The sequence below is a fragment of the Suncus etruscus genome, chromosome 1 (assembly GCF_024139225.1).
Source record: "Suncus etruscus isolate mSunEtr1 chromosome 1, mSunEtr1.pri.cur, whole genome shotgun sequence".
Lineage (NCBI taxonomy): Eukaryota > Metazoa > Chordata > Mammalia > Eulipotyphla > Soricidae > Suncus > Suncus etruscus.
The window spans coordinates 23,938,634-24,082,812 of NC_064848.1; the positions used below are offsets into that span (position 1 = coordinate 23,938,634).

General features: G+C 43.2%; 2 protein-coding genes across 2 annotated transcripts; both read right to left on the reverse strand.

Annotated features, from left to right (window-relative positions):
- Window positions 1-3,755: 3,755 nt before the first annotated feature.
- CCDC180 (coiled-coil domain containing 180) lies at window positions 3,756-79,830 on the reverse strand. Its single transcript, XM_049767661.1, has 39 exons — window positions 79,791-79,830; window positions 74,244-74,334; window positions 72,331-72,521; window positions 70,515-70,603; window positions 69,194-69,294; window positions 68,375-68,503; window positions 68,168-68,278; window positions 67,946-68,041; window positions 57,952-58,115; window positions 56,764-56,883; window positions 56,133-56,212; window positions 53,769-53,857; window positions 52,242-52,364; window positions 51,191-51,364; window positions 50,312-50,427; window positions 49,171-49,297; window positions 46,597-46,636; window positions 46,221-46,444; window positions 46,041-46,139; window positions 43,982-44,190; window positions 39,662-39,837; window positions 37,572-37,752; window positions 36,649-36,795; window positions 35,529-35,673; window positions 35,214-35,330; window positions 28,672-28,773; window positions 26,894-27,004; window positions 24,731-24,903; window positions 24,404-24,456; window positions 24,216-24,294; window positions 22,476-22,592; window positions 17,624-17,690; window positions 16,841-16,982; window positions 12,137-12,297; window positions 11,386-11,523; window positions 10,520-10,631; window positions 6,367-6,472; window positions 5,138-5,273; window positions 3,756-3,887 (listed from the first exon to the last, which is right to left on the reverse strand). Exons 2-39 carry the CDS (start codon window positions 74,310-74,312, stop codon window positions 3,756-3,758), a joined length of 4,746 nt encoding a protein of 1,581 aa, XP_049623618.1. The 5' UTR covers window positions 74,313-74,334; window positions 79,791-79,830.
- A 5,011-nt stretch (window positions 79,831-84,841) lies between these two features.
- Window positions 84,842-132,445, reverse strand: LOC126023397 (stimulated by retinoic acid gene 6 protein-like). Its single transcript, XM_049784144.1, is given in 19 exon segments — window positions 84,842-85,513; window positions 86,187-86,333; window positions 89,641-89,804; window positions 91,676-91,795; window positions 93,021-93,138; window positions 93,780-93,828; window positions 94,459-94,540; window positions 96,374-96,449; window positions 98,765-98,888; window positions 98,891-98,923; window positions 99,898-100,009; window positions 101,466-101,536; window positions 102,705-102,833; window positions 104,378-104,423; window positions 107,288-107,408; window positions 113,161-113,291; window positions 116,735-116,835; window positions 119,786-119,861; window positions 132,354-132,445. Coding segments are annotated over 19 exon segments (1,869 nt in total). The 5' UTR covers window positions 132,374-132,445; the 3' UTR covers window positions 84,842-85,364.
- Window positions 132,446-144,179: the final 11,734 nt, after the last annotated feature.

The window sequence follows — 144,179 nt, forward strand, 5'->3', positions numbered from 1 at the left end:
GGTGTGGCCCAAAAACCAAAAAAAAAAAAAAAAAAGAAAGCTTCATTTATCAGTCAATAAATCATCAATGTGTGCTAATCCCAAATCTGATATCTCCCTACTTCCATGTTTGAACAGCTCTATATTTATTGATTGATTTTGTTTTGCGGAGCACACCTGTTTTCAGGATTTACTCCTATCTCTGCTCACAGATCACTCCTGACAGAGCTGGGAGGGGGGGCTTTAAGTGGTGCTAGATATAGAACCCAGCCCCCCCCCCCAAATACAAGAAAGAGAAAAAAGAAAAGAAAAAGCTGAGTTTGATAATGACATTCTGCATAGGGAGCCTTCTCCTTCAGCAAAAAAACCTCTTGTCTTTAAGGTGCCAGGAGTGAGGGACCAGGGCATATGGATCTCTATGTAGAATAAGGTGCATTCCTATCCCCCTCAGTGCTCTGCCCAGGCTTTGGGGGAAGAGAAGCAGAAATAATAGGCAGAAACCTGGCAGGTAATGTGTGTCTAGATGTTCAGACACATTCTGGGAGAGAGGTTACAATGGGAAGGGCATACATGTCTAGCCCATATGGGAGGTTTACTGTGAGTTTATGCTGTACTGAGAATGTCAGAAAAAGCCCCTTAGTGCTATTTTGCCCACACCTGGAGATCACTTCCCAATAAAGACCCTGGGTAAAGACCCCAATAAAAAGAGCCTTCCAACTGCCTTCCTAGAGATACTGGTACTTTTAGCTGACACAGGCACCTTACAAAGGTTTTTTGCACCCACTGAAATTTAAAGGGGCAATTTTGGACACTTCCATCTCACTCCCACCTGAACTTGTCTGTTCTAATTACAGTGTTCTCTAAAGAAAACCAAAACCCACGTTCTCATTTGATCTTTTCTTTAATACTCAGATGAGCTTCAGAGCCTTGCTGTGAATGAGAATTCAAAGTTCTGGGCCAGTCCTCTTACAGAAAATTTTCCAGAAATTTCCACCTGAAAGTAGCTCCTCTGGGGCCGGCGAGGTAGCAATAGAGGTAAGGTGTCTGTCTTGCAAGCACTAGCCAAGGAAGGACCGTGGTTCAATCCCCCAGCATCCCATATGGTCCCCCCAAGCCAGGGGCAATTTCTGAGCGCTTAGCCAGGAGTAACCCCTGAGCATCAAATGGGTGTGGCCCGAAAAACCAAAAAAAAAAAAAAAAAAAGAAGAAGAGGAGAGTAGCTCCTCTTAGCCAAATTCTTAGCACATATTATTTGCTTCCAGTGGAAATAAAAGTTTCAGTAGAGCAGGATCTAGGGAGTGATTCCTTGTCTCAATTTGAAAGAACTTTAGATTTTATTAATCCTTTTTCCTCTCAGTTATTTTTTGCAAATATTTTCAGCCATAATAGTATTCACTTCTTTTTGAGACCAAATAACATCTCAAATTTATGTTTGTGTATGAAACCAAACTGCACAGTACTTTGCTTATATAAGGCCAGGAAAAATAGTTCCATGATGTAAGGCATCTTTGAGCAGATCTATTTTGGGCTAAGCATTAGCATCACTATCATTCCCTCCCCCTACCATGTCAGCTATTGTCTCACTAAAAGTGACAGAAATTTCTACACAATTGTATGCATTTTAACTGAATAAGGAGGAAACAAAACAGAACAGAACAAAACAACACAACACAAAAGGGAAAGATTGCTGGAGCCCTGTTAAAATCAGGATCTGGTAAAGCTCAGGATGTGCTGATTTTGCAAAACTCCCTAATCTGCCCACAAAGGCCTCCAAGATGAGTCAGTTAGAAGGAGTTAATTCCCAGAAGAGAGGGATGAAAGCCACAGCATAGTGGACAGAAGCGCCTATGAAGGCTGGAAAGATACGAGATTGAGGCCATAAAACCACTGGGGAGGGAGAATTCTGGTTCTCTAAGAGTCTGGCCTTACTCTTTTTGGTGATGGATCACTCTACAGCTCGACCTTGGATAAGGCCCAGAAAGAAGAGTGGTTCCAAGGATATAGATTAGGACTTGTCAACTGGCTTTAGGGTTCCTATTTTGGGTGAAGGTGGGGGAACACAGAAGTAAGGTAATCATACTTTAAGACAAGAAACCAATTACATTATGACTGATTCTGGAAACGAGCTGATTTATAACAAATAAGCCAGCTGGACAAAAATGTGTTCTTTTTTTTTAAAATAATTTTATTGTGACCAAAGTGCATTACAAATTTTTCACAGTAATATTTAAGTTGCATCGTGACATTGAATCAGGGGCATTCCCACTACCAGGGTTGTCCTCCCTCCACCCCAGTTCCTAGCATGCATTCCATATCCCCCACCTTTGACCCCCAGACTGCTAGTATAACTTGTCCCCTCTGTGTATAGCTTGATGTAGATTGGGTATCAATTCTGTTGTTGTTGACTTTGGATTTGCCTTGTTGGATGTTATTCAAAAAAAGGAAAAGAGAGGCTGAAGTGACAGCACAGTGGAAAGGAAATTTGTCTTACATATGGCTGATCTGGGTGTGATCCCGGCATTCCATAAGATCCTGTAACCCCTAACACCACTAGGTGTGGCCCCAAAAGCAAAAAAAAAAAAAAAAAAAATTCCATGGATATACAACTAAAGCTTGAGAACTGTGAATATTAGTGAAATGGTGGAGGTAATTTCTTTCCTTTTTTTTTTTTTTTTTTTTTTTGTGGTTTTTGGGTCACACCCGGCAGTGCTCAGGGGTTATTCCTGGCTCCAGGCTCAGAAATTGCTCCTGGCAGGCACGGGGGACCATATGGGGCGCCGGGATTCGAACCGATGACCTCCTGCATGAAAGGCAAACGCCTTACCTCCATGCTATCTCTCCGGCCCCCTTTCCTTTTTTTTTAAGAACCAAACTAAACTTCTGGAATCACAAAATTCAGTAACTGGGGCTGGAGAGATAGTTTAGAGTTAGTTTAGTGGGTAAGGCACCACTAAAACCTTGCCTGTAGCTGACTGACTGTGACCCCCAGAAGGCCCCCAAGTATCACCAGAAATGATACCTAAGCACAGAGATAAGAGTAAGCCCTGAATATTCCTACATGCAGCTGAACAACACTCACCCCTACAAACAAAAAAAGTATAATAATTGGGGAAAAAAAAATCTCTTGGGAGAGACTGATACTGGATTTGATGAGACAGAAGAAAAGATCAGCACATTTGGAAAGCAAGCATAATCATTGTTTGAGAGCAGAAAGATAAAAGAAAATGAAACAGTGAAGGATTTTTTTTTTTTTTTTTTTTTGCCTTTTGGGCCACACCTGGCGGCACTCAGGGATTACTCCTAGCTCTGCGCTCAGAAATCGCTCCTAACAGGCTCGGAATACCTTATGGATTGCTGGAAATCAAACCCAGGTCTGTCTTGAGTCGGCTGTGTTCAAGGCAAATGCCCTACTGCTGTGCTATCTCTCTGGCCCTCAAGGATTAGTATTATGGGTATTAATATAGTTATATTACTGGCATCTGAAAGGAAAAGAAGATATAAAGAATATCTGAGGAATGAAATTTGTCAGAAAAGGGATGAATGGTGCATTGCATAGATGGATGAGTAGATAATTTGGTAGCTGTATGGATAGGTGGATGGATAAATATCTAGATGGTGGGTGGATGGTTTGTTAGATCAACCCAGGTGGTTAAATGAATGGGTGGATGTATGGGTAGCTGGATGGATGGGGTAGATAGATAACAAATGGAGGAATAGATGGGTAAATGGAAAGGGAGTCCATACAAAATAAGCCTTTATTTATGCAGGTTGAGGAGTCATAAATACAGGCTCTGGAGACTTTTCACTGAGCGCTGCCAGCTCTCCTTCCAGCACTGAGCTCTCTTTTTCAGTAAAGCATTTTTATCTTGGATCGTCTTTAGTTGCTCCTCAAACAATGTTAGATATTTCTGGGAACAAGGCACAGGGAGAGGTCACATGAGGAGGTTGTCCAAAGGACCAATGAGAAATTCAAAGGACTGGAGCACATGCCTTGCTTGCAGGAGCCTTATGTTCATCCCCCAATTCTGCATTCTCCTCTGAAATGCAGGGAGCACCATGAAGGACTCCTCCTTTCAAAATGGAATACTGTCCCCTGTGGGTACCAGTTCCCTACCTAGCAGTCACTGTGGGAGTGTCACAGCCATTTTTTATGTGTTCTTCCCTACAACTCTTGTGGGTATGCTTCTCTCACTTTGCCTGGCTTAAGGTCACACACCTATAAGACACTGAGCATGGATTAAGGACCTTATTTTTTTGTTGTTGTGCTACACTCAGTGATGCTCATCGGTTACTCCTGGCTATGCGCTCAGAAATCACTTCGTGCTTGGGAAACCATATGGGACACCAGAGGATCGAACCATGGTCCGCCCTAGGTTAGCTGAATGCAAGGCAAACGCCCTACTGCTCTGCTATTGTTCTCGCCCAAAAGGACCCTATCTCTAAGGCCCTCCTGCCTTGGTGCGTCTCTAGAGCTTCCTTAGAAACTGGAGCCTTCAGGTCTTGAGCTGTTGTTGAACACAAAAGGCAAAGACAGTACTTCCATGCCAGATGGTGTGACTAACAAATAACAGCTAGCCTGGGTACTAGGACTCTCCCAAACCATGGTAGACTCTCTGGACACAGGATCAAAAGCCACTTCTGTCTGGAGGCAGGAGGTCCCACAGGTAGCACCTGAGCTTCTCTTCAGTCAGGCTCCAGATAGGGCCCAACAGACACTGGGCTTAAGTCTCAGCCCTGTAGCTCTGCCTTGGCACCAAGGTGGGCACAGTTAAGGCTCAGTTTCTTGTCAGTCATCTGGAATGACTCTCCTGTCCTGCTCACTCCCTGGCCCACTGAGTCTCCTGTTCCGGTGGCCTCCATACATCTGACTTCTGTCTCCTTTTTTGGACTCATCTCTTGCTGAATGGGTCATCCCTTGGCTAGGCCCCACCAGTCCCAATTCTGGGTATGACCAGTAGGTGACCACTCTGGGTCCAGGGCACATTGACCATCATGGGAGGTTTGGGGTTGGAACAGGTTTCAGTGTAACTTGGCAAGTGTCATCTGCATCAGGGGCCAAATGTTGAGTCCCCCCTCCCCCAGAACAGCCAATGCTAGTCCAGCCTGTACTCCCTGGTTGCTGCTGCCCACCTGCCCACCTTCCCATGTCCCCACACACCAGATAGACAGCATCACGGGCCTCTACAGCTGCCAAGTGGCCCAGAGTGGTTTTGATGGTGGTGACAGATGGAGTTTTCAGCAGAAGGATCTTGGTTTGGATGGTGAATGGGGTTGGTTTCAGTCCAGGCCACTTCCTACAAATAAACATACACATCAGCCTTCTCCAGGACTGTGCCTCCAGCTGGGTGAGGGCAGTAACGGGGGTGGGGTGGGGTGGGGGGGTGGGGGGGGACTTGGGCTTTTTTGAATGGTGAAAATTTAAAGGCATGGGCTAGGATCTCAGACATCCATGGTGCCTTATTTACTTTTTTCTTTAGACTCTTACATTTTCTGTCATCTGTGCTTTAGAGAGGAGGTGACCAGGTACATTAGAACAACAAGAGTCCTGGGGTTGGAGAGATAGCACAGCAGCGTTTGCCTTGCAAGCAGTCGACCCAGAACCTAAGGTGGTTGGTTCGAATCCCGGGGTCCCATATGGTCCCCCAAGCCTGCCAGGAGCGATTTCTGAGCAGATAGCCTGGAGTAACCCCTGAGCACCACTGAGTGTGACCCAAAAACCAAACACAAAATAAAAACAAACAAACAAACAAATAAAAAACCAAATTCACACTGGTATTAAGGGTGTGGCTTCCAAACTTTAATTAAAATTTTACCCTTTCCTGAAAAATAAAAAGAATCTTATACTTTAACCATAAAATTCTCAGTGGGAGCCTTTATCACTCCACTTCTCCAAATCTTATTTTCACACACTTTTCTCTGTAGTCCTGGATCCTACCTGAGAAGGGCCAAGCTCATTACGGCATGCAACCTTTCCCAGACTTCGGTTCCCTCCTCAATCAGCCACTGGACACTGTTTCCCAGCCCATTTTATACGCATTTGGAAGCCAACAACTGAGAAGGGCCAGCACACTCATCTGCTCTTTTCCTACCAGGAAAATTGCCTTTAGGGACAGGGCTCCCCTTCTTTGTGGACTTGGGGCCTCTTGTTAACAATTTTTGATTCCTGATAGTGCTTGGGAGTCCTCCATGTCCAGTTACCTTCGTCTTTTTCTTGGCATCTTCTCAAAATGCCCATAAGGAAGGCAGATAGCCCTACCCACAGAAGAGGAAACTGAGGCCCAGATCAGAATGCCTTTCTGGGGATGTCAGGCATGCATTACCTCAGCACCCATACATAGCCCTATGTACACCACTGCAGCCAGGCTCCAGGCTACTTCTGTCTCTTACCCCATGCCCCGCTCAATCATGGGCTTCTCGCTCTCTTCCTCCATGGGGAGCCCCGCAAGCTTTTTCCGGATGAGGAGTGACATCTTCTGTTTGGGAGGAGACATTTCTGGCAGACAAAAGACAAATTACTAGGCATGAGCCTCCCTCATGGCCTACCACCTGGGGAAGCTCCACCTAACAGGGAGTCCTGAAGGCTTGCTGAAAAGGGTAGCCTTGCTGGTGGAGAATAGGAGCATCTTTGGAGGTCATGAGTGGTCTAGGCCATGTCCCCACCACATAACCCCCCAGTCTGACAGCCTTCTCAGATTTTCTAGGATGCCTGGCAGATCCTTTGGCTGAGTCAAGCTCATATGGGCTCTGAAGTAGGCACTGCCAAGGACCAAGAATAATCTGGCTGGATACTGTCAGTTCCTGACCTGCCCTTGTTGGCTTTCCTCACTGGGTTCTATCTGAGGTCAGGGTAGGGAGCAGGTAGCGGGGGTGGGGGGGTGGGGGGTGGGGGGGAGGGAATATGAGTTCCAGTTGCATGCAGAACTACCTGCATCCCTGAGGTCACAGTCATGGGACAGGATAGAACTCCTGGGGCTATGCAAAACAAGGGTCTTCCCAGCTCTGCTCCTTCCCAGCCTGCCTCCCCTTACCCTATTGGTTCTGTCTGGGTTCAGTCCCTGGGGTCGCTGTGGGCTTTCCCTCTATAGAGGAACCTCAATAGAGAGTTCCACAACTGGACAATGACCATAAAAAGCACATGCAGCAGGCTGCAGCAAATCTGCTTCTTGACCCCAAATAGAGATGGAAGGGTACAGGCATTCCATTTAGCGTGATCACAGAAGTGAGACACTGAGTTGAACCATGTCCAACATTCACCAAGATGATGTCCAGCAATAGAAACAAGGGACATGGGGCAGATTGCTTCCACTAAAGGGGAAGTAAATTTGTAAAAAAAAAAAAAAAAAAAAAGTACACCCCTAAACCATCACACAGCCCTACCCCCATCCCCACCAGCTTCAACCTACCTTGCCTCCCTCCCAGGCCTGGTGCTAACAAAGAAGACTGGGCACATGTACAGAGATGGCGAGGTTACTTAATGCTGCTTCTAAAAGGACTGAACTCATCTTTCTTTTTATTTATTTATTTTTTTTACCGAAAAGACTCAAGGATTTTTTTTTTAATTGCAAATTGGGTTTAGTTTTCCATTAGAGTGTGGAGAGAAGGGGTTAACACAGTTTAGAGCAAATCTAGTCCAGGTGATAAGGTTGACAGCAGACAGGGAAAGGTACAAAGCAGTGGTCCTTAGAGAAAGAGGACTCTTATCTTTCTAAATCCTATAAAAGAAGTTATAAGAAACATTTGTTTCTATAGGAAACATTTGTCTCTGTAATTAATACCTTTAAAAGTAGATTTTTATAGATAGTGTAGAATAGTGATCCTGATAACAGTTAAGATGTTAACTTAAGTTCTTGATAACAGTTAAGATGTTACTCTCATCTTTGCATAATTACAGAAACAAAAGACACCTTATCAAAAAGTTTAAATCTCATCAAAAGGCGTGAAGGGGAGAGAAGGTGAAGGAATCTCTGGGAGTTCTGGCAAAATGATAGAGTAAAAGCTCCAGGCCCCTGCCCACCTCCCCAACAGTACTTTCAACTAAATAATAATGGAGTAAAATAGAGGTGCTGAACAAAGGCCGATGGCAGGAGAAACAGGGGTGAATGCTCCAAAGGGGGTGGGGTCATGGAGAGGAACAATTGTAACCAAAGCAGATAACCATTGAGTCACAGAGGGGATTGGTGGTGGGGTGGTGTACAGGCCTGGTGTGCTTATGATTGGTAAAAGGATGAACTGCAGCTTGGCCTCCAATATGCAGGCTGGGGTGGGGGTGGAGGTGTCCCTGTGTAAGTTGGGGATGACCACATCAGTGAGGAAAGTACATTAGCCAGATGTAAGATGTACAAGCTTTCCTCTGGGGATCCCTGAGACACTGGAGAGTAAGCTTTACGGCCAAGGGCTTTGCTGGTGTGGTCACATCAGACAGCAGGAAATGGTCCAAGAGGGAGGGAGCCAGTGTCTATGCTACAAGTGCTCCTGAGTTCACAGGACTGGGATAGGTACTGATAATTTAGCCTATGATCATGTCCTGTAAATCTGTGCAGGTAGATGGAGTCTGGGGGGAGGGGTTGGAATTGGGGTATGGAATTGGGGCATGGATTTGGGGCCTGTTGGGACTTGATGGATCTCTTATGAGCAGGTCCTCTCTGCCTGTGCAGGGTGTTCTCTAAATCATCTGTTCTCTCTTCACCCAACAATGTCACAGGGCCTATCTTCACTAGCCCTTGCCCAGCCTCCTGCCTCTGTCAATATGGAAGGTGATCACCCATCCCTTAGTTTGTTGTCCCACAGCTTATTGTTGTAACGACCAGAAACTGCACACGAGCTTAGTTAACAGGTTGCACACATGATTATGGTGTTTGCACCCTAGTCCCCAATGGTAGTTGTGTGTGTGGGGGGGCATACTTTCCCTTTCTGAGCTTGCACATGGAGTTTCTACTCATTTAGTTCTGGTGCTTGTGCCCATTTGGGGAAATTGAGTCAATAAATGATGGTTCAGTCACACAGCACACCTTGGATAGGATTAGAGTGAGGGGAGATATCCACATGACCCTTGATGTAAAGAATGAGGGGATACTGTCTTGTGAGGAGCAAGATGAAGGCAGTGCCTAAATTGCTTTTAAAAAAAGAAAGTCACACCCAGTACCTGTGCAGTGTGCTCTTGCAGTGCTCGGGCTTGGTATGGTTCCAGCCCCTTTTGTTCAATTTTTGGCTCATCTTTTCCTCTTTGGATATTTTATTTGTTTTGTTTATTCTAGCTATAATAAAGTGCCAGCGATTTTGCTTATGGCTTTGAGGTCTTATCTGCTATTTAAGAAAATTGCCTCTATCCCAACAATATGAAGATGCTGACTATTAAAGTTTTAGTTTTTACATAGACTATTTGACATCTGAGACAGGTGGGTAAGGGGCTCTCCAGACAGGTTTGGGTACTTGGGGGCCACTGCAGGTGATTCTAAGTGGGATAGTAAAGGACTCACACTTCAGTGCTTGAGCCTGATGGGGGCCAGAAGCCACCAGGGTGATACCAGAAATGTTTAAGACAACATTCCAGGGCCAGAGAGATAGCATGGAGGTAGGGCGTTAGCCTTGCATGCAGAAGGATGGTGATTCAAAATTCAGCATCCCATATGGTCCCCTGAGCCTGCCAGGAGCGATTTCTGAGTGTAGAGTCAAGAGTAACCCCTGAGCACTGCCAGGTGTGACCCAAAAACAAACAACAACAACAAAACAAAAAAACAAGACAACATTCCATGTGTTTGATATATTTCAATTTTTAAAGTTACTTTTAGGGGCAGAGGAGACAGCTCAGAAGTCAGGATTGCATGTCTGACAATCCACTGAGCCTGAATCTGAACTTGAACCCCCGCACTTAATGGCCTTTGGAACACCCCCAGAGCAGCCCTATATTGCCAGGCCTAATCACCTCACCAGCCAGCTTGGCTGGTCAAGTATTTCTGGGAAGGGTACCTGCTCCTGAACACTGTTTGGGAGCCCCCCCCCCCCCCGCCCAATAACTTCTGTATGATGGCGATTTAACCAAGGGCCTGAAGATGTGGCACTGCTCAGCCCTGCTAGGCCAGGGATTACCTGGACCACCATAAATAAGGTACTCGGGAAGGCCTTTAGGGCTGTACCTCTTGAGGACCATGTGGTGCCAAGCAAAATATGTGCCTTACCCCTGGGCACTCTCTCGCTCTCTCTTTCTCTCTGTGCCTTACTCCTGGGCTCTCTCTACCCCCACCCTCTCCCTCTCTGTTCTCTCTTTCTCCCTCTCCCTCCTTCCCTCCCTCTCCCTCCCTCCCTCCCTCTCTCTCTCTCTCTCTCTCTCTCTTTCTCTCTCTCTCTCTCTCTCTCTCTCTCTCTCTCTCTCTCTCTCTGACTTCCATACCCCCCAAAGTTACTTTTAATGAAAATGAACACAAATTTCTTAGTCTCCTCCATGGAGGATGTTTTCACTTTGGGAAAGCAGACCCCTTAGCCCTATCACCCTCTATCTTCCCATCACCCAGCCAGCACCAGAACACAGGCTTGGGCCACTTACTTGAAACCTGGATGTCATCAATGGTGACAACTTCATCCAAAAGCATCAGGAATTTCTCTGTGAAGCTGGCCAGGTTGCTTATGAAAAGCTTGCTAGACATCTTGGTGAACTCCTGGAGGAAACATGAAGTGCGCAGGGCTTCAAATAGAGAATCTTCCCTCCAAAAAAGCTGGCAGATTGGGAGACTCAGGGAGAGATTAACCCCTACCCATGCATCCAGTTTCACAGGTATTTGTCCTTGATCAAGAGGCTTTTCCAAAAAGGTGACTGGGCTCGAAGATAAGAAATGACTCAGACATGGCTGAAGGATGCATGCAGGAAATGCATCAAAGAGCAAAATGTACATGGAGACTAGGGGAAGGGAGTCATCATAATTAATTGTGATACATTCATTTAATCAATTAGTTCCAAAATCCAAAAATGTAACAAAAGTCAGTAAGGGAGTGGGGGAAAGAGTATATGGGTTAAGCACTTGTCCTTGCATGTGGCTGACCCTGGTTTGATCTCTAGCACTACATGATTCTCTAATCAATGCCAAGTACTGCCCTGGAGACCAGAGCACTGCTGGTAGTCTAGTGATGTGCAGAGCCGAGATAGCACTGCACCCTTGGACCTTCACATTGTATCACTTTCCTGGAGCCCCTGGAACTCCTGAGTACCACTCAGTAGACCCTTAAGCCCCATCAAAGCCAAACAATATGGACTATTTCCATCTATGAAACCTGCCTACTATCATGGCCTCCTTTGGCCAGATGCCAGCAAGGTTCTGCATTCAGGGTTGCTGCAAAGGTCTAAACTGGGACAATGTCTCTGGAGATGGTGAAATCTCCCAGCACTTGGACTTGAGAAGCCATGGCACCACTGACCTCCAGCTTTTCCATGTTTTCCGCGATCTCCTTTTCCAAATCTTCCTGCCTTTTCTCTTCCATTTGACATAAAGACTCCATTTTTTTATGGTTTGCAGGGTGCCCAAGATTTGGATGGAGCATCTGGGCATTTTTATCCTTGAATCAAATAATTCATACATTGAAGGGGTGTTGCCTAGTATTGAAGTCAGGACCAATAAATCACTTCCCTGTGTATTCTGCCAATGAAATCATGGCAAATGATGGGTCCTCTTCACTGACTGGAGTGTGTGAAAAGGTCATGGGGAGAGGAAAGCAGGGGGCAAAAAGGGGGCAGAGGTGGTGATAAGGGGACACTGCTAAAACCAAACCTCAGAGTTGAGGTAAAGGATAGACTAAGCATCTGTTTCAGTACAATCAGAGTTTAATGCAACAATATCCATAGTATCCGTATCCCAAAGCTCCAAGGAGCAGGTGAATAAATACTGTCCATACCGATGACGTCTAAACAAGAAACTGACTGCAGGCTTCTTATAGAGAAGCTGTTGTTCATCTCAACTTTTCCAAAGCTTTGTGTCCCTCTGCCGCCATTCATCAATCTCATTCTTGGCTCATCTCCTTCCTTATTTCTTTTTTTTCTTTTTTTAAAATTTATTTAAAGAAAAAGCATGACTCCTTCCTTATTTCTTAGATCTGCCTATGCTCTACTTTTACTTCTGAATTAAAGCACTGCCAGAAGATGGAGAGGAAGGAATAGCTCTGGGGCCCTCACCTTCATTTTCTCTAGCTGCTTCTGCTTGTCCATAAACTGGTTCCAGATCTCCTCAGTGCCGGCACAAAACTTCTTCCAGTGATTCTCTTTGAAATTCTCCATCACTAGCCAACAAACTTGAGGTACAAGTTCCTCAAATTTCCTCATCTGGGCTCGTAATTCTGTAGGGATGAGAGGGGATTGAAGGAAGAAGAGAGCAGTGACTAAAACAGTCTTTTCGATCCAGGCCCATGGCCATTGCCCAGGGGAAAAGACCTGGTCTATGATGTGATAATAACTACCTCATGGAAAGAGGTTCTGGGGCCTAACCATATAGAAAATTTTTGTTTGACAAGGTCAAAGGCTTTCTTCACTCTGCAGGATTTTCAGCTTATTACAAATACATTGTCACTTAGCACTTCTAGTTCATCCATTAGCTTCCCAGATATGGTCTTTAATTTCAGTCTCCCAAGATCTCACCACTGGCCCTCAAAATAGTCAGACTGATCTGTCCATATTTTTCTACCTCTTTTCCATATTTTCACCCCTTTGTCTTTCTGGTTTTTGAGTATTTTCTTGGGACTTATCTACCAGCTCACTAATATCACTTCCACATGTGAATAATTTGGTAGCAACACCATTCATCATTTTAAATTTTCAATGAGTTTTAGTGAGTTTTCCCAATATGTACGTTTTATTTAGTTCTCTTGCAATGTTCTTTTATTTAATTTTAACTAAAATGCTGTTTTATGTTGTGTATGATCGGTATCATAAGTATTCTTGTTGTTTGTTTTTGGGTTTCCCCTGACAGTGCCAAGGGGCTGTTTCTGGCTGTGGTCAGAAGCCACGTCTGGTGGTGCTCAGGGGGACCATATGTGGTACTGGTAATTTAAAGTGGAGTTGTTGCTGCTGCAGCTCCATACAGTCAGTACCTTACCTCCTGTACTATTCCTCTGGCTTCTGTATACCTGAAGACTTTTTTAAATTTTATTTTGGGCTACATCCAGAAATGCTCAGGGATTACTCCTGGCATTGTATTCATTCACTCCTGGCAGGCTTAGGTATAATATGGGATGCCAAAGATCAAACATGGGACAGTCATATGCAAGGCAAGCTCTCTAATCACTGTGTTATCATATGTACTTCTCATAACCACTCATTCCTTGATATTTTTCCTGTCTCTCCTGTACTGTGATTTGATGTTATACCAGGTTGTTATGGATGGGGTGGAAGGGAGAAAACTCCACACTCTCTAGAAACATTCTTGTGCAGATGCTGGAGACTAAGTATTGCCTTATGTTATCTCAAAGTTTTACAAGGAATATCCATCACCTCCCTGAGGATTCATTAAGTCACTGATGCTAGCCAAACTGCTTCACACAATCCTCTCTTCTCATTCTGATTTATTACCATAAATTTCTTCTTAACTTACTTACCCTGTCATCCCTATAAAAACCCTGAGCCACAATCTAAGAGTGAGATGGGTTAAAGGAAACCAGAATGTCTGTTTACAAACATCTGAATAAGAATCTTATTTTCACTCCCCATCTCCAGTCTCAGATAATTAACTAGCTTTGAGTAGCAAGTACCTGAATTTGGTTTCAGCAATATACTGTTTCTTTTTTTTTAATATCTTCATTTAAACACCTTGATTACAAATATGATTATGGCTGGGTTTCAGTCATGTAAAGAACATCCCCCTTCACCAGTGCAACATTCCCATCCCCAATGTCCCAAATCTCCCTCCTCCCCACCCCACCCTCGCCTGTACTCTAGACAGGCTTTCTACTTCCCTCATTCATTCTCATTGTTAGGATAGTTTTCAATGTAATTATTTCGCTAACTACACCTATCATTCTTTGTGGTGAGCTTCATGGTGAGCTGGAACTTCCAGTCCTCCTTTCTTTTGTCTCTGAAAATTATTTCAAGAATGTCTTTTACTTTTTTAAAACCTATAGATGAGACTATTCTGTGTCTTTCTCCCTCTGACTTATTTCACTCAGCAAAGTAGATTCCATGTATGTCCATGTATGGGAAAATTTCATGACTTCATCTCTCCTGACAGCTGCATAATATTCCATTGTGTATATGTACCACAGTTTCTTTAGCCATTCATCTGTTGAAGGGCATCTTGGTTGTGTCCAGAGTCTGGCTATGGTAAATAGTGCTGCAATGAATATAGGTGTAAGGAAGGATTTTTGTATTGTATTTTTGTGTCTAGGAGTGATATAGCTGGATCATATGGGAACACAATTTCCAGTTTTTGGAAGAATTTCCATATTGCTTTCCAGAAAGGTTGAACTAGACGGCATTCCCACCAGCAGTGGATAGAGTTCCTTTCTCTCCACATCCCCGCCAACACTGCTTGTTTTCATTCTTTGTGATGTGTGCCAATCTCTGTGGTGTAGGTGGTACCTCATAGTTGTTTTGATTTGCATCTCCTTAATTGGGGGCCTCTTTCACTTAATTTGGGGGTCTTTTGGTTTTTATTTTACAGTTAACTTATCAATAATTTTTAAAGATTTAGTCACAAAATATTCTTATCTAGCATAACAGTAGGAGAGATGAGGCTTCTAGACCTCCAAATTACAAAAAAATTACAAAACAAAATTCCTTATTTTATGGGATTTATGTCTCTACCTAAGAAAAACATAGTCTGTATCATTTATTATTTGTCTCCAACTTATTTGTCCCTGGAACCTTCTTTTGAGACAGATCACCCAGGTTATGATCTCAGAACTCAACTGGAGAAATCCTGAGCTAGAGAAACAAACTGCTGAGTGTGACTCAATTCCAGACATTCAACAGCCAAAGAAATGGGAGTCATGGCTGAGCAATTTCCCTAAATTTGGGGCTTGTTTCTCCAAAAACGTTTTCCAGGTGGGTGTTGTCTTCATCTCTAGATTATAGACAAAACAACAACAAGAACAGAACAACAAACAGTGCCCTTATAGAGTCTGGAAGATATCAAGTTTGGGTCTTGCCCCAAGTCTGGCTGTCTCTAATCCCTCAACCTACACAGTGGCTGTCAGGCCCTCACCATAAGAAGCAGGAATCGTCAAGTCTTATAAAACATTTTTGGTTTCAAATAAAGATGCAGAGGAATGTGGAGAAATGTGTAAGGGGAGTTGAGGTGGCTATTTCACAGTTCTCTTAATGTTCTCGTAGTGAACATACATGGTAAGACAGATTTCAACTGCATGCCTTCTTGAACCTGTTCTTTAGGAAATGCTGTCTAGAAAGTTCATCGAAGCTGAGCCCAGGCCAGATGTGCAATAGACACTTAATATGCATTTTTGGAAGAATTATTTCTTGATCAAACAATGGAGTACTCATATGATCTAGCAATTCTACTCCTAGTTTTATATTCAAGAGAAATAAAAATATACATGCACACAAAGCATGGACATGAGTGCCTACATTGGCTTGATTTATAATAACCCCAAGAAATGAACAAGTCTGGGGCTGAAGAGATAGCACAGCGGTGGGGCATTTGCCTTAAAAGCAGATGATCCAGGACCAAAGGTGGTTCGAATCTCGTAATCCCATGTGGTCCCCCGTGCCTGCCAGGAGCGATTTCTGAGCATATATATTCCCTGAGCACAGCCAGGTGTGGTGCGCCCCCCCCACCAAAAAAAAAAAAAAGAAAAAAAAGAAAAAGAAATGAACAAGCCAGTGTTTGGTCATGAATGGTGAAATGAAATATATTCTGTGTGTCCAGTGGAACCTGGTGTAGTCATCAAAAAAAATTAAACACTAACATATGCTATGAGGGGGGAGGAAGAGAAGAGGAAGAAGAGAGGAGAACGAAGAGTAAGAGGAATTAGGGTTAGAAGTCAGATTGAATGGAGCCAATCCCCAAAGCTCATGTCATGTGACTCCATTCATGAGATAGAACAGAAAACTTATTAGAAACAGAAAGTAAAATGAAGGCTTCCCAAGGCTGGGGAAGTGATGGAAGGGCAGAGGTACATGTGAGATTGACAATGATTAAGCTGGATATGTGGCTTAGTGGAAAAGCATCTGACTTGCCTGCATGAGATCCAGGTTTGGTCATTGGAACTGCAGAAAAAAACTTTTTGAGCACTAAAACTTTCAGTGAGGAGCTAAACAACTTATAAATCAAAAAATCCTTTAAGTGGGAAAATTATACAGTTGTGATTATCTCAACACGCTATACAAAACATCTGTGCAATAAGCAACATGTTTTGTTAGTTATTTGTGTGTGTGTGTATATGTGTGTATGACCACACCTAGCAGTGTTTGGCATCTGTACTGTGGGGACCCTGATTTTGTTCAGGGAACCACATGATGCCAGGGAGAGAACCCAGCTCTCTCACATGCAAAGCATGTTCTCACCCCCCACCCTTGAACTACCTCTCTAATTTCCTTTTTACTTTTTGTTTTTTGGGGTCACACCTAGCAGCACTCAGGGGTTCCTCCTGGCTCTGTGCTCAGAAATTACTCCTGGCAGACTCAGGGGACTATATGGGATGCTGGGATTCGAACCACCCTACTTCTGCATGCAAGGCAAATGCCTTACCTCCATGCTATCTCTCCGGCCCCAACCTACCTCTCTAATTTCTAGCCAGAATGTTTCTAGTGATAAAAATCACAGTATCATCATTAGACACAATACAATCACAATATTGTGAGGTGTGTCACAGAGCTCAGTCTAGCACCAGTGGTGGCCTCATGTTAAGCCACCTGCCCACCCAAACCCACCAATGAGGCAGGAGTTGTGGTAGTCATTCGTGTCGGTATGGTACTCTACGATTTTTCTGATCACATTCTCTGAACACTGCTCGAAGGTTTCCTGCACGCAGTCAGTTCTGGTGACCAAGTGCTTCTCCTTGTGGTAAAAATCCTGTGAGGGAGGAAAAACAGCATGGGGGTAGAGGTCTACTTTATCCCTTACCCCTAAAACCTCCCAATCTCTGGGCCAGTGATACATTTACACCTTCTGTCCTCTCCGCTAGTGTCACTTTCCTATCATTTCCCAGGGCTATGCAGAGCATGGTAGGAAACTACTCTAGACAGCCTTCTAAACCCTGGTAGCATCTCCTGTCTGTGACCATAGTTGGAGGGTTTCTGTGCAGAGCCATGCCGAGCACCTGGCAGGAGCCTACTCTGAAGGAAACAGAACTCAGTGGGAGGAGACTGAGAAATGAAGACCTCCATTGTAGGCTGTGCTGGAATAGGCAGTGGGTAGCTCCTAGGAAAGGTTCCAGGGTGCCTGTTTCCATATGCCCTAATCCCCGACCCCTGACATCCTTAATCTGGGCTAGAGAGGGGGATCTTGTCTTGTTGGCACACTTGCCACCTAACATGGAGAATGAGTCTAAAACACTTTCAGAACTGAATAAATGGGTCACTGAATGCATGATGGCAGTATTAAATGGAAAAGCAGCCCCAGGATGACAGAGCTGGGTGTGTCGGCTATGGCCTGGAGTCTTGTATACCTTTCCTCATGAGGCCATTCTCAGCAGAGGCAGCAGTGGACCTTACCTCCATGACAGCCAACATATGCTTGTGACTCTCCCAGAGGAGGATCAGGATGATCCCTTTAAAATCCCTACAAAACAGGCAAATGCATATGAAACAGTCCCTGAGGGACCTTATCACCTCACCCTAAACCCAATCCACAGCAACTGATGGGTTGCCAACAGGCAATCTGGGAGGAGGCAGAGATGCCGCCCAGTTTTTTTTTTTTTTTTTTTTTTGGTTTTTGGGCCACACCCGGTAACGCTCAGGGGTTACTCCTGGCTATGTGCTCAGAAGTCGCTCCTGGCTTGGGGGACCATATGGGACACCGGGGGATCGAACCGCGGTCCGTCCAAGGCTAGCGCAGGCAAGGCAGGCACCTTACCTCTTGCGCCACCGCCCGGCCCCACAGTTTTGTTTTTTTTTGTTTGTTTGTTTTTTTATAATTTTTATTTTGATCATAGTGGCTTACATATTGTTGACAATAATATTTTAGGTACATATTTACATAAAATCAGGGGGGATTCCCATCACCAAATTGTCCTCCCTACACCTTCGTTTTTGTCCTACCGCCCATATCCTCTTCCCTCACCCCCAGGGTAGCTAGAATATGTGGTCTCCTCTGTATCTAGCCTACTGCTTAGTAGTCTTGCACCTGTTTGGTCCTGGTGCCTCCCTTGTTTCCCCCTCTAATTGGGGGGGGGGGGCCAGGACTAGCTAGTTCAAGTTACGTGGTTTTGTTTGAAGGAGAGAAAAGTAATAAACTGGGGTAAAAGTCTAATACGCCGAAAATAAGCAGAATTCTTCTAGAGGCTCTCATCATCGGTTTGAGAAACGAAGGAGAGAAAAAAGGTGAAACATTCCACCAGTACAAAAAGAAGTGTCAAATATTCAGTGAGGACTCCAACAATAACCACAAGCACCAAAAAAAAACAAAAAAACAAAAAAAAAAAAACAAAAAAAAAACACCCACACAAAAACAGAAACAAAAAAAACACAAAACAAAACAAAACAAGCAAGCAAACAAACAAACAAAAAACGCCGTGGTCTTGATATAAGAAGCATGGCATAGCATATAAAGAAAGAACAGAAAGGAAGAGAAAGAATAAGTATAACTGGGGACAACTTCAATAATCACACCCAACCAGAGAAATTGACCAATAATAGATAGGTAAATAAAAATAATAATAATAAATGAAAATAAAATAATATATAAAAAAATAAACAATGTTTTGTGCTTTTTGGTTTTTTTCCCTCCTGCCCTGGCACAGTAAATATTGGGGTCATTCGAAAAGGAATTCACTTGGCCTAAGATATATGGGGTTTCTCCGCCCTTGGAGTGTATTGTCATGGGATCAACTATAGACTCTGTTCAGGATCATTTACTCTCCCAGTGGTGCTTTTGTGGTGTTTGTAAGACCTCTGCTCTGTCCTGGGTGATACTATCAGGCCTCTGTGTCTAGGGATCTCAGTATCTGCACAGATCCTGCGGTGGGATTTATGATGAAGTCAGTCTTTGTGGTTCTAGAAGTTCTGTTCCATCAGTGTCATTTTAATTCATCTTCTGTGGTTGGTGATCTTGGTCTTTGCACTGAACCTAGGATGGCACCTAGGATAGTGTCCTTCTTTGTGCTTCCAGAAGCCCCATTCCGTTACAATGGTCTCTGCCAGACCTTTGGAACTGGGGATCATGTTTTTTGTGCAGGTTGTAGTTCAAACCCTAGGTTAGGGCTTTTTTATTGGTCTCAGGCTGTATACAGTCTGGTCATGGTTCTAGCAGCAGTCATCTGTAACTCGCAATCTTGGCTTTTGGGCCTACCAAAGGGTGACAAGTCTTCTGATTTTGTCTTGTCGTTAGCTGGAAAGGTAGGATAACCTGCACTTAGGTCAAGTTCCCATTTTCTTCGTTGTCAGGATGTCATATTAGAGCTGGCACTTGTTGGTGACCTCGCAGTATTACGGCTGTCCCGGATGGGATTTGTTTCCTGTAGCAGTTGTGAAGAGCTGTGCCATTCCTATGTCTGGGATCCAGGGTTCAAGGCTGGATGGTATCTAAACACCTGAGGTCTAAGTTGATTCCACACGACATATTTTCAAGGTAGGCGATATCCCTCTATTGTAAACAACTATGAGTTCCTATCAACATACGCAAATCAATCAACATTATACATCACATCAACAACAAGAAAGACAAAAACCACATGATCATATCAATTGATGCAGAGAAGGCATTTGACAAAATCCAACACCCTTTCATGTTAAAGACACTCAGTAAAATAGGCTTAGAAGGAACCTTCCTCAAGATAGTTACAGCTATCTATGAAAAGCCAACAGCCAACATTATACTTAATGGTGAGAAACTAGAAGCATTCCCACTAAGGTCAGGAACTAGGCAAGGCTGTCCACTCTCTCCGCTCTTATTCAATATAACCTTAGAAGTCCTAGCAATAGCAATCTGACAAGAGAAGGGAATCAAAGGAATCCAAATTGGGAAAGAGGAACACAAACTATCTCTATTTGCAGACGATATGATCATTTACATTGAAAACCCTAAACAGTCCACAGTAAAACTCCTAGAAACAATTAACCAATATAGCAAAGTGGCTGGATACAAAGTCAACACACAAAAGACAGTAGCGTTTCTATATACAAACCACAAAGTCGAGGAGAGAGAGATTAAAAATACAATTCCATTTAAAATAGTATCAAAAAATATCAGGTACCTAGGAATCAACCTTACAAGGGAAGTGAAAGACCTATACCAGGGAAACTTCAAAACACTTCAGAAAGAAATTGAAGACGATCTAAAGAAATGAAAGAACATTCCATGCTCATGGATAGGTAGAATTAACATAGTCAAAATGACTATCCTACCCAAACTACTATATAGATTTAATGCAATCCCTATCCAAATCCAGACACCATTCTTTAATGAAATAGAACAATCAATCACAAAATTCATCTGGAACCACAAAAGACCCAGGATAGCGAAACAAATTCTGAAAAACAAGAAGCTGGGTGGCATCTCCTTACCTAACTTAAAACTATACTATAAAGCCATAGTAATCAAAACAGTATGGTACTGGAACAGAGACAGGACCTCAGACCAGTGGGTCAGAACAGAATTCCCAGACATAAACCCCCAGATATACAGCCAACTAATATTTGATAAAAGAGACAAGAACCTGAAATGGAGCAAAGAAAGTCTATTCAACAAATGGTGTTGGTACAACTGGAAAACCACATGTATGAAAGTGAAGATCAACCCATACCTCATCCCTTATACAAAAGTCAACTCAAAATGGATCAAAGACCTTGAAATCAGACCCAAATCTATAAAGTTTATTGAGAATAAAATAGGCAGAACACTGGAAGACCTATATATCAAAAAGGTCTTCGAGAATGGAGCACCATTGGCAAGAACTTTAGCAACAAACATAAACAAATGGGACTACATCAAACTAAAAAGCTTCTGCATGGCGAAAGAAACCCTACTTAACGCAAGAAGACAGTTAACAGAATGGGAAAAAATCTTTTCACTCGACATATCAGATAAAGGGCTGATATCTAGAACATACAAAGCACTCAGAAAGCTGAGCCCCCCAAAACCAAATAAAGCCATAAAAAAATGGGGATATGAAATGAATAGACACTTCTCTGAGGAAGACAAAAGGATGGCCAACAAACACATGAAAACATGCTCACCTTCACTCATCATCAGAGAGATCCAAATCAAGATGCCGCCCAGTTTTAAAGATGTGAGAGGAACTTGATGGAGTCAATGCATACAAAGCCCTCTTGGGAGAACACCATTAGGTTCCATGATTTTATGGAAGAAAGTCTGATCACTTATGGCAGGCCTGAGAGTGGTAGGAGCCTGAGAGTGTGCCTTGAAAAATAGCTACCCTTTGCCCAGACACACAGGTACCGTGGGAGAAATAGGCCTGGATTTACCAGCTTCAAGAGGCCTTTAAAATTCTAATCTGAGTGACCAGGGATGTACTTCAGTAGTGGATCACATGCATTGCTATGTGTGAGGCCGTGGGTTTTGCTTTTTTTTTGGGGGGGGTGACAATAATGCCCAGGGCTTATTTCTGGCTTTGTCCTCCAAGGCAAAGCAAGTGCCCTAAATGCTATAGTATCTCCCTGGCCCAGATTGAAGTTATTTCGGTGTCAAAATTAGGATGATGGACAACACAAAATTAGGGTAATGACCACCTAGGGTTTGGGCTAGGGAGAGAGAATAGAGGAGAGAAAGAGCAACTACTCAGAAGTAGAGGAGAGAGGCACTTGATAGAGATGAGACAGTTCTCTGTTGACTGGGTGATAAGTTGGCAGCACTCAGAGGAAAGTGACAAGTTGTTTGTGATGTGCCATGACACGGGTAGGTGAAATGGGGGCATCAAGCTCTGTTTCTTTTACAAATTTGGGGCCACTTTACTAACAACCACCTTTCTGCATATGGTTTGTAAAAATACTGATGATCTGGAAGTGCTGTGTATGTGTTTGTATGTGTGGCATGGGTTGGGAGCTTGCTCTAATCAAGAGTGGGAGCAACGTCCATCTTGGCTTTCTCTGAGCACTTTTGGCTTTCTGGAGGTGCAATAGTGCTTGCATGCTTCCAAGATAGCCAGATTCAGTGGAACAGATTTTATTTGGAATGTTAAAATGAAAACAAAGGAGAGGAATGGGGAGCAGGGGAGAATACTTGGGACATTGCAAAATAATGTATCCCCAAATCACAGAGGGGTCTGTTGCCCCATTTCCACCAGTGCTGAATTTGGAAAGTGCTGAGTTTTTCACCTTTACCTGATCTATTACACCTTCTCATTACCCCCCTCTTCTGAGTCAGACTGTGTCCTCCGAAGAGACTTACTCAGCAGGGGGAGGTGGCTTGTCACCAATCACCTGGATCTTCTTTTCATATCGGCTGGTCTTGATGTTTGGGATGAAGCTGTGGGATGGAGTGGGGTCTCCCCCCATACTCTGCAGCCTGTGGATAGACCCCAGTGTCTGAGCCCGCCTCTGGGGAGACCTTCAGAGAGACCTGACTACTCAATGCTCTGAGCACCACCTCCTTGGAAGGAAGTCCTGGCAAGGGGTGCAGAGATCAGAACAGTGTAGTGCTACTTCCCAGAGGTAACCCCTGATGACAAAAGGGCTTGCCCACTCTCATATTAAAGTGTACCCATTGGAAGCTTGGCCTCCCATAAACCAAAAGTCACTTTCTGCATTGGAATAAGTGTGTCCCATGCAATGTTTGGGATGTGCTTCCACTAGAAGCATTGTGGATCATTCCTCTGAGGTTTGTATTTAACTGGATATCCTGAATGTTAATATGACAGTCCCAGAAACCTGGATTTCATTGTGTAATTTCTGCAAGGCCAATGGTTGGACCTTTATGAAACACAGAACATAGTCTCCTAAGTGACTGCCTCTTGTCCTAGAAGCCACCCCTTGTCTCCCACCTGTTATACATGCAGACTTGTAGGAAGCTGATTGATAACTCTTCAGATTTGCTGAAAAGCAATTTCCATCACCACTGTCTCCACAGCCCCACTGAAGGCGATCCCACTTCCAATCAGAAACCAGAGGAAACTGAGCATGCTTGCAAAAATAATCAGCAGACGTGTGATTGTGAGGCCCTGACTGGTGCACATCCTGCTTCTGCACTGCAAGCCTTGGTTGGAAACCCACATCAGTCTTTTCCCATCTTTATACAAAGCCTTCACTTCTCTGCCTGTCTCATGGTCTCTGCCACCATGCCATGGGTGAGGGCTGGCTGCTGGAGTGAGTGCAAAATGGGAATAACTAATGGTTGCTTTTCTCCTTTGCTTGACCATTGTTCAAATCCACTTGTCAGAGGGCAGTGTTCAGAAAGGTGTTAACCTCCCCTTTACTTTCTTAAACCAGGAATTCAAAAATAACAGTAATTCAAAACAAAAAACACAGTAGTGGGACCTGAGAGACATACAACAGGTAAGGCACTTGCTTTGTATTTGGCTGACAAAGCATCCTAATGGTCCTCTGAGGGCCATTAGGAGTGACTCCTGAGTAGGAGCCAGGAGTAACCCCCGAGCATCATCAGGTGTGGCCCCCAAAGCCACACACACACACACACACACACACACACACACACACACACACACACACACACACACACACACACACACCCATAGCAAGCGCTTCCAACAGACATGGAAAGTCAGCTCTGCCACATGGGTCACCTTCTGTGAAACCAGTATCAGGGCTCACCTGGCCCTTGTCACAGAGCCATGAGCTTACTAACCCTGATTTGGGTGGGACTCTTTGATACCACCCTTTATGACCAGGAAAACATGAATGTGAGGGAGCAGGACCCTCTCTACCTGCCAAACCTCTCCCATACAGGCTCTTAAACCTGAAGCCTTAGAGAAAGGAGCCCAAGGAAGGGAACCCCAGGAAGAGGCATGGTGTGAGCAGCAAGCAAGGCAGAGTGCAGGTGTGACTGAATCAGCCCCAGGCCAGCCCCTGCTGTGTCCACTGCCAACTCATGCAGTGCCTCTGATACCAGAGTCTGGGAAAGTCTTGGAGTGACTTCTGCTTAAGAGGATCCCAGTGAAACGAACATACCTACCTGCCCACGGAGCTGGCACTGACTGTGGACATGGTCTTTTTCATCAAGTGGTCTGTTCGAGACCGTTGGCACTTCAAGGCTTCAGGTGAAGAGTGCCCAGGAGGAAAAAGCAGAGGGATTCAGGTAAGGAGGGGCTGGTTTCCCCTTTGGCAGCATCCCAAGATCCTTAGTCCTGTAGGTCTCTCTACCTGTCTGGAATCGGTCACTCTCACAGTGATGGGATGAGCCTTTTGACAGCGGTCTGAAATCAAAAGAGAAGGAGTGAGATGTTCCTCAGTGAACACAAGGATTCTTGAGCCTAGGCACTAGGACCATCCCTGAGAGTCTGCAAAGCCACTTGAGGATGTCAGGAATGAAATGGTGGCTCTGAGGACAAACTGGGTTTGAGGGCACAAACCATCAGGTGCAGGTTCACCTGGACATCCAGTGGATGAAAGCCCAAAGTTGGTCTCTGTTGAGATTTAGGCCACAGACTGTGGTGGCATGACCCCACTGTGTATCCCAGGGCCACTTACTGAAGGATCTTCTTGACCAAGTCCAGAGCTGGGTCATCTATCATGGACTTCCCAATGCGACTCGGCTGGATGAAGGACTCAGAGATTAATTGGTCCATGTTGGTCTCATCTTCAGGGATATCAGAGATCACCGGCCCATCACTTTCCACATCAGAGTCCTTTATAGCATGGTTCTGAGGAAGCAGGCCCAGCCAAATTTCAGGAGACTGGGAATAGCTCATCTCTCAGTATCACCTTTGCTTGGTGCAGAGACCACTACTCCTGTAAGGCTATTTCCCCTTCCAGAAAGGAGTTATGTCTGGGGCCAGAGAAACAGTACAGTAGGTAGGGCACTTGCCTTGTACACAGTCTACCCCGATTCAATCCCTGGCATCTCATATAATCTTCCAACTCCACAAGGAGTGATCCGTGAGTCAAGAATAAGTCCTGAGCATTTCTGGGTGTGACATACACCCTATCTCCCAAAAGGAGTCATATCAGAGCTCCCTTGGAGTGAACATACCCACCCAAACAAAATTCTCTGAGTGTCTGCTCTCTGTTAAGCATTATATGGGTCAGGGACACTGTAGGCATAGGCCTAAGGAGTGTCATTTTTTTTTTGCTTTTTGTGCCACACCCTGTGATACTCAGAGGTTACTCCTGGCTATGTGCTCAGAAATTGCTCCTGGCAGGTTCTGGGGACTGTATGGGAAGCCGGGGATTGAACCAAGGTCCTTCCTGAATAGGCCACATGAAAGGCAAACACCCTACCACTGTGCTATCACTCTTGACCTGGAGTACCTTATCTTCATAGTGTTCATTTATGGGCTAACCAGATACCCAGAGACACATAACACGTCCTTCTGCAATGAGATACTTGGCTGGAATTGTGTCTGGAATGACAAAGGAAAAGTTCTAGGGCCTTGGAAGAGCCACAGATGGCTACTGTGAGCCAGTAGGTATGCACAGGCAATGTTTCTGACTAAAATGGTTGAATGAATGTATGAAAGTGCTCATCACTAAGTAGTCTAGCTCTCAACAAACTGGACCTTAGGTAAAAGAGCAAAAGGAACTCAGGTTTAGTTAGGCTCTTCTCAATTTGCTTTGAAAGTGAGTCTGTCCCAAAGGGAGAACAAAGCTGAACTCCTAAATTCCAGAGATGTGACAGGAGGCCACATCTGTGGCAAGAGGGGAGTGATCCCATACCATACAAAAGAAGGCTGCTGGGGGCTGGAGAGATAGCATGGAAGGTCAGTGGTTCGAATCCCGACATCCCATATGGTCCCCTGAGCCTGCCAGGAGCTATTTCTGAGCATAGAGCCAGGAGTAACCCCGGGTGTGACCCAAAAACAAACAAACAACAAACAAAAAAAAGAAGGCTGCTCATTAAAACATGGCTCAGAGGGACAGTACTAAAGGGTGGTCAGAGCAGAACCCAAGGAGGAAAGCATCACTTATGCTACCACTGGCTGCAGATGTAGTCCCTGGCCCCAGAAATGGGCTAAGTGTCCCAATGTTCCAAACCTGGCCAGAGGGGATAATGATGGGTGAGGGCAATAAAGCCTCAGGATATGTACTCTGGGGAGACACCCCTGAAATCAGAGTTTTTACTCACTGTGCGATCATGGGGAAGTGGAAGATACTAAAGGGCTGAGAGGGCCCGCTTGAAACCAGAGCTAAGGAAGGCTTCGGAAGGAATGAAATCTCAAGTGGCTGTGGAATAGACTGATGCTGGAGGTACAGCAGCAGAGACTAGACCTCATCCAGGGCAGGAAAGGGATAAGCTCAGACCAGCTGCAGCTTAGGGGGAGTGAGAAGACAGGAACAGCTAAGTAGGCAGCAGAGGACTAAGATGGTCAGTATAGTTTCAAGTGAATCTCATGGTTTGCTTCTGGCAGAGCAAGAAAGAAAAAAAGAAATTGGGCAGACATACGGTGTGCAACGTGAGGCCAGAGTCCTAATGGTAGGAAGTGGTACAAGGTGGCAATTGGTGAGAGGTCTCCAAGGACACCAATGCAGGGAAGTGGCTATTTGGGACTTGAGCTCACTTATTCCGTGGCCTTTCCAAAGACCTCCCAGAGGACCTGGTTCCCACTCTTCCCAGGACTCTGCTCAGCCCTACAGTCTCCTAATTGTTTATCCCTATCCCCACATTGGTGAGCTGGCTCCCAAGCCATTACCTACATTGAAGACCACTTGTGTGGTGACCAGCAAGCAGTTGAGGTACTTAATCCTCTGGTTCAGTTTTTCTTTCCAGGTTCTAACAAAATCAAGGAGGTCCTCTGTGGTTACTATCTAGTGAGGACAAGGAAGAAAACCACAGGTAGCATGACTGCAGGAGCACACGGAGGTTCCATAGGAAATGCAGGAATGGGGCATTGGTGAGTGAGGATGCCAAAAGTTCTAGGAAGGTGGCTGGCTCACTTTCAGGGAAGGTGGAAACACAGTCCTGTTCTCAGGATCTGTACTGGGACTATGGGTCCTTCATTTAGGGGCATTGGGAGTTCTATTCTTGTGCCTTACCAGGTGATTTGAGCAAATCATTTAAACTCACTCTTCCAATCTCTCCATTCATGTCACAGGAACATGGTTTACTCCCTCAAACCCAGCTGTAGAGGCAAAGGTGATGCTAGAGAGCCTATTCAACATGATCATGGCTAATATCTTCTTTGGTCCCCAAGGAGTTCATCAGCAAGACCAGCAAGCTCATTGTGGGGAGAAGAGGAACCCACTTTCTTGTCCATACACTCACCATAGTACAAGCAATCTCAGGGGATATAACATGTATTCACAAAACATGAAACATGTTGCCAATGCAGAAAATTAGAACAAACAACATGTGCTGCGGATGCATGACGTTTTCCTCAAGAAGCAAATACTACAATGTAAGAATCAGCAATAAGGATAGGGAAAAATGTCAGGGGCAGAGAGATAAGTCCAGTGGGTAGTGTGTTTGCCTAGTACATGGCTGAACTAGGTATGATATTCAGCACCCCTGATGGTTTCCTGAGCAGTGCTAGGAGTGATACCTGAGTGCATGGCCAGAAGTAAGGCCCGAGGCACAGCCTGGTGTAGCTAAAAAACAGAAAAAGAAAAAAAGTTTTTATAGTCCTAAGACAATAAGTTAACTCATTTAAGTTGCAGAAATGGAAAAGAAAAGACAAGAACCTGGTGAGGAATGAGTCTTCCATCCAAGTAAACACAATGAGACACCTATTTCTTGGGGTGCCTGAGTATGCTATTGATAAAATATTGTGGGGTGCATTAGTAGTGAAAAAGAAAGGAAATGGGGCTGGTGTGGTGGTGCAAGTGGTAGGGCGTTTGCCTTGTATGTGCTAACCTTGGACGAACCACAGTTCGATCCTCTGGCGTCCCATATGGTCCCCCAAGCCAGGAGCAATTTCTGAGCACATAGCCAGGAGTAACCCCTGAGCATCATCAAGTGTGGCTCAAACAGAAAAAAAAAAAGGTAAGAAAACAATATAAATATCTAGAGATCTGTTATGTTAACTGGCTGGCAGGAATCCTGGCAGCACTTAGAACCTTGGTTTTCCTGCTCTTTGCTCCCAGACATGGCTTATCCAGAGAGAACAGAAGTCACCAGTTAGTGTGTGGTGCCCAAAACAAACCCAAGAAAAATCAAACAGAAGGTAGTTGTTCAGAGGGCTTTGAGCTGATTTCATTACTTCTCTGGGGAGAGATATGGGGAGTTATCAAATGCAGAGAGGGCCAGCTCAAGTCACCATACCCACAGGATTCCACAGGCCTGGGAGACTCCAGGACTGGAGACAGGGGCTGGTTTCTTTTGCCTAAATTGCACTAAATAAAAAAAAACTGCACTGAGAAGCCTCAGAGGCCAGTTTGGTGCTAGAGAAATCTGATCAGAGATGCAAGTGTTTTTTTTCAGGTTATGATTCCAGCATGACTCGCCTTTCCTATTCCTAACTTAGAATCTACTGAACACTTACTTTATTTGCCAATGAGCTTCGACACATTTCTACCTTTCTCTGAAGCTGTTCCAGGGAAGAATTTAGTCCATCCGTTTGCATATTAGATTTTGCCACCTGGAAGGGGGGGGAATCAGATTTGTTGCTAGAATACTTTAATCAGAAAATTGTTCATCAATTACTACTTGAAAGATCGGTTGATGACTGAAAGAATTAAATGGGGATGGTGCGGAAAATGTACCATCTTATTAGAAAGTAGATCAGGACAAAATAAAAAAAATGGGTGTTGGTTTGGTTTGGTTTTGCCATCAAAAAGATGTTTTAAGACATGTCTCAAACTCAACTATCACCTGTTGTCTTCAAATACCCTTGTTTTCTTTCTTTTTTTTTCTTTTTAAAACATAAAAGGGTCACATGTATCTCTTTTGTATATCTCAGATGTATTCCCTTAACATCTATAACTCTTTTCAAATATCCTCATTTGTGACAATTTTGCCCACTAGATTAGTTATTTGATTGTTTGATTTTCCCCCTGTGAGATCTGTTTTATAAGCAATACTGGTAGAAGAGTAACTCTGTATAGATTTCATGTTTATACCAAGTTACGGGAAATGTTGGACTTTATTCATTGGCCCTCAGTGCACCAACAATATCTTGTGGCATTGCTTCTCTTTTGCATAGGCACATTAAAATGGGAAAATAATACATATGCAAACAAGTTCTTATCTAATATAGATGGAAACACACATTTGGTAATGTAATTAGGCCTTTTACCCTGAACATTGGCATAATGATTTGGCTCAGGCCTCAGAAGAATGGGCATCGCCCACACACACCTGAACTATGGAAACAACCACAATTGTCTTTAACATTCCCAGGATCCAAGCCTCTACCAGAGAAGACCTACCACTGCTTTGGCATTGACTTACTCCAAAGAGTACTCCCAATACCCAGGTGATCCAGCAACAGTCTGCATGCAGGGCAGATCGCTCTGCATTTAATGATATGCTGAAACTAGAGGATGCTCCACATCAGCCTGACATCAACGAAAGAAATGCACAGAAGCCAGAGTCTTTAAATATAAAAGTCTGACACCAACTATAGCTAAAGTGTGAAAAAGTTTCACCGGGACCTTGAGAATGACTGGAGTTGGATAGACTGATATGCCTGGAACCCAGAGTCTGTCTTATGCCAATAAACTTCTGGGGTGAGGCCTTTTTGTAATCAGGTCAAGGATTTTTTTCCATTTTCTCCATTTTTCTGGACCTATGCAAACATTGGCGATTGCCACTATCACACCTTTACTATATTTTTTTTTTACTCTTATCCTTTAAGGAAAAAAATACAACTTACTGAACTTAAAAACAAATTACTGTAGTAGAATGCCTGTCTCGAATACAGGCAGGGGATGGGAAGGGGGGAGGGGGTAATGTTGCACTGGTGAAGGGGGGTGTTCTGGTTATGACTGTAACCCAAATATGATCATGTTACTTAAATAAAAAATATATTTAATAAAAAAAGATGTTTTAAGAATAAAACTAGGAACACGAGTACAGGAGTGGCACAACTAAATAAAAAATATATTTAATAAAAAAAAGATGTTTTAAGAATAAAACTAGGAACACGAGTACAGGAGTGGCACAACGGTGGTGGGATTGGTGTTTGATTAATGCCTGAAATGACTGTATTGTGAACAACTTGCTTAAATTATGTTATAATAAAAGTCAGAAAATAAAATAAAAAAGAGATAAATGAGAAAATTGGTATAGAAATACAAGTGTATTCCATCTACACAAGATTAAGATTTTTCTAAACTCCCCTGCTCTTGAGTAGTAGTAGCAAGCATTTAGTTAACTGAAAATGTGCAAGTAAGTTTCTTAAGGAAAACAAGGTGAATTTCATAAAGCAATGTCATGAAGAATGATTCAATAGGGAAATATTTTGGTAATAGAATTTTATAGTGTATAATTTATACTTTGTGGAACAGACTATGAGACTTTAATAACTGATTTTCAACTCAGCTTCTAATAATATTCTGATGCTCAGTAATCCAGTTACTCCTCCATTGAGACAATATTTTAAAATCTCAAACTTCTTCAAGACACATCCTTTGCCCATTATGTCCTGTAGGTATTTTAAAAATAAATGTATTAAAAGAAAAAATAAAGAAAACAAAATAAAATTAACCTTTCATATTGCTGGTTGAGGGAATTAGGAAACTCCAGAAACTCTTGTAAGGAAGCCCCTACTCTCATCCCCAAAGCATGAAGAGGAACTGGCCCTAGACTTGCTTGTATGTAGTCCTGGGTTCAATGACAGAGAATAAAGATATTCACTCTTGGAGCCATTAGTTTGGTCCAGGAGATGCTCTCCGCCAATCAATTCTTTTGTGCAGGTATTTTTGTCAGGACATTGTATGATAATAGGTGAAATCTGCCTAAAGCTCCTCCTGAAGGAACCATGAAGCAAAAAACAGCATCATATTTAGAAAACGCAACCATCTAATGGTTTTTGAAAATCTTTGTAAACAGTAAAAAAAAACCTGAATAAATAGCAAAAGGCCAACTGCTTTTGGGTGTATATATGTATATATGCACATATAAATATTTAATATATAATACATATATTTGATCCCATTCATTTCATATGTAGAAAAAGCTTAGCAAATCAAATGATATTTCCAGTTTTGCTGAAGTAAAATAACATATAAGATTATGAGTTTATGGGGCTGGAGCAATAGTACAGCAGGGAGGTCATTTGCGTTCCACATAAATGATCCAGGCATCTTGTATGGTTTTCCAAGTGACTTCTGAGCACAAAGACAGGAGTAAGCCCTAAGTTCTACTGAATATGACCAAAAATTATTACTTTAATGTATACAACATATGTACCGTATTTTCCAGCGTATAAGACGACTTTTGAAACAAAAAAAAGAGTCAACTGAAAATCGGGGTCGTCTTATACGCCGAGTATATCCCGAAAATTGTTTCAATATGCCGCTAAACGAGAATTGTCTAAATATTGCCACAAAACGAATTTTCCAACTCGATCCTGCACCAATCACTGCAAGGCTGCTCGGAGGCCTCTCTAACTCAGCCAATCCAAGCAGGCTTTTTATGCATGCAAATTAGACAATGTTCTGGACCCGAATCTACACTGTAAAAGTCTGCTCAGATTGCCAGAGTCAGAGAGGAAGTCTATTACAGTATAACCTTTGAACCTTTGCTTGTTGTGATTGGCTCACTGTGGTACATGAGCACAGGAACACATGCAGCACAGGAACGTTCTGATACAGCAAATATAGGCCTAAACCTATGTTTTAACTGCAAAATTAGGGGTTCGTCTTATACACCCAGTCGTCTTATACGCTGGCAAATACAGTATATATATGTGTATATATATATATGGTATATATATATACAATAATATATATATGACTGCATTGCAAAACAATAATCACCAATTCTTACATACTTCTATGTCCAATAATTGCTATTTCTTCTCTTTGATGAGAATATTGAAGTCTTCTCAACTTTCATGTATATAATATACATGAAAAATTAATGATTACACATTACTACCATATAGTACATTAAAGCCCCAGAACTTATTCAAGTTATAATTAATTTTTTATTCTTTGGCTACCATCTTTCAATTTTCCAGACATTTCTGGCCCTTGTGACCTTCATTCTATTCTGATTTAACGAGTCTGGCCTTTTCACATTCTACATCTTTGGCTTCTTTCAATGAAAGAAAAAAAGTATCAGGGTTGATCTCTGTGGTAAACTTCAAGATCCCCATCTTTCTCGTGGCTTAATAATATTCCACTATGGCTATATACTACCTTTTCTTGACCTTGCCACCTGTTGAAAGGTTCTCAGGTGGTTTTCTATCTTGACTGTTGTGAATAACATAATAATGAAGATGAGAATAAGTCCTCAAGGTGGTGGTTTCATGCTTTTAGATATAAATGCAGAAGTAGAATTTCTTTTTTTTTTCCATTTTGACTAGAGATATTAAGGCTCCTTCTCTTCCACATGTTTGTTGATGCTTTTTACCTCTTATCGAACAAGTGTGAAATTAGATATCTTTAGATTGGATATTTAATTTACATTTAGAATAATTATCAATAGGTAAGGACTCACTTTTACCATCTTATTGCTTACTTTCTGGCTGGTGTGAAGTTCCCTTATTCTTTTCTTCCTCTCCTGCTGCTTTTCTTTGTGAATTGATCATTTTCTGTGCAGTTATTTTTGACTCCTTATCTTTATCTTTTGTGTGTCTACTACACTGATGCTTATGGGAGTTCCCTTATAGGTTACAAACTTTTTTTTTTACTGGTTTCAGGTTGCCTTTGGCTTTTGACAATTTTATGGTATTTTATGTTGGAGATGATCTCTTTATAATAATTTTATTTGATTATCTATAAGTTTCAAGAAGTTTATACTGAAAATTTCCCAGATTGTGTAAATTTATGGTCATTATTTCTTCAAATAATCTTCAATTTCTCAACAGATCTTTTTCTGGAACTCCAGTGATTTGAAAATTGATCCCTTTTATGTTATCCTTTAGCTTATGTAGGCCTTTCTTTATCACTTTTTTTTTTATTGGCGGAGAGGTGGTACACCTGGAAGTACGTGCTCAGGCCTTACTCCTCGCCCTGTGCTCAAGAATCATTCCTGGAATATTTAGAGAACCATATGCAGCATTGGTGATTGAACAGGTGTTGGTCATTTGCAAGGTAAGCATCTTAACCCCTACACTATTCCTCCACCCCAACTTTTTTTCATTCTTTTTCCTTTGTTCTTGTTTTAATCACTTCAAAGTTCCTGTTTTGATTATGGTTGGTACTTTTATCTGCTCAATCAAGTCCACTGTTTATGCTTTCTATTATATTTTTCCCTTCATTATATTACTCAGTTCAAGATTTGTTTGATTCTTTTGAATAGTTTATATATCTTTGTTAAACTTCTTATTTTGTGTGACATTTTCCTGATTTTCAAGACTTTTCTTCCTATGTTTCCTTGAGATTCACTGGATTTCATTAAAACAGTAATTTTAATTCTTTAGTTGGTAATTCAGAGCTCTCCATATCTTTTGGATGTTGGTTATCAAAAAAGAATTGTGGCCCTTTGGTGAGAATATGTTTCCTTGACTTGTCTTATCTTTCATTTAAAAAAAATAGAAATAATTTTTTAAAACTAAGGAAATTACCATGGTTGGTTTGGTTGGTTTTTTGTTTTTGAGCCACACACAGCTATGCTTAGGGGTCACTCCTGGTGGTGCTCAGGACACCATACAGGACACCAGGGATTGGACCCTGCTCGGCCATGTGCATGACAAATGCCCTACCCACTGTGCTATCTCTCCAGCTCACTTTTGATTTTGATCCCCTCAGCTCTGTACTAGCACCAGTGGGTCTTCATACATTATTCCCTAGAGAGTCCTCCTAACCTACCAGATGACCCAGACCAGTAAGTGCCTCTGCCTCTTCTTGTTTACTCCATTTCTGCATGCTTTGCCCCATGGCTACTGTACTGAGGGGTTGGAACATGTGTCTACCAGTCAATTGTCCAGATCCCTATTCTCTCTTCCCCAGTCTCAGTATTCTTCCTGGACATGATACCTTCCTATAGTCCTTCCTCCCACTTTCTAGTACCTGCAGCCAGAAGGGCCTGCTCACACGCCAGGTGTTTACAACCCTCACTGCAGCCTGCATCACCTTGACCATGTCTGCAGCACCAAGAACCCAACTCACATGGCTTAACTGTCTCATCAATCTCTTCCACTACCCTGCCCCCCCAACGCTCTTGACACAGCCTTTTCTCCTTTCCATCCCAATCCCTTATTTTATGACTTGATTTTTATTTGATGTCCCTTCACCCTCTTGTTGAATGGACATAGCTTTTCATCCTCATCTGACTGTTTCCTACTTCTCCCTCAAGACATAGGAAGCACCACATTCCAAGCCCAGGTCACATATTCTCTCTGCTATCACATGTGTCTCTTGGTTTCCTTCTTCTTTATCCAGAAGGGCATCTCAGACCCAGTATCTGGCATCAGATGTGAATAAACATATGTTCCTCTATATAAGAGCACCAGGTCTGTGTCTAAGTCCATTGCTGATGCCAGTTTTTTATTTCAAAAATGAAGATGAAAATAAGACTTTCCAGTTCACCAAGACCATCTGACTCCAAGTAGTGTGGGAAAAGTGGCTGAAGAGAATTAAAAGGCAGAGTCCCTGAGAACCACTGAGCATGGCCTCCAAAACATGAATATACAAAGAGAACAGAACTACTGGAAAACAGAAGTATTTATCCCACACTGTTCTTCTGCAGACTAACATATTAACCAAAACAGGTCAGTTAGTGTGACTCATGGTGTAAGTGGCCTTATGCACAAGAGGGCTTCATCATGATCTCACCTTTGGCTTCCTGATTGGGGTGCAAGGCAAGTACCATAAGGAAAAGCCCACTGGGACCATCCCTCTCTTCCCTACTCCCAAGAACTGATGTGGCTGGCCTGTGTGGTGTGGAGGAATATAGAACTGGGCTCACCTCACACTTAATGTTCACTTGTAGGTTTGTCATCAATCTCTGTATCTTCTCTATGAAGAAAAGGTCAACATATAGGCTCTGGAATTTACTTTCAAACTTGTTGATGATATCATTGACCTAATAATGAAAGAGAAAAGATAAAGGAGAGGAGTTTAAGTGGCAACTTTTGAACTTTTCAAGCAATAAGAATCAGGCTAAATTTATGGTTGGAAAAGGGGCTTAACCAGTCTATTCGGTAAGAAGCAAGGGTAACTGCAAACCACCTTGCAACCAGGTCTCCTGACAGGGGTGGAAGTAGGGGCAGGGCTCACCCACCTGGTCCAAGTAATCATTCTCCATCTTTTCCATATTGACCATGATCATATTTTCAACAGTCTCTATCCGACTAGCTTCCTTCTCTAGCTGGTGACACAGGTTCTCTATTTCTTCAATAGAAAAGTTGCCACCCTCTGAAAACAATCTGAAAATAGTCTGGGTGAAATAAAAGTAATGGATGGGGCTGGAAAACTTTCTACCCACCTCAAAAACTGTGGTTGACAAGACTTTCAATTAAAAGTGCAAAACTGATATAAGTGAATGTGGGTAGTTTGAGAACAGACATTTGGATACAAGTGGGGTGTCCATCAGGGAATGAGCAAGTAAGGAAAATGTTATGTGGAGGTACAAGGTACATAAGTCTTGTCTTGGTCTAAGAGGGAATGCAATGCTGATGTGGGCTTGAATGTGGACAAGTAGTGAAGGCACTATACAAAATTGGAATGAGCCAGGTACACGGAAGGTCAAATGCTGTATGCCTGCACTTACATATGGGACCAGAGCTTTCAGATTATAGAGAAAGAAGGCAGAACAGAAGTTGCCTAGGATTGAGGCAGAAGAAAATGGGGTAATATTCAATGGGTGCAGTTTCCTTTTGCAAAGAAGAAGGGAGCTGGATGGTAATAGCTGGATTCCAAAGTAAATATACTTAACAATACTGAATTGTATCTCTAAAAATGAGTTTTATCCCTGCCACCACAGATGGTCCCTTGAGTAGTACCTAGAGTGATCCCTAAACACAGAGCAAGCTCACAACATAGTTATTGTATGGCTCCAACCTCCCTCACTACCCCCCCCAAAAAAACACAAAAAGAGTTAAGATAGGGTCAAGCTATAGTACATGAGCAGGGTACTTGCCTTTCATGCTGAATACCTGGGCTTCATCCCTAGCAACCATATAGTTCCTTCCCTATGACCTGCTTAGAGAGGTCCCTGAGCATATAGCCAGGAGTAAGACCTGAGCACTGCAAAATGTGCACCAAGAACCTTACCCCCAAAGAGATGAAAAATAGACAGTCTTTTATCATGCATATTCTGTACCAGTAAATGAAAGGGGAAACAAGACCACCTCTTAACAGAGTGAAGCCCATGGTCCAAAGAGCCCTGCCACAATTCTCACCTGCACTGCTTGATGAACTCAATGTTGCTGTATCGAAGCTTGCCCAAGCTCTCTTCTAGGCACTGGCGGAAGCTCTGCAGCGACATCTGAATGACATCAACGTAGCCCAGAAGCTCCTGTTGCAATGTACTGCTGAGTGTGAGCAGCCTAGGGAACAAGGAGGTCACATGGTACAGGGCAGTGAAGGATATCCTCCTGTGAGATTCCCTGTGCCCAGTGTGGGAAGGAAAAGCAATGTTGGCAGGGAGACCTATGGGCTGCTCCATCATGCTCCCTCTGACTCCTGCCATCCCATTGGGCCCTACTGGGTCTTCCATCTGACTCTTTGCTCTCCAACCAGTGCATTTCCTTCTTTAACCCTTGCCAGATGCCCTTGGAGGAGTTGAAAGCTCAGCTCAGGCATAAGCAGGCACTTCACTTGCTTCCTGTCCAAGCTTTGCCCACCCCTAACCCCTGAAATACCCATGCAGGAGCCTCCACCGAAATTCCTGAATTTGAGAGGAGCCCCAGAAGTCTTGGCTCTGCTCTAGTACATCTACCTGATTTTCTCTTGTGAGACCATCTTGCCTGGTCTCCACCTGTCCCTCATCCCCTACCCAGGCCCTCCTGTATTTCCCTTTTCTCCAGGAACAGCAAGGGACCATGTGGACTGCATGCCCACTCTCTTCTTATTTGGGATTTTTCTTTCTCTGGTGGTACATAAATCCTCACTCTGATCCATCAGCGCAAAGTTTCTTGCACTTATTCTCTCACTCTTGTGCAGAAGTGACCTGAAATGTGAAGGTTGCTGCTTCGGGCCCTGGACACCACCACCCCTAGCTCCCAGACTCTTTGGCCCACTGACAGGCCCCTCCTTGCAGAAAAGTTCCATTTTGAGGATCCTGGAGCTGCTAGACTGCTGTGGAGATGCCCGGACTGCTCACCTCTGACTCTTGGTAGCATTCTGAAAGATGAGTTCCATATTGTAAATCCTGCTGTGGAAGTGTTTGCTCTTGATGTTTTGTTCTTCTTGGAACTGATCAAATAAAATCTGCTCCTTCTTCAAGGTCTCCATCACCCCAGCACAGTGTTGGTTCAGCCGCTCTTGATGAAGCAAGAGCTCAGCTGAAAGAGGAAAAATAAGGCTGAGTTCTCTGGGGCCCTGAGTCCTTTCTTTGCATTTTCCTGATTTGGATCATGACAGTAGCTTCTCCCATGAGCCTCTCAGGTCAGGGATCATTCAGGTGAAGGTCTCATTGATCACCTCAAGTGCCCTTGCCAGTGCTAGGTCTGGCATAGCCCAAGAAATATAGGTGCAGAGGAGGTGCTGCTGGGCTGTGAGAAGGAAGCCCCAGCTGTAAGAGATTCTCTGTCTACAAGGGAAGGGAACAAAGCCTGGAAACAAAGTGAAGTGTCTGGGGCAGGGGTAGGAGGATGAGTGGAAAGTGCTCAGGAGGAAGGACTCAGGCAGAGAGTTTGGGAAGAAACAACTGAACAAAGCAGGGCTGCTGGACTTATTATCATCAATACCCATTTCCAAAGAGCCGACTCCAATAAACTCCTTTCTAAAGAATGAAGAGAACAAGGAGTTAGCTTCAAGATCTGTGAGAAGGGCCCGGAGAGATAGCACAGCGGCGTTTGCCTTGCAAGCAGCCGATCCAGGACCAAAGGCAGTTGGTTCGAATCCCGGTGTCCCATATGGCCCCCCGTGCCTGCCAGGAGCTATTTCTGAGCAGATAGCCAGGAGGAACCCCTGAGCACCACCGAGTGTGACCCAAAAAAAAAAAAGATCTGTGAGAAGACACTCTGATCTCCCCAGGCCAGAAGGAGTGAAGTAGGGCTAGCTCAGCCCAAAATGAATGAATGAATTTCTAACCTAAATTCCCTGTATCTTTACATGGGCAACCAGGGGTGAGGGAAGAAAGTCAGTCTTTGGAGAGCATATTTACTTACATAAACATTTCCATTTTTCCAGGGAGCCAACCAGGACCCTAAGACCACAAGAACTGGGGATTCTAGGTTATGGTGGAGTCTGTAACTTTCACTACTGCAGGCCAAGGCAGGAAAATCTCTGTGCCCCATAGACAATGATGGAGCTCCAGGTGAAATTTGAGTGAAAACCTGAATTGGAGCAGCCACCTCAATCTGTGCCCTCAACTGGGACCAGGGCAATAGTACAGTGAATAGGGTGCTTGCCTTGCATGTGACTGACCAGGGTTTGATCCCCACCATCCCATGTGGACCCCCAAGTCCTACTAGGAGTGATCCCTGATCACAGAGCTAGAAGTAAACCCTGAGTATTGCAGGATGTGGCCCCAAAAAAGAGAATAAAGTTTGTTTTCATTAATGGAGCTTTGCCAGTTAAGGCTTTTTTAAGTCTTATAAATGATAAAATGGAGTTATTGGTGCTAGAGCAATAATACAGTGGGTAAGGCACTTGCCTTCCATATGGCCAACCCAGGTTCCCAGATGATCTCCCAAGTATCCCCCAGGAATAATTTGTGAGTACCACTGTGTGGTTAAAAATACAAAAGATCATCCAAATTGAATTAATAGCTAGCATTTTGGGTGGGGGGTGGGGAAGACAGTGGCTTCTACCAGTTACTTGTACTTGTGGTCATGATTCCCAATGTACCATTTCAAGGAGACTTAATTCCCACCACCAACATCCCTTTCAGAGAGGTCAGATAAACTACTCATAATTACAGTTGAAAAGGATTAGTTTGATTGCTTTGATTCCTGAGCTAAGAGCTTGCCTTCACAGCATCTATACAGTATGATAGAATTTTGGTACATACAGCTATAACTAAAATCTTCATTTCAGTACAAACACTTAATAATTAACATTATTGTTAATATAATAATTTCAATTGAAGATTATGAGGCTCTCCTCTCCAGACTGGGAGGTGCATACCCTCACATACCCTTTCTAGATGTGATAGCAACCTACTCTCTGAGGCAGTGCACTGCAGGGCAGCCAAGGTGAATGGACCAGTTATCAGGGGCTGGGATGACCTTCTGTCAGATTCTGTACCTGCCCTGACATTGTAGACATCCTTTTCGATGTACTGTGCTCTTGGTTGGTGCAGGTGCAGATGCAGCTCCAATTCTGAGTCCAGCACATCAGTCTTAGTGGCCACGGTGATCCGGATGTTGAGGGAATGTTGGTCAAACCATTTTTCCAGATGTTCAAAGAAACCAACTCTCAGTCTGGGGGAGAGAGCAGCTGGGTCAGCTCTGCCAGCAATAATGGCCAGGAAAAGACCATTCCATGTGAATACAGAAAGGACTCCCTCAGGGTCCCCCATTCCTTCCACTCCTCTGTCATTCCTTCTACCTCTCAGGGATACTGTGCTTGGGTGTTGCCAACATTCAGCCAGATCCAATGTTAGATGGCCCTGGGAGATTTCCAACTGTGCTCTGAATGTAGATTGTAAAGAATAACCTTCCCCACTATGCCACGGGCAGAAGCATTTTCTATAGAAAAAATCCCCTGAACTAGTGTTAAGTCAAAGCCATATTACATTCTTAGTTCAAGTACAGTGGGAAAAATTTGTTTCCAAAGCAAGGCAACTTGAGCTTGCAACAGAAATGAATAATAGCACCTGTTCTCCATAGCCTCAGTATGTTCTGTCAAAGTTTGGAATTTTGTCATTTTTCTGACTATGATTAAGCATATGTTCATATATTTAAGACTATACTATTCTATTTCTTTTTCTGCATAATGTCCATTAAGACAATTTTAAAAAGGAGTCACTGGAGTGGTGTTGGGAATCATTTATGGTAATCATCTCCAAAGCCTGATGGTTGAAGACATAAATCTAACAGTGCAGTGCTGCTCAGGTCCAGAATTCCTGGGAGCCATCCAGGTCAAACCAGAAACATTAGGGATAAAACCAAGGATCTTACACATGCAAGAAAACACATGCTTCATCCCTTTGAGCAGTCTCCCTGGCCCTCTATCATAATTTTTATTCATTTTTCCATTATATACATTTCTCTCCCTTATCAGTCACTAGAACTCTCTTAAAATACTAAGGACAGGGGCCAGAGAGATAGCATGGAGGTAAGGAGTTTGCCTTCCATGCAGAAGGACAGGTTCAAATCCCGGCATCTCATATGGTCCCCCGAGCCTGCCAGGAGTGATTTCTGAGCATAGAGCCAGGAGTGGCCCCTGAGCGCTACCGAGTGTGACCAAAAAAAAAAAAAAAAAAAAAGAGAGGACCTGAGATATTTTGTCTGTGATGTCTATTTCCCCCAATTTATCATGTCTTCTTTTTAAAGAATTTATGATGATTTTGGGGATGTGTATTTTTAAGATTTTTGGTTCCCTTTCAGTATATCTATAGTCAATCCATATCAGGGTTGTTTTATTTATTTTTTTTTAAAGATAGTGACAGATGGGGCTGGAGAGGTAACACAGTGGTAGGGCATTTGCTTTGCATGCAGCCAATCCAGGACAGACATCGAATCCCAGCATCCCATATGGTCTCCGAGTCTGCCAGGAGCGATTTCTGAGCACAGAGCCAGGATTAACTCCTGAGAGAAGCTGGGTGTGACCCAAAAATTAAAAAACAAAAAAAGAAAGTGACTTAAGTATTCTTATGGAAACTAATAAGCTTGTTTCAAATTTCTTTTAAAATCTGAATGACCAATGACAGTCAAAATAATCTTGGAGAAGTTTAAAGTTGAAGGACTGGGGACAAAGAGATAATACAGTAGTAAGGTGTTTACCTTGCAAGCGGCCAACCCAGGATGGACCTAGGTTCGATTCCCGGCATCCCATATGGTCCCCAAAGCCTGCCAGAAGTGATTTCTGAGTGCAGAGCCAAGAGTAATCCGAGTGCCTCTGGGTGTGACCCAACCCCTCCCCGAAAGTTGGAGGACTTTGATCAATAGATATGAGGATGTAGAATCAATCTCTAGCAACCAAGCAAAATGGTGGATTGTGGCAAGGATGGGCACAGAGTGAAATAGAAGAGAGCCTGGCAGAGCCGTGGGGAGAGGAGATTGTTTTCATGGTATGGTACCCAGGGCACCTGGCTATCTCAAGGGAAAAATAGAAATTACACTCCTACTTCACGACATTAACCAAAACCAAAAACAAGTCAATTTTATACTGTTGTTTTTTTTGGGGGGACCACCCTCAACAATGCTCAGGATATACTCCTGGGTCTACACGCAGGGACCACTCTAGGCAGAGGAACCATATGTGGTGCTAGGGATCAAACCTGGGATGGCTGCATGCCGGGCAAGCACCCAAGTACTGTCTCCAGCTGCACCAAGTCAATTTAAAATGTGGACATTTAAAACAATCACACTTACAGTAAATAATAATAGAATATTTTTGTGATATGGAGATAGGCAACTATTTTTTTGGGGGGGGGGGTCACACCCGGCAGTGCTCAGGGGTTACTCCTGGCTCTGCTCAGAAATTGCTCCTGGCAGGCTCAGGAGACCATATGAGATGCAGGGATTTGAACCACTGTCCTTCTGAATGCAAGGCAAACGCCTTACCTCCATGCTATCTCTTTGGCCCCCTATTTCTTAAATTGGATACAAATGAGCATGATAATGCAAAATAATAAATTTAATAGAACATTTAACAGAATTTCACTTTATTAAAATTAAGAACTTTACTCCATTAAAAGAAAAAGTCAAGAGATTAAGAAGGCAATAGCTTTGGGATAAGTATGTTCTATATATATGTGGACCTGCAGAAAAGGTGCCATTAGGATCTTAATGAACTCTATTAGATTAATAAGAAACCTGATAAAGACATACTAGGGGAAAACTGGGCAGACTTGAATAAGAATTTCACAGAAAGAAGATAACCAAAAGATCAAAAAACTATTTGAAAAATAACACCATGTCATTTCTCATTGGGAAAATGAAAAATTAAAACCATTAGGAAGTGCCATTACACATATACTGAATGGCTGAAATGAAATCGAGAATAATACCAGCTTTGGTAATGCCTTGGAGCAATCAAAATTCTTATATGCAGTTATGTTGTGAGTTGCTGAACTTCGAAACAAATGTTTAAGAACTCTTTGCTAGCATCTGTTGGCCATATTTCCTACAGATGAATATGCTTATAACTTTGTGTTCCAACAATTCCACATAATAATATAGCTAACAGAAATGGAAAACATGCCCCAAAAGGCTTGTACTAAATGGAATTGTTGGGAACAACATTATTGGTATGACTCCAAATGGAAATAAATCCAAATGTAGAATGAATAAGCATAATGAGGTGAATTTTTAGATAAAATAGCACTACTCAAAATAAAAATGACTTTTATGGCTGCATCAAAAAATACATATTTTGTCTTAAGTGATGTTTCAAGTGTCTGGAGCATGCTTTGTATGTGGGAGCCTGGTGTTCAATCCCAGAACTGAATGGTTCCTGACCACTGCCAAGAGTTACCCCTGAAAAACACTGTGCAGGGTTCTTTAAACAACAACCAAACCTTGATGTTATAGATGTTCCATGATTTTTGAGTACAGAAACATTCTGTTTCTTTATATATGTATACTATTATATATGTATACTATTTCTTTATATATGTATATATAATCTTTATTTAAGTACCATGGTTACAAGCATGATTATAGTTGAGTTTCAGTCATAAACAGAACAACCTCCCCCCTTCACCAGTGTAACATTTCCACCACCAATGCCCCCCTCCCTCCTTCCCAACCCTTGCCTGTATTTGAGACAGGCATTCTACTTTCCTCACTCATTGTCATGATAGGGGGCCAAAGAGATAGCATGGAGGAAGGTGTTTGCCTTGCATGCAGAAGGATGGTTTGAATCCCAGCATCCTATATGGTCCCCTGAGCCTTCCAGGAGCGATTTCTGAGCATAGAGCCAGGAGTAACACCCTGAGCACTGCAGGGTGTGACCCAAAAACCAAAAACCAAAACCAAAAAAAAAAAAAAAAAAAGATGGTCATGATAGTTGTTAGTGTAAAATTAAGGACATTATTCTAATAGTCCCTAGAGACAATAGATAAGGGCTGGAAGGACCGGCTCACAATATAAGCTCACAACAAAGAGTAGTGATGCAATTAGGGAAAAAACTAGACTACTATTTCTAATATTCAAAACTCAGGTAAAAAGGATCTTGGAACAGGTGATGGTGTGTGTGTGTTATGGGAAAGCAGGAGGATCACTCATAAAGGAAATATGTGACTGCAAATAATTCCTGAACATGAACTATTTTTATTCTATTTCTCATTTCTATCTTTGGTTATCCCCTGCTGAAAGGGGTCTAGTTTTTTATTTTAATATTTCAACTTATTACTAAAACTCAGATAATAGAACAAGAATAATTGTGCTTTCTACTCACTGTTTCTTAATTTCTGAAATTACTGTGCATGGTATGAACACTTCTTCTAGCAACTTAACATTGGAGGCATTCTTGCTCAATTGAGATAAGCTGGAAGCTTCATCTTGATCCATAAAAAAGAAGACAAAGTAAGTGTTTCCACTTGAGGTTGTGAAGAACTCCATGTCCTCCTGGGAGATTTCCACCTGATTATCTTCTAGGGACTCTGCCTAAAAGAAAATATGATGTTAGAATTGACAACATCAAAAAGATTTCTTGGTGACAGAGATTGTAAACTTGACTATATTCTACCAACGTGGTGCTTTTAAAATTGGAAAAATCCACATAGATATCTGGTTTCTCTCAGATGGAACACAAATTTGGTCATGTAATTAGGCCTTTTACCTTGAACATTGGCATAATGATTTGGCTCAGGCCTCAGAAGAATGGGCATCGCCCACACACACCTGAACTATGGAAACAACCACAACTGTCTTTAACATTCCCAGGATCCAAGCCTCTACCAGAGAAGTCCTACCACTGCTTTGGCATTGACTGACTCCAAAGAGTACTCCCAACACCCAGGTGACCCAGCAACAGTCTGCATGCAGAGCATATCGCTCTGCATTTAATGATATGCTGAAACTAGAGGATGCTCCACATCAGCCTGACATCAACGAAAGAAATGCACAGAAGCCAGAGTCTTTAAATATAAAAGTCTGATACCAACTATAGCTAAAATGTGAAAAAGTTTCACCAGGACCTTGAGAATTACTGGAGTTGGATAGACTGGTATGCCTGGAACCCAGAGTCTGTCTTATGCCAATAAACTTCTGGGGTGAGGCCTTTTTGTAATCAGGTCAAGGATTTTTTCCCCCATTTTCTCCATTTTTCTGGACCTATGCAAACATTGGTGATTGCCACTATCACACCTTTACTATATTTTTTTACTCTTATCCTTTAAGGAAAAAAATACAACTCACTGAACTTAACAAATTACTGTAGTAGAATGCCAGTCTCGAAAGCAGGCAAGGGATGGGAAGGGGGGAGGAGGTAATGTTGCACTGGTGAAGGGGGGTGTTCTGGTTATGACTGTAACCCAAATATGATCATGTTACTTAAATAAAAAATATATTTAATTAAAAAAAAGATATCTGGTTTCTCTCAAAATGTATACAATTTGGAAGCCCTATGCTTATATGCCCACATAGTATTATTAGCTGGAGCTGACTAATGACTGCACAGTTGCATAGGCTGATTGCTGGAGAAAGAGGAATAAAGACATGGTGAGTGGGAGAAGAAAGTAGAGATCGAGAAGAATAAGAAGGTGAAAGAAAAAGAAGAAAAGAAAGGAGATGAATGAAAAAGATGAAAGAAATGAATAAGAATGAATGAGGAAGAGAAAGAAGAAAAATGGTAAAGGAGAGGAAGAAGAGATGGGGAGAACTGTAAAGAGAAAGGAAGAGGAGAGGAGAAAGAATAGAAAGAAGAGGAAGAAGGAGGAAGTAAAGGAGAAGAAAGAAAGTGAAGGGGAAGAGGGATGGGTAGAGAAGGAGAGGAAAGAGAAGAAAGAAGGATGAGAAGGGGAACAAGGAAGAGGAAAGAGGAGGAGGAAAAAGGAAAAGGAACGATTTCTGAGCACAGAGCCAGGAGTAACTCGAGCACCACCGGGTGTGGACCAAAACAAAAACAAAAACAAAAAAAGAAGCACTGATATAGGGGGCTCTTGCCTTGCAGACAGCTGACCTAGGTTTGATCCCTAGCATACCATATGGTCCCCCGAGCACTACCATAAGTAATTCCTGAGTGCAGCACTTAGTAAATCCTGAGTGTAGGATGTTTAATGCCTAAACCTGTTGTGGCCCCAAAACAAAAAACAGACAAACATAAAGAAAGCATTATTGTGAGAGAAGAATTGTATCCCTAGTGACAAAAAATAAAAGGTATCCATCAATTTGTCGTTTGTAAAAATCTATACCTAAATAGATACTGCATCATTGGGAACCCAGCTTGTCTGAAGGGTACCTAAGGAATATAACAAATTTCTCTATAACCAAGAATAAATTTGTTGCCAATTTACCTTATCCATACACTCAGCTTCTTCCTGAACCTCCTCCTCCTCCTCTTCTCCCTTCTCTTCATCTGCCTCTTGTTTCTCTGTTGCCTCCTGTTCCTCTTTCTTCATCACCTCTCCCACTTCATTTTTTCCTGTTTCCACTGCTTCCTTCCCTTCCTCTTCATTCTCTTCTTCCTCTTCCACTTCCTTCTCCTTCTCTTGGCTCTTCTCTTCTTGCAGGCTTGATATCATCTCTTCTGCGGCAGGAGATTCCAATCCTTCACTGTGTTCTCCTCCTATATCTTCTGTAAAAATCAGGTGACTTGTCTCTTCTCTTTCACTTCCCTCTGGTTTGTTCCCTTCTTCTACAGATAATTGTTTTTTCTTCCGTTTTCTCATTTTCTCCAGGAGGTAAATTTCATGTGCTTCTGTTGATGTCCAATTACAAAGTATAAGAAGAATCGGGATACCAGTAGTATCTGCCCTCCCCAGCCCAATTGAAGGTGCCAGAACCACAGGCGACATCAAATAGACAACAGTGAATTTAGGGATAATTGGGGGTGAATCATGAAGGTGTTACCTGGCTCCCTGAACCTCAAATGGACTTCCCCATTCAAGTTCTACAAGGAAAAAAAAATCACAAGATGCAGAGTGAGGAATGGCCTTCCTCCAAAGTCATACATACTTCTAAAAGCATTTTTGCTCTTTGTTGAAAAGTCACCTTCCCCTGATGTTTCTGCTATAAGACACTACTGCAATCAATCAGTTCCCTTAATCCTAGTAGGCTAGCAAGCTCTCTACACAGTGGATGCTCATGGAAAAAAGGTCTCATTTGGAGACAATCTCAGTGTTGATCTAGGGCAAACAGCAAGGAAGTAGTAGTTGAGGGATGCAAGGTAAGTGACAGGGACAGCTACATCTGGTGCTCTATCGAGATTTGCTGTGACAGCTATACCACTCCTAGAGATATACCCTAGGAAAACAAAAATGCCTTCTGCACACCTATATTCATTGCAGCACTATTTACAATAGCCAGAATCTAGAAACAACCCAGAGGCCTACAAGAGATGAGTGGCTAAAGAAACTGTGGTACATATACACAACGGAATACTATGTAACCATCACAAAAATGAAGTCATGAAATTTTCCTATACATGGATGGACATGGAAACTATTATTATGCTGAGTAAAATAAGTCAGAGAGAGATAGACACATAATAGTTTCACTTATCTATGGTTTTTAAGAAAAATAAGACATTATTGTAATAATATAGAGACAATAGATATGAGGGCTGGAAGGACTGGCCCATGATATGAAGATAGTGGTGAATGCAGTTAGAGAAATAACTACACTGACAACTATCATGACAATGGTAGTGAGTAAGAGAAACAGAATGCCTGCCTTGAATACAGACCAGGGGTGGGAGAGGAGAAAGATGGAGGGCACTGATGGTGGGAATGTTGCACTGGTGAAGGGGGGTGGTGTACTTTTTTATAACTAAAACTCAACTACAAACATGTTTGTAATCATGGTGCTTAAATAAAGATATTTTAAAATAAAAAAATCTGCTGTGACATAATAATACTTTCATTTACCCTACAGATTCCCAGCCTCATTGATTCAGAATAAAGTCCTGGGCACATTGAGTGAGCTCCACAGTAAATTTGCAGTGTTGAATTCCAGCCTCTTAAAATGTAGGTATCCCATAAAGAAAAAAAATAGAATAAAAAATAATAGGTATCCTTGGGCCTGGCCTTTAAGTTCTAAGGGATGACGAGGCTGGAGAGATAGTATAGCAGGTAAGGTGCTCACCAATCCAGGTTTGATCCCCAGAGCACCACAATGATTCATGAGCATCACTGGGTGTAGTTCCAAAGTAAACCAAACAAAAATCCTAAGGGGGCAGGATGAGTAGTGACTCTCTCCACTCAAGAGAAGCCCGTATTCTTTCTTGAACACATATCTTACCTTGCCTTCCTAATTACCTCCCTTTATTTTCCAATAAACTTGTTATATTTTAAAAAAATATACTAAGGAGTTTGCTGATAAGAAGAGCACGAAAGGGCCCATACTAGAACCCAGGCAACCAGAAAGATCTGCCATCTACCAATAGGGGCAAATGGAAGGCAATTGTCCTAGACATTGAATCTACTCAGAGGCCACAGGGGGCTGTGTCTAGCAACTGAAATGAGAATTTCTACCAGTGGGGAGAGTCTCTGAGGGGCTCTGCACTCTACCTCTATGGGAAGAACCAATCAGGTTCATTGCCACTTGCAAACATTTCTAGTTCTAGCCATGCAGTACCAGGAAAACCTAGGTCCTCCTGCACTTAGGAAGCCAGCATGTGAATGTGTGTTGAGAAACAAAGATTGCTCAGGCAGATGTGGAAATGCCCTGGATGGAGATAGTCACAGTTTCTAATCTCCTGTATCTGATTGAACCACCAGCACGTCACAGAGAGGAAGTGGAGGTGATGGTGAGAGCAGACGAAAGGGGTGAACTGATGGAAATAGACTGGGAGGGTATGAATTGTGGGGATAGAAGGTTCAAAGAGAGGTGCAGGGCCAGGAAGAAAGGGGATTTGCAGAAGGCGGGGTAGGGGACCCAAGGAGAGGGTCTGTGGTCACAATAGGAGAGTGGGCTTGGCAGGGCCTGCAGTTCGTGTGGGATTCTGAGCAGGGGAGTGAAGTGAGAGGTGTGTGGGATTTTGGGAGGGCACACCTGGACAGCACTCAGGGTTACTCCTGGCTCTGCACTCAGAAATCATTCCTGGCAGGCTCAGGAGACCATATTGAATGCCGGGGATTGAACCTGGGTGGTTGCATCTAAGGCAAATGCCCTACCCGCTGTGGTTCCACTCTGGCATGTAGGTCTGTGTTTTCTGAGGTGTAAGCTGAAGGGTTAGAAGTCCAGTGCTATTTAATTAGGCTTTTGATCATGTGCCATTTCATTAAGGTTTTGTTCACCCCTCCTTCAAAACCCTGAAATCCAAGGGTTGAGTCTTTAACCTCTAAATTGGAGAATGAGAAAACAGAGCATCCCTGAAAGGGATGTTCATTCTCAGGAATTCAGGAAGGGGTTCCCAACTGGTGAACACCCTCCCCATGGCTTTTTCATGCTGCAGGGCTGTGCTTTGGGGGACTTCTGTGGTACCTGCTCAAAGATCTCGCGCACATAGAAGTATTTGCTGAGGGAGCTACTGTAGGTGTTGAGCTCTTTCAGGATGATGCTGGGATACTGGATAACTTCATTTTTCAGGAGCACGTGAAAAGTCTTATACCTAAAAGGGAGAAAGTGGAAGGAGCATAAGGGGAGGAGGAGAGCAAAATGCAGTAGCCTCTGCCAGGACTCAAGATGTGCTTTTTGTGCTAAAGAGAGTCACTATACACTACTAGTCTCCTTACCCTCACAGGTGAATTCTGCTGTTTTTTCTCCACCAACAGGATTCTTTGTAGACAATTGCAAATAGGAGAGTACTCTGCTGATTGTCATGTGGCTTTCCCTTTCCTGTTTGCTTTTCTGATCAAACCTTTTGACCTCACAAGGACCACACTTTTACTTATTCCCCCAATAAAGAGATCCAGGTACCAGGGGTTTTTTTCTTCCAGAGAAATAAAGTGACATCCTAATATTTTGAAAGTACAATTCCGTTTTCTGTTTTGTGAAAGGACCCTTACATAGTCAGCATGTAAGGCACGCAGACAGGAACTTGTTCACAGAAAACTATTTTTAGTATTAAAAAGTGAGAAGGGCCAGAGCGATAGCACAGTGGTATGGCATTTGCCTTGAATGAATGTGGTCGATCCAGAACAGACTTGAGTTCAATCCCCAGCAACCTATATGGTCCCCTGAGCAAAGAACAATTTCTGAGCTCATAGCGAGAAGTAACCCCTGAGCTTCACTGGGTCTAGTCCCCCAAAAATAAATTAAAAAGTGAGAAACAGTTTATCTTTTGGGGGAATGGATAAATCAGTATCCACATTTATGATGCTTACACATTTATGACTCATTGAAAATGGAAGTTATATAATTATCAAACAACTTGTACAATATTATATCACATCTATAAAATAAAGAGTATCAGCAAGTGAATGTCCACATAAATGTCTATGTCCAAAGAAAGGAAGAGCTGGGCAGGAAAGAGGAAACTTTTCTGCATGATTGTATTGGTTGGAACTTTTTCCCTACTAATAAAGAATATGTGAGGTTTTCATTTTTAAAAAATGAGGGCCAGAGAGCGCACTGAAATGCATCCAGGTCCCCCACTCTGTCCTCACAGGCCTGGTCTACATACCGTAGCTTCATGTCCTTCAGGAAATTCTGGGCCTTTTCCAGGTGAAACTTCAACGTTTCCTCATGGTTTTGCTGCCTCAGTTTGTCCAAGATTTTATCCAGGTGGGCCTCTTGGAACTGTCAGTCACCCCAAAACAGTTAGAAGTCAAAAGTAAATAACTGTAACTCACAGTGAGGTGAGACATGCAGTGACCCATTGCAAGACTGGGAATCGAGGCACCAAGGGTAGGCCCAGGATTCTTTTTTTGTTTACAACAGAAGGGAACTCAATATTACTGATACCTTAATTTCCTGGTTTCAGTACTCTGGGATCTTCTCCTTATGTTCTGTTCAAGATATTTTTCCTGGTTCATTCTACTCCCTCCCAATGCCCAGAGATAATATTGTCCCACTCAGAGAGCCAGGACAAACCCTCATAACTTTTTCCAAGAACCTACTCCTCTCCCTTCCCCACAAGACTGTGAAAGCAGATAAGGGGCACTCATGAGTTGAGGAAGCATAGGGTGACTCTCAAGACAGTTGGGTATTATCTCCTCCTCATCCCAAGTATATTACTCATCCTCATAGATTTGGACCAAAGGGCCTACTGCACAATCCAGATCCAACGTGTGCCAATTATTCTTCCTCTTATTTGGTCCTAGGGAACCTTTACTGAACTATCACTTCCAGTTCTCTAGCTTAATATTTGATAGCTTAACCTGGGGTGTACTTGGGGCTCATTTCTGTTTGTGGGATGTGAAATAGGGATCAAAGTGGACTTGTCCAGGATCTTACTGTTTTTTGGACCACTTGTGAATGCTGGCTCCACAGGGTGCCAGGCTTAGAGTCTCTGGGCAACTGGCTGCCTGGAAGGAAGGCATCTGGAGGCCCCGGAACACACCTGATCTTCCAGACTTTGCTTTTGCCGCAGCTGTTCCATCCTCTTCTCAAGCTCCAGCTCCCGCACTGAGAGCACATTCTGATGAGCCTCCCACAGCTGGATGGCCTCTTGGAAGTAACTGAAGAGGCTTATGCTCTGCTTCTCCGTCTGCTTGGCTAGGGCCTCAAAGGATTTCTGCACACACAGAGAAGCCATGAGTGGCCAGATACAGCAGGCGGCCTACCTAGGAGGCTCATGGTGGCCCATGAGTGAAGGATGTTTCTTTGGGTCCCCTTTGGGGCCACCCAATGTCCCTAGGGATTGCATTTATAGACTGTCTGTCACCAGGCCCTTGGTCTGGCTGGTCTTTGATTTCCATCACTACCCTTGTTCATCTCTGCTAAATCTTCTGGCAGGAAGAAGAGAGGGTTGGGGTCTTCAAAGGAAGGAGCCACCTGAAAAGCATCTGTTGTCCCCTGCCTGGCCTGGGACTCTTGACCTCAAAAAAACACTATGCCTTGCAGCAAACTCCTGTCCTCACTTGAGAAACAGAGGCTTCTGTTCTTAATTGGTGGAGAGGGGAGATGAGAACTAGTGGCTCCACGTGGTCCTCTATTTTTATCCGCTTATTTGTTTGGCCCTAGAAGCAATGCAGAGACCTATTTAAAAAACATTTCTTACGTGACTGGAAAATATCAAAAGAATGTATTTAAGGATTAAGTTCAGATATAAGTGTCCACGAGTAAGGCCTGATGGACACCCAACCATTGGGTTTCTGCTTTGCCTTGGGCTGCTTGAGTGGGCAGTAGAGGGAGAATTAGTTCCAGATAGCTGATGGAGTGCCAAAGCTGAGCAGATCACTCTCAGACCCTTTACAGACAGTGCTCTGAGCCCCTTGTCCTGTCAGCTCCTGTCAGGGGGGTTCCAGGGAGCACTTTCTGCCTATAGACTGGCGAGGCCACTCGCCAGGAATAGAACAGTTGGAGAATCTGGGCCACCCGGCGAATCTTCACCACCCAGACCCCTGCCACCTTTCTGCAGATTCCCAGTTCTGGGTGTCCCAATTACGCACGTCTAAGGACTCCAGCTCCTCCTCCACTCTGCTTTGGAGTATACCCACGGACTGATAAAAGCTGGGGTTTACCAGGGCCTCGGCTTCCTCTTCCGTAAAGGAGCTCCACTCCATAAGCTGCTTCTGTAGGCACATAGGGTACATGCCAGGCTGGGCTCAGGGCTGGCAAGGATCTCCCCTCAGGAGTGGGGGCTCTCCTCCTTCCTTCCCATCCTCAAGATACCCAGGGGAGGAGCCTAGCAGCAGCTGCTCTTCTGCTCTTTATTGCATCCAGAGGTATTGCATGAAGGTTATTTCCAGAAGCCCCAAAGTGATATTTTCCATCCCAACAGCTGTGGAGACCAGGGCTCTGAGGTGAAGGAAGGGGCTAGAGGCCCCTCTACTGAAAAAAAAACCTCAGTTCATGCTCAAAATCTAAATCACACAGCCTTCCCCAAACTGCAAATTCATCCACAGTGTTTGATCATTTCTTGTGCTGTGGCACAGGTATGCTAGAGGCCTCTGTTTGAATGTCCCCTCAGCACTCATTTTCTGCAGGTGTCAGCACAGCTCTTGGGTCTGAATGATGGGGAGTTGGGGTGGGTTGGGGGGACTCTGTGAATCAGCAAGGCTAGAGGGAATAAATAAAGGCCACTCTCAGAGTAAACAGGATTCCCTTCTCCTCTCCACTATTAGGCATTCCTTTTGAAGTCTGATACCCCTGAAGAATGGAGAGGTGCCTGACATCATTAAGACAGAGCCAACAGGAATTCCCTTGGCCCTTTGGTAAACTTGGTCTTCTCTGCTTGGTACTGGCAATACCATGTTGCAGGACTTGTGGGCTCCAATGAAATGTGTGCGGACTGTGGCCTTGACACTGTGATCTTAGTTCACTGAGAAAATGCTGTACTTGTATGACAGGGGCAGACTGCAGAGTGGCAGGTCAGGAACTCAAGAGTTGAGAACTCCTACTGCCTTTCTTGGGAGGTCTAACCATCTCCAAACTATGAGGCAATTTTACAGTTGTCTTCTTCAATTTATCATCTAGATGATTTTGTTGAGGAGCAACAAGAGGGGATTTTAACCAACTCTTTCCTTACACACCCAGAAGAGCAGATGTTGTAAATGAAGAGACATGATAGGAAAACTTGGGGGCCTCATGCTCCAACTACAGTAGGTAGAGAGAGAAACCAGGCATGGCATGATGGCAGACTCAGTGCTGATGTGTACAAGATACTTAATTGAAAGAGCTTTCCTGGCAATAGTTCCTATAAAATATGTAGCATGTCTAGGGAACACAGGAGCTTCAGGAGGAAGTGGGGGTGATTTAAGTATGAATAACTCCATCCATGAAATCAAGGATGTTTCCTGGAGGGACTGAATATCAACTATGAAGGGATGGGTGATAAGAGCCGGGTGAAGAGGTCCAGGCAACAGTAATAACCAGAACATAAAGTCACCCAGAGTAGGTCTAAGAAGTTTCTTTAAACTAGAGGAAACCATTGGGGAGATATGGGAGGTGACAGGGTGGAGAATGGTGGTGGGCACCTTGCATTTGGATACGTAGGCTAGGCACTCCTGCCAGGTCTTCTCATACTGGAGGTGGATCTGTGTCATGCACTCCATGTGGTAGGCATCTCCAGGAACAGAAAGTAGACATGTTAGATGTCTCCCAAAAGGAACAGGAAGGATTCAGATGATGGGACTCCCCCTCCTATGGGGAATCAGCTTCTCCCCCAGCTTGAGCTGATTTAGTAGCCTTGACCCCCTCCTGACATAGCTCCCAATACCCCCCAACAGAGTCTCAAATAAGGAGTCTTCTGTATCTGCCCTAATGGTGATTCTAACCCCAGTGTCAAAGCATCAAACTCCATTGGCAGAGTCCACCAAGTCAGAGAAATGGTGACAGAGGTATATGTCTGTGAATCATCCCTTAAGAAGTGAATGGTCTTGCAAGACATTCAGAAACAGACTAATATGTTGACTTTGCCCTTCTTCCTTCTTCCTCAAGTCTTCCAGTTTATGATCTACTCAATGTGACTTCGTGCAAAGAACAAACTACTGGTGTTTCATATCCATGGCATGAAGTTTCAGTTCTAAAAACTGAAAGGTCACATGAGAAATAAAGATTTTTGTGGTACCTCCAGAGGGGGTCACGGTGGGGGCAGTGGAGTACAGACTGATGATACTGTGGACCAGAAAGCTGCAGTGGAACCAGCTACAAGAGATTCTAAGGCTGGTTCCATCTTTCTTCAGAACCACTTTCTGGGCCTGAACAGGCCCACCTTTCCTGTGACATCACTGTGATCTTGTCTCCTCACACCAATAGGGGCCTCTGTACTTCCACTTCTGCATCCTCTGCAGGCCAGCATAGCTTGGACCACAGGCATCTTTTACCAGTTTCTTTACCCCAAACACCTCAACCCTGTCTTATCCCTCAGCCTCCACATGCTATGTGAGTCTCCCTCAGTGAAAAGTCACCTGATCCCAGGGTTTGGATAATCTGAGGGACTTTTCATGTTTCAACTCTAAGCCACTCTCTTGACTAGGCTTTTAAGGAACACTTATTGGGCTGTGGCCCCATATAGATGCTCACAGAACTCACACAGACCAGCATCTTGCTGGGTCTGAATTCTGACTTATATTCTGAGTTGGAAACTCCCCTAAGGAGATTTGAAAACACCTCATTTAACTCCTTTGGTGGTCACCAGGACCCAGCACCATAACTTCCCTAGGTATTAGAATAGAAGATAATCCTATTTTATTAGAGAGAGGAATCATGAGCATACTCCTACCTGCAGGTCTCCAGTCCTATTCTATAACCTTGAGCAGAATGCTTGTCCTCTCTGTGTCTCTGAGTCTTTCCCTATCACAGGGGGACAAAAGCACTGCCAATCTGAGCAAGTAGCTGGGAGTCCCATAGGAGATGAAAATATTCTCTCTCTTCCAGAGCATGGCTTAGCCCAGCTTTCAAGAAAGTCCGAAAGAGAGTAAATGTTGCCAGCTCTGCCTGTCACAAGCTTCTGTGGCCTCTGTTCATTTCTGCTCCTCTAGGTAGAAAGTAGCCACAGTCAAGATACGTACAGAGGAGTGGAGGCTCACACTGTGGCACTTAACTGCTAACAGGCAGTGGCCAAGGGGGCTGTGTTCAGAAAACTGGCTAGAAGGTATGTTAGTTAGCATAATCTTTTATGTCAGTCAGCCCTCTCCATGAAGTCAGGTGCTGCGATACAGCATCCCTGGCCCATCCTCACAACACAGGTTACTTTTCCAGGCCTCCTGATGTCTCTGTTTCTCAGAGGAAGAACCTGAGTCTCAGAGAAGCCATGACAACTTCAGGTTTCAGAACTGCTTCCAGTAGAGAGAACTTGGCATCAAACCTACATACCCACCCATATATTTATTTTGGGTTTTTTGGAGGGAGCCACATACAGCAGTGTTAAAGATTCCTGAGTCTGCACTCAGATTTCACTACTGGTGATACTTGGAGGTACACCAGGGATGGAACCTAGTGTTAGCTGCATGCAAGGTAAGTGCCCTACCCACCATGCTATCACTCTAGCCCCAATCTCATATGCTTTAATGTACTTCGAACGATCACTAGAACTGTTCCTCTGTCTCCATGCTGGAGTCAGGAACCTGGTGGAGGCTGGCATTGCTGCCAATTGGGCAGTGACCTGAGAGATTGCTGGAGGGTAAAGAGGGCTCTTCCAGATGAGGTCTTAGAAGTTTACTACCAGCCCTTGGTCTACTCTCCTCTTCACACCACTGCCCCCTTCCCCTAGGTCCAACTGACAAGCACCTTTAAGACTTTACAGTGAAGTCTCCTATCAACCACTGAACTGCAAGCTGGGAGGGTGCCAGGCCATTGCCCTAACCAAGTAGTGGGGGTAGGGGGCACATCTCACTCACCAAGGTCCTTGTTCAGAGTGCTGAGAGAAGATTGCCATTGGCTTAACTGGACTTGGCTGTAATTAGGGGGCAGGAGGTCACTGGGGAGAGAAGACAAGTCAGCCAGATGAGATCTCCACTCACAGCAGAATGAGATCTGCATAAGCACTGGAAAACAGTGATGCACTGGGATTTTTATACTTTGAGGAGTGAAGATGGGGAGTTGCTAAAAATACACCTCAGGAAAATGCAACACCACAGTTTAAGAGGTGCTCAGGAGTCTCCTGAAACTTTGAATTAATCCTCTGAGACCTTGAGATATTAGCAAGGCTCCTCACCTCCCTGCATTTTCCAGCCAGCCCTCCTTCACCATCTAGCTCTGCTTCACAGACTGAGCCAACCTTCACCGTCTAGACCCGCTTTCACTGTCCAGCCCTCTCTTCACTGTCCATCCATTGTTTCATTGGCCAGCCCATTCTTTACCATCCAGTCCTGCCTTTCCTGTCCAGCCTTGCCTTGCCTGCACAGTCCTGCCTTTTCTACCCAGTCCTGTACTCTTCATCCAGCACTTCCTTTTCCATCTACCCCTACCTTCTCTGTCCAGCCTTTATTCATCGTCCCAGAATTCTGCCCAAGTTCCCTCCTGACCTACCAGATGCTGTAGAGGTGCTTCAGCCGCTTTGTCTGCAGGAGTTTCTGGTTTTTTATCATGGTCTCTATCTCCTTTCTCACGCCTGGAGGGTCCTGAATCTTCTCACTGGCTATGAACTCACTGAGAACAGCACAGGGCACCAGGGTGAAGGAAGTAAGGGCAGGGCCATGGAGAAGAGGTGAGCCATGTCAGATAACTGGACTTCATTCCCTACTTTCCAGACCCATTCTAGCTGGGAGACAAGGAGGAAGGGATGGAAGTGGGAAAAAGAGATTCCTAGGGAGCATATGCTACCCCCACCCACTAGGCTGTTTCCTCTTAAAACAGGGAGGGATTAATTCTACATCTCCCTCTGGCTCTTGAAGACCCAGCAAGAGAGAACAAGGTCTCAGAGGACTGGTGGAAGGAAGTGGTCAGTGCAGGCTTCTGCCACTGCTATTTCATTACTTGTCTTTCATATTAGGCCAGGACCAGAGTTGGTACTTGCCCTAGAGAATATTGTTGAGCATCCCCCAAACCTGACGGATCTGAGGTTTGTGTTTATATGAGAAAATATTGGACAAAGATCCAAAGGACTAAGCCTTGGTGCTCTTTGCCTTCATCCCCAGAGTCACCCCACTGTGCAATGCTCCCTCTGAAGTGCCACTGTAAAGAAGAGCCCCCACCACAAAAGCAGACCATTTTTACCATAGGATTTCTCCATCCAAAGCATTCCTCTCTTTGCAAGAGAAAGTCTGAAAAAAAAACCCACCTGCCAAGATTCCCATGTGGAGGAAGCAGAGGGAGAAATCTACTCCCCTACTTCTCACAGGAGAAACTTGCTGGTAAAAGGGAAAGGGTGAGGGGAGGAGAAGAGAGGCCCAAGATTGAACTTGGACTGTGTGGCAGTGGCAAGGAGCAGGGTAAAAGGTTCCCAGTGCATTCTACTGCACTCAGAAAATGAGAAGCTGCAAACCCACATAGCAGTCACCTGGTCTAAACAGCCAGGGAATAAAGGGGAAATCATCTGCTGTTGTTACACTAAGGTGAGGAGACTAGGATGGGGATGGGAATATATTCAACACTTCTCTTTGTTACTAGATTTCAATCATTTTCAAAGCAGCACGTATTACATTTTACCACCCCAAATAGAAGAATGTTAAGACAGACAGAAGAAACGGAGGGTCAGCCTGCCACCGGCCTGCTCACCCAAAGTCCTGCACCAGTACTTCCTTCTTAAGATTCTTCCAGGTGTCCAGCAGGGCCTGCCAGCGGTAGCGGTTCACCATCTCTTGCTGCAGCGTGGCCTCCATCAGGTTGGCCACCAGCTGCGCAATGGCCCTTCGGTTGCCCAGCAGGGCTTGGTTTATGACCTGGGATCACAAGAGTGGGAGCTCTCAAGAATCTAGACAAGCTTTCATTGGGTGCGGGGGGGGGGGGCAACTTTAGAGGCTAGAGAGGGACAGCAGAGGAGGCAGCTGGGGATGACTCTGCATAGCCAAGTGCGAGAGGCAGTAAGTACTAAGAAGTGCAGAGGGGTCGATGGGGACTCAAGGATGTTCCAGGGGGTCAGCAGTCATGGTCAAAGACAGGAGTGGACAGGAACAGGGACAGGACTGTCTGCTGCAGGCTCCCCTGTTTTCCCTAATCACTCAAACTTCTACCTTGCTCCAAGGCACATTGGCTATTTGTCAGAGATGTCAGTTGACTAGAGCTAAACTCTCCAGCACTGAGGTCCTGCTATTTCTTTAGGTTTTGCTACTGCTGATGTTGCTTATACATTTGTTGTGAAAACATCATACTCATGCTGTCAGAGAAGATTCACAAGTACTGTGATGAGAACTGGGACCTAGTGACCAAATGATGTCAAGTTAGAACACTCTTTTTCTTTTCTTTTTTTTTTCTTTTTGACTTTGATATTTTTTTATTTTTAATAATAATTTTTTAAGCACAGTGGCTACAGAAATGTTCATAGTTGGGTTTCAGTCACAAAACGTACACTGCCCTTCACCAGTGCAACTTTCCTTCCACCATGTCCATTTCCCTCCACCCCCATTTCCTGCTTATCTCTTTTTTTTTTTTTTTTTTTTAATTTTTTTTTTATTTAAACACCTTGATTACATACATGATTGTGTTTGGGTTTCAGTCATAAAAGGAACACCACCCATCACCAGTGCAACATTCCCATCACCCAAGTCCCAAATCTCCCTCCTCCCCACCCAACCCCCGCCTGTACCCTAAACAGGCTCTACATTTCCCTCATACATTCTCAATATTAGGACAGTTCAAACTGTAGTTATTTCTCTAACTAAACTCATCACTCTTTGTGGTGAGCTTCCTGAGGTGAGCTGGAACTTCCAGCTCTTTTCTCTTTTGTGTCTGAAAATTATTATTACAAGGGTGTCTTTCATTTTTCTTAAAACCCATAGATGAGTGAGACCATTCTGCGTTTTTCTCTCTCTCTCTGACTTATTTCACTCAGCATAATAGATTCCATGTACATCCATGTATAGGAAAATTTCATGACTTCATCTCTCCTGACAGCTGCATAATATTCCATTGTGTATATGTACCACAGTTTCTTTAGCCATTCGTCTGTTGAAGGGCATCTTGGTTGTTTCCAGAGTCTTGCTATGGTAAATAGAGCTGCAATGAATATAGGTGTAAGGAAGGGGTTTTTGTATTGTATTTTTGTGTTCCTAGGGTATATTCCTAGGAGTGGTATAGCTGGATCGTATGGGAGCTCGATTTCCAGTTTTTGGAGGAATCTCCATATCGTTTTCCATAAAGGTTGAACTAGACAGCATTCCCACCAGCAGTGGATAAGAGTTCCTTTCTCTCCACATCCCCGCCAACACTGTTTATTCTCATTCTTTGTGATGTGTGCCATTCTCTGGGGTGTGAGGTGGTATCTCATCGTTGTTTTGATTTGCATCTCCCTGATGATTAGTGATGTGGAACATTTTTTCATGTGTCTTTTGGCCATGCGTATTTCTTCTTTGTCAAAGTGTCTGTTCATTTCTTCTCCCCATTTTTTGATGGGGTTAGATGTTTTTTTCTTGTAAAGTTCTGTCAGTGCCTTGTATATTTTGGAGATTAGCCCCTTATCTGATGGGTATTGGGTGAATAGTTTCTCCCACTCAGTGGGTGGCTCTTGTATCCTGGGCACTATTTCCTTTGAGGTGCAGAAGCTTCTCAGCTTAATATATTCCCATCTGTTAATCTCTGCTTTCACTTGCTTGGAGAGTGCAGTTTCCTCCTTGAAGATGCCTGTAATGTCCTGGAGTGTTTTGCCTATGTGCTGTTCTATATATCTTATGGTTTTGGGGCTGATATCGAGGTCTTTAATCCATTTGGATTTTACCTTTGTACATGATGTTAGCTGGGGGTCTAAGTTTAATTTTTTGCAAGTGGCTATCCAATTGTGCCAACACCACTTGTTGAAGAGGCTTTCCCTGCTCCATTTAGGATTTCCTGCTCCTTTATCAAAAATTAGATGGTTGTATCTCTGGGGAACATTTTCTGAGTATTCAAGCCTATTCCACTGATCTGAGGACCTATCCTTATTCCAATACCATGCTGTTTTGATAACTGTTGCTTTGTAGTACAGTTTAAAGTTGGGAAAAGTAATTCCTCCCATATTCTTTTTCCCAATGATTGCTTTAGCTATTCTAGGGTGTTTATTGTTCCAAATGAATTTCAAAAGTGCCTGATCCACTTCTTTGAAGAATGTCATGGGTATCTTTAGAGGGATCGCACTAAATATGTACAATGCTTTGGGGAGTATTGCCATTTTAATGATGTTAATCCTGCCAATCCATGAGTAGGGTATGTGCTTCCATTTCTGTGTGTCCTCTCTTATTTCTTGGAGCAGAGTTTTATAGTTTTCTTTGTATAGGTCCTTCACATTTTTAGTCAAGTTGATTCCAAGATATTTGAGTTTGTGTGGCACTATTGTGAATGGGGTTGTTTTCTTAATGTCCATTTCTTCCTTATTACTATTGGTGTATAGAAAGGCCATTGATTTTTGTGTGTTAATTTTGTAGCCTGCCACCTTGCTATATGAGTCTATTGTTTCTAGAAGCTTTTTCGTAGAGATTTTAGGGTTTTCTAGGTAGAGTATCATGTCATCTGCAAACAGAGAGAGCTTGACTTCTTCCTTTCCTATCTGGATTCCCTTGATATCTTTTTCTTGCCTAATCGCTATAGCAAGTACTTCCAGTGCTATGTTGAATAGGAGTGGTGAGAGAGGACAGCCTTGTCTTGTGCCAGAATTTAGAGGAAAGGCTTTCAGTTTTTCTCCATTGAGGACAATATTTGCCTCTGGCTTGTGGTAGATGGCCTTAACTATATTGAGAAAGGTTCCTTCCATTCCCATCTTGCTGAGAGTTTTGATCAAGAATGGGTGTTGGACCTTTTCAAATGCTTTCTCTGCGTCTATTAATATGATCATGTGATTTCTATTTTTCTTGTTGTTGATGTTGTGTATTATGTATAGATTTACGGATGTTAAACCAGCCTTGCATTCCTGGGATGAAACCTACTTGATCGTAGTGGTTGATCTTCTTAATGAGGCATTGAATCCTATTTGCCAGGATTTTGTTGAGGATCTTTGCATCTGTACTCATCAGCGATATTGGTCTGTAATGTTCTTTTTTGGTAGCATCTCTGTCTGGTTTAGGTATCAAGGAGATATTGGCTTCATAAAAATTATTTGGAAGTTTTCCTGTTTTTTCGATTTCATGGAAGTCTTGCCAGGATTAGCAGTAGTTCCTCTTGAAAGGTTTGAAAGAATTCATTTCTAAATCCATCTGGGCTTGGGCATTTGTTTTTGGGCAGACATTTGATTACTGTCTTAATTTCCTCAATAGTGATGGGTATGTTTAGATATGCTACATCCTCTTTATTCAACCATGGAAGATTATAAGAGTACAAGAATTTATCCATTTCTTCTAGGTTTTCATTTTTAGTGGCATAGAGTTTCTCAAAGTAGTTTCTGATTACCCTTTGAATCTCTACCATATCAGTAGTGATCTCTCCTTTTTCATTCCTAATACGAGTTATCAAGTTTCTCTCTCTTTCTTTCTTTGTTAGTTTTGCCAGTGGTCTATCAATCTTGTTTAGTTTTTCAAAGAACCAACTTCTGCTTTTGTTTATCTTTTGGATTGTTTTTCGGGTTTCCACTTCATTGATTTCTGCTCTTAGCTTTGTTATTTCCTTCTGCCTCCCTATTTTTTTTTACATTTCCATGCACATGCATATTAGTTTAAATGGTTTTTTTAAAGGATTAGACTCAAAGGAGCACAGTAAAAACGGTGTTAGAGTGGCAATTATTGTTTGCATAGGCCCATCAAAATATGAGGGACATGGAAAGTAAAAACCTTGGCCCTACCCCTAAAGTTTCCTGGCATAAGACCAACTCTAGGCTCCAGGCAAGCTAGTTTGTCCAACCCAAGACATTGTCTGTAGTGCCTACACACTTTTATTTTTCACACAGTCTGTTGTTGGTATCATGATTCTGTATTAAAGATCCTGGAATCTGCATATTCTACATTGAAGTCAGGATGTGGAGCTTCCTCTAGTTTCACCTCAAAATTAAAGGGCAATGCAGAGAGCCCTGTTCTGTAAGCAGGTCATTGTTGTTGTCAAGTCTTCTCAGTGTTAAGGGAAGTCTCTTTTGAGCAGGTCAATGTCAGAGCAGCAGTAGGGTCTTCCCTGGTAGAGGATTGCTTCCAGGTGATGTTATAGACAAACTTGGATGTTTCTTGGATGGCTTCCCTGGTTCAGGGGTGAATGGAGAATGCCCATTCTTATGAGGCCTGTGCCAGGTCATTATGTCAATGTTCAGGGTGTAAGGTCCTGTTGCTCTACAAGATTTGTGTGTTCCAATCTCTATTATATAAGATCTTATTTGTATGTATAGTATTTTCCCATTTTAATATGCCTATGCAAACAAGGAACAATGCCACGTAGCATTATCAGCACATATGGGGGACATAAGAACAAGTCCAACAATCCCCATGACATGGTAAATCATAAGCATTAAACTGGGGGACTCTTTCACCAAAATTCCTTACTGAACAGCTCACAAAGAGAAGAAAACATAAAAAGTGGTTAGAATCATCAATGTATGAGAATATTTAGTAAGACATATTAATGTCAGAGAAGAACACATAAAATATTCAAAAGACATACGTGTCCATTTTATGTCTTTTGAAATAGTTGGGGTTAGATCCAATGCTCGGCTCTGGTCTGTGATTGGAATCGTGCAGTACTGAAGTTAAAAAGAGTAATGTGGGTTACTGATGGTTGGGGGGGGGGAAGTTAAGGAGTAAAAATGAGCTTTCTGGGGTGTGCGAAAGGGCAGAAAACAAAATGGACATTCTGGATATGCAAAACATAACTTAAGGATAGGGAATACTCTTAATATATATTGTGTGCATGGGGGCTAGTGCCCCTGTGCGGTTTTGAACATGTAGACTGGTAAGAAATTAAAAATGACAACCTTAGTGCAACCGAGCAAATCTCAGCATACCTCAAGTTAGGACCCACCATTTCGGTAGAGAGCCAGGGACTGCCCGCCCTCCACCCTGTGCCCTTCCCACGCTAGTGCTAAGGGAAGGGCGGGGAAAGCTTGAGACCCCATCCCATTTAAGGAGGGACCACCTGACACCCACCTTGTCTGGCCGCCTGGGCTAGCACCCAGGGAGGGCCTGGAGGCCACACCCCAGCCTTTTTAATGGAATTGTTTGCTTGAATGATTGTTCTCCAACCTTTGACTATGGGGTTATGTTTGCTCTGACTATTCAGATATGTTTCTTGCAGGCAGCAAAATGTTGAATTCAACTTATTTTTTTATCCATTTTGTCACTCTTTCTCTTAACTGGTGCATTTAGTCCATTGGCGTTGAGAGAGATGGGATTTAGTGTTAACTTTTTGTAGGAGTTTGGTGTATTTATTGGTTCTGCCTTGCCTTAAAGTAGACCATGCAGTTCTTTTAAGTCTGTTTTTGAGTCTATAAAGTTTCTGGGCTGTTGTTTATCCAGGAAGTTGTGAATCCTTCTTTTAAACCTAAATGTAAGTCTCACATATATCCCACTACTATATTCCACTACTGCTTTCAGGCCTTGAGGATTTCTATTGTAAATCTTTTTTTTTTTTTTTTTTTTTTTTTTTGTGGTTTTTGGGTCACACCCGGCAGTGCTCAGGGATTATTCCTGGCTCCAGGCTCAGAAATTGTTCCTGGCAGGCACGGGGGACCATATGGGACGCCGGGATTCGAACCGATGACCTCCTGCATGAAAGGCAAACGCCTTACCTCCCATGCTATCTCTCCGGCCCCTTTTTTTTTTTTTTTTTTTTTTGGTTTTTTTGGGCCACACCCGGTGACGCTCAGGGGTTACTCCTGGCTATGCGCTCAGAAGTCGCTCCTGGCTTGGGGGACCATATGGGATGCCGGGGGATCGAACCGCGGTCCGTCCTAGGCCAGCGCAGGCAAGGCAGGCACCTTACCTCCAGTGCCACCGCCCGGCCCCACTATTGTAAATCTTAAGGATGCTACTTTGTATGTAATTTCCCTTTTTGATATTCAGTATTCTATCCCTATCTGAAGCATCTGTCATTGTGACTAGGATGTGTCTTGGGGTGCTTGTCTTTTTTGGGGAGGTTTTGGGGTGGTGATGCTTAGGCAATACTCTTGGCTCTGTGCTCAGAAATCGCTCCTGGCTCGGGGGACCATATGGGACATTGGGGGATCAAACTGTGGTCCATCCTAGGTCGGTTGCATGCAAGGCAAATACCCTACTGCTGTGCAATTGATTTTGCCTGGTGTGCTTGTCTTTGGATCTCTTTTAACTGATGCTCTTTGGGCATGCAGGATGTTGTTGCATGCATTCTTTAGCTCTGGGAACTTCTCTGCAATGATGTTCTTGACTGTTGATTTTTCATGGGAATTTTCTTCTTGGGCCTCTGGGACTCCAATGATTCTTATATTTGAACACTCTTTTCTTCCAGGTCCTCTTGGTGGTCCTCTCATGGGCATCCTGGGGCTAACAGCATGGACAAGCCTTCAACTGTGAGGTTTTGTTCTGTCACTCTGCATCCCTGCTGTTCTAACTAAGGGCATCCTCTCCCTGGTATCCAGGGACTCCAACAGAAAAAAATACCTCTCCCAGCCCACTGGGCCTGCTCTAGGGATGGTGCAATGGGAGATGCCTCCCTAACATTTTTCAGGAAGCCTGAGGTTTGGTGCCAGCTGTTGCTTCCCAGCTGGAGGTATTTCCAGTCAGGTATTTATAATATCAGTCAGATATTTTCTGAACTGCAATAACATAAAGAACTATTAATGATCGTGTCACAACTTTGAGATAGAAAGGAGAGAAGTCCACAGAGAGCAGGCAACAAGTGTCATCTCTCAGTATTGCAGATGTTCCCAGCCTCCATACAATGAGTCTTGGGAGAAGATTCCTGAACCCAAACAGCTGAAGTCATAAAGGGCCTGAGATATATAACCCATCCAAAGAACCAGAAGATGCAGAATTTGAGATGCAGAATTTCAATCCCAGAGAATCCTCTGTTTGGACACCCTGGGAGAATAGGGTCATTCTTTGGGACCAAGTTTATGCTAAGAATATCAAAGAAGACCCTAACAGTTCCAACTTCTACCTCTTAGCAATGCCAAGCAATATACTTTTGGGGCAGTTTGGGTAAATTGTAAAAATGAATTTGGTAGAGAAAAGGCAAACACATTTCTCTATTCTGGGGGTTCCTGTATCTCCCTCCATTTTCTTTTTTCTTTTTTTGGCTTTTGGGTCACACCTGGCAGTGCTCAGGGGTTACTCCAGGCTCTATTCTTAGAAATTGCTCCTGGCAGGCTAAGGGGACCATATGGGATGCAGGGATTCGAACCACCGCCCTTCTGCATGCAAGGCAAATGCCCTACCTCCATGCTATCTCTCCAGCCCCTCCTTCCATTTTCTTTATAGCATGCATTCTCCAGCATGGTGATTCACCCAAATCTCTACTTAGGGATGCATATTTGGCTCTCTGAACTCTGGAGAAGCCCTCTTTTTCTCTTGAGTGTATAACTTTCTCCCCCTCATATTTCCCAGGTAAACTTCTTACTTCACTATTCATTTTCTTCTTAAAATTCTTTTCTGTATGGGTAGTTACCAGGTGAGCAGGGTCTAGAACTCAATTTCCTTTTTATGTAAAAAGCAATTCCTCATTTCAATCTGGGTACATCAACTCCCTGAGAAATGTCTTTGGTATTGGGACTGATTCCTGCAATGCTGTGATCAAATGGAATCTAAGTAAAGTCTATGTTGGACAGGGGTTCACAGCAGATTTTCATCAGACATTCATCAACAATAGGTAAATAGGTAAAAAAAAAAAAAAAACAAGAGGTAAATAGGGAAAACCTACAGAGATCCCCTCTCAAAGCTGCCATGTCTCTTCTCCCTACTAGAATCTCCTGAGACATTAGGATGAGTACAATCTGCAAGGGGATTCCAACAGTGGAATGTCAAGGGGACTCTGCTCACTTTAGCTTTCCCAATGGAACATTTGATTCAATGTGAAGAATTTGTGCTTATCTCAAGATGAGAGCAAGTACACTTAACCCTTCCTTCAACAAGTCCTGGAAGCATCATGACCCCTGGTAAGGTTGAGAAATAGGAACATGCAAGTTTGGGAAGAGAAGAAGGATATATTTGTTGTGTTCAAGTCCCCACAGAGCTGGGCTGGAGCCCATCTGGGGCTACCAACATTTCAGTCCTTTCACCCTCCCTATTGCTACCTGTGGGCCTGTTACCAGTGGACCCAGCTTCCTGCTGAGCCCAACTTCCTAGTGAGTTCAGTTGTCCACATTTGGATACCTCAGGCATACAAGGTGATAGTTCTGAACTACACTTCTGTGTGGGGCAAGTCTTTGTTCTATTGCTATGTGGGGTTAATGAGCTTGATCTGTTTCTACCTCACTCAGTATATGCCTTGTTACTCATTGGTTGGGAGACATCTTGGAATGTAGCACCTTGGATTGGTGGTGCGAACACCTCCAGGTTTGTGTCAGGTGTGATGACAATTTCCCTCAGATTAAATACTCAGATGGAGAGAAAGTCTCCCTCATGTTTCTGGGACTCCTTGGAGCTGGCTGCTTTTTAGAAGCAAGCTAAGAGTAAATGTGGGAGAACTCTTGAAAATCCTTCTCTTCTCTCTCTCTCTCTCTCTCTCTCTCTCTCTCTCTCTCTCTCTCTCTCTCTCTCTCTCTCCTTCCCTTCCTCCCTCCCCCCCCCTCCCTCCTTGGAGCTGGCTGCTTTTTAGAAGCTAAGAGTAAATGTGGGAGAACTCTTGAAAATCCTTCTCTTCTCTTCTCTTTCTCTTTCTCTCTCTCCCCTCTCTCCTCTCTCTCTCTCTCTCTTATTTTCCAGACTGCTATATGATTCCAGACCCATGTTTCTCCAGTGTTATGGTGTTTGAACCTGAGAATTTAATTCAATATTGCTGGACTCATAACAACATGGATTGTCTCTCTATTTTTGTTTGGTTTGGTTTGGGGCAACACTTGATAGTGCTCAGGGATTACTCCTGACTCAGCATTCAGGGATCACTCCTGGTGGATTCAGGGGACCTTATGGATGCTAAGGATCAAATCCAGGTCTGCAGCAGCCAACGCAAAGGCTCCACCCACTGCATTACTGTTCCAGACCACTGAACTGGAATGTCTTGATATTTGCTCCAAAGAAAAATGTAGATGGAGAGGTTGGAAGCATGAAAGTGACAGCAGTAGACCTGGAGTTAAAGAGTAGGTCAGGTTCAGCAAGTGGTACTGTCGACTAGCAGAAGGAGGGGGATAGAAATAGAGAAATGAGCCCAGCAGAAGTCAGTATGGGAAGTCATTCACGAGGGCAAACACTACACTCAGGTACTCACAGTCCCAAGATGATGCTTACTTAAGGGACACTGCATGTGGTCACTGAGACATGGCTTAGCAGATACCCATAAAATAAATCCATGTCAGGTATTCCAAGATTCAGGAGGCAGGGAAGTGGGAAAAGTACTTGAGAAAAAATGCTACTGTGAATCCTTCACTAAATCTAATTTGGGGCTGCAGTGCTCCTTGAATGAAGCCTGAGGGCAGGCCTCTGAGGCCTCTGGGCCTCCTGATCCTTCTACAGGGTGATCCTTGCACAAAAAAACCACTCACCATGGCTTCTTTATTGATAAGACTGTAAACATCTTGCTTCATGAGGTAGGATGTTTTCTCTATGATTCCTAGATACTTTTTCATTATGTCGTTTAGCTGGAAATGACAGATGAACACAATCTTTAGTAATAACAATCTCTAGAAAAATTAAAGGAAGCAGATGAAGCTTCATGTGATCCTGCAAGCATACATCACCAAGTACTCAGCTATAAGACAACTCACTTTATCTGTCCGGGAGAACTCAAGCAAATGCAATGCATCATCCAGATCCTTAATATCCAGCCTCCGGAGTGCAAACTTCTGGGCCACATGATCCCACAGCTCCAACAGGGGCTACACCAAAAGTCAGAAGAATCAACCTGGGAGAAGGGATGGCAGTAGGCAAGGACAGAAGGAGCAAGGTAGGCCAGGCCATGAGGGGACCCCTACTTGGATGGAGTAGTTTCTGAGGTCCTTATCATCTTCAACTTTTTTGAAGAGCTCGTCAATGTCAGCATCACACTTGGTCAATTTTTGTAAAAACTGTGTTCCTTGCTCTAAGATGAGAGGTTCCATTTCCTACAATGATGGTAACCGTATCAGTATCCCCAGGATAGGAGGAAACACCCCAAGGCCACCCTAATTTACACCCCCTCATGGTCTTATCTCAAACACAAGAGTCAATAACCAGATCTGTGGGTTTACTGACTAGCTCCCAATCAGAGCACAAGACAGCTGCTGTGGGAGTATGCATTAGAGATGGGCATACTGCTGTTGGCTAGGGTGAGAGAGAAATGGGATGAGTGTAAAGCAGGGTTTAGAAATTTAATTTAATTTAAATCAGGGTTTAGAGAAAAGAGCAAAGGGACTGTTAAAAGACACTAGTAGCTAGAGATAAGCCCTGCAGCAGGAACCAGGGAGCCAGGTGAGGGAATAAACAAAAAACGGGAAATATCAGACTGGTGGCTTTTGGGGGCAGTGGCAAGTCATCAGACCTCTGGTCCTCATTGAAGAAGGGGGACTTTGTATTAGATCTGGCATCCAGTTCTCATAGGCCCTTCAATGCCAACTCAGGTAAAGCTTTGGGTGTGTTTCATCTGCCAAATGGGGTATGAATAGTATCCAATGTTTACCATCAGTGCATCTGAGGACATCCTTCAACCCAGTGTGATTCTAATTGGGAGCTGCTGACGGTCTCCCAGGGAGGGTAAGAGTTGTTCAGCCCTTTCAGAAAGGTCCAGGAACAGAAGAGAAGGGGATGGTGCTCACCATGCCAATCTGCATGATCTCCTTCTTAAAGTTGCTCAGAGCATTTTCATAGTTCTTCTTCTTGTGGTCTACTTGAAAGACTTTGCCTTCTCTCTCAGGTACTGAGAAAAACAGCAGAGAAAACAAGGTATCTCTCAGCATCCAGGCAGGGATAAACAGCAGTTGGAAAGAGGGGTACTCTGCTCAGGGATGTATCCCACAAAACAGGCCAAGTGTCGAAAGGCTTAAGGAGAAAGAAAGGCAGGCAATCTAAAGAGCCTTGGGGTCTGCTCTATGCATCTAAATTCTAGGTGAAGTTCCCACATGGCATATGTAGAAGGGGCTGTCTTGATTTTACCACCACCAAAGCTTCCTAGAGACCAACACAAGTAAGAATAAGCATGGGGCCAACTCAAAGGACTGAAGTATAGGTTTTACATGCATAAGATCTGGGTTTGATTCCCAGCACAGCACGGTCCCTGAGCATGTCCAGGAGTGGCTCCTGGACACCTGAGCTCCACTGGGAATGGCACACACACACAGACACACAAAGCAATACTCATAACAACAAGAAGGGGTCAGGTCACCTTCAGGATGAGATGGTGTGTGGTGTGAGCTGATGTCACTGAGATGAAAGTGCATAAGATGAAAGAACAAAGTCAAGTACTCACTTGACGAGGGGGGCATCTGTCATCAGATGTGGGACCCCCCACACTCTGTATGCTGCTTTGGCCTGATCTTGTGTGGGAAGATAGATACCATGTAGTTTAGGAGAAGGGCTGTGAGAGGGGGTGGCAATTTCTATTTCCCACGATATGGCTGCTTTTGTTTGACACAAAGAACATCTAATGAATTACTTCCTTAAGGATAAAAGGGGAGCCTCTCCCCATTGGAAAGAAGTAGTGTAGGGTGAAAAGAGAGACTATGTCTGTTGCCTTACACTTGAGTAAGTTGCCTTTCATCAGCCAGTGCTGACTCCCCTCTCGTGAACCCCAAGGAGAAGGCTGGGAAAGTGGCTAATAGTGCAGGGGTCTCAAACTCAATTTACCTGGGGGCCGCAGGAGGCAAAGTCAGGGTGATCCTTGAGTGCAAAGTCAGTAGTAAGCCTTGAACATTGGGGGGTGTGACCCAAACAACTAAAACAAAACAAAACAAAACAAAAAAGATTCCTCTAGGGCAGGGCCACAAAGTGTTGTATGGAGGGCCGCAAATGGCCCTCGGGCCGCGAGTTCAAGACCCCTGGTAAGGAGTAGGCATAGGAACCAAGAGCAGCTTCTGAGGTTCCATGTTAGTGTACTTAGCCTGTAGCTTGCAGGGCACCCCAGAAAGAAGAGGGGCTCACCTACGGTGTCTGGGAGGCCACGCACTTCTCGGGCAGCAATGGTGTTCTCACTTTCTTGAGCTTTTTTCTTCTCTGCTATTTTCTGTTCCCTAAGAGTTAAGCAGAAGAGCACAACACCACCCTCTTACCCCAGAGTAGTTCTTGCCTAGGGAGAAACCTGGCTCACAGTCACTCACTCCAGAGAGACTTAAAGGTGGAGACTACAGATGTTGTGGAGCACTCAGGGTGGTGGTTTCCTCTAGGCCCTTTTCCTGTGAAGAAACTGAGGGTCACCAGAGGCATGGTCAGTTTGGGAAGGCAGGATGGGTCTAAGGACCCAGCATGCTCCCCATTTGCTTCTTTAGATGCCCATTCTTAGAGGACATGAGGGGTGGGGGAGGGACTCAGAGAAGGTACCTATGAGAAGTCAACAGCCTATGAGGGGTGTGACGCCAAGGTCCATGATCCATGGAGACTGGGAGTGGGAAGAGTGGCTAAGGTCTCAGGACCATCTGTCTCACCAAGATATAGGTGTGTAGGCATGACTACCATGGAATAAATTCTTTGAATGCAGATTACCCCGAAAAGGCATAGTTTCTGCAGTGGTAATCATTTGTGGACCATATCTTATAGTGCTAAGGGTTTACTACTGAGGCTCTACAGGAATCCTATTCCTGGTAGGATTTGAGGACTATCATCAGGGTGCTGAGGATCAAACTAGGATTGATTGATCAAACTAGGATTGATTGAATCCAAGGCAAGCCCCCTATCACTGAACTATTGAAACAGACAGATCAAAGTGTGTGGGAGGAGAAGGTCCTTGACAATGAGTATTTGGGACGTAAAATCAAGATAAAACTTAAAGAAGTTAAGTCCACTTTGGGATTACTCCTGGCTTTGTACTCAGGGATCACTCTGATGGTGTTCAAGGAACCATTTAGGGTGCCAGGATGGATCCCAGTTGGCTATATGCAAGTCCAATGTCAAAACCACTGTACTGTCACTTCAGCCATTCACATACACACACCCCACACACAAACTATTATTCTAAGGACCTGGTAGGCCATAACCATATCTCTGTTCCTGCCACAGGCCACAAGCACTTCGGTTTGGTTGTTTTCAGGACAGAACTGGTCTTGTCACTGTCCCTCCCTAAAGTCAGTGGAGCACAATGTTAGTGCTCTCTACAGAGATGTCTGTCTCTATCGCGATCCTGAGGCTACCAAGAGTGCCTGGTACACTTCCTGGGATGATGGTCATGAGATGCCCACCTGGATGATAACAGGTCTACTGAGAGGGGCCTGAGATGCTGGCAGGAACCATACACCTCGCCAGGTTTGCAGGTCAACTCCCTGAGGGATGGCCTGTGGGGCAGCCCAAAATAGGCCCAGGTGCTGCAGACCATGTCCTGAACAATACAGAAAGAGTGTGAAGACCAGAAACCCTGAGGAAAAGATGGGAAAAGATCTCATCTTTTCTGGGAAAAGATGAGGGTCAACTTTGCTCAGAATTGTGTCAATTCATACTCCAGAGGTGAATGGGGACAGACAACAGAGTCATATCAAGGGAAGACAAACTCCAGATCAGTTGCAGGGGTCAAAGGGCTAACAAGAAGCACAGCTTCAGGAGGCAACCCTGACCTTTTAAGTCATCTTCCCCTGAAACCCAGAAGATAAAATGTTCCGTGTGAGATGCTCAAGCTTGATTTAGGTATATGAAAATTCAGAGCAAATGCTGATCTCCTTGCCCCACATCCATCTGTTTTCACCCCAGGAAATAGCACAGACAATGCCCAGCCTGGAAGGGTTGAGGTAGGGGCTTGACCAATGGGACTCACCTGTAGAAAACAGGGTTTTCTGTGATCCCATCATTAGGTAGGCTATGAGTCCACCTCTGCTGTCTAGGAGTCATTATCTTCCCTGGGGGAACATCCATCTTCTCCATCAAAGGTTTCTTGACTCCCTTGCCAGTCAAGGAACGCTCCACAGCCTGCCTCCTGCTGATCGCCAAAGAGTGGACAAGCTGCACCTGAAGCATTATTGGAATGGCCAGAGCTACAGACTCCCCAGAACCTTCAGGATATCTTCCTCATCAGATAATTCAAGTGACATTCTAGCAGGAAGGTGCTTTGGGGGAAGCGTCAGCCAGGTCTAGACCCTGTTCAAGGCTTCCAGCTGTCCACTCAGCCACTTCCAGAAAGGCATTTCAGGAAATGCTACTAGGGATGCTCAAATGTTCTGTAAACATAAGGGATTGGGATAAGAGAACTGTGTACTAATCGAGGATTTGTTGAAGAAATATAATTGTGTCTTTTCCATGGGTTATTGGGCATTTATGAAAAGTGACTTACAAATGTTGGGGCCCTGGTCAAGCATGTTGGAAAATGTGTCTGAAACCTAGACCAGCCTGAAGAATGAAAACCTCTTGTCTCCCCATTCCGATTTCCACTCCCCTCCCCACCATATCCTCTTGGGAGCTGAAAAACTATTGAGATGCAGAATTCCAGGCCAAATACAAAGATGGCTTCCTGAGAGGAGAGGTGTTTGGACCTCTTGGAAGAGGCTCCAGGGCTAGAAAAAAGCCATAGAAAGAATATCAGCAGAAGGCCATCGATGAACTGGTTTGGGCTTTTGCCTTATATAAGGCAGTAGCCAACCTGGGTTCTATCCCTTGAGCCCACCATGTTAATTTATGAGTACAGAGCCAGGAGTAATCCCTGAGCAATGCTGGATGCAGCCCCCAAATAAAAAGAGACAATCAACCGCTCCAAGCTTATCCCCTTGGGAAACACCCTAGCAATGAACTGGGACAGCAGCCTGGGAAAACTGCATATAAATTAACTTGGCAGGGAAGAGGGTCACCTGCATCTCCCCTCTTGAGATGTTCACTTTCATACTTTACAGGACTTTAAAGGAAGAATTTGAGTCTGTGTCTCTCTTAAAACTGCTATTTAGATTGTATTTGTTTGCTTTACCATTTTTCATAGAGGTAAAAGCCAGCAGTACAGGGTCTTAAGGCTACTTCAGGAAGAAATACATTCAGGCTAGTGGTACCTGGTGCTGCTAAGGGGCAGAGAATGCAACGTTAGGGATTGGATTCGGAATCCTAAACATATAGGACATGTGCAATAACAATTTGGGGACTCTCCCAGGACTCTAAATAGTGCCTCTTCTTCGTTTTGTTTTGTTTTGTTTTTTTGTGCCACACCTAGTGATGCTCAGGGGTTACTCCTGGCTATGCACTCAGAAATCGATTCTGTTTGGGGAACCATATGGAACACCAAGGAATTGAACCACAGTCCATCTTAGGTTAGCGCATGCAAGGTAGACACCCTACCACTTGCGCCACCACTCTGGCCCCTGTAAGATATTTTTTAAATAGATGACAAAGCAATTCTAACAACCTTTATTGTTGATCAAGAAGCTGTTGCTTTAATTTCATTTTATGAGCTCATAGCCCAAATAGCATGGGCCTTGCAAATTTGGGAGCTGCTGAAATGTATTGTCATGATAAGTTTGCAATGTATATACCAAGTTGAATCAGGGTGCTGTTTTCCTTAAGCTAAAATTAAGTCAGTCAATTGCATTTCCAGGAGGAAAAAGCCATTCTAAATTTTATTTGCTTCACTTCAGAGCCAGTAAAAACTTCATTCCATTATCAGGTAAGGAAGAAAAATAACTATCCAGGTGAGGGAAGTCCTCAGAGCAAAAGAGATGGAGGGGCATAGGAAAAGCAGAAACGAGGACTTACCTCAGCCTCGAAGATCTGCTGATAGATTTTACCAGTGGGATCCTGGGTGACCTTCCCCACGGTGGGCATTGTGGTGGGTGAGAGATGGCTCCTGAAGAGGAGGGATCAGGAGTTCAGAAATGGAATAGTTTCGTCGCCTCTCTACCCCAAGACACTTATGGGCAGGTATATTCAGACTTCAAAAGAGAATCATTTCAATATCCTCTCCCCCATTTTTAATGTCCCACAATCTTAGAACATGATAAAGAAATGCTCGCACACCCATCTTTGTTAAAAGGTATAAGTGAGGAAGGCTTCAGACTTTCTTAGGAATCCTGCTTTAGGAGTCCCCTGCCATAATCTAGGAGCTTCCTTCCCCCCCCCCTTTTTTTTTGTTTTGTTTTGTTTGGGGGCCACACCCGGCGGTGCTCAGGGGTTACTCCTGGCTGTCTGCTCAGAAATAGCTCCTGGCAGGCACGGGGGACCATATGGGACACCGGGATTCGAACCAACAACCTTTGGTCCTGGATCGGCTGCTAGCAAGGCAAACGCCGCTGGGCTATCTCTCCGGGCCCCCCTATCCCTTTTTTAAATTTTTTGTTAAGCACCATGATTACAAGCATGATTGTAGTTGAGTTTCAGTCATAAAAAGAACACCTCCCGAGCCCGGAGAGATAGCACAGCAGCGTTTGCCTTGCAAGCAGCCGATCCAGGACCAAAGGTGGTTGGTTCAAATCCCGGTGTCCCATATGGTCCACCGTGCCTGCCAGGAGCTATTTCTGAGCAGATAGCCAGGAGTGACCCCTGAGCACCGCCGGGTATGGCCCAAAACACCAACAAAAAAAAAAAAAAAAAAAAAAGAACACCTCCCTTCACCAGTTCAATATTCCCACCACCAATGCCCCCTTCCTCCTTCCCAATCCCTGCCTGTATTCTAGACAAGCATTCTACTTCTCACTCATCTAGATTGTCATGATAGTTGTTAGTTGATAGTTGTTTCCATAACTGCACTCACCATTATTTGTGGTGAGCTTCATATTGTGAGCCAGTCCTTCTGGCCCTCATCTCTATTGTCTCTGGGCATTATTACAATAATGTCCTTAATTTTACTTAAAACTCATAGATGCGTGAGACTATTCTGCAACTATCTCTCTCTTTCTGACTTATTTCACTCGGCATAATAAATTCCATGTACATCCACATACAGGAGAATTTCATGACTTCATCTTTTCTGACAGCTGCATAATATTCCATTGTGTATATGTACCACAGTTTCTTTAGCCATTCATATGTTGAAAGGCATCTTGGTTGTTTCCAGAGTCTGGCTATTGTAAATAGCGCAATGAATATAGGTGTGAGGAAGGGATTTTTGTATTGTATTTTTGTGTTCCTAGTATAAGTTATAACCCTAGGAGTGGTATAGCTGGATCATGTGGGAGAACAATTTCCAGTTTTTTAGGAATCTCCATTTTGTTTTCCAGAAAGGCTGGACTAGACGGGCATTCCCACCAGCAGTGAATAAAAGTTCCTTTCTCTCCACATCCACTCCAGCACTGATTGTTCTTGTTCTTTGTGATGTGTGCCAGTCTCTGTGGTGTAAGATGGTACCTCATAGTTGTTTTGATTTGCATCTCCCTGATGGTTAGTGATGTGGAGCATTTTTCATGTGTCTTTTGGCCATTTGTATTTCTTCTTTGACAAAGTGTCTGTTCATTTCTTCTCCCCATTTTTGATGGGGTTAGATATTTTTCCTTGTTAAGTTTTGTCAGTACCTTGTATATTTTCGATATTAGCCCCTTATGTAATGGGAATTGGGTGAATAGTTTCTCCCATTCTGTGGGTGGCTTTCATATCCTAGGCAATATTTCCTTCAAGATGCAGAAGCTTCACAGCTTAATATAATCCCATCTATTTATCTCTGCTTCCACTTGTTCGGAGAGTGCTGTTTCCTCCTTGAAGATGCCTTTAGTCTCAATGTCATGGAGATTTTTTTTTTTACCTACATGTTGTTCTATATATCTGATGGTTTCAGGCCTTATATCAAGGTTTTTAATCCATTTGGATTTGCCCTTTGTGTATGGTGTTAGATAGGGGTCTGAGTTCACTTTTTTTTGCAAGTGGCTAAACAGTTGTGCCAACACCACTTGTTGAAGAGGCTTTCCTTGCTCCATTTAGGATTTCTTGCTCCATTATCAAAAATTGATTGTAGGCCTGGGGAACATTCTCTGAATACTCAAGTCTATTCCACTGATCTGAGGATCTTTCTTTATGCTAATATCATGCTATTTTAATAACTATTGCTTTGTAATGCCTCCCACATTCCTTTTCCCAAGGATTGCTTTAGCTATTCATGGGTGTTTATTGTACCAAATGAATTTCAGGAGTGTTTGATCCACTTCTTTGAAGAATGTCATGGTTATCTTTTTTTTTTTTTTTTTTTTGGTCATGGGTATCTTTAGAGGGCTTGCTTCCAAATAGTTTTTATGAAGCTAACATCACCTTGATATCAAAACCAGACAGAGATGCTGCCAAAAAAGAAAATTACAAACCAATATCCCTGATGTACACAGATGCAAAGATCCTCAACAAAATTCTGGCAAATAGGATCCAACGCATCATCAAGAAGGTCATTCACCACATGACCAACTAGGTTTCAGCTCAGGAATGCAAGGATGGTTTAACATCAGTAAATAATCAACATTATACACCATATCAACAAAAATAAAAATAAAATGATTATATCAATAGAAGCAGAGAAAGCATTTGATAAGGTCCAACACCCATTCTTTTTTTTTAATCTTTATTTAAACACTGTGATTACAAACATGACTGTAGTTGCATTTTGGTCATAAAAAGAACACCCCCCTTCACCAGTGCAACATTCTCACCACCAATTCACCTGTATCCCTCCACCCACATCTACTGCCTATATTCAACACATGCATTTTACTTCTCTCACTCATTAACATCGTCATGGTAGTTGTTAGTGTTTTAACTGAACTCACTCTTCCTTGAGGTAACTTCATATTGTGAGCCATTCCTTCTGGCCCTCATCCCTGGGCATTATTACAATAATGTCTTTTATTTTTCTTAAACCCACAGATAAGTGAGACTATTCTGTGTCTCACTCTCTCCCTCTGACTTTTTTTTAACTCAGCATAATAGTTTCCATGTCCATCCATGTATAAGAAAATCTCATGACTTCATCTCTCCTGACAGCTATATAATATTCCATTGTGCATATGTACCACAGTTTCTTTAGCCATTCATCTGCTGGAGGGCATCCTGGTTGTTTCCAGAGTCTGACTATTGTAAATAGTGTTGCGATGAATATAGGTATGAGAAAGGGATTTTTGTATTTTGTTTGTTTGTTTTTGCAATACCCATCCTTGATAAAAAACAAACAAACAAAAAAAAAAAAAAAACAAAAAAAAAACCTCTCATCAAGATGGGAATGGAAGGAACTCCTCAATATAGTCAAGGCCATCTACCACAAACCAATGACAAGTATTGTTCTCAATGGAGATAAACTAAAAGCCTTTCCTTTAAAATCTGGTACAAGACAAGGCTACCCTCTCTCACCACTCCTATTGAACATAGTACTGGAAGTACTTGCCATAAATATTAGGCAAAAAAAAAAAAAAGATAACAAGGGCATCCAGACAGGAAAGAAAGAAATCAAGCTCTCACTGTTTGCAGATGATATGATAATATATTTGAAATCCCTAAAGACTCTGCTTCTAGAAAAAAATAGATTCATCTAGCAAAGTGGCAGGCTACAAAACTAATATACAAAAATCAATGGCCTTCTTATACACCAATAAGGATAGGAAAGAAATGGATATTATAAAACAATCCCATTCACATTAGTGCCACACAAACTCAAATATCTTGGAGACAACTTAACTAAAGAGGTGAAGGACCTATACAAAGACAACTACAAAAGCCTATTTCAAGAAATAAGAGAAGGCACAAGGAAATGGAGACACATACCCTGCTCATGAATTGCCAGGATTATTATTATTAAAATGGCAATACTCCCCAAAGCAATGTACAGATTTCTTTCCCTTTTTTAGTTTTCCCCTAAGTAAAGTTTTTTTTACTGAAATCTGGGGCGTTTGCTCTCGGTTCTCACTCTTTAAAAAAATTTTTAGACTGGACTTGGTTTATTTAGTTTTTTACATTTTTTATTTTTTAATTAATATCTTTATTTAAGCACCATGATTACAAACATGTTTGTAGTTGTGTTTTAGTTATTAAAAAGAACACCCTCCTTCAGCAGTGCAACATTCCCAGGCTTTCAATTTTGACTGTTTGAGGACAAGAACATCAGCTACAACAACTGGACACCTCCCCTTGCCCTCGGGTGGCTGGACTAAGGTGAAGTCCATCACATCCATCTCCCTCTAAAGGTTTAATGAAATTTTCCTATACATGGATGGACATGGAAACTATTTTGTTGAGTGAAGTAAAGTCAGAGGGAGAGAGACACACACAAAACAGTCTCACTCATCTATGGCTTTTAAGAACAATAAAATACATTATTGTAATAGTGCCCATAGACAATAGAGATGAGGGCTGGAAGTACTGATATGATATGAAGCTCATCACAGAGCGGTGAGTGCAATTAGAGAAATAACTACACTAACAACTATCATGACCATGTTAATGAGTGAGAGAAGTAGAATGCCTGTCTTGAATACAGGCAGGGGGTGCAGGAGGAGGGAGATGGGGGCATTGATGATGGGAATGTTGCACTGGTGAAGGGGGGGTGTTCTTTTTATGACTGACACCCAACTACAATCAAGCTTGTAATCATGGTGCTTAAATAAAGGTATTTAAAAAAAGATAAAGGTTTTAATTCGAACCCCAGAAGGCAGCTGGGAGTGAAGCAGCAGTGAATAAGGGTAGATATGATGAAGCCTGTTAAGCGTGAGAGACAACACCTCCTGCCCTCTTTTTCTTTGCAGGGTGCAAATAAATAGCTGGGCCAGGGGAGGGGGTGAGGGTAGATTAATCACTGTGGGTTTTTGTTTTTGTCTTTGTGGGTTGTTATTTGTTTTTTGGTTTTGGTTTTGGCCACACTCGGCGATGCTCCGGGGTTCCTCTTGGCTCTGCGTGCAGGTGGGCTTGAGGGACAGGTCAGAACCAGGGTCAGCCAACTGCAGGCAAGCGCCCTACCCACTGTGTACTATTCTTTCCGTCCCCCAAAAGATCAGGTTTTTTGTTGATTGGTTGGTTGGTTTTGGTTTTGGGGTCACAGCCGGCGGCGCTCAGAGGTTACTCCTGGTAGGCTCGGGAGACCATATGGGATGCAGGGATTCGAACCACCGTCCGTCCAGTGTTGGCCACGTGCAAGGCAAACGCCTTACCGCTGTGCTATCGCTCCATTCCCAGCCCAAGAAATAGATCAGTTTGTGTGTCTCGGGAAAGTCAACAGCCCAAAGGAGTCAGTTGAGTTTTGCTTCCGGTCTGCAAGGCCCAAGACCTTTGACCCCGCCTAGAGGACGTGGGGAGGGAGGGAAGATGGCTGCTGCCAGCCTCTGGCCCAGCTGCTTAGGCGCCTACCGTGTGCAGAAAAGACCGTGTCAGCTCCTCTCACGACTCCTCCGCACGTCTCCTCGGTGCTCGGGCAAAAAGGGGGACGCCCCGAGTTCGCACTCCCAAAAGAGGTACCTCAGTTCAATTAAGGTCCAACAGCGGGTGCTAGTACCAACACCGCGTCTCCACGGCAACGCGGAGGGGCGGGACTCATCTAGGCCCCGCCCGCTTCCCCCCGTCAAGGGGCGGGGCGATGCCCTTGGCAACCAGGCACGCCGCGTGGAGGCGGAGTCTAAGTCCCGCCCTTTTTCCAGGCCACTTCCGTTCTGTGCAGAGGTCTACAGCCAGCCTCTCTGGAGCATCCCAACTGCATGCACTTCAGTCTGGAAGGTAGCAGGAGATGAAGGTGTTGCTCTGAGACACTGAGGGTATTGATGTCCCTCAGTGATCTCTCTCAGTGAGTCTGTCATTGCTGCTGTTAAAACCAGCCTCCTGAGGGAGCAATAGAACAGCGGGTAGGGCGCTTGCTTGCCTAGCAGGATGCTGACTAAAATTCTATCTCTGGCATCCCATCCCATTCCTGAGTAGAGCCAGGAGTAAACCCTGAGCATTGCCGGGTGTGGCCCCCAAACAAAACAAGCAGAACCCCACCACCACCACCACCACCACCCAAAAAATCCCTCCACTGGCATTGCTCAGGGACCATTTCTGAAGAAGCTCCGGTGACATGGAGTGTTAGGGACCAAACCTGAGTAAGCTGCTTGCAAGGCAAGTGCCCTACTTCTGTACTGCTTGAATTTCTTTTGTTTTATTTCAAATGAAGGGGAAATATTTGTAATGCAACTTTTAGAGTTACCTGACCCTTATTCCATTAACTTCACTGATACCCATGAGCTAAGATCGCCAGCATCCCTGAGATCTTGTAAGCCTCTAGCCTCAGCACTGATCATATTCTTTCTAGTCTTGCACTTTGCTTACGTTATGGAAGTGTAAATCATTCCTGTTGGAATTTTGAATGCTGAAGCAGAGAGTGATGGGTTTGGGGATTTGAAGGGAGATGTCACTAATCCAAGCACATGAACTATTGATGTTCTCTGTATGCAAATAGAGAAATGATTTTCAAGTCAACTAATTATAGATGTGTTTGGTTAAATAACTGGAAAGTGTGACTTGGTCAGATTGACACACAGACTATCCTTTAAAGACCATAAAGGCACTCAGTGGATTAGTGCTTATGCTTTTTTGAGGTGAGGTGGAGGGAAACCCAGTGGTATTCAGGAGATATTCTTTTTTTTTTTTTTTTTTTTTGGTTTTGGGGCCACACCTGGCGGTGCTCAGGGGTTACTCCTGGCTGTCTTGCCCAAAAATAGCTCCTGGCAGGCACTGTGGACCATATGGGACACCGGGATTCGAACCAACCACCTTTGGTCCTGGATCGGCTGCTTGCAAGGCAAACAGGAGATATTCTTGGCTCTTTGCTCAGGGATAATTCCTGGAAGTACTTGGGAACCATATGTGGTACCGGAGTTGTCTGCACCATGGAAAACATCTCTGCAGCTCCAAACCTTTCATCTTTTTAATTGTATGTACTTACAACTACAAATTTCCTATGAACACTGCTTTTTTTTTGATACCTTAAATTTGATATTTTTAACTTTCATTTGATTCAAGATATTTTAAACACTTATCTATTAGCTCTTTCATGGTCCATTGTTTAATTTTTACATATTTGTAGGTTTTTCCTATTATGAACATCAAACTGCTACATAGCTTCATTCTGTTGTGATCATTAGTAATAATTTCTTTTTTTTGTAATAATTTCTTATTGTAATTAAAACATAAGACTTGTTTTGGTGTCTGAGACATACTTAATTCTGGACAATGTTCCATCTGTTCTGGATAAGAATATGTATTCTGTTGTTTCAGGGTAGATTGTTAGGTCTAATTGACTTTTGATGTAATTTAAGTTCTCTTTTGTTGATTTTGTATTTGGGTATAATAACTATATGGAAAATGGAGTATTGAAATCTCCATATTTGTTATGTCTAATTGACTTTTGATGTAATTTAAGTTCTCTTTTGTTGATTTTGTATTTGGGTATAATAACTATATGGAAAATGGAGTACTGAAATCTCCATATTTGTTTAAAAAAGCCTTTCTACATATCCCTATAATTCTGTCAGATTTTGCTTTATATATTTTGATAGCTTACTTATGTGATGTGTATTATTTATGTTTGTTACATTTTCTTGATGGGTAATTTGTGTTGTTTTTGAAATACACCCACCAGTGCTCAAGGCTTCTAGTTTTGTGATTAGGATCACTCCTGGAAGTGCTCAGAGGACTCTATGTGGTCCTTGGGATTGAATCAGAGTCATCTGCATGCAAAGCAAGTGCCTTAATTCCTGTGCCATCTCTCTGGTCCCTGAAAGGCACCTTTTAATCAATATATCATGTATTCATGGATGAGAAAAACCATTTTCCTCTCCCTTAAAAGCTCACAAGAGAAAGGAAGAGACCAAGTGACAACTGTGTCAGGAGCTGCAAGGGAGATCTGTATCATACTCAATAGAATGGCCTCATCTACTTTGGATCCCCATATCCCTAGTGTGGTGACTGCATGCAGATGGTATTTGATCACTCTGTCTTGGTGCAAGGATAAGTATGAGCTATGATGGCAGCACTCAGCATCCTAGAGAGAAACTGAGATACACCACAGTGGCAGATCCAGGACAATAATCCAATGCTTCTTCCATGGAGTGACTCCCCAACAAGGACTCCAGGATTTGGAGATTAAATTAATGGCTAAAAGAGTAATTCACTGTGGTCTTATCTTTTATTTACTTCAAGATTCTACTTGCAATAGGCATGATTTAGGTGCATAAACACTGATAAAACCCTTTCTTCAAAGGGCTAACTCCTAAGTAGATGGGAACCAGGGAGAGGAGGTAAAATAGCAATAAGATGACCACTCAGTATAGTGGCATCTATCAGGCATGAGTTTAGGATTGCTTCAACATTCAATAAAAATTCTGCATCTGCAACATAAATGGAACTAGAAGATATTATGTTAAATGAAATAAGCCAGAAGAAAAAAGGATAAATGCAGAATATCACTTATATATGATATTTATTTAGAATTTAGAATATATTTAGAATAACTGCACAAAGAAACACAATAGTTTAAATGATAAAATCTTTTTTTTTTTTTTTGGTTTTTGGTTTTTGGGTCACACCCAGCAGCGCTCAGGGGTTACTCTTGGCTCTATGCTCAGAAATCGCTCCTGGCAGGCTCAGGGGACCATATGAGATGCTGGGATTCGAACCACCTAGAAACTGGAAAACTTGTGCTATCTCTCCAGCCCCATAAATGATAAATATCTTAAGCAACGTAGGCACCAGGATATAGCAAGGAGACAAACTGAGTGGAAGAGGAGAAACACAAAAGTCTTTATTCTCTTTTATACTTCAAAGAAACTTGCAGCAATTGATATACCTGTTTAGATTGAGCAAGTGCTTTTATAGAGGTCTATAATAATGCTCTAATGTTTTGATCCACAGAAACAGGTACAGAATGTGTTTGGAAGTCAGGAAGTGTGTGTGTGTGTGTGTGTGTGTGTGTGTGTGAAGCGGAGGAACTGAAAGCTTGGAGCACCCCCCTCAGAGGCCTAAGACTGCAACCTTCATTCTACAAAGAAGTGCCTCTTCCAAGGACCTTGGCCTCCCAATTTGCAGAAACTTATTGGAAAGTGATTGGAAAAAGACCAGGAGAAAAGACTTCATTGATGGGGGACTGACTTCAGGAAAATGAACAGCAGCACCTAACCCAAATTCTGGCCCAATCAACATCAGTGGTGCTAAGCTCCCAGACTGCACCAGTGAGAGGTGACCAACCACTTCCTTAGCGAGATGCAAAGGTAGATGCAAAATAGGTAGAAAGCTACCTCCCTGTGGGCAGGCAAGTGGGATCGATTTGGCCATGCTTGCTCCAAAGGATATGCCTAGTGGTGCCTGCGGCTCCAGCCCAGATCGCCTGAGGAGCCCGGGTTTTTAGGAGACAAAGCCACGTGGCCAGCCCACACATCCCGGGGAGTAACCCACAGTTTACTGGCGACTAGACATCATGAAGATGAAGAAAAAGAAGATTGAAGAAGATGAAGGACACAAGCCTAGCGACACTTAGAGAGAAGCTGATTTTTTAAACCTCCTGTATCTTTTTTTTTCTTTTTTTTCTTTTTTTTTTTTTTGGGGGGAGGGGGCCATACCCGTTAACGCTCAGGGGTTACTCCTGGCTATGCGCTCAGAAATCGCTCCTGGCTTGTGGCGACCATATATATAGGATGCCAGGGGATCGATTGTCCTAGGCTAGTGCTTGCAAGGCAAATGCTTTACCTCTAGTGCCACCGCTCCAGCCCAACTCCTGCATCTTAACTTTGCTTCAGGTGTATCTCTTAACCCTATTTGCATCAACCATTGTGTTGCTGGTTAAAATGTGTTTTATAGTTTTCCAAATTAATATTTCCTAATTGTTATAATGTTTATTGTGTATCTTAACCCTTTTTGCATCGACCATTGTGTTACTGGTTAAAATGTGTTTTATAGTTTTCCTAATTAATATTTTCTAATTGTTATAATGTTTTATTGTGTATCTTAAAGTAGTAGCCTGTTTTCAAACTGTATTTTCTGCATAAATGTTTTTGTAATTTTATTTAGGGAAGTATGGAAAGGAACCAGTATGTTCCAGTATAAATGTGCTTTGTTAAATAGCATTAAGAATTTTAAACTACAGGTGTATTTTGAGGAATTTCTGCTTATGGAAAAGGCTGATATTTTTATTATACACTTTAAACTTTGGTGCTTTGGGAAATATTAGGGTTCCCGGGCTGTTGAGCTTAGAAGCCATGTGAGGTATGCACATGGTGGTTAGGGCCTTGTAATAAAGCTGGATGTCTCCTGAAACTTCATCTGACTGCCTGTGGATCATTTCCTCACCATTATCCAGAACCAACAGACACGTAGGCTAAGGGGCTACAGGTGCTGGGCTGGGCCAAGAAAAGCCTCACCATCCAACCATCTATCCATCTGCAACACTAGGACTCTTATAATTAATAATTTATTCAACACTATTCCTTTGCCCACTTATGGTTGGGATCCTGGGATTTCTTTTCTGCTGCCACTGCCAGACTGAAAAAGCAGAAAGCTATGACTCTGATGGATTAAGATCACACTATTCTTCAGAAAAAAAATTGCCAATAGGTCAGGCTCTGTAGATAGTAAAACTTTACAACCCTCGAGGTGACATCACATTCTGCTCTGTAGTCAAACTAAGCTCTGCTCAAGACTGCCTCCTAACCATAGATGAGGGGGAAAAACATTATTGGGAAAATATATTCAACAGAAATTCTCTTTGTTTCTTGTTCTTTTTGCCAAACCACGAATTAGGCCTGAAAGTTCACAGTACAATACAGGTATCAAACCACGGTAACTCAGGCAGTGAGGATGGTGTCCTACATCTCATCCCATTCCATCATGGGGGACTTCGGCCAGGCCTTTTCTTAGGACAGTCCAGAACTGGTTTTATGACCACATTGAAAGTCAGGGTCAGCCTTCAGAGCACATTAGCAGAATCTGTGTAAAGTCCCGTGGTCCGTTGCCTGGCTTTGATTTTCTGAGCATGACCAGTTTGGGATTGTTAATTAGAGTCTGCAACAGGAACCACCTTGTTTTGCATCTGGCTGAGACGCGGAAACCTAGGACAGAATCAGAGAAGTGAAAGACTCCAATAAATAGTTTCTGGACCCTGTCCTTCCAGAGGCTGGAGGAACAATGGCTTGATAGGTGTGAGGTATAGCAGAAGGAGCCAAACCAAGGATGTTCAGGGACATGGAGGTTGCAAAAGAATATAAGTCAGTCCCACAAAGTTGGGTATCTCAGCATAGGTGAGGCAACTGGTGGGCTGCTCAGCAGAAGACAGAATTGAAGAAAAGTGTGGGGATGGTGGAAGAAGATGGGATAGGACTCAAAGAGGCAGGAATTGGTGGCCCAGAAATCTTGTGTTAAGCAATATGGTAGATGAAGCCAAATTGGGCCCATCTTAGAAAGTTCAGTGGGCCTGCAGCTGGGAATATGGAATGGGTTTGCAAGCAAAGAGGCAATAGTGAATTCAGCTAATGGGATTAGAGTCCATTTCTGGGAAAATGTCCAAACAGCTGGATAAACATCCAGGCCCAGGTTTTTCTAAGATAAGCTGACAACGTGCTAAACCTCTGATTCCTTGGGTAGAAGGTTAGCCAGAGTGAGGAGAAAGTAAGAAAAAAGCAAGGATGAGGAACCTGAGCCATCTCAAGGGTGTGAGGGAAGCTTAATGATTTGTTTTCTAGGGTTCAGCCTTGGTGGTGGTCTAGAAGGAGCCTGACATCTTACCTGCTGACTGATTCAGGTACCAGCATCTGAGGGCCTGCTGCATCTTCCTCTCCCTGTGGCCTATGATCAAGATGTGACAGAAGCTGACAAGCACAGGGTTGGTATGGTAATGGTCCACATAGAGCATGCCAATCCATGCATTGAACCCTGAAACACAGAGGTCAGTTAAGCCAGGAAGTACACCCCAAGCACTAGCAGGACCCAGTGCCGCTTTTCATTACATAATGGCTCTGCCAATTTGTCTTTAAAGGTTTTTTTTGTTTGTTTCTTTTGGGGCCACACCCATGGTTCTCAGGAGCTACTCTTGGGTAGATATGCCATACACTCAGGAATCACTCTTGGCAACACTCGGGGTGCTCAGACCCTATGGGATGCTGGGGATTGAACCCAGGTCAGCTGGGTTCAAGGCAATTATCCTACTCACTGTATTATCTCTCCAGTCCTGGGCAGTTAATAAGAAAAAGGCCTCAGTTCTCCAGTAAACTGGAGGGGAAAAAATCCACCTCCCCCCAAAAAAAACCCCCAAAAATGTATTGTTTTTACAAACATGTTTGTAATCATGATATTTAAATAAAGATATATAGAAAAAAGTAAATTAAAAAAGTAAGTAGGGGCTGGTGAGGTGGCACTAGAGGTAAGGTGTCTGCCTTGCAAGCGCTAACCAAGGAAGGACCACGGTTTGATCCCCCAGCGTCTCATATGGTCCCCACCAAGCCAGGGGCAATTTCTGAGCATCAAATGGGTGTGGTCCGAAAAACCAAAAAAGAAAATTACAGACCAATATCGCTGATGAATACAGATGCAAAGATCCTCAACAAAATCCTGGCAAATAGGATTCAATGCCTCATTAAGAAGATCATCCACTATGATCAAGTAGGTTTCATCCCAGGAATGCAAGGCTGGTTTAACATCCGTAAATCAACATAATACACAACATCAACAACAAGAAAAATAGAAATCACATCATATCATATCATATTATATCATATCAATAGATGCAGAGAAAGCATTTGATAAGGTCCAACACCCATTCTTGATCAAAACTCTCAGCAAGATGGGAATGGAAGGAACCTTTCTCAATATAGTTAAGGCCATCTACCACAAGTCAGAGGCAAATATTGTCCTCAATGGAGAAAAACTGAAAACCTTTCCTCTAAATTCTGGCACAAGACAAGGCTGTCCTCTCTCACCACTCCTATTCTCCTATCACTCCTATTCATAGCACTGGAAGTACTTGCTATAACGATTAGGCAAGAAAAAGATATCAAGAGAATCCAGATAGAAAAGGAAGAAGTCAAGCTCTCTCTGTTTGCAGATGACATGATACTCTACCTAGAAAACCCTAAAGTCTCTACGAAAAGCTTCTAGAAACAATAGACTCATATAGCAAGGTGGCAGGCTACAAAATTAACACACAAAAATCAATGGCCTTTCTATACACCAATAGTAATAAGGAAGAAATGGACATTAAGAAAACAACCCCAGGGGCCGATGAGGTGACGCTAGAGGTAAGGTGTCTGCCTTGCAAGCGCTAGCCAAGGAAGGGCTGAGGTTCGATCCCCCAGCGTCCCATGCCAGGGGCGATTTCTGAGTGCTTAGCCAGGAGTAACACCTGAGCATTAAACGGGTGTGGCCCAATAAACCAAAAAAAGAAAACAACCCCATTCACAATAGTGCCACACAAACTCAAATATCTTGGAATCAACTTGACTAAAAATGTGAAGGACCTATACAAAGAAAACTATAAAACTCTGCTCCAAGAAATAAGAGAGGACACATGAAAATGCAAGCACATACCCTGCTCATGGATTGGCAGGATTAACATCATTAAAATGGCAATAATCCCCAAAGCATTGTACAGATTTAGTGCAATCCCTCTAAAGATACCCATGACATTCTTCAAAGAAGTGGATCAGGCACTTTTGAAATTTATTTGGAACAATAAACACCCTCGAATAGCTAAAGCAATCATTGGGAAAAGGAATATGGGAGGAATTACTTTCCCCAACTTTAAACTGTACTACAAAGCAATAGTTATCAAAACACCATGGTATTGGAATAAAGACAGGCCCTCAGATCAGTGGAATAGGCTGGAATACTCAGAGAATGTTCCCCAGACATACAATCACCTAATTTTTGATAAAGGAGCAAGAAATCCTAAATGGAGCAAAGAAAGCCTCTTCAACAAGTGGTATTGGCACAACTGGCTAGCCACTTGCAAAAAATTGAACTTAGACCCCCAGCTATATTTTGAACTATCCTAATAATGAGAATGTACGAGGGAAATAGAAAGCCTGTCTAGAGTACAGGCAGGGGTTGGGTGGGGAGGAGGGAGATTTGGGACATTGGTGATGGGAATGGTGCACTGGTGATGGGTGGTGTTCTTTACATGACTGAAACCCAAACACAATCATGTATGTAATAAAGTTGTTTAAATAAAAATATTTTAAAAAAAAGTAAGTCAAATAAAGTAATTTTAAATGAAAAAAACTTTTTTTCTTTTTGGTTTTTGGGCCATATCCAGCAATTTCAGGACTACTCCTGGCTCTGCACTCAGAAATTATTTCTAGTGGTACTTCAGTGACCATATGGGATGCTAGGGACTGAATCAGAATCAGCCACATGCAAGGCAAGTGCCTGACTTGCTGTACTTCAGTTTTGATTTTTGAGTAATTCAACTAAACATACCATTTCAAAAACTTTTTTTCTTTTTTCTTTTACATGCTGTAGTGGGCACTTTCTAGTAGTGTTAAGGGGCCTAGAGATAATAGCCTAGTGGTACAGGCCTAATAGTTGAGTATTTGGGCATGATGATGCTTTGGCAATCATTCTCTCAGAATTTTGCCTGCAGAGCTGGGATAGAGACCTTATATTTTCTTTGTGTGTGTGTGTGTGTGTGTGTGTGTGTGTGTGTGTGTGTGTGTGTGTGTGTGTGTGTGTGTGTGTGTGCCATACCTGGCTGTGCTCAGAGCTTCCTCTTACTCTGTACTCAGGATTACTGCTTATGGGGCTTAGGGGACCTTCTGGGGTGCTGGGGATCAAACCTCGGTCAGACAGATGCAAGGCAAATGCCCTACTTACTGTATTATTGCTCCAGTCCCCAAAGAACACTTTTTTAAAAACTAAACTTTTAAAATAAAAACACCCATAATTCTGAGATGTGTTTGAAGAGAATCTTTCATAAATATGCTTTATTAACCAAATTTTGGATTAATTAGAAAGAACTCAAAAGTCTGTCAAACACACAACCATTAAATAACCTTGAATTCCCTTCTGGATGCTGAGATGAATGTTTCTTTCCTAGTTGGCTTTAAGGACTCTTCAGAAAGATAAGTTCTGAGGCCGAGTGAAGGCTGTGAACTCCAAGGGGCCTGAAGCTGGTCTCAAAGCAGTTTTTCTCAGGAGACAAAATTTACCACTCCAAATTCCTGGACATTGGCAGTCAGCTACTTACCCATGTCTACACCCTCATAGCCATTCTGCAGGATTGTTCTGTCAATCCGAGCAACCAGCCATGAGCCCACGATGCAGCTGATGAGCAACCGGGAAAGGCAGGCACCCAGGCCCAGAAGCACATTGTAGAAGAAGAGAAAGTAGTTGAAGTTGTGGAATGCTTTCCTGCATAGGGAAGACGTGAAGATGGCTCTGTAGAAGAACTCAGGCTCTCCCTGATCTGTTGTCTAATTCTACACCATCCACCTCCCAGCCGTGTGACCTCATGCTAGAATGAAAACTGAGTGAGGTCCAGTTTATACAGAGATGAGAAGCACTGGGTTTTCTGTGGCTTCAGCTTATTTTATGAGAATATTAGCGGTGATGGCATCCCTGCTGATCTCCCCCCCATCAGAACTGCCCTAGGCCCTCCAGAGAAAACTATCCCAATGACCACTTAATTATATGACTTTCTATTACCCACTACCGGAGAATCTAGTTTGTCCCCCCATACCCATATCATCTTTCCAGCAGAAAAGCAGCATAGCTCCACTACAAAATGGTGGCTGCTGGCTCTTCCCTGGTAGACTGAACTGGGCTGACAACTCTGGAGCCTTCTAGAATGGGGGTAGGCAGATTCCTCTCTCTGCCTGAAGGCACAGCAACCCACAGCCACACCTGACAACCGTTAATAAAAACATCCATTTCACAACTTAACTTTATCTAACTGTCAAGCCACCAAATTTGTTCCAGATCTATAGATCGCAGACCATGTAGCCACATGTGATTATGTCACACCTCAAACTTCACAGTAGTGTCAGCCCTCTATGGTCATAGCCAATTTGAAAGGAAGATTGCATAGAAGACAACCAAACCCAGTGAACCTAAACAGTAGTATAGAAGGCTCAACTAGCACCAACTTACATCCCAGTAGATTCTTAGGCAATGACTGAAAAAACACCTCTGAAAAATTTAATAACTATTACAAATTTACTCCCGTTGATCCAAGCTTTAATAATTCCTTTGTTCTGTTACAAACAATGTGAAGTAAATTTGTTTGTGCCCACAAGGGGTCAGGCTAGGCTGTTGGGTGGGATACTGGGGGCGTGAGTGGAGGGAAGGTGGTGGAGTTGGTTTGAAATTTTGATGCCTAGAATAACTATATTACAAACATACAAACAACTTATATGTTACTATGTTATAATAAAAACATTTTTAAGAGAGCAAAACCTACAAACCTACTGCCCAGTGCCCCTACAGTGAGGTATTTCTCTTTTTCTATGTGTCCAAGGTATTTACTCCATGACTGAATAACTCTGAAGGAATAACTGAGAAAGGATGACCATGGGCTGGGTATTACTTTCCAAGTTCTTATTTTAATATGTGTTATCCATCCATATGTTATCAAGCATATCTTGGATTGGCCTGAAAGATAGTATAACAGGTATACTACTGTATATATATCTGTCAAGCCACCAAATTTGTTCCAGATCTATAGATCATAGACCATGTAGCCACATGTGATTATGTCACACCTCAAACTTCACAGTAGTGTAAGCTACACTATACACTACACTATACAGTGTTAGACTTTATAGTGTAACAGTTCTACTACCTGTTATATTATAACAGATAGCATAATAGGTAGGATGTTTGTTTAACATGGGCAGACTCCCAGGTTTGGTCCTCCTGCATGATTCCCTGAGACCTTCCAGAAATTATCCCTGAGCACAGGGCTAGGTGAAAGTCCTGAATATAGTCCAGTGTGACTTCAAAAACAAACAAAAAAAAAATCCCTCTCTTGAAAGTCAGCACCACAATTGATAAAAACCATCTATGAGATTCATAGATGTTTATAGAGTTCTCCAATTTCAGAGATGTAGAGCCAGAATTTAGACCCAGGCAAAGTGACTCCAGAGTCCACTCCTGAACCACTAGACCTCATCCTTCCAGAGAACAGACAGTGCCTAATCCAGAATTTATGTATGGCACAGAGGAAGAAATAAGAGGCTACTGGAGTCATAAAACCAACAAGACCCTTTGCCTGCTCAACTAACCTGTTGTTGAGTGCCAATGGCTTCTGCTTGTCCACCATTTCCATCTTTGGTTGCAGGAAGAAGCTGGAGGCAATGCAGACCTGCAGGATCATGAGACCCAGGATGATGGCTATGGTGAGGCTGAAACACAGAGTGAAATCAGCCCAAGGTAGCCTGGTTTACTCTTTTCAGTAAACCAGGTTTTCTCTGAGGCCTCCTGATAAAGCACAGTAAGCTGCAAGCACCCCATTGTCCAGCAAGGCATGGCTCTGTGCTAGTTGACTAGAGGGTACCTTCGTTCGTGCCCATTGAGCAGGGGAAAAAATTGAGGATGACAATTGAGTGATGGCTCTCCCAAAGTCACAGATTCTGGTCTTTGGGTTCTAGAACACAATTTAGGGTGTCCTTAAATTCTTTTGTTCAGTGCTCGCTTCGGCAGCACATATACTAAAATATCCTTTTGTTCAGTGGTGGCAGCTGTCTGGGAAGTAAGAAAAGGCTGGGGTTTCTAGAAGTATTGAGAGAGAGCAGGAGGGCAGGTGCTCCCATAGCACAGGTGGCTAAGGCAAGTTTGTGAACAAGGTCAAATAAGGAAAGAAGTATCTAAATATATCTGCTGCCTGAACCTCCTGAAGAGCATCAGTTAAGTGAGACACTGGTTTTAAACAACCCAAATCTATGTCTAGAGATAGTACAGTGAGAAGTCTTTTGCTTTGCCTAGAGACGCTCCTGGTTTGATTTTCAGCACCCCAATATGGTCCTCTGAGCCCCACTAATAGTGATCTCTGGATGCAGTCGGGAGTAAGCCCTAAACACTGCTGGGTATGGCCTTAAAATTAAAAGATAAAACAAAATAAGAACTTAAACATTAAAAAAATCAAATTACACAGCTCCCAAGTTTGACTCTTTCCCCCTGCTCGGGGAAATGACCAGTTTCTCTCTCTTAATCTAAAAAGAAAAATAAGGGTTAGCAAAAGGGCCAACCTCAGAGTTCTTAGAAAACAGATGAAGAGTAAATTTTCAGTGGTGCAGTGTTCCCTGCTACCTTTCATGTGGTGAAAAGGAAGTCTATTAACTGACTCCAAGTTGTACATCTTGTATATCTTATCTAAAACCCAGATTCAGTTCAGACTACTTCTTTCCTCCTCCTCTTCCATCACACCTTGAACCTCCATTTTTCCTGGTTACACAAGAGCATATTATTATGCATACGCACAATTGTGAACAGTAACCTAAAAACAATGACACTCTCCCTCTCTGGGAAGAGGCCCCCACAGCCCTTGATCAGTGCTGAGAGCAGGGTCCAGGGAACAGAGATCCTGGCAGGAGAAGAGCTGAGAGCAGTTTGTAGCCTTGCAGCACTTACATTCCCAGGCCCAGTCCTCGGAGCATCTCCAGGCCTTGATTGTGGATAATGGGCAACACCAGACTGTAGGCAATCATTACAGTGGCCAGGCTCTGCATCACGTGCAGGATGAGGTAACCTGTGGGTTGGGATACCAGCAGTCACTCTGAGCTGCTCACAATCCATCCCACAAGTTCCTCCCATTTAAACCCCTTCCACAAAGGTCCTGACACTTGGGTTAATGCCCACTTGTGAGATGAGAATAGCTAACAGCCCTAAACAAAGCCCCCAATTTCCTCTTCCTTTGATATGTAAAAGCCCACCTGAGTACTCAACTTTCCCTTTCCCCAATATGGGGTTTTGGTTTGAATAAAGAAAGCGGGAGCAGAGGGAGCACATGGCAGAGAGAGGCCATGAAGTGAAAAGCAGACTGACTCCAGTTGATCTTTTCCCAAGTGCTTGGTATATTATTTCTCTGGCACTACCCTACTTCATCAGATCTATCTGCCTAAGGGGTTAGAAACACAGTGCCAGAAGTAGTCTCAACACTCATGGATTTTTATTTTCAGCCTGGTGTAACCTCCATTCCCTTTTTTTGCTGACCTTGAAGCTCACATGGGTGGCCACAAGCACTTGTGCCCTTCCTGGGCAAGGACCTGCCTTGTATGTGTGGGTGTCCTTTGATGTCGGAGTGACAGCTGCTTCTGTCTCTCCTCCTGCCCTCATTTGGGACCCTCGGCTACCCAAGTTTCCTATGATGGGTCCAATGGTGACACTTACCCCACAGAATATAGGCAATTTGCCAGCCAGAGTACCGTGCAATGGCCACCTGCAATATAAAAAGGAAGTGCTGGGGCCCAACCCAACCCCAATTTTATCCCCAGTACCACAAGGCCCTGGGATAGTGTGGGGTACTGCCCTAAAGGCTGTGTACAGTGCTGCCCTGCTGGCTTCTGGCTGAGGGGCTAAGCAGCAGCACCCCCTCAGGCCTTCACACTGAGCCACTAGCTGGTTTGTCCCCAAGTAACAACTGGAGAAAGACCCCCAAGAAAATAATAGGAAGAAGAGGAGGTCTCTTTTTGTTGTTTTTTGGTTTGGAGACAACCCCTGGAGGTACTCAGGGCTTACTCCTGACTGCACTCAGGGATCACTTCTGGCGGTCCTCAAGGGACTATGCATATAGGGTGCCAAGGATCAAACCCAGATGTGCTATGTACAAGGCAAGAACCCAAGGTACTGTACTATATCTCTGACGCCAGAAAAGAAGGTCTTAAGAGGATACACCTGTGAGTCCAACCCAAGGTTTTGGGGCAGCAACTGTGCTGAATGGCCAAGCCATAGAGCAGGACTAGGACTGAGGCCTCTGGGGTTCTAGTATGCTGCTCACCTACCCCCAATACCTCCCTCCCCGACCCCGTTCGCCACTCTCAGGGAGCAGGAGCACCCTCTGTAGACCTACCACACTCGCAGAGGAGGAAGGATTGTGGAACTTGGCAGGGAGAAAGCGCCGGTCACCTGCCCATAGCCTCTTGATGTGCTTTCTAGAGAAAAGTGGGAAATCAGAACTATTCATTACTAGGCTGCCCTTAGCATATGGCACTTCATCGATGGACACAGAAAGTTCTGTGGAATGTGTGGACCACCTTAACAGCCTTGGTTAATGGCTCATCTGCATGTCTGGCTGGCCTTAAAGTCTGAAATTGAGGGTTGGAATGATAGTACAGCAGGTAGAGTACTTGCTAATGCATGTGGATAACCTGGGTTTGGTCCCTGACATCCCTTCCCCTGAGTACCACCAGGAATAATTCCTAAGTGCAGAACCAAGAGTAACCCTTACTGGGTGTGATCCCTAAACAGAACATAACAAAAAAAAAAAAATCTGAGATTGCAGATGGTTAGGTTTTGCATGCAGTAGGCCTGGATTGACTCCTCACCCCATACGGTTCCCTGAGCACAGAGCTGAGAGTATCCCTCAAGCTCGACTGGAGGTAGCCCTGCCCCCCTCACCCGTGCCAAAGAATAGATAGCTTTCTAGTCTAAACAGTGACTGAATGTAGTGGTTGAAATTTGAGAGATTGGCCTTCATTTTCTTCACTATGCTCTACTTTCTGGGTTTCTTCTTTTCTTTTTCTACAGTGTAAAAGTATTATTCCTGTGATAACTTGAGGGAAGGAGTGGTGCTCAGGGGTTATTCCTGACTTTGTGTTCAGGAGTGAGCAAACCTTGCTGGTGCTGGGGATACCATATGAGATGCCAGAGAGAGAACTGGAGTCAGCAACATTAAAGACAAACACTTTAAAATGAACTCCTATATCATCTCTCTAGCCCAAGCAATAATATTTTAAAATAAATAAAAATGTAAAATTCTCTTTAATGATAGCTGTATGAGGGAATAAAAGGGGTCTAATTCCTCAGAACCCACTACCCAAACAAGCCTGTTTTCTTCCATGTTTTTTTAGTTTCCACCTGACCTTTGGCATGAGGAACAGGGTCAGAGGTATGGTCAAAACAACATTCACACTAGTATACTACTTTTCCCTTAACATTCTATCTCCAGTCTTTTCCAAGTTGTTTTGTAACTTTATGGCAGCTGGATAGAAAAATTTAGCATGAAATAAAGGCAGTAAATATCTCAGTGTATATTTTTAATAGATGATAAAATAATAGCAGTTGTCTTATCTTGGACAAAATATGCTTTTCAATGTTCTTACTTTTCCTTTTGCATTTGCTAGAAAATTCAGCTGTTAATTTGGGGCTCCTGTTGTGTCTCTGTTTGGCAACCCAGAAAGTGGTAGGCTTGTGGGAATACAAATGTAGTGATCTATTTGCATGGTGCAGAGAAAACTTTTGAAAGAATTCAGAAAAACAAATAACCATGCTTCCCTATGGACAGCAAATTACGTTCTAAAAGAGAGGGGAATGTACTGTGCACTCAATCATTTTTGTACCATTAAAATGTCCATGGGTTTAGAATGGTTCAAAGAAAAGTGAAAATGCTGTCATTTTCCTATCACTGTGAAATTTTAGGATTTTTTCCACAGATTAGCTAGCTCCTCTAAGTCATCTTTGCTGAATTATATTTTTGAGTCTCAGCTTCCTTAGATCTAAATAAGGATTTAAGAGAGATCCTCAGGCTTGAAGTAAAATCCAAAGAAAAAGAGCTCAATGTTTAGCATTTAGAAGTTCAAATCAATATGTATGTGTTTGTGTGTGTGTGAGAGTACTTAAATCAACAAAGCAGACTATCCCTGGACTGTGCTATCTACTCCTGAATCCAATGTTGGCCCTGCCAACACTACTCAGGAATTCTTAGAGAAAGTCTAACTAATGCTTTCATGACTGAAGACTCACAAAGACTCCCAGAACCCTCTTACCTGTAACAGACCAAAATGTGAAAGAGGTAACTCACACATGTGAGAGAGGCAGGCAAAATGGTTACCACCCAGGCAACTGAAATAGGAAAGGAAATAGTACAGAACTCAAAAGATAAATCCAAATCAGCAGTCCTAAAATGCAGAAACTCACAAGAAAAGTCTGAGCAGTACCCTACTGTCCTTGAACACATTTCTTATTTCTTAAGGTTGCGCTTACACGACTCTTTCCTACACATTTTTTTTCTTTAAAATTACTATTTCCAATGTAAAGAGTAATGAGAAGAGAAAAATTTGGCATGCACACTCAATTGATAGCTAGTTTACAGCTCTAAATAACAATTAATATTGAACTTTTAGGGGGCAGAGAGATAGTACTGTTTGCCTTGCTCACAGCTAACTTGAGTTTGATCTCCAGCACCCTGTATGGTACCTCTATACTGCTAGGAGTGATCCCTGAGCACAAAACCAGGAGTATGCTATGAGTATCACTGGGTATAAACCAAAACAAACAAAAGAAAAATAGCTAAACTATTGCCATTTTAAAGGGAGTAATGCTAAAAGTCTTTTAAAGGGCAACATAAGCAAAGACAAATTAAATAGACATTAATCTGTATATTTTCAGTAATTATTTTTGGCTTGTTTATTTCTGGTCATACCTGATAGTGCTCAGATCTTATTCCTTCTTACTCTGAGCTCAGGAATCACTTCTGGTGAGCTCAGGGAGCCCTAAGGGATTTGGGGGGACTGATACAGATCAGGTGCACACAAAATAAAAGTCTAATTCACTGTACTATTCACTCCAGACCCTCAGTAATTTGTTGTTTATTTTTTTATTCATTCATTTTTGGTGTTTGGACCTCCTGACTCTGCACTCAAGAATTACTCTTGGGATGCTGGGGATTGAACCAGGTAGCCAAGTACAAGCAGTGCTCCTGTTCCCAGCCCTCAGTGGATTTTAATAATTATTTTTGGATTTGGGGATTGAATCCAAGAGCCTCACACATGTAAGCTAAGAGATCTACCTACCATTTGAGATACATCCAAGCAACTATGGTATTTTGTATATAATTTGGTTTTATTGTTATTATGTTTAGTGGTACAGGGATGAAATAAAGAAAAAATAATTTGTGGACATGAAAAGCAGTGCAGAAAAAGCATTGAAAAAAATTTAGTACCTTTTTTATAATAAAAATTATTTTGGGGGGGTGGGGCTGGAGCAGTGTACAGTGGGTAGGGTGCTCGCTTTATATGAGGCCAACTCAGTTCAATACCTGGCACCACATCACTAGGGGGTGATCCCTGAGTGTAGAGCCAGGAATAAACCAGCTCACTACTGAGTGTAGTCACAAACAAATAAACAAAATCTTCTGGGGTCAGAGAGATAGTGCCTAGCATACAAAGTTAGATCTCTGGTACTAAGGTCTCCTGAGAACTGCCAGGAGTGATCCCTGAGCCTCAGAGTCAGGATTAAGCTCTAAGCACACTGGAGGGCGTGACCCCCAAACAAATAAAAATCTCCTGTGGCCAGAGACAGTACAGGGTATTTGTCTTGCATGCATCCTTTCCAGGTTTGTTCCCTAGCACCCCATATTGGTCCCTGAGCACAGAGTCAGGAGTTGTCCCTGACACTGTTTGGCTATAGGCCTAAAACAAAATTTAAAAACTTTGTACAAGGGGGGCAGGAGAGATAGCCTGGAGGTAGGTGCTTTTGCCTTACATCCAGAAGGATAGTGGTTCGAATCCCGGCATCCCATATGGTCCCCGGTGCCTGCCAGGGGAGAGCCAAGAGTAACCTCTGAGTGCTGCCGGATTGTGACCCAAAAACCAAAAAACAAACAGACAAACAAAAACAACTCTATACAATCATTAAGAAAAGTCAAGACTTGTTTTGTTTTTTGACCCAGAGTAAAAAAAAAAAATCTCTTCTAGTTTTAATTATTCAGTGACTATTTGAGATGAAAAATTTGAGAAGAAAAATTCATTCTGCCCCCAAAGAGTTTTTAGGCAAAATGAATAATTCTCATTCCAGGGGAGGGCATATATCAATAATAACACTGTTTTTCTCCAAGACCAGATGTCACCTGATGTGGATATTAGTAATCATTACTAGAGCCAGAGCTGCGGCACAGCGTAGGGTGTTTGCCTTGAAAAAAGCTGACCCAAGACGGATTGCGTTGATCCCCTAGCGTCCCATAGGGTCCCCCAAGCCAGGAAAGATTTCTGAGGACATAGCCAGAAGTTAACCCCTGAGTGTCTCTGAGTGTGTCCCCTAAACAAAAAACAATAAATAAGTAAAGTAGTAGTCATTACACAGGTGTGCATCTGCCGACCTAGCTACAAGTCCTTCTCTCAGTTTCCCATACAAGTGGAAGGAACAGAGAATGGTTTTACCTTTGGAGACACTTATCAGTTCTTTTACTTGCAGGGATGACTGGAGTTTGGGTTACCTGTCTGGGTTTGTGGCAATGATGTAACGCTCCAACATGTTTTCAAACACATCCAATTCATCTTTCACCCCCGTATGAATATGCAGAACTCAATGACAATGAACTGGAACACAGGGCAAATGTTTGTCTTACCCAAGTCTCACCCAGTATGTGAATAACTTATCATTTCTCTCTTGATTTTAGGTCAAAACTCTTTGAAACTCAAAATCCAAATTAAGACTTCACATACAAGTATAGCAATTCACTGTAAAATTAATAACATGATATAATTAAGTTTATATAATATATGTAATTAATTTGTATAGGTATTATCTTGGTAACAATTAGACTTGAAATCAAGTAGCGTGGAGCTCTCCAACACAATTCTCTAATGAATCATTACTATTCTGTGTCCTTTGCTTTTCTTTGTAAACTTTAGAACTGGTCTCTAGTATACATAAATTCCTAGGATATTGATTGAGGTTTCTCATTTAATCTGTAGATCAATTATCAATTGTGAGCAAATGGTATTTGTCGATATGTCTTTTTAACCATGAATATGAAATTTTGCTCTATTTACTTAGTTGTTTTCTTTCCATAGTTTTGTGGTTTCTTTTTATAGTCTCTTAAGGAGAACTATTTTTTTTTTTAGGAGAACTATTTTTTTTATTTTGTTCAGATTTTTTCTTATTGTTAGGATAGAGTAGCATCTTGAAACACTTTATAACTTTTTTTGTTGTTTATGGGCCACACCCAGCGGTGCTCAGGGGTTCCTCCTGGCTCTATGTTCAGAATTCACTCCTGGCAGGCACGGGGGACCATATGGGACGCCGGGATTTGAACCACCTTCTGCCTGCGAGGCAAATGCCCTTCCTCCCCGGCCCCTTAAAACACTTCAGATAAGGACTTGGCAGTCAAAATTTTTGTAGACAATTCACTTACATATTGACAAAAAGTGTTCTTGGAGTCAAAGTGGTAGATGAAGGAAATGCACATCTTTGATTTACAGAGATTAAACTAACTCATTTTTCAAAGTCCGCTTCTGTTCTATGCCTATACCATATACTAAATAGAAAAGGACTCCTCAGATTTACTTACAAGGTACAGGCAGATGAAGGCCAACACAGTGGTTCCAATCATTCTACTTGGAAACTGAAAGTAAGGGTCCCACTCATAGATCTTGGTTTGGAACCAAGACTTGGTTTCTTCTCTGCAAATAAACAAATACCAGGAAAGAGCAGATTGTGGCTGGCAAACACATGCCTAATTACTCTGAAAATAATATTACTTACTCTTTATCTTAGAGCTTAGCAAAAACAAAACAAAACAAAAACAAAAACAAAAAAACAGGGGAATTCTTAGGGTTGGAGCAATAGTACAGCATGTAATACAGCTGACCTGGTTTTAATCCTCAGTAATCTATATTGTCTCCTGAGCACTACCAGAGATGTAGAGCCAAGAATAACACATGAACATATTTGTATATGGACAGAGTCTCACTTTGAATTGGTGCAGCCTTTCAACAAATAAAAAAGAGATCATGTTGTTCATGATCTCTTTTACAACTAAGACTGGCCAAAACTAAGTACAGGCCACTTAGATGTGACCACAGTGTGGAGGGGGACTTGGGAGGGTTGCTCATAAGATTGTGATGTGGATGGAAGGACTCCACTTTCTTTGTTCTTTCTTCTGCCTATTATCTGAGATCTAGATCTGGTGTTGCCCTTGAATCCCTCTTCTATTTTGGATAAACTCCTTGATGGAAATCAATAAAACCAGAGTCAAGAAGACAGATGATCAGTAAACTACCATGGAGGGTCAACCTGGCCTGCCCACCTCCAGAATTTATTTACATAAGAAAATAACTCTCTTAATTATGCCATTCTTATTTTGCACTTTCTGCACCCATACAGAGTTAACTATAGTTCTAACTATGTTTACTCGGTAGCTTACTAGCTGCATCCTAATGAGACCTTGGAATTGGCATATCCCTTGGTACTTCTCTGGAGCATATCCCCTTATACACAGTCACGGTGGTAGAAATAAGATGACCTATTTCTCTATGCCTAGAGAAAAAACTGTCTTCTTCTATTAGCAATAGTACTATGTTTTCTCTGGGAATTTGTTTTTTCCCATGTCTGACATACCAGACCTAAAGATTAAATGTATTTCAATCATTTCCTGGCCCCGATGGTGAACATGTGATCCCAAATTCACAATCAGTTCTCACTGCAATCACCTGGCTACAGTAACTGATTATGGAGTGCCATGAGGTCCAATCTGATCTGCGAAATAGATTCATGAAGTTTCTGTTTGAATTGTTTAAAAAGTATATCTCTTCCCCATGAGTTTAAGCCAGGAGGGAAAACACTTAAAATTCTGAAGACCACCACCATTCTGAAGCCTTACCAATATTATTCATAAGCCTGGATCCATCTGTCAGAAGTGGATTACTTCTTTATGTAAATTATGTAAGGCCATAAACTTGTCTTTTTAAAAATTTAGATTAAGTTTGCACACAAGATACTTAACAAATCCAATACCCTCTCAGTTTCTCAGTTGTCTCTGAAGCTCCCCTCTGCCACCACTCCCCCCTCCTCCGTGTTATCAGGGCTCATGCATGGATCTAAGAACACTAAGGATGGATAGGTCAAATTATGGCTTACTGCAGAGGGTGTTTCCTCAGGAGTTGTTTGACATGCTCTGCCTGGTGAACTTCCAGGAAAGGCTTTTCTTCCTGTGAGAAAAGAAAAAGGTGAATGCTTTGGGCACAAACTGTTGTTAAAGTCCTCTTTGATGAACTATTTCCACAGAAGACAAGACTATGAGTGGAAGCTATTCTCTTAGACACAACTGTTCTGAAATACCTGTCTCTTATGTAAAAGAGAACCTGGTCCAATTTCTTGCTCACCAAGCACTTGATGTCATGTGATGCCACCTAGTCTTCTTCACTCTTTTCTTTACTGAGTGTATGTATGGTCTTGTCCTCTATACTTTGGGGATTTAGTTATTTCTATAATGGTTGAAAATATTGTTTTGAGAATAAAACATTCCAAATTCCAGTGCTTTTTCTGATTAAGAGTTCCTTTGGTTCGTTCCTTATTTTACAGTATTTAAATGAACTTGAATGGTATGTTTTGAAATATTTTTCTCCAAGTGTAATTGGCTTTCCACAAGAGCCATCACCTTTGCCACACATATTGAACATGTAACTTTTGCATGCTCTGAGACACAATCCTCTATTGGAAGATGTTAGGTAGAGTATATGAGATCTGTGTAGAATGTTGGGTAGAGTATGAGATCTGGTTAGGATCTGACTGGCAATAGTGAAGAAATGGAAATGCAAGAATTCGTGTTCCAAAAATAAAAAAAGAAAAAGAAAATAAAAAAAGAAAAAGAATCCTTGTCCCTAAACTCCTCCACCAATGTTGATAACTAGCTACAGATCACAATAGGACTCTATAGCATCCAATCAAGCAAAAATATCCTTTATCAATATCACCTCCTTCAAGGTGACACTGCCTAGGGCACAGAAAAACACCTTTTGTTTGCAGTTTATCTTACAGGGGGAGATTTTTTAATTATTAATTTAAAACAGAAGCACAATAAAATTTATTGGAAGTACCAAAAGAAGGTTTAGAACAAAATTTTATAGCAGTGGATGTCTATATTAGGGGAAAGTATCTCAACAAACCATCTAACTTTAAATTTCAAGGAATTATCAAATAAACAGTGGTTACAAGAAAACAAAAATCAAATTGTCAAGGTTCGCATTTTGCTTTCCTACAGACTAACTATATAACAGGATGAGACAGTTCTGCTCTCTGAATCCACATTTAAGTAGAATATAAGAACTTCAAAGGGTTGCTGTCAGGACACACCCAGTTCCTATAACTCATACTTACCCCTTGGAGATCCCAGCCCAGTTGCACCCTCAGAGACTTGTTGAACATATGCAGGAAACGGCCCAGCAGGAAAGCCAAGCAGAGCAATGAAGGCCAGTAGAACACGATAGTTTCATACTGCCCCACAAACTGCAACAGAAACAGACCATAGATCATGGACTCTCGGCAGAGGAGGTCAGGCCCCTAGTCAAAAGGCTAATTTGGGGCCGGCGAGGTGGCGCTAGAGGTAAAGTATCTGCCTTGCAAGTGCTAGCCAAGGAAGGACTGCTGTTCGATCCCCCGTCCCATATGGTCCCCCCAAGCCAGGGGCAATTTCTGAGCGCTTAGCCAGGAGTAAGCCCTGAGCATCAAATGGGTGTGGCCCGAAAAACCAAAAAAAAAAAAAAAAAAAAAAAGGCTAATTTGACTCTGAATATCTCAAATTTCAAAACAACTTCACTTCTGGATAATGGATAGTTCTCCAAGAATACAAGGACAAGAATTGGATTATGGAACTTCAGGCACCATGAGTGGGAATGATGGCATTTAGGGCACAATGATTTTGATCCTAGTACAGAGAAATGGAGTAAGGCCCAGCCTCCAAGCCTTATCTTTCACCTGGACTCTTCTCTATTCTCTCTCTTTTTTTTTTTTTTTTTTTGGTTTTTGGGCCACACCCGGTGGTGCTCAGGGGTGACTCCTGGCTGTCTGCTCAGAAATACCTCCTGGCAGGCACAGGGGACCATATGGGACACCAGGATTTTAACCAACCACCTTAGGTCCTGGATCAGCTGCTTGCAAGGCAAACGCCACTGTGCTATCTCTCCGGGCCCCTCTTCTCTATTCTCTTAATCACACCCTTTATTACTTCAGATTTCAAAATGTAGTGAATGGCCTGGCCTGTCTTTATAGATTTCTGGTAACTCCCTTAAGTTTATACCTGGGGCCGGAGAGATAGCATAGCAGTAGGGTGTTTTCCTTGCATGCAGTTGACCAGGGAGGGATCCAGTTCGATTCCCAGCATCCCATATGGTCCTCCAGCCTGCCAGGGTGTGATTTATGAGTGCAGACCCAGAAGTAACCCCTGAGCACTGTTGGGTGTAGCCCCAGAACCAATCAATCAATCAATAAAAATTTTTTTAAATGCTCTATACCTCCTTACTCACATCCTAGCTAGGTGTACTTTCTTCTTGCTCCTTTTTCTGGAGTCCAAGACTAAACAGAAGAAGCACCCCTACCCCCCAATTCTGAGAAGGACAATGATGGCAGAGCTGAAAGGGGTTCATTTCATATGAGCCTCTAGTTTTATTGACAGAGAAACTGAGGCTCCAAGAAGGGGTGGAAGGACATGAATGCTGGAGTGAGCACACTTAGGTCTCAACTCCAAAATCTGCTGCCTCTTAAGGGTGAATCAATACAGGTGAGCCTCAGTCTCTTTATCTGTTAAATTGGTTTGCTGAGAGCTTCCCTACCTTGAGAAGCTCTTGTGAGTATCACATCAGATGATAGGAATTGGTACTGTAATGAGTATGAGGCAAGAAAAATGGAAGCGCCACAATTGGCTCCAACCCATGCCCCTTAATACCTATGAGACAGCTATATTCAGAGAGATACAGATGCTTATTCAAGGCCACACAGCATCACACCATGAGACTAGGGCTGAAACTTGTAAACGCAGCTCAGAGGGGACTTACCTGCCCATGGGGACACTGTATGATATGGAGGATGGTAACAGCAAACCTACAAGAAAGGAACAAGTTTGGGACCGGGAGAGATAGTACAGTGAGTAGAGTGCTTGTCTTGTATGCAGCCAACTCAAGTTTGATCCCCAGCATCTTATATGATCTCTGAGCATCACCAAGAATAATTCCTGGGAGCGGAGCCAGGAGGAAATCCTGAGCATCTCCAAGTTTGACATCCAAAACAAACAAAACAAAATATCAAGATTGGAGCACTGGGTTTTCTTTCAACACAGCCCTTGTGAGCATTGCCTAACCCCCGTCTGTCCAGAGATATGCCTGCATTCACCATCCTCTTTGGAAGGCTGGATCCCATACTTGGGGCAGCCCATCTAGTAAATTCACTCCACATACCCCTGGGGAGCTCATAATCCTAGAATCTACAGTGCAGAGAGACCTGGAGAGCTCATGGTCACTCTGTCATTCATGTGGAACATTGGAACCCAGGAGAATAAATGGATTGTTCCAGAGTCACACCCAGAGCCAGGATCAGACCAGGTCTCCAGATTGCTGTCTGTGCCTTTCTGCTAGATGCAGATTTGTCTATAAACACTGAGCTGTAGGTTAGTACTACTGGATGTATATCACTGACCCAAGTCCTGGGTGCCCAGGCTGCTAAGCCATGCTCTCTCTCCTCTCCATCACACAGTCTGCCAGTGGGGCTGGGGAGATAAGATGGTGAGTAGGGTGCTTACATTGCACATGGCTGACCCAGGTTCTATCCTCAAGATCCCAAATGGTCCCCTAAGCCATGACAGGAGTCAGAAGTGATCCCTGAGTATCTCCAAGTGTGATCTCCTCAAAAACACAAAACAAAACAACAACAACAAAAAAACCTCAGGAGGGACTGGATTGATAGCACAGCAGGTAGAGCATTTGCTTTGCATGAGGCTGACCTGAGTTTAATTCCCAGCATTCCATATGGTTCCTAAAGCCTGCCAAGGGAGATTTCTGAATACAGAGCCATAAAGTAACCCCTGAATGTTACCAAGTTTGGCCCAAATACCAAAATAAAAATCAACACCCCCAAAAAATAACAGGAAAGATAGTACAGCAGTTGGGTATCTTTTTTGGCTGGCCTGTGTTCTATCTTGGCATCCCATATAGTTCCACAAGCATTGTCAGGAGTAATTTCTGAGAACAGAGCCAGGAGTAACTCCTGAGTATTACCATATGTAATCTAAAAACCAAAAATAAAAATAAATTTATCATGGGGACAGAGCAATAGGACAGTAGGTAAAACTTGCACAAGGCCAACCCAGATTCAAGCTCTGGCATCCCACAGAGTCCATCAGGAGTGAGTCTTTTGTGCAGAGCAAGCAGTAACCCCTGAGCACCATCAGGTATGCCCCTCAAACCAAAACTAACCAAACCAAAAAAAAAAATCCCACCAATAGAAAAAGTCAGAGACTACTCTTTCTCCCATATCACATCTCACTCTGGAACACTTTCTTTTGATTTTTTAAAATGAATAGTAATCATTGGTGATGCCACTAGCTCATGAGCCCTAGCATTCACTCACACACTGAATTCACTGTATAGAAAACACAATAGGAAAAAAGACAGGTTTAAAAGATGCTTTGTTGCCTTGTTGGCAAACATTCCCTGAGGCTAGCCATATGCTGGATGTGGGATCAGCACTGAGGGCATGGAGCTCAGCCCAGGAGCTATGACCCAGAAGCAGTATCGGCTTGGATCGGTCACTAGTCCTGATGGAAGGACTATTGATATGCAGAGGTCAGAATGTGTGACCCTGGAGTTGCAGTGGGAATGTAAGTACATGATTGCTGGATGCATGCACGAAGGCCTGTGGAAGTCTAACATGATGGAGGAGTGAGATGGAGACTATGAGGTATGGGGCTGCAAGAGACCAGACTGATAAATCTTGAGCCCTAAGTTGCAACACACTGATGCTTCTCTCTGCCTCCTGAGGGGAAGCCAAGCCAACTTGAGGGAAACGTATCCAGTGTGAAGCCATGAAGTTTAAAGAAATTTAAATTTAATTTAATTTAAAGAAATGAACGTTCCTACATCTCTGTTTTCTGAAAATGTTCTTTTTCTTTCTTCAATCTTTGAGTCACACTTGGCAATGCTTATGGAGTACTCTTGACTCTGCACTCAGCAATTACTCCTGGCAGTGTTCAAGGGAGCATATGGGATGCCGGGAATCAAACCAGAGTTGGGTATATGCAGAAAATGCCATACCCCATTGTGCTCTCTCCAGCCCTGACTTCTAAGAATATTCTTTTTTTCTTTTCTCTTTTTTTTTTTTTTGCCACGTCTGGTGATGCTCAGGAGATACTCTGGCTCTATATTCAGCAGTCACTCCTGGTGGTTCTTGGAGGATCAAATGGAAAGTGCAAGATCAAATCTGGGTTGGCTGCATGCAAAGCAGACACCTTACCCACTGCACTACCACTCTGGGCTAATTTGAGAGAATATTCTAAGTATGATAGGTTCACAGGAAGCCAACAGAGAGCTGACCTGACCTGTTTTGTTGGCAGAAGTGGTGGTGTTGGGGTCACTCCTAGGACTGCTTAGGGCTTATTCCTGCTTTGTGCTCAGGGATCACTCCTGAAGGACTTGGTGATTCATATGTGATGCCAGGGATCAAACCTGTTGTCCACAGAGCCCTACTCACTGTACAATCCCTCTGGCCCCTGACCTGCCCTCTAATATTTAAGTGTAGTCCCATAGAGGAGTCCTTAAACCATCCCCACTACCACCACCCCTATCCTGCACCTCATTTCTGGGCCAAAGCTGTCCCCTTTCCCCAAGAGAATGCTCAGAAACGTTTATTCCTTGCTCTGAGTTCAGCCATGGTGAAAGGAGATCTAGGAGGGCAGAAGGCAGAATCCATCTTACCAAATGAGAGAGTAACTGAAGCCAAGTATGGAGCTTACTAGCTGGAGGTCCGATGAGAGGCAGGCAAAGAAGGGGAAGTGTGATAGGCCAACTTCGAAGCCTCCAATCAGAAGCACAAAGGCTGGAAGAGAAGGAGTCAGTGATGCTGTGAGGGCCTTCTCTCATAGAATCAAGAACACCCCCAGGGAAGTGAGAAGAAGCCTAGAGGCTAAGTAGACAAGCCCCCATGTAGTATGGGCAGAAATGCAGGACCATCCTTCATTCACTCATATCACACACTATTTGATTCTCATCATGCCAGCCACTAGCAACTCTTCAGAAGAATTGTTCTCCCAACTTTATTATCTCATGTGTGGTAGATAGAAACAGACTATGTCAATGAAAACACATCTCCAAGATAAAGCACTCCTAGAATACTATTGCAACAAGAGAGTTGTAATGTGCCAGAGACAAAAAAAAAAAGAAAAAAACAAACAAACAAAAAAAAAAACACTTTTAGGCCATTCTGTGCTCTGTATACCAGGCAATAATATCCATTTTGCCACTGACTTGCTCTGAGATGGTCTCACCATACAAAATCAATGTGACCCTCACTAAGTGCTTTCAGTTGGGTTCTGGGCCAGCTACTAAGGACACTGAACAAATGACCACATTTCCTGCCATGATATACTGATATTTCAATTGGGGTGGCAGGGAGAAAAGTGAATGGTCTAATATGTTCTATGCGAGAGGCACATTCAACCTGCTGTAGTGGCAAGAGGTAGCCACTAATCTCATCTAAGCTCTGAATATCAGGCAAAACTTCCTGGAAGTGGTGACATTGAGCAAGGCCATGCAATAGAAGCAGGAGTTTGTAAAAACAAAAGGAAAAAACATTCCTCAAAGTCCAGAAGGTAGCTGGTTGGGACCAGTAGTATTTGTGTGAATGTGGGAGATGGACAACTGACAGAAAATGACAGTAGAGGAGAAACAATAGAGGAACAAAAATCACTTTTACACCTACCCAAATTTTCTGTCATGCAACTAGAGCAACTAAGATGGCAAGACCCCAAGCCCAGAGAACACATCTGTCACAAAAGAAGTGATAAGATGTTTTGAGATAAATATCTGATGAGAGGAAGGAGAGGAAAGGCTCCAGGAGATGTAGCATGCTCAAGAACAAAAGAATCCCACATCTCAAGCAACTTTGGGGACTAAAGCTGCTGAAATAGTGGTGGGCCCTGGATAAGGTGCGGAAGCGACAACCATCAGTGAGAGCAGGTTGGCTTTAGTAAGGTCTGAAGGTGCCAGAGCTGTCAGTGCCTAAAGACTCATGGTGTCAATTATCCATATGCCCTCCGAGAACAGAGACTGCAAGTCACTAAAATCCCAAATCAGAAAGACGCACTGGAGCTTCGAAGTAGTGGTTCCATATAAAAGTGGAAAGAAAAATTATGAGTCTGAAAGTAGGAAGATGTAATGAGGGTGTTAATACAGAATCACTCTGTAAAAATAGGGAACATTCTCAGGTCATGAAGCAAGACCAATATTCTTCCAACACCCACATCCTCCACACAACTGGCCTTCAGGGAAACTCAAGCTGAGACAATGATGAGACACTCCACTCAGGATCATGTAAAAGATTATTCTAAAACATAGCACTTGGATGTAGCTCAGTGATAGAGTACATGCCTTGCATGTGTGAGGCCCTGGATTTGATCACTGGCATTACAACAATAAAAAAATTATAAATAAAAAACTAGAAGATATGGGGCTGGAGAAGTGGTGTAGTGGTAGGGTGTTTGCCTTGCATGCGGCTGACCTAGGACGAACTGCAATTCGATCCCCTGATATCTCATATGGTCCCCCAAGCCAGGAGCGATTTCTGAGAGCATAGCCAGGAGTAACCCCGAGCATCACCGGGTGTGGCCCCAAAACAAACAAAACAAAGACAAATACAAAAAAACCTAAAAGATAGCAAGTGTTGACTAGGATGCAGAAAAGCTAGAAACAGCACATTACAGATCAATAGAATAAAACAGAATCCAAAACTAGGTTCATAGTAGCCAAACAGACAAAAGTGATTTTCTGGGCAAAGAAGAGACTTGTATTTTTTTTTAAATTGATACTAAAATAATTAATATTCAATTATTAGCCTCCAAAAGCACAAACAACAAACAAAAAAACTTCAACAAAACCCTCAGGAACTTCAATTCTAACAACATGTGCAAAAAAATTAGTAAGATGTATCATAGTAGAAAACTTTCAAAAAAATAAAGGAGGAAATTGGGGCTGGAGAGATAGCATAGAGGTAGGGCGTTTGCCTTGCATGTAGAAGGATGGTGGTTCGAATCCCTGCATCTCAGATGGTTTCCCTAGGCTGCCAGGGGTGATTTCTGAGTGTAGAGTCAAGAGTAACCTCTGAGCGCTGCTGGGTGTGACCCAAAAAACAAAACAAAATAAAATAAAATAAAATAAATAAATAAATAAATAAATAAAGGAGAAAATTTAAGTAATCTTATATTGGGCAAAGATTTTTTTATATGACCCTATAACATGATCCCTAAAAGGATTATCAGGGAAAATCATATTTCTCAGACTTTTGCTTTGGATTATACTTGATGGTATTCATGACTTACTTCTTTTTTTTTTTTTTTTTGGTTTTTCGTTTTTGGTCACACCCAGCAGCGCTCAGGAATTACTCTTGACTTTGTACTCAGGAACCACTCCTGTCTGGCTCAGGGAGATGCCGCGATTCAAACCACTGTCAGTCCTGGGTCTGTTGTGTGCAAGGCAACTGCCCTACCAATGTGCTATCTCTCTGGCCTGTCAGGGCTTACTTCTGGCTCTGCACTCAGAAATTACTCCTGGTAGTGCCAGGACCATATGGGATGCCAGAGATCATCAATTCCAGATCAACTGCATGCAAGTAAAGCACCTTACCTGCTGTACTATTGCTCCAGCCCTTAAATTTTCCCTTTTTTAAATGATTAAAAGACTTAAATTAAAAATGAAATTAAGGAGCAATAATTCATCAGGTAGGGCATTTGCCTTATACAGGGCCAACCCAAGTTCAATAAATGGCATACTTTATGATTCCTTATCTTTCAGGAGTAAACTCAGAGCACCACCAAGTGTAAACAAAGAAAGAAAGAAAGAAAGAAAGAAAGAAAGAAAGAAAGAAAGAAAGAAAGAAAGAAAGAAGAAAGAAAGAAAGAAAGAAAAGAAAGAAGAAAGAAAGAAGAAAGAAAGAAAGAAAGAAAGAAAGAAAGAAAAGAAAGAAAGAAAGAGAAAGAAAGAAAGAAAGAAAGAAAGAAAAGAAAGAAGAAAGAGAAAGAAAGAAGAAAGAAAGAAAGAAAGAAAGAAAGAAAGAAAGAAAGAAAGAAAGAAAGAAAGAAAGAAAGAAAGAAAGAAAGGAAGGAAGGAAGGAAGGAAGGAAGGAAGGAAGGAAAAAAGGAAGGAAGAAGAAAGAAAGAGAAAAGAAAGAAAGAAAGGGAAAGAAAGAGAGAATAAAAAAGAAAGAGAAAGAGAAAGAAAAAGAAATACAAAAAAGAAACAAAAATTATAATACAACAATAGTCTAAGAGAATACTTCTTTAAATTTATATATAGAAACTAGAAATATATGTGTAGGATTTATAAACATATTACAAATAATTCTCAAAGCTCAATGCAAAAAGCCTCAAAACACTTCCTTTTTTATTTTATTTTATATTATTTTATTTTTTTGTCTTTTCTTTAACCACACCCGGCGATGCTCAAGGGCTATTCCTAGCTTTGCTCAGGATGCCTTCCTGGCATGCTCCTTATTTGTTTAAAGTATTTAATTATTTGAATGAACAGCTTACCAAAAAGTGTGTAGTTATAGACTAAAGTCTATCAAAATAAATATATTCAACAGCATAGGTTAAATTAGAAAATAAAAATTAAAACCACAATTAGAGACCACTATAATTTCCTTATAATGGCTAAGCTTGAAATATAACTATAATCAAGTCGAAATATTACTATGATCAAGTCAAAATATAACTATGATCAAGTCTTAGGCAGAGCAGGCAGATAGTGAAATAAGTCAGAGAGAGAGAGAAAGAGAGAGAGAGAGAGAGAGAGAGAGAGAGAGAGAGAGAGAGAGAAAGACACAGAATGGCCTCACTCATCTATGGGTTTCAAGAAAAGTGAAAGACATTCTTGCAATAATTTTCAGAGACAAAAGAGAGGAGGGCTGGAAATTCCAGCTCAGTTCATGAAGCTCACCACAAAGAGTGATGAGTTTAGTTAGAGAAATAACTACATTGAGAACTATCCTAACAATGAGAATGTATGAGGGAAATAGAAAGCCTGTCTAGATTACAGACAGGGGTAAGGTGGGGAGGAGAGAGAGAGATTTGGGACATTGGTAATGGGAATGTTGCACTAGTGATGGGGGGCATTCCTTCATGACTGAAATTCAACCACAATCATGTTTGTAATCAAGGTGTTTAAATAAAATATTATTTAAAAAATATATCTATGGGGCCCGGAGAGATAGCACAGCGGTGTTTGCCTTGCAAGCAGCCGATCCAGGACCTAAGGTGGTTGGTTCTAATCCCGGTGTCCCATATGGTCCCCCGTGCCTGCCAGGAGCTACTTCTGAGCAGACAGCCAGGAGTCACCTCTGAGCACCACCGGGTGTGGCCCAAAAACCAAAAAAAAAAAATATATATATATATATATGAATAGTCAAGGGTATAGAGAAACTGAAAGTTTAAAACACATCAACAATGAAATTTTCTAAAATGAAACTTCAGAAAAATGTTTGACCATTTTCTAAAAAGTATCATCTATTGTATAATCTGTAGAATTCAGCCATTCTACTCATGGATCTTTACCCAAGAAAAATGGAAATACAGGTACACATAAAGAATTAATGTTTTACTAATGTTAATATCAGCTTTATTTATAATAATAACTAAAAATAAATCAGATCTATATTAACAGGTGAATTGATAAACAAATTGGTAGTCATGTGCTAGAATACTACTGAACAATGAAAAATAAACAGGATTCTGAACTGTACTAAATGTGTGTGTGAATCTCAAAATAACTATGCTGTGGGAAAGAAACCAGCCTTTCCAGAGAACCATATAAATAACTTCATTCAATCCCACTTATATAACTGCCAGCAGGATGGAAAAAGAGATTAAAAATGGGAACAAGTTAACTTATGAAGTTAATTATCTTTATTGTGATCAGTTCTTAGATAAAACATCAAATTATACATTATAGATTTAATTTGCATTTCTTTAAACCCAAATGAAGAGGCTAGAGAGATAGTTCAGGGGTTAAGGTACATGTGTTATATGTGATTGATACTGATTTAAGCCTCAGCACCACATATGGTTTTCAGGCACTGCCAGGAGTAAAGCCTAAGTACAGAGTCAGGAGTAAGCCCTGAGCACCACTGGGTGTGACTCGACAAACCAGAACTACTTGTTGATAAGGTAGTCATCTAATCATAAAAGCTTTAAAGAAGAGAAGAGAGAGAAATGAGATCTGAACAGAAAAGTTTTAGAGTAATTGTGTTAGCCATGATAGCACCTATAGATTAGAACTAGGCCTTCATGAGACAGATATAAAAACAATGTAAGTTTTCTTCTTCAAGAAGGCAGCCATGGCAATAACTTGGGAGAGCTTTTGTGGATGAATGAATTTCAGAAATTCTTTCTGAATTTCTTTTCTAGTGTCATAAAGGGATCTAATTTAAACTGGGTAGGACATTTGCCTTGTACAAGGACTCAAGAGAGTAACAGATTGGGAAGAACACAAACAGTTCACAAATCACATTCATAGTAACCGTTCCAGTCATTTCTGAGACCAAGAATCTCTAGCAGGTCTGTGGAGGTTCTAAGTAATACCTTGGGCCCACTTTGGGACGTGCAGGGGCTGGTAGCCTTCTGAGAATAAGAACATGATCTTATTGGCTGTAGCCCCAAAGGCAATTCCATAGGACCACCGGTTACTGAATGTGCCCACGAAGTCCAGAGGTCTGTGAATGACAAAAACAGTGCCTGAGGCTACAAGATGGTTCATGCCACAGTTTATCCCCAAATGACTGTTCCCACTGGATGAGGAAGTACAGGGTGAACTACTTCTGTCTGGGCCATTCTGATCACTAATCAGACATCCTGGGCTTCCTGAACACTGCTTAGGAGAACCTCCAACTGGTTCTACACAAAATTGCCAAATTGGGATCAGAATCAATGCTAGAGGCAAATAGGTTTTCAGGAAGTTTAGAGTTTGGGTGAAGCAAGGAAGACCATGTTCTTGTCCTTAAGAATCCATGTCGAACTATCGGGACAATGTTAATGAGTGAGGGAAGTAAAATGCCTGTCTTGAATACAAGAAGGGGGGGATGGAGATGGGGGGCATTGGTGGTGGGAATGTTGCACTGGTGAAGGGGATGTTCTTTTTATGACTGAAACCCAACTGTAAACATGTTTGCAATCATGGCGCTTAAATAAAGTTATTATTAAAAAAAAAAACATGTTGAAGGAAACACCATCAAGGCAGACAACAATTATTTGGGGGGGGGGGTGGCCACACCCAGCAGTGCTCAGGGGTTATTCCTGGCTGTCTGTTCAGAAGTAACTCTTGGCAGACACGGGGGACCATATGGGACACCGGATTCGAACCAACCACCTTTGGTCCAGGATTGGCTGCTTGCAAGGCAAATGCCACTGTGCTATCTCTCTGGGCCCTGACAACAATTATTAAAAAATGAATGAGAGATGGAATTGTACAACTCAAGAAACCTAAAAGGGGGTACTGGAGTGATAGTACAGTGAATAGGTACTTGCTGTGCATTCAGCTAACTGGAGTTTGATTTCTGCACTCTATAAGATCCCCTAATCCTGCTAGAAGTGATCCCTGATCATGGAGTCAGGAGTATGTCCTGTGCATAACCAGATCTGGAAATAACTCCCTAAAAGGAAAATGCCCAGGCAGATTTTAGGGTTTCTATCTTGTCTCCAGCTACCATCTCTACGAGATCATCTTTCCAGAGTCCTTGTGAATTCTAGATATTATTGCTGCTTCTGCATGATCATATCTTCCTGGCCATGGCTGATTGGACTAAAAATGAGCCCTTTGGCTTTGGATGCTTGGTCTTCTGATTTGAATTTGTAGCCCTGAGACATATGCCAGTTAACAGTTAAAATACTGTATGAGATCTAGGGAGATAGCTCAATGCTCAAGGGCAACATGCCTAGGCCACACCAGTCTGAGTTTGAACCCCAGTGACAACTGTGCAATGGAATCTAAAACATTATTTTTATTTCCTGTTAACAAGCTTGGAAGAATATTTGTTTCCTCAAACCAAACAGTAAAATGTGGTGGGTCAAAAGACACAAAATCAACCCCTCAAAACACCATCTGGTACACCTCAAGCTGGATGGAGGCAGAGGACTTGGATATAGCATCTTCAATCCCAGGTATTTCATTCTTTCCTGTTCCAAGCATTTTTCTCATCTTCACCTTCAAGACTCCACTTGGAGCCCATATGCAGATGCCTATTGATCACTCACTTCCTGTGAGGGCCACCAGCTGCCTTGCCTATATCACCTCTGCTTAGTTTATGCTCCCTATATGGGATCCTTTGTTCAGGAAACTGAATTCACCAGGAGCAGGCACCTAGCACTAGTACTTGGAAATAACCAGTAATTACTATGGACACATCTTGTATTGAATCCAAGTGAATTCAAATAAAGATTCCATATGTTATGTTGAAAGCTTCATGAGATGGTTTGTCTACCTTTCAATCAGATCTGGAAACCCCTTCTTTGCTTATATCACAGACATAGCAGAGATAATGAAAGAACTGCTCTATCAAGTGTGCAGCGGCTTGCACACATGCACAGCATGAGGCGAATACTGGGGGAAGATGATAGGACATGACTCAAAAAGCATGAATTTTGATGGGGACTAGCTAAAGAACAAGTGAATTCAGCTATGATCAATTCGATCAAAAGTAGTTTGGACTGAAGAGATAATACAGGGCAGGGTGTTTGCCTTACATACAACCAACCTGATTAGATTCCTGGCATCCCATATGTTCTCCTGAGCCCTTCTTCCTTTCATGATCCCTGAGTACAGAGCTAGGAATAAGCCCTTAGAATTGCCTGGTGTGGCCCCAAAACAAAACAAACAGTAGCTTGAAAGATTCTAAGCAGTCTAATGCAACAGCCTTCAACCTTTCTTCTTTTTCAGTTTTTGGGCCATGTTCAGCAATGCTTAGGGTTACTTCTGGCTCTGTACTCAGAAATTATTCCTGACAGGCTTACAGAACAATATAGGACACCAGGGCTCTAACCTGGGTCAGCTACGTGCAAGGCAAGTAAGTGCCTTACCTTTTGTACTATCTCTCCAGCCTGGAGACCAGCACTTGGCCTACATACTGATTTAAAGAACAGTGCAGTAATCTAGTGGTTTTCAATCTTTCTACAACTGCAGATTGGAACCAATCCATGTACTGGTGGTTGAGACCACTGGTCTAATGTTATCATGTAAGCTTCTTTATGAAAATTCTTTCTTGTCCCTAAATTTTTAATGCTCAAGGAGGATTGAATAACCCCTATAACTATCTTTTTCTGTGCCTCAGCCTTTCTCTGTCCGACTCTTTGCCCATGGGAGAGTTTTCAGCTCCAATGAGTGATTCCAAAATGAATGCAGTTCTGACATCACTACACTGAATTAATATTTGGTACTCAGACACTGCAGTCAGACTTCTCTTACCCCAGAGCCCAGGTCCCACCCCCAGCTTCATTCCTTACATGTAGCTATGCTAGAACCTGTATAGGTGATAACTCAGGGACTCAGATCAAATATTAACACACACACCCTAGCTCACAAGTCATATAAGCCTTGAGTAAGTCACTTAATTTTTCTGAACCCAAGTGTGTTCATCCATCACATGAGGATAATAACTTCCGTGCTAGGCTGGCGCCCGAGCCAATGGTTCAGAGACTGGGTCATAATGTACAATAAATGTTCATTGCTTTATTGCTGTTGTTAATCAAGAATTATTAAGGAGAGATGGGGTAGACATACAGGCCATTCGAACTTCAGGGGAAATGTATAAGGGTTGCAGAGATGCAGAATGGCAGGAATAGAAAGCTCCTTAGTCCCATAGGTTCTCCTGCCATGTTGGGTGCTATAGCCACAAGAAAGCTAGTACCAACAGGGATAGAAAATCCCTTCTTGTTTCCAGGGGTTGTCATGGTGCTGAATATGGGAAAGGCTTTTTCCCTAGTTTGAGGCAATATAAGCCTGTTGGGTAGTCCTGGGTGCTGAGTTTTATTTGAATTGGGACAGGGTTGTCTGTGCTGGGAGAATCATTGCGAGGTAACTGAGTTATCTTGTCCTTGTAACTGGTGTTGACCCCAATCACAGATGACAACCTTGTCTATGGTGATCAAACTTGTCTCTACTCACATGATAATCCCGAAGTGGCTGCCCAGGAGGTAAGAAGTCTCCTCTCTCTGTCTACGGTGCACTCGTCTTTGGAGAAAGGACAAGACTAAAATGATGAAAAGCTACAGAAAGAAAAAATGAATGCATCAGGGGGTGTTTGTTTTGAGCATCTCCACAGTGCCCTACCTGAATAAATACACAAGTGAACAAATCGCCACAGACTAAATGCCAACGGCTAACTAAAGACTGGCAGGACTCACCTAGTAACTTCCAGAGTGTTCTATACTGATTTTTCTTTTGTTTCTTTAATCTAAATGGACTTGGGTTCAAACTTAGCCTCTCCCAGATACTAGCTGTGAGGAATACTTAACTTCTCTGAACTTCTTAATCTGTAAGAAGGGAACTGTATCTGTAGAGCTGTAAACCCTTTGCTCTTCGTGCCCATGGGAATCCAATCAGAATCACATATTGTTGGTGATGCTTTTCTCTCACCGATTTCCTGGAAACTTGTTGAGAATTCTTTGTCCTAATCAGCACCATTTCCTTACCTCTTCCTTAGTCCTCTACCTGGCTTCTACCCAAAACTTCACAGAAACAGTTCCTGCCCAGGCGCTGGAGCAGTGGTGCGGAGCTGTAAGGTGTCTGCCGTGCCAGCACTAGCCTAGGACAGACAGCGGTTTGATCCCCCGGCATCTTATATGTTTCCTCAAGGAGTGATTTCTGAGCACATAGCCAGGAGTAACCCCTGAGCATCTCCGAGTGTAGCCCCCCCCCAAAAAAAAGGAAACAGTTCCTGCCCAAATCACTGATTAGCATCAGTCTTGCTTAGTCTGAAGTAGAGGGTGTGCCCAGACCTGCCTTGATGCCCAGCAGCCAGCCACAATACTGATGATGGCTGCTCCTTCCTCTCTTGTTTGGGCTCTCATCCAATATGTTCTGTTTTCCTCCCTTTCTGTGCTTTTCCTAGGTAGTATTCTTCTGTCTCCAACCACTTGGAGCTTGGTCCCAGCATTATCCTCTTATTTCCTGACCCAGTAGCCTCTCCCACAACCCTGTTGTCCATATCTACAATCCACCGGAGACTACCACACTGAATCTCCAGCCCAGAACTTTGAATCTATACATGTCCACCGCCTGTTCAGTAGGCATTTCTTTCTGATCTATTAAAAGTTCTCTGATTCCTGGGGCTGGAGAGATAGCATGGAGGTAAGGCATTTGTCTTTCATGCAGAATATTATTGGTTCAAATCCCAGCATCCCATATGGTCCCCCGAGCCTACCAGGAGCGATTTCTGAGCATAGAGCCAGGAGTAACCCCTGAACGCTGCCGGGTGTGATACAAAAAGAAAAAAAAAAGTTCTTTGATTCCCTTTGCTCTAACGGAACCTTATGTTTTTCCTTCTTGCCCTGCCCCCTCATCTACCCCAAACCTCACTCTCTTTGAATTTTCTTTAATCAGTAATCAGTGACTGGCAGAAACCACCATCCCATTGGGGCTGGAGTGATAGTATGGCAATTAGGATACACATCGCCGACCTGGGCTCCATCTCTGACATCCCATAGGATCCCCCAATTGGGGCCAGAAAGCTAAAGAAAAAGAAAATAAAGAAACTACCACTTTCCAGCCACAGGTGTTAGAAACCCAGGATTCATCCTCTTAATCTCTCCTTTTCTCCACTCTCCAACCAACCCCATCACCAGTCCTATTGTTTTTATTTGGTTTGGTTTGGGGCTATACTTGGAAGTGCCCAGAAGCTACTTCTGGAAGTGGCTGGAGGACCATATGGGATGCTGGGGATAGAATCCCAGTTAGCTGCATATAAAGCAATGTGCTACCTGCTGCAGCATCACTCTGGCCACTATTGATTTTAACTTCCTAAATGGATGAAACTGCCCTGCACCTGCTCAGAGGAGCTCACCTGGCCTTGTCTAAGGATCCTTCCATCATCTCCTACTTGCTCTTCCATCCTCTTCTCTGATCTGCCTCCAAATCATCTTGCACATAACCAGAGAAATAATTTCTTTTTGGGGAGTTTTTTTTTGGTCACACCCAGCAGCGCTTAGGGGTTACTCCTGGCTCCATGCTCAGAAATCAGTCCTGGCAGGCTTGAGGGACCATATTGGGTGCTAGGATTCGAACCAATGACCTTCTGCATGAAAGGCAAATGCCTTATCTCCATGCTATCTCTCCGGCCCCAGAGAGATCATTTCTAAATAAAGTTTGATCACATCACCTATTAAAATTAAAATGAAGCAGAACTCACACAGGCCCCACCCCAGTCGGCCCTGTCCTTGTCCTCAGATACCACTGTTTTAATTAATTCTCTTTAATTCTCCTAGCCTCAACTTAATAGCCCCTCCTCTTCCTTACCCCTCCCCATAGGGCCTTTGTATAGACTCACTCAACAACCTGAAAATAGTCATATTTTCCAATGGAACTTGGGAGCATCGTTTTTTGGTTTTGTTTTCTTTGGGGGGCAATATCTGGCAGTAATTAGTGATTACTCCTGATTCTGCACTCAACAATCTTGGTGAGCTCAGTGAACCATATAGGATGACAGGAAGGGATCAAACCCCAGGCCAATCACATGCAAGGCAAGCACCCTACCTGCTGTATTCTCTTTTCTGCAAGGCAACACCATTTGCATCGGAAAAAAATTTAACTCTGCTAGGAAAAAAAAAACAAAAACAACTTCTTCTGGGCCTCTTAAAACCTTTATTCTTCTAGGTCTAAAAGATAGTACAATGGTTAGGACAAATGCTTTGCATGTAGATGGCCCTAGTTTGATCCCTGATACTCCTTTTGGTCCCTGAATCCACCGTGACTGATTCCTGAACATAGAACCAGGAGTAAGCCCTGAGCATCAACAGGTGTTGGTGTGCCAAAAGCACCCAACCCCAAATACACACAAAGTTTTTCATCTTCTACTGTACTTTAGTGCATAGTGTATAAGAACAAGGAAATTCAGGTACCCAAGAAAACACTTGACCTATTCTGGACCCTACCAGGTATATAAGAAAGCAGCCCAGTTCCCCACCTCTCCTCACCTTGCCTCTCCCTGCCATTACTTACTGATGGGATAAGGGAGTAATGTAGGAAAAGCTCCATGTCCAGGGAGTCAATACAGGTGCCATTAAGCTGCTGGGTCCTGGAAAAGAGTTACAAGAATGTTCACAATATTGGTCACTGTGGTCCTTGACTTCTGACCTGGAACATCACTGTTGGGAATGAGACCTGATGTAGGCTCATCCACTCTGCTTCTACCTGGTTCTCACACAGCAATCTCTGGAGAGTGAGATGTGAGTGAAGGCCTGAGATGGGAGTTTCCTTCACTTTCCAGGAAATCAGCCTTCATACATGGTTCCCATCACTGAGTTCCAGAAGCATCAGCTGCTACTGACCCATAATTGGGTGTGGGCCTGGATCATAGCTGTGTGACATACAGATGTGGGCTTGGTCCTCCCCAGATCACTGTTCCCTTCTCTGAAATACTCATTAACTATCAGCCCCAGTTGTCTTCCCTGGATGATTCTCTTTTCCCTCTAAAGACTCTGGTAAAAGCACTTTTCAAGGGAGCCCCTAGGCTTGGATTATTCACTCCTTTTAATTCTTTTTTTTTTCTTTTTCTTTTTTGTTTGTTGTTGTTGTTTGGGTTTTATTTTTGGCCACACCCATTTGATGCTCAGGGGTTACTCCTGGCTAAGTGCTCAGAAATCACCCCTGGCTTGGGGGGACATATGGGACGCCGGGGGATCGAACCGTGGTCCTTCCTTGGCTAGCGCTTGCAAGGCAGACACCTTACCTCTAGCGCCACCTCGCCGGCCCCATTGATTCTTTAAATGTTCAGTGCTCCTGGTTATAACTTGCCACATCTGAAATTTGGGAGGGGGAAGCAGTAAAGGTACACACAATTATGAAAGGACGGAGAACAGTACTGGTCAGGTTCTGATATTGAGGGAGGAAAGCTGAGTGCCTACTTCATGAGTAGTCCCCCTGAAAAAACTTCAAAATAGTAGAAAACATCTGAGGGAGAGATGACATACTCATATGTGAAAGCAAGAAGGACTCTCTACCAGAGACACAGAAATAATAACTAGAAGATCTCAAGCACCAAAGAGCAATGCAAACTAGATCATAGAGTAAAGCTTAGCCAGTATGTGGCTGTACACAAGGACTACACATAAGTGTCTCTCAGGTTTGGACAAGACTCCCTCCCACATACACACAAAACCCCTGGAAAACCCAGCAACCTCTACCCATAGCTGCCATTTTCGTGGCTTAAAAATGGCCCAGCTTCTCTACCAAGCTCCAAAGGAAAATAATGGCCACTCATGGTTATTCTGGTCTAGGCTGATACTTCTGTGGCCTTCTCAGAATAGATGGGGCAGATTCCCCTTCCTACATGACCTACAATAGCCCAATAAATGGCCCAACTCCGTCATTTAACTTTATCAGACTCCAAGCTTACAAATTTGTTTCAAATCTATAAGTCCTTTATCATGATGCCACAAGCAGTCACTTGACAACATGACACCTTAAAATGTTATAGTAATCTTAACTCCAGTAGAATCATAGGAAACTTGATGGGAAAGGTTACATAGATCTACTAAGTCAGTGAGCCTAAACAGAAAGCTTAACTAGCACCAACCACAACCCAGTAAATCCTTAGACACTTTTAGTAACAGCATGGAGTGATATAACAATTATTTCAAATTGATCTTTGTTTATCTAAGTTTTTTTTGTTGTTGTGTTGTTGGGTTTTTGAGGGGGGGGTTTGGGTCACACCTGGTGGTGCTCAGGGGTTACTTCTGGCTGTCTGCTCAGAAGTAGCTCCTGGCAGGCACGGGAGATCATATGGGACACCGGGATTCGAACCAACCACCTTTGGTCCTGGATTGGCTGCTTGCAAAGCAAACGCCGCTGTGCTATCTCTCCGGGCCCTTATCTAAGTTTTGATAATTCTATTTGCCTTTGTTATAACCAAAAATATGAAGTACATTTGTTTGTGCCTGCTCTCTTACAGGTAGTAGGCATACGAATGGGGACACTCGGGAAGGGAAGGTCACACTGGTGGTGGGGTTGGTGTTTGAACATTTAATGTCTCAAATGACTGTATTATTAATAATTTGGTAAATCCTAGTGTTACAATAAATTTTAATAAAAAAGTGACTCTACCATCATACAAGTAACTGAATCAGGACAGGATTGGTGACAGACCTCAGAGTGAAGAATTGGGGCCAGCCTAGCAGCTGTATATTTGCCTCTGGGAGCACTGTATGTAGTCTATGGAAAGAGGCAGTATCCCAGATCATGGGAGATCCTCAGGAGGTAGAGGGTTTCTGCTCTGAAGGTGCCCACCCAGTGGTTTAGCTAACCTCCACTCTCAACATTGTAAGCCTGCTGGAGGATAACCATACCATCATCAACACCCAAGCAATTGTTCCAGTGCAAGTCTCCATTACAAACATGTTAACATGAGCAGGAAATCACAAACTTTTGAGGAAGAATTAGGCCACAGAGGAAACCTAAGTGCTGCACCTAGAGGAATTAACACTTGAAGAAAGGAAGTTTAAATTGATCTACTTGGGGCAGTTATAGAGAATTTTCTCAAAGTCACAACAGAAGTAGAAAGCGGGGGACAATAGGGCCAGGCAATAGAATACGTAAGGCAATAAGAATACATCAGGCATAAGCCTTTTACAAAGCTAGCCTGGGTTCTATCCTTCAAACCTTCAGACCCCCACCAGAAAAGATTCCTGAGTGTAGAGCCAGAAGTAACCCTTGGTCACTGCCAGGTGTGGTCAAAAACAAACAAACAAACAAACAAAAAAATCCTTCAGCACCCTCAAATGTAGAATATTCACTCTTCCCCAAGGATGCTTTGGAAATATTAGGGATATATTAGATTATAAAATGGTATGACCACGAATTGTTAAGAGTGGCTGCCTCTAGGAGGTGAGATAACTTTCTTTGTAGATGGCATTCTACTTCCTTTGTCTGTTCTGAATGTCTCCCATGTAATATATAGAAGGGCAATACATGAGAGCTGTGTCTCTGTCTTACAGTGCTTAGAACATAGCTTGACACCAAGTTAGGGATAATACACACAGTTTAATAAATGAGTGAGTGGGATGCTTTTGTAATCAGAGAAAAGACTGAATATTGTTCTGAAGCAACAGAATTTCACTCTGAAGAGATGTCCTTGAACTCAGCCTAAAGTGAAAACATGTAAGTTTTTTCTGATTGGATAAAAATAACAAGTCACTTAATTTAAAAATAGTGGGCTGGGCACCAGTGGGTCACCAAGGGGCCAGTGAGGTGGGTTCCAGGAGGACTGTTAAAGGGGACCCACCTCCTTCACTGTGGACCTTTTGCTTCTACCAGACTCAGTTTCTGGAGAAGTCCCCCACAAGAGGGACATTTCCTGATATGTGAGTGCTGGGAGCCATTTTTCAGACTCCACAAGGCTCAAATCACAGATCAAAGAGGGTGCTCCGGATTTTACACACACACACACACACACACACCCTAACTCTTTCTAAAGGACTTAAAAAGGGGACATGTATATCTCCTTTGAATATTTCTGTTAGATGTATTCCCTTAACAGGTATAACCCTTATTAAAATATTCTCTTATATAGCGACCATTTCCCCCATTGTTTTTGTTTTGTAATATGTTCAATAAGGAACTCTGGTAGAAAAGTCTGTTTAGAGTTCAGTTTTAGAACCAAGTTACGAGCATTGTTGGTCTTGTTCCCTCGGCCCCCATATGCACCAATAATACCCTTGTGGCATTGTTCCTTTTTTGCATAGGCACATTAAAATGGGGAAATATATTACATATGCATAGAGATAGGAATACACAAATTTTGTAATGCAGTGGGAGCCTTACACCCTGAACATTGTCATAATGACTTCTTGGCTTAGGCGCTCAGAAGAACAGGCATTGTCCATTCACCCCTGAATCATGGATACCATCTATGAAACAACCACGGTTGTCTATTAACACCACCAAGAAGCAAACCTCTACCAGGGAAGAACTTGCCCACTACCTTAGTATTGACTTATTCAAAGAGGGTTTTCTTTTAACACTCATACGACTTAGCAAGAGTGACAACCTACTTTCAGAACAGGGCTCTCCGCATTGCCTATAACCGGTGTAGGTGAAACTGGAGGACGCTCCACATTATCCCTGACTTTGGATGAAGGAAATGCACAGAAACCAGAATCTTTAACTACAGGAACCTGACACCAACAACAACTAATGTGCGAAAAAATTTTATCGGGACCACAGAGAATGACTCAGGGGTTGGACAACCTAGTATGCCTGGAGCCCAGAGTCAGTCTTATGTCAGAAAACTTCAGGGGTAAGGTCTCCTTGTATTTAGGCCAAGGCTTTTTCCATTTTCCCCATATTAAATTAAAAAATAATAAAAATAGTAAAGATGAGGGGCTGGAGCAATAGCACAATGGGGAAGTTGTCTGCCTTGCACATGGCCAACCTGAGTTTGATACTTGGCATCACATATTGTCCCCCCAGCTTGCCATGAGTGATTTCTGAGTACAGAGAAGGAGTAATGTCTGAGGTGTGGCCCAAAGACCAAAAAAAAAAAAAAAAGGGCCAGTGAGGGTTAGAAGTTAGAAGCATGAGCTATACACTTAAGGCATACAGAGCATAGACCATCTGAATTCGCTGTTCTTTTCTATAACATCCCTGAAATGATCATAGTAGGGTCTGGGAGTACTTTATGCCCCACAATCCATTCTCTCTTTAGTCCTGAGATAATAGCTCTATAATAATAAACTAAACACAATAGTAACATCCACTGATGTTACTTGATCATGTCATTTGACTTAGTCTTTACCAAGCACTTGCAAGATAGACGGCATAAATTCCTTTTTAAAGGAACAGAAGGCAGAATAGGTGTAATAAATAATGTACACTAAAAGGAGAGAGGTTGGACCCAGGTTCTCCTGTAAGTTATCATCCCTTCAGCCCCCATTGTCAATCCCCCAACTCTTCTGTACCCTTTGAGCTGAGGCTGACTCATTTCTGACTCTCAAGTTCAGCTAACACCTGGTACAGAGAAATTCAGGGCAGGACAGTTATTCAATTCTATATAATGTTTTATCAGGAACTTGAGGCCTCTATAGAGTTAGTGAGCAGAAACCATCATGAAGAAGCTCAGGACAATCTTGTGTCCAGTGACACTGGAGAGAAGGACCAAGGTTCTTACCAGTCAGAGCACAAAAGGGGTGCATACTTTTATGTGTGTACATGCATTCACATATGTATGTGCATCCATGCAATGACTCCAGGTATGGAGCATGGAGTAGCGTATGTTTTAGTAGCTGATTCTGGACAAGACCTGACCCAACTTGATGAATTCCATCAACCTTCTAGCCCACATAGTCTTGGATCACAATCAAGGTTAATGAAGCAGGGTGACATACTTATAGACATACTTATATTGTATTGGTCTGTCACAGGATCAGTTTTCAAACTGCATTGAAGTTAAAAATTAAATCTATAGGACTAGAGAGACAGTACAGCAGATCGGACACTTGCCTTGCATGTGGCTGATCTAAGTTCAATCCTCAGCTTCATATATGGCCCACTGAGTCCACCAGGAGCTATCCCTGAGCCAGTAGCAAACCCTGAGCCCTGCCAGATGTGACCCCACAAAAATTAAGTTCTATAATGCATAATAAGTGAACAGAAACAATGATAGTTACCACTCAAAGTTCATCAGTTAGTAATTAGTTTGATATAATTAATGAGCATCTCTAGTCATGTTGAAAATGGGCAAATATTTCTGAGTCTCTTTCCAGGTCTACCTTCAGCAGAATTATTATGGGTGCTAGAAATCAGCTATGATTTTCTACCAAGGAAGTCAGCAAATGCAACACATCACCTTTCTCATTACTTGGTTTGTTGTTCTATCCACTGTCTATAAAGTAATAATGAAGCATTAGTCATGCAGATTAAATTTAAGCATGTCTGTGACTATGATGTGAAAAGCTAAAAAAAGTGATCCAATATTCTTCTAGGATTAAAAAATTTATTCATTGGAAAAAATACTTTCTGTCAATTGATGAATACTTGAAGACTGATTGCTCCCTGTCTTCGTTGTTTTTACATGTTCTTCATTTATTAATATAACAATATTAATTGACATTCACATTCAAAACCATGATCATAGATCAATTGGCAACAGTAATCATAGGGTAGCCACAGATATAATCCATGAAATTTTGTTTGAGAAAGAATTAGCTCTATGGAATTTGTAATAAAGAGGGACAAACATCTTATTATTTGTAAATTACATGTAAAATTTCTCTTCTTACCAATCAAGTTCATACTAAACACAAATGTCTAAAAAGAAAAACTTTTTTCTTAGTTATTAAACATTTCTTGGAAAACTCTGAGGCAGATGTGGCTTTGGCCTTGGCATGATGGAGAATAATGAGGATTTTCAATGTAGAGACTGGGATTTATGTAAGCAATGTCTTAGAAGAAAGACAAGTTTAGAGAAAAGCACAAGGACAGAGCCAGAAGTCTCCTCCCTCCCTCCAGTTCTCTGCAGAGCAGAGAGGTAGAACCAGTTCTATACTTCCAAGTTATTTAACTGCAAGTTATAGTCAAGGGTAAATATACAATACACCCATGACCCGATTTCAGATAAGTGTGTGGGTGTTGCCAAGCATCTCAGAGAACAATGCCCATAATATGCCGTGTGTATTCTGTATTCTCAGCTCAATTCTATTCATTTGTTCCATTTATTCCATTTTATAAATTCCATTTATAAATTCTAGGCATAATTTGTAAATTTATTTCGCAATATACTACAAATGTTTCAACCAATTGTTAGAAGAGCAAGAGTGTGACCAGAGTGATAGTACAGCAGGGATGGTGCTTGCCTTGCCTTGCACATAGCCAACTGGGTTTGATCCCCAGTATCCCATATGGTTCCCTGAGCACAGAAGTAAGCCCTGACCACAGTTGAGTGTAGCCTCAAAACCAAAAGAGAAAAAATAAGAAGAGCAATGATAGCAATTCTTCATGACTCTCTGATAATTAGATCCAGCAAAAATCACCTCTTTAGGGACATCCCAGCTCTACTACCTGGTACCATGGAGCCTTAGATTCTGGTAAACCTAGGAGTGTCAATGTGGTGACTGGTGAACTCAGATGTTGGTACTTCTTGAGGTTTAGCTACTTTCACAATATGAGGTATTACCAAGAGCCAAGTCTGCTGTACCCCCAGAGGCCTTGCACTCCAGACTCCTCAGCATACACTTGCCTCTGTACTGCAGGATTCCCCATCCTTGCTCTGAGCTCTCAACATCAAGTGAGATCATCTGAAACTTTAGCTTAGATCCTAATTATCGTTCCAGAGATCTACCAGCATCAGGTCTCATCTCCCTGGTGACAGAATCACCCCATTCCTTCTGAAAATGAGCATTCCTTCTAACAAATACAGGTAATGTTAAAAGGATAAGTGGAAAAGGATAGGGGAGAGGGATGAGAGAGAGGGGAACAGAAGGAGGACACAAGAAAAAGGGAAGAAGGAGATAGGAAGGTAGGGAAAATGGGAGGAGAGGACTGAAGAAAGAAGAAGGGAAGAGAGTGGGGGAGGGGAAGAAAGGAGGTGAAGGGAAGGGAAAGAGAGGAGAGTGGAAGGAGAGAAGGAGTGAAGAAAGGAGGAGAAAGTCAGGAGAGAGGAAGGAGGGAAGGAGGAGAAAGGCTGCACTGTGACCTGGGCACCACATGACTGAGCTGTTCTGCATTCACTATGATTTATACATACTTGTTCATCCCAGTAACAGAACTCAGGACCTGGCATTCAATGGTCATGTAATTATCCCCACTGGCCAGAAGTCCCTCGAGCATTACTAGTGATGTGAAAGGTCTTCTCTGAGACCACCCACCCACCTCCTGGTATCAGGGTTTGGAGATGGATTTCTGGAAGTGAGCCCCAGTTTGACCCAGTGTGCAGGATGTACCACACACCTTCTCATCCTAAAAACAGATTTTATGTTACCTGCCAAAGGGATTGTGAGGATTTGTTCCCAAGAGTTGGGTGTCTACCTCAGAACCCAGAGTCTTGCTCTTCCCTTTGTTGGGGGCACTAGTGACACAGCTCTGTTTTCAGGAGTCACTAATGGAGGGGCCTAGGGGACTAGAATGGACTCCAGGGATTGAACCAAGGTCAGCGGTGTTCAAGATAAGTGCCCTACTCTCCCTGTACTATCTGACTCTGCCTTCCAGGCTTTTGACCAAAGACAAAGAATTTTCCTTTGAGATGGGGTTCAGCGTGCCCTGGGACTTCCCTGCCTGGGGCCCTGGAGCATACAATGGACTGAAGTCCTCCAGCTGGTTAACCAGTAGCCAGGACAACTGCCCACATCTGACTACAGGTCAGTCTGCAGCTGGCAGGGGGCCCCAAGCATAACTTTAACCAAAATGGTCCCCACTGGTATTCCCTAAGTCACCAGGATTCTCCAGGATCCTCAGATAATGAGATCCAGCAAAAAAAAAAAAAAAAAAATCGGGGCCGGGAAGGTGGCGCTAGAGGTAAGGTGTCTGCCTTACAAGCGCTAGCCAAGGAACGGACCGCGGTTCGATCCCCCGGCGTCCCATATGGTCCCCCCAAGCCAGGGGCGATTTCTGAGCACATAGTCAGGAGTAACCCCTGAGCGTCAAACGGGTGTGGCCCAAAAAAACCAAAAAAAAAAAAATCACCTTTGGGGATATCCCAGTTCTACTGCCTGATGCCCTGGAGCCTTAGATTCTGGTAGACTCGTAAGTGTGAATGTGGTCACTGGTAAACCCAGATGTTGGCTCTTGTTGGGACTGAGCCACTTTCACAGTGTGGTTCACTCTCTGGAAATGTCTTTCCATGAGGCAGTGTCTCACCAGTCCCCTGAGGAATCCCTTGGGCATGAGGAACCTCTCATTCATCTGTGCTCCTACAGCTCTTTCCTAAAGGCAGCAACAGAAATAGAAGTACTTTTTCATGCTCCCTCACAGGACAGGCAGAGAACTAACCTACTGTGTGCCAGACTAAGTTTTATTTAGTATTTATTTTTTTTCTTTTGTGGTTCCAAGAATCCAGATTCTCACACATGCAAGGCAAGAGGGCTTTGCAAATCCCTGACCCAAGCAAATGCTTTCAAGGTTATAGTTTTAGGGCATGGCCCCAATTAGTACAGCAGTCAAGATATGGAAACAATCCAAATGTCCAGCTATGGATGAATGGATCAAGAGTTTGTGGTATATATACATAATGGAATACAATGAAACTTAAGAAAGAAAAAAATTAGGTAACTTTTAGCAGCATGGATGGAGCTAGAGGATATCATGTTGAATGGAGTCAGTCAGAGGAAAGGTGTAGATACAGAATGATCTCTTTCCTATGTGGGGATTAAAGATACATAGAAAAGTAGCAATAAAGGGCCAATAGCAACATAATGGGAGAACTGAGCCACACAATTGAGTTGGAGGGGTTGTTAAGAGGAAGGGATGTTGAGTCCTTGGGAGAAGGAGGTGGATACAGTGGTGATGGATGTAGTATTGGAATTATGCACAGGATAATGCACAGGAAACCACCATTAGCAATTGTGTAAATCACAGTACCTCAATCAAGTAAAAAGCATTTCTAAAATAATATAAAAAATAAAATAAATCGAGAAGATCAATAGCACAGCAGGTAAGGCACATTTCTTGCACATGGTCAATGAGGGTTTAATCTCCGACATCCCATATGGTCAACTGGGCACTATCAGGAATGATTTCTTGAATGCAGAGCTGGAAGTAAGTACTGAGTCATGTCAGATGTGACCCAAAACCAAAAAAAAAAAAAATTTAAATTAACAAAATATATCAAGATTAGTTTCGCTGAGGCTGGAGAGATAGCATGGAGGTAAAGTGTTTGCCTTGCATGCAGAAGGTCGGTTGCTCGAATCCCGGCATCCCATATGGTCCCCTGAGCCTGCCGGAGTAATTTCTGAGCATAGAGCTAGGAGTAACCCCTGAGTGCTGCCAAAAAAAAAAAAAAGATTAGTTTCACTGGGGCAAGAGAATTATTTAGGGGTAAGGTGCACACAAAGGCATGTACCCAACCCTGGCTCCATCCCAGGTACCACATGGTCTCTTGAGCATCACCAGGTGCAGTGCTGGAGTTCCTCATGCACCACTGGGAGGACCATAGGAATCCTCATCATCCTCAGGCTCCAGCACTGAATGGCCTGGCCCCACAGGCTAAGAATCTTTAGGAGTGGCTCCCAGGCCTCCTGAGCATCACTTGGCAAGACTCACAAATAATATTAAAACAAATTTACCTAAAATATCTTTTGACAGCCTTTTGAAAAATGCTAATGTTTCCAAGCCCCACTTCTAGAGGAGGAAACTGGGGCAGTGAACAATCAGAAAGCTTAGCTAGGGAGGCCTGTTCTGTCCATCCCAAATGCCACTTCCTGCAACTCTTTCATGCATTTTTCAGCTCCATGGTTTTAGTAGTCTGAGTTTTAGGAACACAGCTGAGAGAGTTGCAAAGGCCTGTGGAGAGGCGAAAGGAGTACTGAGTGCTGAGAATGTGGGAGTCTATGGCCATAGACTGTGTGAGGGACAGCTGAGGTACTGACCAAGTAAAGCCACATGCTGACAATAGTATAATTTTACTCTGATTTTACCCATCTCCTTTTGTGTAGATTTGTGTCCTTTTGTTACAAAAAATTTAGATTTGTTTGAGGTGTCCACTGAACATTGTCAGGATGGCTTGGGTAACTCCCTAGTACCTCAGATCCCAAGTAACTCTGCATCCTCACATTGATCCACTGGCCGAGTTGGCAAGAATTGTGGGGAAGGAGGTCCCACAATCCCCCAATATATAGTGACAAACAAGAGTCCATTTTACTACTTCTTTTGTTGTTGTTGTTATTTAGGGGGCCATAGCTGGATTGCTCAGGGATCACTTCTGATGGGCACAGGGGACAATATGGGATGCTGGAGATCAAATCTATGTTGGCCATGCGCAAGGCAAGAGCCCAAGGCTGTTCTATTTCTCCAGCCTTACTCATTCCTCTTGAATGTCCAATAAAGAACTGGTGTTTTCTTTGTTTTACTTCATTAAATAATGATAATAGCTCTCCTCATAGATTGGACATTTGCCCTACATTGGGCTAAAAGCTTTAGGGTCATTGTCTCATTGACTACTTTCATTTTAAAATAATTTTAACTGTGATTTACAAAGTTGTTGATAGCTTAAGAAAATAATATTTCAACACCAATCCCACCACCAGTATCAACTCCCTCCACCAGTGGGAGGGATGAATACTCCATTATTCCCCCACACCACCACCACCACCTTGACAGACACACTATAAAGTTTGTGGTTGCATCTTAGATACTCCTTTCATGAGGAATGTGAACAAATTGCTCAACTTCTTGAGGGACCAAAGTGAGAGAAACCCAGTGTCCCCCGCTAGAGAGATCTAGAACTTCTAAAATGTTCTGAACTGGAAGCATATTTACACTCAAAACACATTAGCACACCAATGTTCCCTGTCTGGAATCCTCAACAGGGTCAGTGACTACCCTTCTTTCATGGATCACAAAATTCTCAACAACACCATGACCCAGCGTGGGCCTGGACAAGCTGGCTATGTCCACAGTGGTGACAAGAAGGAGAGGACCACGGTGAGCTGCTGTGGGGTCCTGACTTGAGGAGGACATTAAAGGGTCAGGAGATCCAGAAACAGAGCTTTTAGCCATAGACACTCCCAGCACTGCCCACAGAGTAAAACATAATTACATTATCAAAAAACCACGTGAACATATGCATCTGATGGCAAAATGACAATAGAGAGAAGGGTAAAGAGAAATAACAGGAGACACAGAGGCCAGTGTATCAGCTCAGGGCAGGCTGAAAAATCCCTGAATTAGACCCCAAAGCCTGCCTCCACCTGTGGTGCCATGGGCCCCCTGGCCCAGCTCACCTCAATAGGACATCCCCCCACTCTCTGCCTGCTCCTCCTCTGGAACAGTCACCCATATGGTCTCCCTAGTCCTTCCTCCCAGAGATCGACACTGACAGGGGAGTGGCCCCAAACACAAAACTGAGTCAGAGAACTCTTTGCTTTCTCCTGGTGCTAGGACTTGGCTGGCATTCGTTAGCCCAGTTGGCCTAGGCAGGGTGGATATTCCACAGAGGCTTTAAAATCTGCAGGAACGGGGCCAGAGCGGTGACGCAGTGGTAGGGCATTTGCCTTGCTAGTAGCTAACCTAGGATGGACGGCAGTTCGATCCCCGGCGTCCCATACGGTCCCCCAAGTCAGGAGCGATTTCTGAGCACATAGCTACAAGTAACCCCTGAGTGTCATCAGGTGTTACGCAAAAACAAAACAAAACAAAAACAAAACAAACAGAAAAAAAAAAAGCCTACAGGAACAAAACAGAGCCAGTACTCTAACCCCATGCCGCCTCTGACACCTAGGTCCTTGCCCTACTCTCTCCACCACAACTGCCTACAATGGGACCAACTGTTTCTCCGGCTTCTATGAGCTTCATCATGGGGCCCAAATGGCCACAGGGAATGTGTTAACCTGGAATTGTCTCTCCTGGGACTCTGACAACTCACCTTGATTGTGTTAAAAGCATCTCCCCAGCTTCTCTGTTTTCTTGCTTCCAACCTTGGCCGCTGAGGTCCTGGTGTTCTGCTCAGATCTCTGCACAATGCCCCAAATCTCAGAGAAAAGGCAAATACCTCGTCAAATATTTACCAGGGAATGAAAAGCCCACGGTAGCCTCTTCCGCCTTTCTCCACACCACCATGCGGGGCCAGGTACAAAAGCAGGCACCTCCTTCCTGTTCCCTGCTATCAGGTTATATCTTGAAAAAAAAATTTTTTTTTGGACTGTCAGAGCTCAATGGCTGAAGCCTCTTGGATGGGCTATAAATAATTATTACAGGCAATAAACTGGGATTAGCTGCCAGACCATAAATGGGGGAAGTGAGGGCACTGGCTCCCACATACTCTTAGGAAGTAGGCCACTGGATGGGAGAGGGACTAGAAACAGTTTTTAGCCAGGGGGCCCAGCCTGGCTCACTTCCTGCTCCCCTTTTTTGGTAGTTATTGTTGTTCTGTTTGTTTCTGGCAACACCTGGTGGTGTTCAGGGCTTACTTCAGGCGCTGGGCTCTGGGATCACTGCTGGTGGGCTCAGAGGACCATACGGGGTGCCATGGATTGAATCTCTTTTGTCTACAAGCAAGGCAAATGCTCTGCCCACTGTACTGTGGCTCCAACCCCTCTTTTCACACTCTTAAATGAAGAGTCTTTAGGAGCTGGAGAGATAGTGCAGCAGGTAGGGCGCTTGCCTCGCATGCAGCTGACTCAACATCCCATATAGTCCCCTGGGCACTACCAAGGTAATTCCTGAGTGCAGAACCAGAGTAATCCCTGAGCATTGCTAGGTGTGGCCCACCTGCCCCATCAAAAGAGTGTAGTATGACTACCAACTTCCCTGGGGAAGCTGAAAAGGCAGCCAGTGTAAAGTGTGAGAGTACTTAGTCCTAAAATGATTGAATTAAAAAAAAAAGTTGAGGTGTGAAAACTTCTAGACATAGTAATATTTCTGTTTTTCTTTTTTTTTTCTTTTCCACATCCAGCAGGCTTATTCCTAGAAGGGTTGAGAGTACTTAGGGATCAAAGCAAGCTAGTTGAAGGTTACGTGCCTTACTAATACTACCTCTTTGGCCCCAACGCCTCTAAGTGATTCCTCTGCCCCTGAGATCAGCCCCTATCTCACCCTCAACTTGGTAGCAACTCTGCATTTTAGACTTAATTTTTCCCTCTCTGGCTTTTTTTCCTGTCCATATTAAAGATAAATGTAGTCCTTGAAAAGCATTTGTAGAATAATTCAATCAGTGATTTCTCACCAACCTCCTAAACCTTTTTGAATATCCTATCTTCTATCCAAAATGGTCATTTCTTCCTGAATTTTGGGGGCATCATATGCTTTGGCTGAGTTCCGCAGGTGAAGAACTGAAGGCCACAGAGCCTGCAGAAATCCCAGGAGGCCCCTTTCCAGGGGCCTTGCTGTGGAACTTCGGGCAGCAGAGAATGAGGATAAGGTGGGACTCACAGCATCCAGGGTAGGAAGAGTTCCTAGATTTGAGCCCTCTGTGCAGCAGGGCAGAAGCAGGACCAGTCACATGTTGCAAACCCAGTACCTGTTTCTCCCTGTCACACACAGGTCAGTATCTGTTTTGTGGACATATGGCTTAATTATTAAATTTGGAAACAAAAAGACTCAGGTGTCTGTATTACCTCATGCAATTTTTCATTAAGCAATATAGATGGCTTTTGGGAAGTAAACATGAACTTTGACTAACGACAATTTTTTTTTGTCTCTGAAAAACAAACAAAAGGAAAACCAAGGGAACTTTGGAGAGTCTGAACTGGTCCCTTCTGTGTCATAAACAGATCTGGCTCCCCCTGCTGGCAGGCTCCAGGCATTCTCCACCAGCTACTATTGACAGACTCTAGGACTTGACTGATTTCTGAATAAAGGTAAAGAGAGCAAATTTCATTACTTCAGATGTGGATAATATTGTACTAAGAGAAATGAGTCATAGGGAGAAAAATTATATCTCCTGGGAAGATATGGGAAAGTGAAAGGAGGAGGGCGAGGGAAACTGGGGACATTGATGGCAGGAAATGTGCACTGATGAAGGGTGTTGTACTGTATGACTAAAACTCAATCATGATTAACTTTATAGTTGTGTACCTCACAGTGAGTAAATAACCAAATAAAATAATAAAATCCACAAGAGAACTGAGGGTGAGCTGCTCAGGTGCCATTTACTCCTGCAGCCCTTGCTCATTCATACATGTCACAGATATTCAGAAAGTACCTTATACCAAGAATTGCACCAGTCTCTGGGGACAGATGCCACAGAAGCACATCTGGGAAGCTCTGTGGGGGCGAAATGAGGGAAGCAAGACACCATCTTGCACCAATATCTCCCTGGGGAAGATGTTAGTGCTTTGGTGCTGATCACAGACAGGCTGCCGAGGACAGTGGAGGAGACAGCCATACATAAGGTTGTGCTGGGATGGGGACTCTGAGGACACAGGGCAGCAGTAACTGATTGAACCCTGCAAAGGCCATTTCCTGACACTGTTTAAGCTACCAATCCAACTTAGATAAGTTGTTCTGGGTGGGGAGATCCAGAGATCTGGAGACTCACACCACATATCACCCCCAACCCTGAAGAAAAGCTGGTGATTCTTTTTTTTTGGGGGGGGGGCCACACCCCGTGATGCTGAGGGGTTACTTCTGGCTATGCTCCTCAGAAATCGCTCCTGGCAGCTCAGGGGACTATATGGGATGCTGGGATTCGAACAACTGACCTTCTGCATGCAAGGCAAATGCCTTACCTCCATGCTTTCTCTCCAGCCCCCCAAAGCTGGTGATTCTAAGCAAAATTCTGGTACTTCTGAGCAAGTCCCTTCCCTTCCCTTTGCAGCATGAGACCCAGCTCTCTGATCACCCTGCAGAGACAAAGATCACCCTGTCAACTGCGCAGCTTTGAGAATCCCAGCTCGGAGCACAAGGGCCCCAGCTGTAGACATTGCCCAGCTCCCCTCCTGATCTGGATCACTCTGCCCCCCTACATGGGCTCACCAGAATTCTTGGGCAACAAACCTGGGAAAAGCTGGGAAGTCCTTTTTTAGAACTGCACTCCCTGAGATATCCACAAGGGGGTAATCTTCACAGCTACCTTCCACACAAATGTTACCTATGGCAGATCCCTGATAGTTACTGAAAGGAAGAGAAAATATTTGGGCCACACTTGGCGGTGCTCACGTATGTGGCAAGGTAAGCCCCTTGCCCCCTGTACTATGTCTTGACTCCTTCCACTTTTACAGTGTCACGCAGAGAGGAATGTAGGTGTGAGCTGCAGCCGCCAGGCCTCGATTCCACCATGATTAGCAGGGAAAGTGGCTGCAATGTGTGGTCTCAATCCTCATTTCCCCACGAAATAAAATTCAATCAGAGGTCCCAGAATGGGAGAAAAAGAAAAGATTATTGGATGTTCTGGGAGATATATGCTGCCCAGATAGTGGGCAGCAATAGCCTAAAATACGTTTATAGGGGTGTTTATGTTGTCCTAGAAAAACAACAGAACAATTGAACAGAGCAAAGGGGTTTGATTGGTCATGACACACAACTGGATCTGGGAAGGATGCCCACAGCTTCAAAAAGAAGAGGAGTCGGGGGTCTGGTCTTATGCCTAGCAGAGGCAGGGACACAGTTTATACATATTCTATTAGTTCTTCAGGAGATTCATACATATTCATGAGGGGAAACTGAGCATGTAACAATGAGGAGCATATAAAGAACGAATATTGCATATACAGAACATGCTTTAGAAAAGCCATTGCGATGTCCATAATTTTAATAGATTTCTCAGCAGAAATAAGTCAAATTAAATGTGAAATTATCATGATTCACATAAGCTCAACAAATAAAGCCAACAGCAAAATACCCAACTAGTAATAAACAGCTTAGTAAAGCTTTATTCTTCAGAAATGACAAAACAACTCCATTGCAAGATATGACAATGTCCACAAAATTTTTAATGAAATTTTCCCCCAATAATTTTACTACCATTTAGTTGTACCAAGCAGTATTAAGTAAATCATTCAGACCTGCCAAGGGGCAGGCTTTCGGGAGGTTGGGAAACTGGTAACAAGGGTAGAGGGAATGTTACGCTAGTTCTGGGGTTGGTGTTGTAATGTTGAATGCCAGAAATAGTTGTATTATAAGCAACTCTGTTAACCATGGTGTTAACAATGGTGTCTAAAATGGTGTTCAATTTTTTAAAAATTCATTATATATTGGGACCGGAGAGATAGCATGGAGGTAAGGTGTTTGCCTTTCATGCAGAAGGTCATTGGTTCAAATCCCGGCATCCCATATGGTCCCCTGTGCCTGCCAGGAGTGATTTCTGAGCGTGGAGCCAGGGGCACTGGCCGGTGTGACCCAAAAACCAAAAAAAAAAAAAAAATTAATGTATATAACATAGTATAAGATCAAATACTAAGGTGGAGATGGGCTCAGCTGCTTAGTCCCACTAGTTAGTTACTGTCTAACCAACACCCTGAGTTCCTTACATCAGGCTACAGTTTGGCCTTTAACACCAAACTCCAAAATAGTTTTTGGGAGTTGCTCCTGGCTCTGTACTCTGGAATTATCCTAGAGGTACTTGGAGACCATTTGGGAATCCAGGATTAAACCTGAGTCAGCTATAAGCAAGGTAAGTGTCCTACCCACTGTTCTATCTCTCCAGGCCCTGAACCACATAGAATGCAATGGGGGCAGCTTCTCTCAGGGAGAGGTTGTCAAATTCCAAAGCAGACTAGTCCAGTTTTGCTTTTCTGAATCCCAAAGAGTCCTGCAAAGTTTTCAGAGAAAAAGAGAAGGAGCAAAGCTGAAAACAAAACAAAAATCTTGGCAGCAGTTTTGGGAAATAATTCACTGAATTATACATCTAAGACAAGGGCCTTAGGAAAATAGGATGCTCGCAAAGAAGGTGCATGTCAGCCTTTACTCCTGAACAAGGGACCCAAAGCAAAGACAAGCCTGTGTTTGCATCTGGGTTTACATCCTGGATGTCTTTGGGACTTAGGTCTGGGAGACAGGCCTGAAGTCAGAGTAGGAAGTCAGACAGGAAGGCAGTGTTAGAAGCATGGCTAACATGACTCAGAGGCCACCTGCAGAGTTTTCTATGCAGTCCTGCCTCTAGGGGATGGATACCTGCCAGAGAGCAAGCACAGAATATGAGAGTGGGGGGCTTGTATCTCCTACTTTCTCAGAAAAGCTCCTCTGGGAGCAAGAATCTGCAAATCAACAACATTTTAGAACAGTCTACACTTAGTATCACAATAGAAGCTTTGGTTTTCTAATACTTATTACACACAGCATGTTGTGCTGTGGTTTAAATCCAGGGCCTCTCATGTGCAGGACAAGTGCTCTACCACTGAGCTAATCTTGTTGTATATGTGTAGATGTGTGTGTGAGTGTGTTTGTGTGTATGTGTGAGTGAGTGAGTGAGTGTGTGTGTTGGGACATATCTAATGGTCCTCAGGGGCTACTTCCAGCTCTGTGCTATGGTGGGGGAACTGTCCAGTGCCTGAAATCAAACATAGGCCCCCTGTATGCAGAGCATGAGCCCAGCCCACTAAGTTCTCTCTCTAGTCCTGGCCTCTTTGTAGGACTTTTATCTAACCATCTTCCCTTGTCATTTGGCCCTTCCATAATTTTCCCCACTGCCTTGTTGCTTCCGGGGAAGAAAGTCTTGTCTCCTCAGCAGGTTCCAAGGTGGACTTGTCTCCTCAGCAGGCATCCCCTTAGCCCCCAAGAAGCATCAGTATCTGTCTAGAAGATACTCAGGGCTTGAGATCCACATCCCATGGTATTCTGGTTCTGGGCCTTTTCCCCTACTTTGTCAGCATTTGGGGAGGGGCCTCTGACCGCCTAAACTGACCCCCCCCCCCCACACACACACCCGGCTTCCCTAAGGCCTAGCATCAAAACCAGCAATCTGATTGGAGAGGCGACCTAGGCACCTCCCCGCCTCCCACTGGGAGGGGAGCCTTTTGAACACATCGTCCTCCCTCTGTCAGGGTTGCCTCTAACCAGACTGTTAGCACAATCTTGGCACCTTGTTACATTGAGAACCACAAAGCAAAGCATCTGAAAGCACATACAGATTTCCCAGGCTGAGCTGTCTTCTAAGAAAATGAATTCTGCTTCCGGCAAGGTGATCTCGTTGGATTATTTATGAGAACGCTGGTGGCAATTGTTTTAACTTTCCTGATGGGCTGGGAAACTCCCAAGGGCTTCTAAGTGGCCCTTTCTCTGATAATAGCCCCACACCTGCGTCCCAGAACTGATGCTGGCTAGGGCTTTCTGTTTGGTCCATTCCAATCAGGACCTCTGAGTGTGTAGAGGTGGGGGTGGAGTGTGTGTAGTGAAAAGTGGGGGGAGCTGTGAGGGGTGGGAAGTGGGGATAGTACATGTGTGGAGAGGATTGTGGAAGGTATTAAGGGGATTGCATGTGTGTGGTGGTGTGGGGAGTGGGGGAGTGGGTGTGAGTGTGGTGGTTTGGGGAGTGTATGGTGGAAAGTGGGGTAAATGTGGGAGATGGGGAATATGTGTTGTGTTTCTGGTGGGGAGTAGGAGAAGTGTATATGTAAGTGTGTAAATATGTATGTGATAGGAGTGTTTTAGTGTGTGTGCTCCAGTATGTGGCGTTATGATCTGATGGGGAATCCAGGGAGGACAACAGTTCTAGAAGCCAAAGTCTCTGCTTGCAGAGTAAGGACCGAGGTGATATGAGGGTCCTTAACCCAGGCAAAGTGAAACCTTCTGGACATGATTCCCGTCTCCCAGGGGTCAAGCTTGTCCCCAGACAGCCCCATATTAGGTCTCACGCCTTCTAATTTATCCTCAAGCTCATCCCAGAGACCAAGATAGAATTCAACTTGCATTGCATACTCAAGTCCTATATGGTAAGAAGACAGTGTAATTGAAATTCATAATTTTACACAATTAATCTTCTACTTTGCTTTGTTTTAGGGCAGAGACCATGCTTGGTGTTGCTCAGGGGCTACTCCAGAGTAGTTACTCCCATCTATGTGCTCGAAGGTGCTCTGGCACAATTCAGGGAATCACTCATTGCCAGGGATTCAACTTGGTCCTCTGTTCACAACAATTAAATATATATACATATATATATTTAACAATTTTTTAATTTATTTTTTTATTGAGACCATTGTCTCTCTCTCTCTCTCTCTCTTTTTTTTTTTTTTTTTTTTTTTGGTTTTTGGGCCACACCTGGTGATGCTCAGGGGTTACTCCTGGCTGTCTGCTCAGAAATAGCTCCTGGCAGGCACGGGGGACCATATGGGACACCGGGATTCGAACCAACCACCTTTGGTCCTGGATCGGTTGCTTGCAAGGCAAATGCCACTGTGCTATCTCTCTGGGCCCATATTTAACAATTTAATTTAACAATTAAATATATTTGGGGGGGCCGGAGACATAGCATGGAGGTAAGGCATTTGCCTTTCATGCAGAAGGACAGTGGTTCAAATCCCGGCATCCCATATGGTCCCCTGAGCCTGCCTGGGGTGATTTCTGAACATAGAGCCAGGAGTACCCCTGAGCGCTGCCAGTTGTGACCCAAAAACCAAAAAAAAAAATTAAATATATTTGGGAGGAACACCAGCTGTGCTCGGGCTTAATTCTTGGCTCTGCACTCAGAGGTCACACCTGGTGGGCTCAGGGGACCATATGGGATGTTAAGAATTAGTGCCACCACAATTATAATATATGTGTCATTGCTAGCCCTTGATAACCCTGTAGCTACAAGAAATCAATGTGTTCTTCTCATCAGTTTTGTGTAATATGATTAGTGCTGATTCCTAGATAGGCGCTCAGTGGTCTGAGGCTGACCTTCCTTTCAGGAATGCTTCTTAGATCTGCTCCTGGTACTAGTTGTTTATCACTCAGGATCTAATTAGGTGAGAAAAAAAAGGAACTTCACATGTTGACACTACACCCATGCACAGCCCTGGTGGTTCTTCTTGAGTGTGGCTTCATCATTACAGGTCAGCTCTAGTGGTCCTAGGTAAGGAAGGGCTGAGGGGGACTGGAAAATAATCAAAGGCATCAGGCTGCTGTGCCATTAGGTCACAGAACAAAGGAACAGTGGTGTGTGTGGATGACTTATTTATCTGTTGGTCAGAGAGTTTCTTTTCTTTGCAACTTAATTTTGTTTTGTTTTGGTTTGTTTTTTTGGGCCACACCAGTGGTGCTCAGGAGTCCTCAGGAGACCTTATGGGATTCTGGGGATGGAACCTGGGTCAGCCATGTAAGGCAAGCATCCTACCCACTGTGCTATCGCCTGGCCCCTTTCACTTCCCTTTAGACACCATAATTTACAAAATTGTTTCAGGCATATAATGTTTGCACCTCCAATCCCAGCAATCCATAGTCCCCAGACCCATAACAGTCCATGCTGGCCCTGGTGTTCTACTTACCGTCCAGGTGAAGGACTCTGTGAGTAGGAGCCCTCTCAGCCTTCTCTTCTGGCTGCTCAACCTTGAGAACCTGTCTTTGGGGAGCCCTACATCTCCCATGTTCCCTCTCCTCCAGGATGGATATTTGTCCCCTCATATTCACAGGCTACACCCTTCAGAGACTCAGCTCATTCTCTGCTCTGGAACCCCCTGGTACCAGAGATAGGACTTCCTGTAGCTCTGCACCCCGCAGCCAGGGTGGGATGGGGCTACCTTGCAAAGATGGACTGACACACTGAGGATAGGGCTGCTGGCTTGGGCTTCTCTCCTCCTCCTCTGGCAGGGTTCCTAGAGAGCGGGAACAGAACACCTGTGTCCACATGACATACTGAGACCTTCACAGAATTCTGTGTCTGGTACTGTGCACTCACCTGTTCAAGTAGACCATGGGCATCTTCTCCCCATTCCCTACTATGCTAGCTGTTACGGAAGGAGCTAGAAATCCACAACCCCAGAGTACATCAGCCATCAGACAACTGAGGCTCCTCAACAGCCTTCCCTGTGACATTAATTCATCCCCTATTACCACCACAGGGCTCACCCTGCTCACTTTGTGGGCATGCAGACATTTTTACAAATGGAAATGAAGATCAAGCATCTCCATTGAGATCCAGCACTTAGTGCTGGGAAATAGGGCTTCTTCTTTAGTCCTCGGTCCTGGTCTCAGAGGCACCCCTGATCACTTCTTAGGCACCCTGAAGATGTGCAAACGTGCCCTAACCATGCCTGACATGACCTTCCCTTGGTCCCCACAGATGTGATAAGGACACAGTGCAGGCATTGCTCCCTGGTGTTGCAAGCAGGACTTTTCTCCAATCACCCTTCTGTGACTCACCATAACTTCTGGGCCAGATCAGATCTTGAGCCATGACACTGGAGAACAGTATGAGATGCACCCTCCCCTTTTCCCTGCTGTGTCCCTGGACCTGCTCCCACTTGGGGCCTTTTCTTACTCTATACAGCCAGCTTCACCTTCAAGACTATGACCGACCAAACTGACACAGGATGTCCCTGAAAAGCAGCCTTGATCTCTGACTTTTGAATCTTTTCACTTGCTGTTATAAGTCTTTCCTTCATATCAATAAGGTTTTTGATTTTTGGGTTTTATCTGACAGTGCAAATCTGGCAGCGCACAGGCTAGAGCTCACTCCTGACAGGTTTGGGGACCATATAAAATGCTGGGGATCAGGGCCAGAGCAATAGCACAGCAAGTAGGGGCTTGGCTTGCACATTGTTGGCCTGGATTTGATCCCTGGCATCACATATGGTCTCCTGAGCCTGCCAGGAGTAATTTCTGAGCGAAGAGCCAGGCGTAATCCAAGAACAAAAGCAAACAAACAAAAAAGAAATGCTGGGAATCAAACCCAGGTCAGCTGCATACAAGGCAAGCATTCTACCTGTACTATCACTCCATCCCTCATTACAGTATTTGGGTTTCTTCTTTCTTTTTCTTTCTTTCTTTCTTTCTTTCTTTCTTTCTTTCTTTCTTTCTTTCTTTCTTTCTTTCTTTCTTTCTTTCTTTCTTTCTTTCTTTCTTTCTTTCTTTCTTTTCTTTCTTTCTTTCTTTCTTTCTTTCTTTCTTTCTTCTTTCTTTCTTTCTTCTTTCTTCTTTCTTCTTTCTTCTTTCTTTCTTTCTTTCTTTCTTTCTTTCTTCTTTTTCTCTTCTTTCTTTCTTTCTTTCTTTCTTTCTTCTTCTTTCTTTCTTTCTTTCTTTCTTTCTTCTCTTTCTTTCTCTCTTTCTTTTTCTTTCTTTCTTTCTTCTTTCTTTCTTTCTTTCTTTCTTTCTTTCTTTCTTTCTTTCTTTCTTTCTTTCTTTCTTTCTTTCTTTCTTTCTTTCTTTCTTTCTTTCTTTCTTTTTTCTCTCTCTCCTTTCTTCCTCTCTCTTTCTTTCTTTTTAAACCTTTTAAAGAAAATGCATTACATAGTTGACATAGTTGATCATAATGCTTTTGTTTCCAGATGAGTAAAAGCAATGTTATTTAAAAATAAAGACAATATTAAAAAAGAGAAAGTTAAAAATAGAATAAAAAAAGATACAGCAGCAAGAACATTTGTGAATATTATTGTATATCCAATTAAGTCATTAATACAATGGCAGAAAGTTTTATAAGCTCTTATTGTTAGCTGTCCATTCTGTTAAATTGGGGGTATTCTTTTAGGGATGTCAGCATCAAACAAATGAAGTTGTCCAAAAATTCAAAGCACTATACTGATACTATGACTTTTAGGGGTGTATATTCAGTTGTTAGGCTTCCTGGAAGAAGGAAGATACAGGGGAATGGTGCCCACACTTGCTCCAAAAAGCCCTGGTGAAATCAGTCAAAACTGGCATACCTAAAATTTGGTTGAATTTGTGTCCCCCAAAGGGAATTGTAGAGGGTCAATGATGAGGCAGGACCATCGGGGAAATAATGATTCTGGGTGATAGAGGCAGCAGGCATGGCTTTGGCAGGGTAGGGACTGGACCTGCCCTCTCCTCCCATCATGGCCAGCTTTCTCTTGTATGGCCATTGTACCCACGATCTTTCATGGCTCATTTTACATCTTATTGGAGAAAACAGCGAGTCAATGGAGCTGGCCTGGTTAGAACATGCCTTCCTTCCTTCCTTCCTTCCTTCCTTCCTTCCTTCCTTCCTTCCTTCCTTCCTTCCTTCCTTCCTTCCTTTCTACTTTCCTTCCTACCTACCTACCTTCCTTCCTTCTTTCCTTTCTTCCTTCTTCTCTTCCTCTCTCCCTCCCTCTCTTCCTTCCTTCCTCCCTTCCTTCCTTCCTGCCTTCCTTCCTTTCTACTTTCCTTCCTACCTACCTTCCTTCCTTCCTTCCTTTCTTCTTTCTTCTCTTCCTCTCTCCCTCCCTTTCTCCCTTTCTTCCTTCTTTCCTTCCATCTTTCTTTCCTTCTTCTCTTCCTCTCTCCCTCCCTCTCTCCCTCCCTCTCTCCCTCCCTCTCTTCCTTCCTTCCTTCTTTCCTTCCTTCCTTCCTTCCTTCCTTCCTTCCTTCCTTCCTTCCTTCCTCCCTCCCTCCCTCCCTCCCTCCCTCCCTCCCTCCCTCCCTTCCTTCCTTCCTTCCTTCCTTCCTTCCTTCCTTCCTTCCTTCCTTCCTTCCTTCCTTCCTTCCTTCCTTCCATCCTCTCATTATACCCAGCCATACAGGGTTACTCTTGGCTCTGCACTCAGAGATCACACCTGGTGGGCTCTGGGGACCATATTAAATGCAGAGGATTGAACACAGTCTGTCATGTGCATGGTAAATGCCATCTTCACTGTACTATCGCTCTGGGCCCCAGAAGTTTGGGATTTTCGCATGTGGCCAC

Coding starts and splice junctions, on each gene's coding strand:
- CCDC180 (XM_049767661.1), bottom strand. CDS start 74,312: ATGCCCACCGTGGGGAAGGTCACCCAGGATCCCACTGGTAAAATCTAT. Junction 56,884..57,951: donor GTACTGGTGCAGGACTTTGG/GTGAGCAGGCCG, acceptor TGCTGTTCTCAG/TGAGTTCATAGCCAGTGAGA. Junction 12,298..16,840: donor CCACAACTCCTGCCTCATTG/GTGGGTTTGGGT, acceptor TCATCCCTACAG/AATTACGAGCCCAGATGAGG.